Source organism: Hemicordylus capensis, chromosome 1, assembly GCF_027244095.1.
Source record: "Hemicordylus capensis ecotype Gifberg chromosome 1, rHemCap1.1.pri, whole genome shotgun sequence".
Taxonomy (NCBI): domain Eukaryota; kingdom Metazoa; phylum Chordata; class Lepidosauria; order Squamata; family Cordylidae; genus Hemicordylus; species Hemicordylus capensis.
Genome location: NC_069657.1, coordinates 375,034,970 through 375,178,739, shown reverse-complemented (window position 1 = coordinate 375,178,739; position 143,770 = coordinate 375,034,970). Strand labels below are relative to the sequence as shown.

The 143,770-nt window shown below is 44.0% G+C and overlaps 5 protein-coding genes across 8 annotated transcripts in view; all 5 read right to left on the bottom strand.

Moving 5' to 3' along the window:
* LOC128339377 (sulfotransferase 6B1-like) overlaps positions 1-9,031 on the bottom strand; it is a 15,188-nt gene extending 6,157 nt beyond the window's left edge. The window contains exons 1-3 of one of the 2 annotated variants that reach the window (XM_053283174.1): positions 8,735-9,031; positions 6,203-6,348; positions 542-631 (exon numbers count right to left, since the gene is read on the bottom strand). In XM_053283174.1, coding sequence (XP_053139149.1) covers positions 542-631; positions 6,203-6,348; positions 8,735-8,936 — 438 coding nt within the window. In that variant the 5' untranslated portion in view covers positions 8,937-9,031. The remainder of the gene's footprint in view (positions 1-541; positions 632-6,202; positions 6,349-8,734) is intronic. The other variant, XM_053283175.1, reaches the window with a different exon arrangement.
* Positions 9,032-25,379: 16,348 nt separating this feature from the next.
* Positions 25,380-40,923, bottom strand: LOC128339559 (sulfotransferase 6B1-like). Of its 2 annotated transcripts, XM_053283701.1 has the most exons (7): positions 40,606-40,923; positions 37,161-37,306; positions 33,265-33,354; positions 31,123-31,246; positions 28,727-28,821; positions 26,217-26,373; positions 25,380-25,616 (listed from the first exon to the last, which is right to left on the bottom strand). In XM_053283701.1, the coding sequence occupies exons 1-7, from the start codon at positions 40,805-40,807 to the stop codon at positions 25,486-25,488; spliced, it is 945 nt and encodes a 314-aa protein (XP_053139676.1). In that variant the 5' UTR covers positions 40,808-40,923; the 3' UTR covers positions 25,380-25,485. The 2 variants fall into 2 exon arrangements, with proteins under 2 accessions (XP_053139676.1, XP_053139678.1); XM_053283703.1 differs by lacking the exon at positions 26,217-26,373.
* Positions 40,924-56,487: 15,564 nt separating this feature from the next.
* On the bottom strand, positions 56,488-72,573 carry LOC128345311 (sulfotransferase 6B1-like). 2 transcript variants are annotated; one of them, XM_053297122.1, is made up of 7 exons: positions 72,247-72,573; positions 67,581-67,726; positions 64,424-64,513; positions 62,869-62,995; positions 61,218-61,312; positions 60,181-60,337; positions 56,488-57,276 (listed from the first exon to the last, which is right to left on the bottom strand). In XM_053297122.1, exons 1-7 carry the CDS (start codon positions 72,440-72,442, stop codon positions 57,146-57,148), a joined length of 942 nt encoding a protein of 313 aa, XP_053153097.1. In that variant the 5' UTR covers positions 72,443-72,573; the 3' UTR covers positions 56,488-57,145. The 2 variants fall into 2 exon arrangements, with proteins under 2 accessions (XP_053153097.1, XP_053153106.1); XM_053297131.1 differs by having other exon boundaries at positions 62,869-62,968.
* A 6,302-nt stretch (positions 72,574-78,875) lies between these two features.
* Positions 78,876-101,401, bottom strand: LOC128345319 (sulfotransferase 6B1-like). Its single transcript, XM_053297145.1, has 7 exons — positions 101,200-101,401; positions 97,079-97,215; positions 93,969-94,058; positions 89,963-90,089; positions 87,149-87,243; positions 85,480-85,636; positions 78,876-82,905 (listed from the first exon to the last, which is right to left on the bottom strand). The coding sequence occupies exons 1-7, from the start codon at positions 101,399-101,401 to the stop codon at positions 82,775-82,777; spliced, it is 939 nt and encodes a 312-aa protein (XP_053153120.1). The 3' UTR covers positions 78,876-82,774.
* A 13,147-nt stretch (positions 101,402-114,548) lies between these two features.
* Positions 114,549-132,608, bottom strand: LOC128345298 (sulfotransferase 6B1-like). Its single transcript, XM_053297087.1, has 7 exons — positions 132,348-132,608; positions 130,254-130,390; positions 128,158-128,247; positions 126,112-126,238; positions 122,809-122,903; positions 118,363-118,519; positions 114,549-115,248 (listed from the first exon to the last, which is right to left on the bottom strand). The coding sequence occupies exons 1-7, from the start codon at positions 132,547-132,549 to the stop codon at positions 115,118-115,120; spliced, it is 939 nt and encodes a 312-aa protein (XP_053153062.1). The 5' UTR covers positions 132,550-132,608; the 3' UTR covers positions 114,549-115,117.
* Between the last annotated feature and the right edge of the window lie 11,162 nt (positions 132,609-143,770).

Below are 143,770 nucleotides of genomic sequence, written 5' to 3'. Positions count from 1 at the left end.
CTCTGCACATGCCCACACAAATGGCCTCTGTGCATGTGTGGAGGTCACTAAAATGGCCTCCACGCATGCGCAGATGGCTGAACTGGGCTGAGGAAGGCCTGAGCCAAGCCGCTGCTGGCCCTGCTTACTCTGGGGAAGGATGGGGGTGGTTGGGGGGAGTCACTGCCCCCCATGTCTCCCACCGCCACAGCCAACAGTGGCAGCAATTTAAGTACCTATTTACTTCCCTCCTACCCCCTCTACCCTTAGGACAGCCATCTTTACTGGTAAAGCGGAATCCTCAATGGATTCCCCTTTACCAGTATGCTTCCGAACCAGCTGAGTTCAAACTGGGCCCGGTTAGGTTTGTTTCAGACTGGGAATAGCTGAGGACAGTCCAGGTCGACTCCAAAGGTGTCGAGCTGAGCAGATTCAACTTCTAGCCCGGCTCGAACCGAGACAGCTTACACACCCCTATCATAGACAACCTGGCCACTATGCATAACTGAATCATATGTTTACCTAATCCTAAATTGCAGATGTAAGACTTAGGCCCACTGACCTTGGCTTTATTTCTGAAAATAGACTTGGGTAGTGAATGAGGAGAAAGATGAGTGATTATGACCCTTTGGGAAGGTAATTTCTCCATCCTCTGCAACAAAATAGGAAATAGGCAGCAAAGTCGATATCAAGTTGAATAAAATCTTCTCTCTTTAACTACATTGACACTGCATTAACAGCCCTATGCACTTCTGTGGTAAAACATTCTATTACTAGCACTAATGTTGACTCCATTGATTTAATTAATAGCCTGAGATTGAATGAAACTCTTTAAATGAACTCTCCCCACCCTGAGGACGAGCATGGGTGGGGTGTAGAGAAGCGTAGAAGCAGCAGGCATGCCTCTTGCTTTGCTCACTGCAGAGAATCTAGGAATAAAGGAACATAGGAATCCGCCTTATGCCGATTCAGACCATTGACCCATCTGGCTCAGTATTGTCTATGGTGAATGGCAGTGGCTTCTCTGAGGTTCCAAGCAGGAGTCTCTCTCAGCCCTACCTGCAGATGCCAGGAATGAACTTGGGGTTTTCTGCATTCCAGCAGAAGCTCTACCACTGAGATATAGCCCCATCCCTTGATGGAGGATAAGCCAGCAGTATCAAGATCCCTTGACAATTCATTTTCTATACAGATATGACTTCCATGTAGAAAACTCCATGTATGCCATATGAGAAAAGCAAATGCCTGTTCTACTATGTGTACTACAGAGATGTCTGAAGCAGCTCTTCTTTGATGTCTGAAGCATGCCCTCAACTCCTGCTTGTGGCTTCCAGCAGCATCTGCTGGGCCACTGTGTGAAACAGGATGCTGGGATAGATGTTCTTATGGTCTTAAGGCATCAGAATGTCTGCAGGGATCTTCAAAGGGGCATGCAGAATGTGATTGTTCCTTTTTGGAATGGACCGCCCATCCTCAGCAGGGAAAGGGCCCCTCATCAGTGTATATGTGAAGTTGGTGTTTTTTGCCCCAATGTGCTTCACTTTACACTTGCCAGCACTGAACCACATTTGCCACTTTGTTGCCCAATCACCCAGTTTGGAGCGATCTTTTTGGAGCTCCTCACAATCTGCTGTGGATTTCACTACTCTAAATAGTTTAGTGTCATCTGCAAATTTGGCCACTTTGCTGCTCACCCCAACTACTAGAAAGTTTATCAGCAAATTAAAGAGCATGGTCCCAGTACTGATCCCTTGGTGACCCTACTTCCCAGGGGCGTAACGATAGGGGGGGCAGGCAGGGCACATGCCCTGGGCGCCACTTGGCAGGGGGCGCCAAAAAGTGCCCCCGCCGATCCCCTGCCTTTGCCAAAAAAAAATTTTTTTTTTGGCGCAGCAGTCCGCAAGGAGCAGTCCCCCTCCCCCCTCCCCCAGTCCCGGCGCCCCCCCCATTGCTCAGCGCCGGGTGCCGCGGCCGCGGCTTCTTCATAGTCTGGTCTCCGAGTCTCTGACGAGTCCCCGCCCCGCTGCCCCGCCACCAGTCGCGCATGCTTCGAGATGGAGGAGGACATGCCGCACATGCATGTCTGGCCTGGGAGGAGAGCTTGCCACCTGCACGTGCACTTTGTCTCGTGCGGTGAGTCGGGCAAGAAGCGGACTGCGGAGCGGAGGAAGGATTCGGCCAGCGACGGACAAGCAAGAGGACAAACAATTTAACAATAGGTGCGTGTTGTCTTTGTGAAATCAAATCTGCCCAGCCTCTCTAGCCCCGCTACGGGGCGCCGGGCAGCCCCTAGTTACGCCTCTGCCTTTCCCCAACTATTGCTTTTTTAAAAATTTTGCTCTAATGCTTCGCTCCTGCAGCTCCCTCTGCGGTCTCTTTGAGCTCCAGCAACTGATTTGGGGCCGATTGTCCAAAAAGTAGGTCACTAGATTATCAATCTTTGCCTTTCCAACCTGACCCCCATCCCGCAGCCCGTTTCCTCCACCACTCGCTGCGAAGCCTCCAGCGAGCTTGTTTTTATTTAATCTCATTAGAGCAAGAGCCTTCCCCCCCCCACTCCAGTGCAGACTCAACAAACCCCAGCCACACCCCTGTACTGCGCGCTGCCTCCTTCCTTCCCTCTCTTTGCATCTGAGCCGGATCATTGCGACACTCTAAAGGGCTCTCCAGGTTTGTGGGGGGCGGGGGGGGGGAAGCTGTTTCACTGTGCCTTCGGGTTTTCATTTATAAGAAAGGAGGGTATTCCCCCCCCTCGAGTCAGAACATTTATTCCGATTTAGGTTCGTTTATAAAAGTGCAAGACCTACCCCTCAATGACTCTCCCCATCACAGAACCTGCAATAAAAGGTTCTTTATGGTTGAGAAAACCGATATGGCAATGAAGGATGAGGTGAGAAAGAGAATGGACCCCACACCTTGGAGGGAAGTTTTTTTGGTTTTTTGTTTTTAACGAGTGAATCAAGCACATTTCTCCTCCTTTTGAAAAGAAAAACGGGGGGTAGGTTTGAAATGGGAGAAACCGGTGTTCAAAAATCCCCCACCCTTTTACACAGACAGACAGACAGACAGACAGACAGACACACACACACGAGAGTATCAATGGTAGATGGGGGGTGGGACACGCAAAAATCCCTTTTCCTGCTTCCTGCTCCACTCCCCCAAAAACAAAAGCCTCGTCAACTGTCCAGAATTAATATGGATGCCAGCTGATCCCTTCCTACTAAATGCTACTTTCCCTGGGGCTTAGAAATGCTTGAGATCACAGGAAGCCGTACTAATCTGGTGGCTTTGTTATTCCGGAGGGAAGGATCTGAGACAGCTGTTTATGCAAATACAGGCAGACAGGAGCCATGGGAGTCTGGCCAGCCCTGCAGTGCTGGGGTCACCCCCTTGCCTTCCATTTCCTTTCCCTCCCTGTTGTGAGGAAAAACCTAAGTATGTAGTGCACCACTCTGGGCTACTTGGAGGGAGAGCGGGATATAAACTGTAAAAATAAATAAATTGAAATACAAAAAATAAATACTGTTTTCTCTCAAAAAACAATAATAGCACCTCTGCTGACTGGAAGAACTGCAGGCACAACCAACCACAAACCAGTGCTTAGTAACAAGCCTTCTAATGTAAGTAAAGCAAACATTTCTAAGTCAAATGCACTTTGATGTTAAGCAGTGTAATCTATTGTAAATGAATTAATTGAAACACTTCAATCATGTATTTCTCTAGTACTATTAATTGACTTGCATCATCCACAATTTAATAAACCTTTTAAAAATAATTTAGGATGATGTTCTATTTAATATTTCTTTACTTCATGTGCTGAGCTTCAGTGATGAGGGGGAGGAATTTAAAATCTTGTCTCTGGGCCCACTACAACCTTGCTACGCGCAGACTTCAATATAATAATTTTTAAAATAAAAGTTTTCTGAAACATGTGTCAGTCAGATGTATGCTGCGGGGGGGGGGCGCAATTTCAGTGCTTGCCCTAGGCGCCGTTTTCCCTAGTTACACCTCTGCCACTTCCTAACACCTTCCATTGTGAAAACTGTCCATTTATTCCTACTCTCTGTTTCCTGTCCTTCAACCAGTTACCGATCCACGCATGAACCTGTCCCCTTATTCCATGACTGCTAAATTTACTCAAGAGCCTTTGGTGGGGAACTTTATCAAAAGCTTTTTGGAAGTCCAAGTATATTATGTCAGCTGGATCACTTTTATCCACATGCCTGTTGACACTCTCAAAGAACTCCAAAATGTTAGTGAGACAAGGCTTTCCCTTGCAGAAGCCATTCTGGTTCTCCTTCAGCAAGGCCTTTTCCTCTATACGTTTAACAATTTTGTCCTTAAATATGCTTTCCATCAGTTTACCTGGAACCAAAGTTAAGCTGACAAGCCTGTAAAAGTCTCACATAAGCATAATACCTGGCTGTGGGGGGGATGCTGAAGGGCACTTTTTTTTTAATACCTGGGGGAGAGAAGTGATCATGATTACTTCCTAGGAGGGGATCTGTATATGAGGTAGGACAAATGATCCTGGGGTCTGGCCCGCTGTGACCAAGCATGACCTTGCGATGGCTCACACCAGCAAAGCAGTTTAGGGGGACTAAACCACACTCCTTCCCCTCTGTTGGCTTGCTGCTCAGGAATGAGAGGGCCAGTCTACTGGGGAGGACCATAGGTTCAAAAACCTTCAGACTTCTGTTGGACTGTGTCCTCATAAATTGAGCCATCCCAAAAAGAAGGGCCCACTTGTGTGAAGCCCCCATTCTCTCTGGTTAATGATATAAATTTTGCCCAGTAACCCTCTCTTCTCCAGGGAAGCCTTTGACACACCCAAAGGGGAATTGGACGCTCCGTGTGAATGGGAATTGCTAGGTCGTCAGACTGTGGAGACACTGGGACTGGGGACAGTCTCTCGTTTTCTCTCGTTCAATTTTCCCTCCTTCAGACCGGTGTAGTGGTGTATGCAGATCTACCATCATGGGGCATTGTGGGAGAGGCAAAACCCAAATCTGGCCCGCATATGTGTCCGCATGGTCTAACACTCTCGTGAGAGAGCAAACCATGCAAGATGGGCTTTCATTACACATTATTAGTGATTCTGCCCAATCCCCCTCTCTCTCCCAACAGTTCTTCTCATGCATTTTGAAGGGATATCCCCATCACCTTACACTCTGATGAGAGAGCGGTCCACTCAGGAGCAGCATCCAGCCTCATCACATAAGAGGAATCTCTCCTTTCACTGAAGGCCATCTGATCCTGCTGCACAGCATATCTCATGAATAACCTGAAGGGAATGGGTTGAGTCCATCTTTCCTAACTCTGTCTATCTGTCTATCTGTCTATCTATCAAGATATAAATATAAATATATAGATATAGATATATACACACACCACTCTTCCTTCAAGGAGCCCAGAGCAGTGTACTACATACTTATGTTTCTCCTCATAACAACCCTATGAAGTAGGTTAGGCTGAGAGAGAAGTGACTGGCCCAGAGTCACCCAGCAAGTATCATGGATGAATGGGGATTTGAACTCAGGTGTCCCCAGCACTCAAACCACTACACCACGCTGGTCCCCATCATAGTACTAAAAATAGCTCTGAACCATGAATAATTCCTGGGTAGGGCTGCCTTTTAAACCCAACCCCAGGCATTGCTACCCTGCCATAATTTACCATCCCAGCAATCTAATGGGGGTTGCCCTGTTTAGGTTGCCACCGCAACTGCATGTGCTTGTGAACAAACATCTTTATCGCATCATTTTCAGAGAGCAAAGCACATAGTTCCTGTCCTGCCATCCCATTCTCCTTTTCTCCTGATTGCAAGGAGAGGGTAACAAAGGATAGAGTGGGAAGAGGGCATGCCCCCATGTACATTTCACAATGGTGGCATCCACATTTGGATGTAATGCTGCCACCACAAAACCTCAGGTTGGGGTGGAAAACTCACTATAAACTGAAGTTTCAAATTAGAGTTTGGCGAAGGAAACCGCGAGTCTCTTTTGCCACGAAACTGCAGTTCCATGCATTTGGATGTACACAAATTGCAACCTCTGCCCCATTTGAATGTTGTTTCGTGTTATGAGCTAATGTTGCCTCTGTGTGCACTGGGCTACCCTAGGCTGAGTTGGGCTGCTTGTGTGAATAGTCTCAGTGAGTACTGAGTGTTCTCTGCTCACTTTCCCCATTGCTTAGCACTGGTCATCTTTGTTGCCATACTAACCTTAAATTTGTCTGGATCCCCACCCTCAAGACGTGGAGTCATCTCCAGTTCCTTTTCAAGAGCAATTCTCTTTTTCATTTGCTCATCCGTATATTTTGCAGCTGTACTTTCCAAGCTGTTTAGAATGTGATCAAGCCAGTTAGTGCCTGCAAAGGATGAAAAATATTTGGAGTAAACACGTATGGCTGGCACACAAATCTGCCCTTTGATCATGCTGTTCTTTTAAACAATTTCTTCTATGGGTCCCTGTTTCATAAGGATACAATCCATTCCTTTTTTCTGGCATACTCTGCCAGTACAACCCTCCCCTCCAGTGATAGCATAGGCAGCTGTGCTTCAGAAAACTCCAAACCCACATGGAGGCCACGGACTACAATCATAGAACTACTACCAGAGCTTCTTCACTCATAAGAATAGAAGAAGATGCTTATGGGATCAGGCAAGGCCTATCCATGTTACATCCTGTTCTCCACTGGATGCCCCAGGGAAGCCCAGAAGCAGGAGATGAAGGCATGCCCCCTCTCCTTCCATTGTTCCCATGCAGCTGGTATCCTATAGCCATCAAGACTAGAAGCCATTAATAGACTTGTCCACCATGAATCTGACTCCAGAATGATCAGTTAATGAATAGGGCATTGTGAACAGCAGCTGTTGGCCAAATTGCTTCTCCCAGTCATTGCATCATGGGTGGAAGGAGGCCGCATGGGAACAGTCCTCTAGATCTCTGGATCCCCAAATGCCTGTGGTAAGTGGATCTGTGACTGTGCAAGTATCATGGACCCCTACTAGACTGTGCATGAATGTGAAAGTCGGAATTGGATCTGACCTGAGACAATCCAACCCTGAAAATACACTGAACCTGGAAGAAAAGTGCAGGGGAAGTGAAGTAACATCAGAGAATCTAAGGGGAAGTTACCTCAGCGAATTGCAGGAGAAACCCAGAAATCAGCTGCTTGTATTTATCAGTTAAAAATAAGCTTTAAAACTTTTTTAAAAACTTTTTTTAAAAACGAGATATGCACAGGCAGGCAGGCAGTTGGGCAGACAGAGGGCAGAAAGATGCCCCCGCTGCCCCCTACCCAGCTGTGCTCACTAAGAAGAAGAAGAAAGAGCATACTCTTGCCACCATTTGGAGATTTGGGAAACTCCTGAAAGGGGTTGAAGGAGTCTGAGGCAACCTGGCGTGTGCATGTTGAGGTTCACACTCTCTCTCCCTCTCTCTCTGAACCTTTCTGATTCAGGTAAAATTGGACAATATCTGATTTTACCAAGCCAGTTCTGCACAGACCTAGCGAGTGACATCATTTTCTTTTTGCTCCATGCTTGCATCATTCTATTGAAGTGTTTTTATTTGTATTTTTCATGCCACTCTATGAGCCGGGTCTCCCGATCACAAGCAGGGTGGGGGACCTGGGCAGCCGCAACGGCTACCCACACAATTGCTGGCTCTGTGACAATCAGAAGCTCTAGCATGCCCCCGGAAGCATGGGCATGCTGGTGCGCAGGGCATGCTGGCGAGACCCCCGGAGCCGGGAGGTGGCTCTTCGCCTCCCCTCTGGGGGTCTCCTCATGAGTAGCTGCAGCATGGAGCCATGCCATGGCTACTCACAATTTTAAAAAACTGAGTTTGCGGAGCACTCGCTCTGCAAACCCAGTTTTAGGGGAGGGGTACTTAGGCGGGTTAACCGCCTGGGAGCCACTGGGCTCACGTGCGAGCCCGGTGGTTCCCACGATCAGGCAAAATCAGGCTAGGCTCCCCTAGCCCGATTTTGCCTGATCATGGGAATAGCCCCATTAAATAAGCTCTCTCCTCCTTCAGCAAGTCTACTGCCCTTACCCCATACTGAATAGGATATCGGACTACAGGAAAAGATATCCAAGATTTTTTTTTAATAGTTCTCTGGAAAGGCTCTAAAATGGATCAGAATAATCACATCCACTGTTTATAAGCTGATTAGGATTGTAAAACATTTACAGTGGCTGGCATAGTGCCTAATGGTATAGCGGTGCAGCCTGCAATCAACCTCCTCAGAGTTTAAAAATGCTGAATTGTGCAGCGTGTGCAGTGTGGGAGGTAACATTTGGTGATTCTGCTCCCTCTGGAAGTGCTTCCTGTGATCCGGAAGTAGGCCCCTGGGGGTTGTATGATCCTCAGGGAGTCACAGGGAGAGCTTCTGGGGAGAGGGGAACCATTAAAAACCTCCTCTCCCCTGTATGTGCCGTAAGACTTGTACTAAATGTTGCAGAGCTGGTTTGCATCGTGCGCCTGCACACCATTAGGCAGGATGTCAACCAATGAGTACTTTCATCTATTCAAGTCTTGCAAAGTGAGACAGACAGAAGCAACAGAAGGCTCATCATGAGTTCAAACTTTATACAATTCATTCCCTGTGTCAGATGCTGTATAATCAAAATGTTATTTCCTGTGAAGGTTAACAGTTCAATAATGATTAGCATGCTTGATCCAGTGACTCATTAGCATCCACTTTATTCATATTCAAACAGCTTATGTGTAATATTTTTTATACTCACCCGTTTTAGGATATCCTGCCAAGATCACATCATCTTTCCTGGCTTCAAAGGTCTCAAGAGCTTGGAAAGTTTCTTGGCTGTAAACAGAAATAGGATACAAAACCCCCTTATAAGAAAAGTAACTCTCTTCTGGGGTTAACTGGGCACAATCAGTTGACACATTTTCCAGAAATTCAGCAACATGTTTCCTGTTCGTTGACATGTTTGTGTCTCATAGGATGTGAATCTGATGCTCACCGAAGCAGAGATATGAGCAATTATTCTTGAACAGACCAGTTTATACAGATCACTTAACAAGATGGGGTGGGGAATGAGGAGGGAGAAAAGTTAGTGTTTAACCACGGCAGCAGCTAGAAAGTAAGTACAGCCTTTGCTTTCCTCGTTGCAGATTCCCTAAGCATTTGCTCACTTCCAGATTGCTGTTTCTCTCAGAGAGAAACCATATTACGAAAGCTCATTTCCCCAGGAAGTAAAATTGGTTTGGTGTTAGGAAAAAAGCGTAAGGAGAGAGAGAGACAATTAAATGTGGTAGAGGTTAAAGAAAGGGAGTGTTGACGAAATGGTGATAAATGGGAGTGAGAGTAAGAATTATCTGGGGCCTCTAGCAAGAATGGAAGCAGCAAAAAACTGGTCTCTTTTGAGTGGGGGGTGGGTGCTTTTTGTGCTTTTTGACTCTCAACACTGACTTGCACCAGAGATGCCATTCATATTTGCCACTGCCATGCGATTTGTCTTTATGTGCACTGCCATGTAGCCCAGAGAGATGATATTCCAGTGCTGCATGTAGTGGCTACAGTGTTGTCTGTGGTGGCTATAGTGTTATGGCTATAGTATTGTCTATAATATGATATATAGATTTGAAATCAGACTTTTTGGTGGGCTTGTTGTTCGAAAACTAAAGATCTGGACAAAGTACCTCTGAGCATGTGCAGGATTCCTCTCTTCTCTGAGAATACACAGACAATACAGTGGCCCAGTGAACGGGCAGGGTTCTACTGGGCAAGCAAACAGTCAAGCCAAGCAACTACAAAGAAAAGAAAAGAAAAGAAAAAAGAAAAGGCAGTTGGTGGAACACCAACTCAGGAGCTCTGGCACAGCAGGAACTGTCGTGGGGCCTCTCTGCTGGTGTGTGTTGTGAGGAGGCCCAGAGAGTGTGCAGAGACCAGGAAGGCGGGCGAGAAGAACATAAAAAGGCAAAAGCACTTGTCAAGGTGGCCAGGGCCAGCTCAAGCCAGGGGTCAAAAGGGCACTGGCCCAGGGGCAGGGTACACTCGCTCCAGGGGCAACCCACCCGTGCCTGCTGTCATGATCTCAAACATGAGTCAGGCCAGTCCTCCACCGAGCAAGCGGGGCTTACAGCTGGCAGCACTGGGCCCCGCCCCCGTGCCCACCATCATGATCACAAGGGCCCCCACTGCCTTTTGCCACCAGCCAGGCCAGTCTGACATCGCCTAATGCTGCCGCCACCCACTGTAAGCCCCACTCACTTGGTAGTGAGTGAGAGGAGCAGCCAGAGTTAGGGATGTGCACGGAACCAGGTGCGAGTGGCTCGATGGCGGGGAGTGTCTCACTTGCAGCGTACTTCCCTGCTACCCCTTTTGCTCTTCAGCTGGAAGTGGCTGGTGTGTAGGACCTGTAAAATACCAGGCTCCAACAGGGAGAAAGCGGAAGGAGGGGTAATTGCACCCTCCCCTGCCCTTAAAATGAGACACCCCTGCCTTTGAACTTCAACCCCTGCCCCACTGTTCGAACTTGTTCGGAGGCCCATAAAAGGCCCTCTGAACAAGTTTGTGCACATCTCTAGCTTCTCTTCCATCTGGTCCAAACAGGCAACACACCTGTGTCTTGCAAGTGTGTTGCCTGTTTGGGCCAGATGGAAGAGCAACAGACTAGGGATGTGCCATGCACATAAAGGCGGGAAGGAGTGGAGAGACAGAGACACGGATGATTTACCTGGTCTTTAACTTGGCATTTAAAGCAACAATTTTTTGACTGAAGTGTTCCCCTTGACCAAACAGGTGAGAAAGAGAGACCATAGAAAGAGTAACTCTGACCCACCGGTTCAGTCAGTCAGTCTTGCGTCACTGGCTTCCCTCCCCCCTCCACCCAGGTAAAAAGAGGGGAGGGCATTCCTTGCCAGCTTGCTTCTCTCCCCTGGGGGGAAAAAGAGAGATTTTTCAAATGTGTTTGCTCTGATGGGGGGCGGGGAAGGGGAAGGAGTTTGCACTTTAGGTGATGCAAACCTCATAATGCTTGTCCTTTGTTCCTTTCATCACATATCTGCTGTTCACGTTCTGTTCCACTTGCTCTCTGTTTCGATTCCTCAACACATAGTGATGTTTTCATCTGTCCTCTCCTGTTGGTTCCATTTCAATGTTAAATTGTTATCTCACACTCTTTCATTTACTGGGAGGAGGTAGAATAAGCACCATAGAGCAGCTCTCTCTCTCTCTCTCTCTCTCTCTCTCTCTCTCTCTCTCTCTATATATATATATATAGGGTTCATCCTGCTGCTTGTAGGATGAACCCAAGAAAGAAGCAGATTGCTTCCAATGAAAATTGTTGTCATGTTCTTTAAAAACAAATTTGCTTGGAAAAACAAGTCAACCTGATATTATTCTCATCATTTTATTCAATTATGTATTAAAGCTGTGTAAATTCAACCTTTTACTTTTGTTTGCATGTGATTACTTCCAAATTACAATTAAAACAATAAAGAATCATTAAAAAAATTTTTTAAATCATCCTTTATAAAATAGAAAAAGAATAAAACAGAAACAGAAAAACAACACAAAAATCCATTAAAAATAAGACCACATGATGATGACAGTACAACTGAAGAGCTGCACTGCTGTTCATTAAAAGCATGAGCAAATAACACCACTTGACCTAGTGCCTCAAAATGAATAGTGCTGGTGCCAGGCAAACCACTCTTAAACTGGTTTTATTTATTTCTTTCTCTATGTAAACTGCTTTGGACACTTTTGTTTAAAAGCGGCATAGACATATTTGGTTTTTTTGTTTGTGTTTTTGTTTTGTTTTGCAGAAAGCATGGATTTCTGTTTAGTTAAGAAGAAAACAGAACTAATTTGCCTGCCAGGGTGCTTTCCAGACTAGACCCTACAACGGGGTCAGGACGAATCTCGGAAGTGTGCTTCCACACTTCCTGCGTTGTGACACCGCAGTCCCTTCGCAGACAGCAGGGTGCCGTTCACATTGCCAATGCTTTGTTGTGAATTTAATCGCTGCAATATAGAGTAAGGACGTTGTATATCCAGCGTGAAACAGTTGCTGTTCTTTTGGGTTGTTAGTTGCTGCAAGACTGCTCCCCCTGCTGTTTACATCCCGAATGCGACTTGCCCAAACGGAGGCATTTTGCTGCTGATGAGCAGCTGGTCTGGAAAGCGCCCAGGGTAAATAAGAACAAGAACTGAAGCAAGTCTGCTTCCTAGCATAGTGCAAGGTGTTACAACCTAAGAAGGCTACACTTGGCTGTTTATGTCTCTTTCCTCAGTGCTTCAGTAGAAATCCAGAGAGGGCTGTCTACCCCATCCCACCTCGCAGGGCTCTTGTGCCTTTAAGAGCTGTATGACAGATAGCATTTCCTCTTAGCTTTTCCCTGCCTGCCCGATAAATAAAACAAAAAACCCTGGATACCTGAAGGGCTGAGCATGCTGGGCTCCGAGGGGGCGAGTGTGAGACTCCCAGCTGAGAGGTCAATGATGGCAGTGAATCTTCTAAGATCATCTTCATAATTGCCAGCTTTGGAGCACAAAGAGGACAATCTAAACCCTGTGCTACTTTGGTCCCTGTGAGTAAATGAAAAGCATACTTGGGAAGATTTTGCTCACATGAGGATTAAATTAGTTTGTGTATAAAAAGAATCTATGGCCCAGTCACAAAGTGTCCCACCTCTCCTGGTGGACTATTCATGAAGATAAGTAAGTTTGCACAAAAGGTTTTTCCATGCTATTTTTGAAAATGTTTGCAGCAGAATTAATTGCAGTCCTGTGTTTTCTCACAAAAAGATTATCTACAGTGTTTCTAGGCCAGAAAAATATATCTGCACCAGTTTTGCCTTTAATTTTTTTCCGTCTAAGTGCAGAATGAGTTTTGTGCTGGGTGGCAGGATCAAGGCAGTGTGTGCGCATGTGCGTTCAGAGTGGGGCCTTCCTGATTCAACCTGAGCGGGATCTGATATTAAATGAGCAGATATCAAAAAACCTGTGAGCGCGCACACGCCTTAGAGGGAACACTGATCTACACTTTTTCAGCTACAGTTGTTCTAAAGGAATACATCTGGAAAGAGATATGGCATGGCCCAGTTTAATATTCTAGTATTGCAAGCGAATATTGAAGCCCTTGCTGGAGTTGAAGGGTTCCATAGAGGCCATCTAGATTAACCTATGCTCAGTACAGGAAATCCAGAGCAGAACAATCCCAGCAGGGGCAGTCCAGCCTCTGCCTGAAGACCTCCAGCCAGGGAGAACCCACCCTTCCCCCAGTTAATTGATTCCGTTGCTGTACAGCTCTGACCATTAAGAAGCTTCTCCTTAACAGTTTGGGCCCGGAATACCTGAGGGACCGCCTGCTCCCAAGGGTTGCTGCCTGCTTGAAGAGGTCATCTGAGGGGGCTCTGCTCTGGGTGCCGACAATGAGGGTGGCTCGGTTGTTGTGCACGTGGGACAAGGCCTTCTCTGTTGGTGCCCCCAGTCTCGGGAATGCTCTCCCAGTGGCTATTTGCTCCTCCCTCTCCATCACAGCTTTTAGAAAGCATGTTAAATTGTGGCTTTTTACCCAGGCTTTTATATGATTGTCTCTGCTGCTGCTCTTTGTACTCTGTATTGCTTTTATACTTGTGTTTTAAATTTTTAATTAGATTTGTTTTATATTTTTAGCTTAACATTTTAATTGTGTCTTTTTTACAATCTTGTTTTTAAATTTTGCTGTAAACCACCTTGGGATTGTTTTAATGAAAGGTTGTATATAAATTTTAAATAAATAAATAAATAAATAAATAAATAAATAAATAATGTTCATCCAAAATCTGCCCTCCTGTAACTCAAGCCCATTAGGTCTTGTCCGACCCCCTGGGGCAGCAGAGAGCAACCACACTCTGCTTTCTTCTATGTGACAGCCCTTTGGGGATGTGAAGAGTGCAGCTGTATTCCTCCTGGGCCTTCTCCAGGCTAAATATACCCGGTTCCTTCAACCTTTCTTCATAGGGCTTGTTTGTCCTTCCGTGAACATGTTCCAGTTTTTAAAGTGCAGCATCTAGAACTAGACACAGTACTCTGGATGAGGTTTGACTAGTAAGGAATAGAGTGGAATACAAACTCCTTATGACTTGGTCAGCACAGTTCTGTTAATGAGGCCTAAGATGGCCTTAGCCTTGTTTGCCAGTGCAGCTATCTGCAGCCATAATTTAAAGCCTTATGGCTGTCACCAGAACTAGTGGCAATGAATTCCATAAGATACATGTGGTATAAAGAAGGCCTCTGGCTTGTCAGTAAAGGTGATTACTTCCAAGATACTGTGTCATGAAGATACTGTGTCATGAAAATTCCAGAAGATCTCTGAACTCAGAGGGAGGTTCCAAACTTGAATTGGTATGTCAAGGGATGCCAAAGTACAGCTAGTAACTGATTCAGAGAAGATCAAACAGAGATGGAAGCAGTATACTGAAAATCTGTACAGCAGGGATGTCAACATCCAAGATACTCTAGAAGATATTCCCTACTTTCAAGAATCTCTAGTATGGGAAGATGAAGTTAGATCAGCACTCCGGTCATTACCAAGTCAGAAGGCTACAGGAATTGATGGAATAGCTACAGAAATATGGCAGACAACAGAAGAAGAATCAGTCAAGGCTTTATCCAAAATATGCCAGCATATTTGGAGAACGACACAGTGGCCAACAGATTGGAAGTGGTCAGCCTACATACCCATATGAAAGAAAGGAGACTTAACAGATTGTGCAAACCATCGCACAATATGCTTAACTTCACATGCTAGCAAAAAAATGCTCAGGATCATCCAATGCAGATTAGAGCCCTACATGGAATGGGAAATTCCGGATGTTCAAGCTGGTTTCAGAAAAGGCCAAGGAACAAAGGGCGTCATTGCTGAGGCATGCTGGATAATTGAGAGAGCCAAAGAATACCAGAAAGAAGTCAGTGAGGCTATTCTCACGACCAGCAAAAACAGGGCTTGATGTCTGAAGGCGGGGTTAGCACTTCCGTGTGAAACCTCGGCAAGCTCTCAAACAGGGCTCTGTCAAAAGAGGGTCACTCAGTTCCCAGCCCCTCCTCTAAAAGCAGGTTTAGCAAGCAGGGGAGGTTGCCTACCCCCTCCCAGTCCTCATGTGGAGCCACAGAACACTGTGGGACGCTGCTTGAGGCTCCCTCCCCTCCTCTTCACCGGGATACCATAAAGCCTAGATACCAGAGTGCCCTCCAAAGCAAGCAGAACATTTGGGGAAAGCCTGCCTAGCCACAGCACTCAGCAGCATTCGCTCTAACTTTCTTAAAGTGACAGGCACCTTGCAAATGAGCCCAAGTTAAAACAGGAACATGCCATCCACCCCATGCCAGCATCATGAGAGAGCAGCAGCCCCATCAGTTGTGCAGACCCTGCAGCTACCCTCTAGTGCCTTCCTCCCACTGCTCCCCCAGAGGTGATACCCCCCCAACCACCAAGGCAAGGTGACAACCCCCCAACCCCCAAGGCCTAACCTACTTCACAGGGTTGTTGTGAGGAGAAACTTAAGTATGTAGTACATGGCTCTGGGCTCCTTGGAGGAAGAGCGGGATATACAATGTAAATAATAATAATAATAGTCCCCCAGTAAGGCACTACCTTGGCATGGTTGTGGGGCTTGCGTGCTCTGAGGAAGGTGAGAGCTATGCCAGAGGTCCAACCGTACTGGACAGGTCTCACCAGAGGAGCCAGACAAAGAGTGCCTCTCTCATCAACAATATGGTGAGACGTAACTTTAATAAATCTATACCGGATCAGTCATCGCCCGGGCCAACAAGGACCACGCCAGTTGCTGGAGTCCCTGGACATCTGGTGGCAAGTGGGCAACAGGACTCAGGATCTTCAGTTGAGCAACCAGGGCTGGAGACTACAAGGTTACTGGAAGAAACGTCGCTTAACCGGAAAAAATATACGAAAAATGCCAACAAGGAAATAATGATCTGCTATTACAAGTCTAGTCCAACTAGAAGAGGCTATTTACAAAGAATGTACCAAATTTGGAAAGAGAGGCATCCAGATACAGAAATAACAGAACAAAGGCTAACAGACTAGAGAAGATTCATAATAAGAAATATTATGTATTCACAGGAGTTGAGCTGGAAGAACTGCAAAGAGCAACAGAGGCTCAAGATATGGAAGAAGAATTACCACCAACTGAAGAAGTTGCTCAGGCGCAGGTGGAGGAGGTGTTGGAAATAGAGGATGTCACTGTCGCTTAACTGTTTCAAAATCAAAACCAGGCAACTTCTCCTTTGCCTTCACCTCAAAAACCTGAATGTCGTTTAACAGAAAAGCAACAAGAACTAAAGCAGAAAATAACTGAGCACATGAACCAAACAACCACCAAGGAGGTTCAACTTCCAGCTCTAAAAACAGTTGCCAAAAAACAACTTGCTCGGGCATTAAAAGATGTCAATGCTGCACTTGCAGAAATAACAACCAATAATTTGCAAGAAATGAACCAACTAATGTACAGTGCAGCAACAATAACAACACAAGAGCTCAGATATAAGATCAGTGGACATGTAAAAAAAGAAAGCAGTACATCACCTAAATGGAAGATTAAATTAGAAAATAAAATCGCCAGGCTTAGATCTTGCTAGTAAATTGAAAGATATGAAAGACAAGAAGCTGAAGAATGAAAACACCAAACAGTATCTGATCCAAAAATACCACCTAGATTCAAGGAAAATTAGAGAAGTCCTAGAAATAATAAAGCAGCAAATAACAGCAGTGTCAAAGAAGATTAGCAGATACAAAGCCAGAATTACACAACACAGGCAGAATCTCCAATTCCAGTCGAATCAGAAACGTTTCTACCAAAGCATAAAAGGAGAAACTGCAAGAAACGTAGAAACACCAAATAAAGAAGAAACAGTGCAATTCTGGGGGAAATTATGGGACGATCCAATAGATTATAATAAAAAAGCAGGCTGGATGAAAGAGGTCAAAAAATGTAACCAACAAATGCAAGATCTAATAACACCAGAATTAATAAGTGAAAGAGCAAAGAAAATTAAAAATTGGACTGTGCCAGGCGACGATGAACTGCATGGCTTTTGGCTTAAACACCTAACAAGCCTTCATAAACAACTATCAAAACAGTTCAATCACATTTTGCAAGGAGGTGATATTGAACAATGGCTAACAACTGGGAAAACCCATCTCATAATGAAAGACCCAGCAAAAGGTTGGTGCAGTTCCAAGTAAATATAGACCAATAACCTGCCTGCCAACCATGTTCAAATTATTAACTGGAATAATAGCAGATGAAGTGATGCAACACTTATTAACTAACAAACAACTTCCATTTGAACAGAAAGGAAATTGCCCGAACACCAGAGGCACAAAAGACCAGCTGCTGATTGACAAAATGATTTTAGAAATTGCAAGAGAAGAAAAACCAATCTAAGTGTTGCATGGATTGACTACAAGAAAGCCTTTGATTCATTGCCTCACACATGGATACTAAAATGTTTAGAAACAACTGGTGTCAGCAAAAATTCAGATATTTATTTTAAAAAGCAATGAGCATGTGGAGTACACAGTTAACAATCAATGGCGAGACACTTGGACAGGTTAGCATTAGAAGAGGCATTTTCCAAGGGGACTCACTATCCCCTCTGTTGTTTGTAATCGCCATGACCCCACTTTCACAAATACAAAACAAAACAGGCCTCGGATACCCAAACAACTAAAACACCAAGTAAAATCAACCATCTGCTGTACATGGACGATTTGAAGTTGTATGGAAAATCCCAGTCAGAAATCGAATCACTGCTAAACACTGTCCGTATATTCAGTAGCGATATACAGTAGCAATGGAGTTTGGACTAGACAAGTGTGCTGCATTAATAATGAACAGAGGGAAAATAAGAAAAACAGAAGGAATAGAAGTGCCCAATGGAAGCAAGATCAAGAACCTGGAAGAGAAAGAACCTTACAAATACTTGGGCATTCTCCAGGCTGATAACATCGCACACACTGAAGTTAAAAGAAAAATTGGAAGTGCTATACGCCGCACATCCCACCTCCAGAAGCTCCCAGCAGTTCAGCCCGCTGTCAGGCTGGCTTCCAGGCTGGGCTGGTAGACTGCAGCGGTGGTGACAGAACCCGCTGCTGCTGACCAGGGCCACTCTGCAGCACCCCCAGCCACGGGAGAAGGCTCTCTTCTGCCTTCCCGAACCATGCTGCTGTATGGTGGGGTGGGGTAATGGGGGCTGTCACAGCAAGAGTGAAGGGGGTGGTGGCACATGCAGCACACTACTCACTGCCTGCTTGTCTTCCTGTCCACTGTGATCAGGGGGGAAACTCGACAGAGGTGGTAGGAGACACATGTCATCACCCTTGCCACCAGCTTAGTGCCATGGGTGGCCATTTGCCCAGCGTTAATGGGTGGCCCAGCCCTGCATGCCTACTGAGCGAGCAGTTGTGGGGGCATCTGGCAACTGCTCCAGGGGGAATCTGCTGTGTCCCTCCTGGATCTGGGGTGTGCATTGGGGTTTGTGTGTGTTCATGTTGGCTCTTCTTGGCAGCTGCAGCTGCTTTTGTCTCTCTCCTTCCATCCCTGACTTGTTGTGAGCAGGGAGTTTTGGGCATCGGGACAGAGTTCAGTGCCTTTGACAGTGCTGCAGTTGCGAGGAAAGGGTTGACTGAGGCTACCAATCAGGGAGCAGCAAAACAGGGCTGCAGCTTGGAGCCCTCTGAGTGGTCTCCATGGGTCACATGATTGCCCTGTCCACTCAGGAGCTGCTGCTGCCAGGGGTAGGGCTGGAGGACCAACAATGCTAGCTGTGGCTGGGAAAACCTGAAATGCTAATCGTATGTCACTCAGGCTCCCTGCCAAGTCTGCACCATATGCTTGTTGTTTGCTATGAGGTAAAAATAGGTTTCCAGCTGCATTCAGGAGGTCACCCTGTTTTCTGCTCGTGTGAATAGCTATCCTAGGTGTTGTAGCTCTGTGTGAATAGCTCCAATATGTGCTTTCTTGACTAAAGAAAAGCCTTCAGTTGCATTGACCATGTCAAGTTGTGGAATATCCTTAGGAAAATGGGTGTCCCAGAATATCTCATTGTTCTCATGAGAAACCTATACACAGGACAGGAAGCCGCAGTCCAGACAGAACATGGTGAAACAGACTGGTTCCAGATCGGCAAAGGAGTAAGGCAAGGCTGTATACTTTCCCCTTATTTATTCAACTTATATGCTGAACATATACTGAGATAAGCAGGATTGGAAGAAGATGAGCGTGGTTTTAAATATGGAGGAGGAAACATCAATAACTTGTGCTATGCTGATGACACCACTCTGATAGCTGAGAATGTGGATGATCTGCAAGCTCTAGTAATGAAAGTCAAGGAGCATAGTGAAAAGATGAGACTATGACTAAATGTAATGAAGATTAAACTGATGACAACAGGTACAGCAACCAGCCTAAGAATTGATAATGAAGACATTGGTGGATAGCTTCTGCCTTTTAGGTTCAACCATCAACAGTAAAGGATCCAGCAGTCAAAAATATGCCGCAGACTAGCACTTGGTAGGGTTGCAATGAAGACCTTGGAAAGGATATTTACATGCCGTGATGTGTCTAAACCTACAAAGATTAGAATCGTTCGGACAATGGTTTTTCCTGTGACACTCTATGGATGTGAAAACTGAACTCTGAAGAAGCAAGATAGAAGAAGCATTGACGCTTTTGAACTTTGATGCTGGAGAAGACTTTTGTCTTTTGACAGCCAGGAAAACAAACAAATGGATCATAGAACAAATCAATCCAGAATTTTCTTGGCACAAATGACCAGGCTCAAACTATCATAATTCGGACACATTATGCAATATCCCAGCTCCCTCGAGAAGTCCATAATACTGGGGAAAATTGAAGGAAAGAGAAGAAGAGGACAACCAGCAGCAAGGTGGATGGACTCGATTACGACAGCAGTGAATGCACCACTGAGAGACCTTAAAGGCCAAGCTGAAGACAGATCATCCTGGAGAGAATCTATCTGTGTGGTTGCTAAGAGTCGACACCAACTTGACAGCACTTAATCAATCAAAACCACTGTGTCATGAATGCATGCCATGGGGAAGCAATTCTGCACTTGATTAAGAGGGTGGGGCAAGATCTCAAGGCAGGGCTGCCATCCTGGGGTGGTGCATTTCCACGCAGTGTTTCATTCCACCCCTCCCTGCTGATCCAGTCTGTAAAACCAAAGGCCTGCGCTTTAAGCAGCAATTTAGAATGCAAAGAGAGAATCTGAGCTCAGCCTTCTTTTTATCGAGGAATCAGGCAGGATCAGACAGTCTGGGGGCAAAGCCAGTGACAGTGGGAGGAGCAGGGAGGAGCAAGCAAACTGTACAAAAGGAGCCCAGCAACAGGTTAGGGGGAGCACATCTATGACTTTGTTTTCTGCTGACATGCTGAGCAGGTATGTGTGACCGCCAACCCCCCACCCTAACACAGTTGGAATGCCCCCATTTTCTTTCCTGAACCAGTTATCAAGAACTAATTAGCTCTGCATGGAATTCAATTTCCTGACCAGCACAGATGTATCTTCAAAAGGAGAACCCACCTCTTGTGTTCCAAAGCAAGATTATTTGCCAAGGCCAGATTTGGAAAGCATCTAGAGCTGAGGGTGAGCATGTGGAGAGAAGAAATGCAAAAGGTGAGGCCACACAAATCCTCGATTTCCAAGACCAGCCAGCACATTGTTGGCTGCTAGACTGGTCCCTGGTTGCACCCAGACCTCCTCTTCAGTGTTCTCTAATTTTTCTCATCTGTGTGCAGAATGCATTTTTTTCTGGCTGGCTGGATCAAGGCATTGTACACACTCGTGCATTCAGAGAGGGACCTTCTTGATTAAACCTGAGTGTGATCTAAAATTAACTGAGCAGACATCAAAAAACATGTAAGTTTGCACCCACATGCACACCTTAGAGGGAACACTGCTCCACCTGTGTTATCATTTGTGTCTTTAGGAAATGCACTGCCTTGGCATCTCTTAGCAGGAAGGTCTCTTAAGGGCAGACTTGCTGGAATATTTGCTTGTATTTATAGGACATGTCACTTTTAAAAATTCTGTCTTGCTCTCAAATTGGTTCATTTTCTGTATATATCAAATGCATATATACTCCACTTTTAAGTTAGGAATCTCAAAGTGGCTTACAAAAAATAAAAACAGAATTTGTAATCATGCAATAAGAAAATAAACCCGCCCAGTGAGTGCATGCTACAGAACAAACAGTCTTCTAGAGCAAAACTCTCTTTCTCATCCATCTCAAGGAGGGGAAAGAAGGAACCCAGCTGATCTCCCTGGGAAGAGATCACTCCACAGCTGTGGCAGCACATGCAGAAGGATCCTGTCTCTGATCCCCACCAGGAGAATTTGTGTTAATGGTGAGCCTGGCCTAGGATTTGGGGGACCTCCAAAGGGGAGTTCTTGGCATCTTCCCAGGGATCTTTGCAGGAAGCAGACAGGCAGGCAAACCAGCATCAGCAGTCTATATTGGCCCTCCATTTCTTTCATCATGGGTTTATCTCACCGTATCTTAAGGAGGACATTGTAGAACTGGAAAAGGTGCAGAAGACGGCAACCAAAATGATCAGGGCCCTGGAGTGTTGGAGCTGTTCCAGTGCATTGACCTTTTCCCACCAGCTATCCTAATGACCACTAGGGCTATTGGGAGTAGATAGTGAGTAAGAGTCTCCCTGTCTGTCCCTCCTCTATGACCCCAGATCATCTGGCTCTTCAGCACTTTCTGTGCTGAGTCACAATCCTTCCTTTCCTCTTAGAGAGCAGATGGAAATCTCTCTCTCTCTCCTTACCTATTCATTGAGGTCATTCACACAATTGAAAACTGTGTTCTACCTGGGTTTGGGAACTGTGTGTACTCCCAATTTTTGATTGTGTAGAAGCAAGGTTAGAGGGAAACCTGGGTAGCTTTTTCTTCTACCTTGCTTCCACATAATCACTTCTACCCAGGTTTTCCTCTAACCTTGCTTCCACACAATCAAAAATTGGGAGTACACACAGATCCCAAACCCGGGTAGAACACAGTTTTCAATTGTGTGAATGACCTCAATATGTAGTCCTTTAGATTAGGTTTAGGCTTTCCTATCCAAGTGTACTTAACCAATAAATACTTAGTATTTAGTTCTACAAGAATCTCCATATGTTTTCTCTAAATAGCTGCAACAACTAAATCATCCTTTGATACCTACTCTGTAACTGGCATGTGTGCTCTCTTCCTTAGTGCTCTGCTGTTTACCTACTGAGGGTAAAATTAACAACCCCCAACAGGGTTATGGGCCCAGCAGGAGCAACAACAGGCTTTTAGGCACAAGCAGAGTTTATTTTTCCTTTTTTAAAGTGCAGCTGAGCTAGATAGAACTACAGCATGGATTCAGGAAAATCTTTTCTTTTTCCCAGATTGGATGGGAACAACTACGAGCTATGGGCTTTGAAGATGGAAGGAGTTTTAATAGAGTTTTAATGGCAAGAGGCAAAATGAACAAATCTCTGCTCCTGCTTTCTCGCTGTACATGCGGCACTCCTCCTCCTCCTTCTTCCCTACCCACCCAGGCCTAAGGATGTATTTGTGTGTCCCTGCTTAGGTGTTGTAGTGGGGATCATGATTTCACTGGTGCTGCTTTTCTCAGGTATGCTTTTGGTTAAGAGATCTGATTGGAAGAATGAGGACCAGAAGGAACGGGAGAACTACATTCTGCAGTCACTTCACCTGCAGAACGCCTTGGCAATGGATGCCAAATGAAAAGCCGCTGCCTGTATATGTTCAGAAATTCAGAGGATTTGCCAAAAACCTAAACCAAAAAAATGGGTGGCTTGTTTTAAAACAAAGATTCCTTGGGAGGTCCATTTTCAGCAAATAATAAAATCAGGTTAGGGTAGTAGAAAGGAGGTGCTAGTGGCCGAGAAATTCCACACAATTACTGATTATACACACACACACACCCCTTTGTCTTCAACTCTCATAATGAATACAAATTGTTATGACATCTTTATACCAGCTAACGTATTCATGCGATCTTTATTACCACGAGCCCACATTCTTCCCTTTCCATCCATTACTCTCTTTCCAGCTTCTTCAGTACCCCAGGCCACCAAGAACCTGGCACATCTATTCACTAAACCATGCCAAGTGATGTTACAATTCCTTTAGGACTCACCAAGAGCAACTTAGCCTGCAAATTATTTTGAGATTACACATAGCACTTTAAAAAGGATAGATTTAAAATAAAAATAGGACTGTAATAAAATAAAAGTCAGTTGATTCCTATGGACACAGGAATTTTGGAGGCTGTGTTAAAGCCTGCAGGAGGGCTTTCAGACAGCAACTTTACTGTGGGTTTACTGCGAGGCTTTACTGTAAGTGAGAAGTTGATGCAAATAGTGAATTTTTGTACCCTGGGTATAAATCGGGCTACACTGTAATGCCCGATGAAAAACCCGAATAGTGTGTGAAGTGCTCCCAGATAGTTCACAGGGACTTCGGGGTAAATCTGGCCAATATGCGAACACACAACCTCTATTCCGGAGGAGAAGCAAGCTAAAAGTCCTGTGTGAAATATGCCCAGATCATGGTTTCCTTGTGAAATCGGAAATCAGTGGAAGGGGTAGCACTAGCCCCATTCCTAGAAATGGATTCTTACAACAACTGTCATGCGATTTCCTCTTCTCTTCCCTTTTAGTGCAACTGCACTAGTCAACAGTTGAGAAATCATATCAGTAGGTAGCAGGAGTTGAATTTTCAAAGAAGGGGAAGTCCAAAGTTCATAAGCATCAGTGTCACAGATCGTTAGCAAGATATGGTGTTATTAGTTAGTCTAAATTAAGTGTAGCCCTCATGATGTTTGGCTAATTGTTCTATTATATACAAATGACTCATATCTTTTACTACTCACTTGCTGACTATTGATACAGGGCTAGGAGGTCATGCAATTAGCTGTTGCTTAACTGCTGCTTTCTTATATTAGAAATCCACATGATATGCCAGCTAACTTTCATTCCTGCTGTCTCAGTTTCTCCTGGTGGAGCAAGTTTGCACAGGTCTCAAGGATGTGCAAAAAGAAAAATCATTTCATTTTCCAAAGCATTGCTTCATTTGGTGACTTGATCCCTTTGGTTTCTTCATTTCAATCATTTGCTGCAGTTCAGGTGGCTGTTTGGCTTCAATTTTGATTTGACTTTGGAAGTTTCTAATGGGCAGATTTCTAGTCACTGTAATCTTTTAAAATTTCTTTTCTTAATCAGATCAAATGTACAAGGATGGAAGCACTTCAGATGGGGACAAGACCTGCTAAACTTCAACCGAATTGGTACTGGAGTGTTTGTTTTAGGAACAAATGAAATGTGACAATTTTCAAAGGTTTCTGCTTGAAAAGCCCTTTTTGTCCTTTTGGAAGCTCTAATAATTATTGGGTTGTTGATGTCCTTTGTGTTGTTATACCACAGAAGATACCTTGTATGGGCAAACTAACTTGGTTCTTCAGCTCTCGTTTTTCCTTTATGAATCATGATGTTACAAAAGTCTGCTTCAGCAACTGCTTTTCTCCACTTCTTATTCTTTTACATGTATTGTTTTGTAAGGTGGTTTTTATTTAAGACTAGTTATCTTTCTGGTTTAGAACTTATCGTGTACTGGTTTAGTACTTATCCAGGTTTGGTCCTCCTGTTTGAGGACTATATTGAAAAAGAAATATATTGCCTAGGGGACCCAGCAGGGTGCTCTGAGAAAACTGACCACTCCCTAGGTACAATGCTTACTCTACAGGTAAGGTACATTCTGAAGAAATCTGTGAAGTTGTCACCTCTGTAAGGCAAATTTTCATTCCAGGGCCAGCCACCAAAATCAGTGGCCCACATGATGCACAGCACTGTGCAGCCACAACGCTATGCCCGAGGCCTGCTACAAATCTCAGAGGCAGCCCCAATGCTTTTTTGAAGCAGTGATTGTGGAAAATGTGTTTCCAGAGATAATCACATTCACAATAGGGAAATCAGCAGGAATACCGCTTCCACAATTACTGATTCAAAACAGCAACAGGACTGCCTTTGACATTTACAGTAAGGTTCATCTACTTTCTGAGATGAAGTGGGTCACTACAGGGTCAGTTGTGGTGCCTCATCTGTGGAGGTATCTCCTGCTGTCCATTCACCTGGCTCCCCCTTTTGTGCGTTTCACACATCAGTGGAAGACACTGCTGTTCTCCCAGGTAAAATATGATCGAGTTTGTTCTTTTAATTTGATCCTCTGCTGTTGTTTTAAATGCAGTTCCTACAGCTATCTTAATTTAATTTTGAGATTGTCCAACATCCACACGAACGAACCACTGGTTATATTGCATTTATAACAGGGAACAACAAGGCTGAATTACCATATTTTAATTGGTGTACACAAAGAGATGGAGCAAATTCTTTTTCAGGATACAGTTCAGGAGATAGGCAACCCTTCAAAAGGAGTTGTCAGTCTCCTCAGACTTTGCAGTAAACCTCATACTTTAGCTTTGCTCCGATTTTTGTTCCAGCAACACTCTCTTCAAATCTTCTATCCATTTCTTGGCTCTGTGATTCTGAGAGGAGACTTTTCCAGTCACCAACAGTTCCTACAAACATTTTGAGAAAGTGGCTAGTTATATTGCATGTTGAGAGGACGTTTGATTAAGCAAGAGTAGTTCTCGTTTGAATTTTTGATAAAGGTGATGACTAAGAGAGACAATTTACCTTTAGAGAGGAAAACCTTGAAAGACTGTTTCCCATTTAAATATCCAACAGGTGTATTACATGCTTTATTACAGAACCATGCAATGTCATCAACCACTCACTCATCATAAAGAAAAATCCCTCACACACATGCCTCTGTTTAATAACAAAGCCATAACCTCTTTTAAAAAGAAGATGGGACATTGGTTCTATTTTGTGATCTTGTCAGCCATTTTTTAAAGGGAGATGTTTTCAAAAGATTTTTGGAACATAAATCTAACATTTATGAACTGATTTTATTCCAAAAATGCTGTGCATATTTGAACTATGTCAACAACTGGAAACAGGACAGGTGCTATGAGAGCACCGATGTGAAGTGTGAATCTTGCTCCCTTTTGGAGGTATCCATGCCAAACATCAAATAAGTAGATCAGTGAAGATATGGCCACCTAGCAGGAAACTGTTGGTGAATTCTCTTCCACCCTCACCCCCAGCCAGTTTACCTTTGCGGAAGAAAACATCTCCATATACCCCATGGGTTTCTGATCCTTTCTCTTTCATAGCCTTAAAGCTGCTCTTTTCTGCAACACTTTGAATCTCTTCTTCAGTCAGGGAAAACCCAAAGAATTTGGCTATTTTTTTCAATCCCAAATTCAGATTCTATATTTTTAGAAAACAATAGACAGTACATTACCATTAAATCTATGATGCATCTGTGGAGCTCTGTTAAACACACAGATGTAGTATAAAGTGGGGGAAAGTCACAGTAGGTTCTTCATTTGCATTGTCAGCCCAGCTTCTTCCTCAGAAAGGGTGTGTACAAAATCAGTTTTCCTGACTCAGCTGAATCCAAACCTGATTCAAACCAGGCCGAAATGGTTCGTTTTTGCCCCCCTCTGGACAAGGCCCAGTTTGGTTCAAATTTGTACTGGTTCAGGCCCAGTTCAGAGCCCTACTGACAAAGGGGAATCTGGCGAGGATTCACCTTTACCAGTAAAGGGGCCAGTGGAGTGGGGTGCTTCTCTACATATTTCAAAAGTACTCAAAAGACTCTCATTTAAATCAAAGTACCTGCCCGTGGTGGCACTAGTGGTGCAAGCCATGGGGGGGGAGGTGGCTCCCTTGGCCCCCGCTGGTCTCTGCCCAAGTGTCCATGGCCAGCCAAGACCTAGTTTGGGCCCAGTTTGGGCCTTCTTCAGCCTGTTTTGGGCCCATGCATATGGAGACCATTTTCTACCTTCATGCATGTGCATGGGCCATCTGCATGACCGTGTCACGTAAATGGCCCATGCTCATGTGTGGAGGTCAAAAATGGACTCCACGCACGTGCACAGGCACAAATCTTGCTGAAGAAGGCCCAAACCAGCCCTGGACACGTGGGGGGAGGCTGGCGGGGGCTGGGGGGTACTACCACCCCCCCATATCTGCTGCTACTGGCAGTGGGTCTTCAATTTATATGAGAACCCTGTAAGTACTTTTAAGATATGTAAAGAAGCGCTCCGCTCCCACTGGCCCCTTTACTAGTAATCTTCCTTTGCTGGTAGGGCTCTGAACCAGGCCTGAACTGGACCGATCAGTTCAATTTGGACCTGAACTGAACTGGATATGGTTTGGTTCAAAGTTGAACCCCTCAAACCGAACCGGTTTGAGTGCGAGCCGGCTCAATTTTGAGCTGGTTCACACATCCCTACTCCTGGTTTTGAACAGCTTGCTATGTGAAATAGAGCCACCTTTGTATTCATTTATATCTATTGGAGCAAATCAAATTTTACAATAATAAAACTATAGTAGATTCCACAGCCCCAAAACAAAATTCCCAGTATTTGCTCTACCCTTTTAGGGAGCAGCTACAATTACTTGATGGAATCTAGAAGCTAAAATACATAATTTTGCTGTTATATGACGTGGAACAGTCTTTGGACCGGGTCTCACGATCCGTGAGACCGGGTTTGGGATCCGTGAGACCCGGTTTGGACCTGGTCTGAGCCGGAGCCGGTGGGGGCTGGGGAGCTCGGGGGCCACGCGGCCCCCGCAAGCCCCAGTATACCCTGCACGAGCACGCAGGACATACGGGGGAGACCCCTGAGCTTTGAGGCTGCTTTTAAGCCTCCCGACCGGGGGTCTACTTGTGAGTAGGCACGGCGCAAAACCGCGCCACAGCTACTCACAATTCTAAAAACCAGGTTTGCGGAGCACTCGCTCCACAAACCTGATTTTTTACCAGGGGTTCCCGAGCGGGTTACCCGCTCCGGAACCACCGGGCTCGCAGCCAAGCCTGGTGGTTCTGACAACTGGCAAAAATCGGGCTAGTGGAGGCTAGCCCGATTTTTGCTGATCATCAGAATAGCCCCAGAGTCTGCTAAAATAATCTGTATATATAATTCATCAGATCTGCCAGGAAGATTCTTTAGTATAGGCCGAATTAATACAACAGAGGAGAATGTGGTTATATCTATTGGACAATATAAGTTTCTCATGGTTTCGCAACACTGGCCACTGTGATCTCTGAAGAAACAATCTGCCTGGCTCAGTACTGGAGTGGTCAGAAAATCTATGCAACAAGATATTAGGGACATTCTACAAGAAACATGCAATCCATTTTCACCTATTAGAACAAGCAGATGTGAAGTTTGTATCTGTATGTTCTTGTCAGAGAAAAGGAATTCACGTATTACAGGTCCTTGTACATTGATAAGTTCTCCAATAGTTCAATAAGATACACAGTGGTCATTCACCCAATAAAAAAACTTGTGTTGTACCCAGGTTTGGGATATGTGTGTGCTCTCAGTTTTCGGTTGTGTGGAAGCAAGGTAAGAGGAAAACCTGGGTAGCTTATCCCCCTGCCTTGCTTCCACACAATCACTTCTGCCCAGGTTTTCCTCTAACCTTGCTTCCACACAACCGAAAATTGGGAACACACACAGCTCCCAAACCTGGGTACAAAACAGTTTTTGATTGTGTGGATGACCTCTCAATCTGACTTTCCTAACCCAGAAGCCAATATAAAACTCACCTCTTTCAGTTCTTCATAACTTATGGCCACAATGTTTTCGTCTTCGATATACTTATCCCATTCAGCTACATGGTCAAAGTAGGATCCCCAACCCACTGAAGAAAGAACAGAGAAAGGAGTTGCATGGTAATATCGTATAAGCTATAGGTTTTAAGCACAACACTTCCAGGTTCTCTACGTATTCTGGACAATATCCCTCAAACACAAGTCAACATTTATTCACATTTCATAAATGAATGAATGTAAAGTAGCTTTATACATCAGGACTGCTGGCAGCAAAACTGGTGGTATACCAATATTTCCTACAGAAAACACATAACCAGCAGATGTTACAAACATTTGTACATTATCTTTAAATACCTGTGTACATGCATCTGATAAACCTAATTCAACAAGAATCCCCAGAAGCATGAACAAAGATACATGTACATGTGTGTAAGCCATAAGACATTAAAACATCAGGACAGCCCTGCTGGATCGGGCCCAAGGCCCATCTAGTCCAGCATCCTGTTTCACACAGTGGCCCACCAGATGCCGCTGGAAGCCTACAGGCAGGACTTGAAGGCATGCCCTCCCTCCTGCTGTTACTCCCCTGCAGCTGGTATTCAGAGGCATCCTGCCTCTGAGGCTGGAGGTGGCCTATAGCCCTCCAACTAGTAGCCGCTGATAGACATCTCCTCCATGAAACTATCCAACCCCCTTTTAAAACCATCCAGGTTGTTGGCTGTCACCACATCTTGTGGCAGAGAATTCCACAAGTTGATTATGCGTAGCGTGAAAAAGTAATTTCGTTTGCTGGTCCTAAATTTCTTGGCAACCAATTTCATGGGATGGCCCCTGGTTCTAGTATTATGTGAGAGGAGAAGAATTTCTCTCTATCCACTTTCTCCACACCATGCATGATTTTAGAGACCTCTATCATGTCTCCACGCAGTCATTCTTTTTCTAAACTAAAAAGCCCCAGGTGTTGCAGCCTTGCCTCATAAGGAAAGTGCTCTAGGCCCCTGATCACCTTGGTTGCCCTCTTCTGCACCTTTTCCAGTTCCACAATAACCTTTTTTAGATGTGGTGAGCAGAATTGTACGCAGTACTCCAAGTGTGGCTGCACTATCGTTTTCTATAAGGGCATTATAATATTAGCAGTCTTATTTTCAATCCCCTTCCTAATGTTCCCTAGCATGGAATTGGCCTTTTTCACAGCTGCCGCACACTGAGTCGACACTTTCAATGAGCTGTCCACCACGACCCCAAGATCCCTCTCCTGGTCAGTCACCAACAGCTCAGATCCCATCAGCGTATATGTGAAGTTGGGAATTTTCATCCCAATATGCATCACTTTGCACTTGCCAACATTGAACCACATTCACCATTTTGTCACCCACATTTGTCACCTGCTCCCCCAGTTTCAAGAGATCCTTTTGGAGCTCCTCACAATTTGTTTTGGATTTCACTACCCTAAATAATTTGGTGTCATCTGCAAATTTGGCCAGCTTGCTGCTTAAAAGGCTTGCCCAAAATTCTTTTGCAAGTCCAGGTAGTATACTATTTCAACCAGATCACTTTTATCCACACACCTGCAGACACTCTTTGTGAGGCAAGATTTACCTTTGCAGAAGCCATGTTGGTTCTCCCCCAGCAGGGACTGTTCTTCTATGTGCTTAACAATTTTATCCTTGAGAATGCTTTCCATCTATTTGCCTGGAACAGACGTTAAGCTAACCAGCCTGTAATTTCCCAGATTGCCCCTGGATCCCTTTTTGAAAATTAGTGTTACATTTGCTACTTTACAGTCCTCCAGCACAGGGCCTGATCACAAGTTTTGGGCGGAATAAAATATGTTAAATAATAAATGAATAAATATATTTTTGCAAGGAGGTTGACAGTTTCACCTTTGAGTTCTTTGAGGACTTTTGGATGGCTGCAGCCCAGGCGATTTGCTACTTTTTAATTTTTGCAGACAGTTCAAGAGTCTTTGATGAGGAACTGGCCCTGCCAGTTTTTAAAAGGCAGAACTAGGATTGTATCAGAGAGACAAATGTGTATCAGAGTACACAAAGGATGGGTATTGCATACTTCCAAAGGTTAGAAGCTGAAAAATTGTTACTGCCACTTTCTGAACAAACTGTTCTGGGCTTTCTTCAAGGGCAGTTCCATAAAAAAACACATTACAGTAGTCAAGCACAGAGGCTGCCATACCATTCATGACTGTGACCATGTCCTGTGTCTCTAGAGAAGGTGTAGCTGGTATATCAAATGCAACTGACCAAACAAGCTATTGGCTATAGCTGACAGAGGCAGATGCAAATAAATTGGAAGGCCATGATGACTGCTCCCAAACGGAGAACCTGCTGCTGCATAATTTTGATTAAATTATTTTAGAAAGACCAAATACATACCTTTCCCATTCATAAAATCAGAAAAATATTCATCCCATTTGTAATTAGGAAAGCAAAAAAAGTTATTGCAGAAATGAAAATAAGACACCAGTGTGTCTTTTGGATTCCGAATCAGCACCAGTACCTGAAACATGAAGAAATAAACCATGCTTTAAAATTTTATTCTCAATGTTTTCAAATAATGTTGCTTTAAAAAAAAAAAAAAGAGGCTTTGGCCACATTCGCACATAAAGTGGAACCGCAGTTGTATAGGCCTATGGTTTTGTGGATGTTACATCCAAATAAGGGGAATAGGGATGTGCACAAAACCGGTTCGCCCGGTTCAGTTTGGATTCGAACCACGTTCGAACCAGGAGGGGGTGGTTCGGTTTTGGTTTTGTTCAAACCACCCCTGGTTGGGTTCGGATTTGGACCGGTTCGGACCAGTTAGGACCAGTTAGGACACCCAAAAATTGGTAGGATGGTAGCTGGCACCCAGGGGTACCTGTCACCCAAACCCCAAAGCAATCAGACACTCGTACGATTTTTTATGAATTTTTGGAATTTATTTTTATTTTTTCTCATAGGATATAATGTGACTCAAACCAGGCCATTATACCTTATTGTGGAGCACCCATAGGTGCCAACAAACACCCAAACCCTGAAGCAATAGGACAGTCCTACAATTTTTAATGAATATTTGAATAATTTTTAATTATTTTTCTCATAGAATATAATGGGACCCGAACCAGTCCATATCCCCTATTGTGGAGCACCTAGGGGCACAAAAGTGGGGTGGGTGGTAGACAGACAGGGGTGCCTACCACCCAAAAAAACCCAAGGTAATTGGACACTCCTCTGATTATTGGTGAATTGTTAAATTATTTTTGAATTCCTCATAGAGAATAATTAGGATTGCAGCAAATGTATAGCTTCACATCGGGGGGGGGAGGGGTGTCGTAGAGTGGAGTGGAGTGGGTGGTAGTTCCTAGGGTGGGCAAGGAAGCTATCAGAATTATTTGAAAGGAATTGGGCAAAGGGCTGATTTTTAAGTGATTTTTGAAGTTTACGCGTCTTTAAGGGTTTTCTCCATAAAGAAACATGGAGGTGTCAGCAAATGTATAGCTTCACGTCGGGGGCAAAGGGGTGGCCTAGAGCAGTGTGGGGTTGGTGGTAGTGCCAGGTAGGGGCAAGGAAGCTACCTGAATTTTTTCAAAGGATTTGGGCAGAGGGCTGATTTTTGGTGAATTGTTGAAGTTTACGCGTCTTTAGGGTTTTTCCTCATAAGCTATAATGGAGCTTTCAGAAGCCCCATAAGTGCACTTGAGGGGTGCTGGGATGGCCCAGAGAGAGTGGTGGTGTAGTGCACATAGGGTGCCAACCACCCCCATGGGTTTCTAACCCATGGGGTACTTGGTTCTGTTGTTTCTGAGGTGTTCTGAGTGTGGATTCTATGATAGTAAATGAGAGTGAGTGGATTCATGGTGTCTCATTGAAAATCTCATTTGCTATCATAGAATCCACACTCAGTCACTAAAACTAGAACCTGCACATGTGTACAGGCATCAGTATACAGTGCAGTACAGTACAGTACAACATAATGAGGTGGTTTGGATGATTAACTTAAAATTTAAACTGGTATTAGGAGTGTCTGAGCTGCCATTCAGACAAACAGTCCCCAACCCATGCAACAATGGAATATACCAGGTTATACGACGTCATGACAAGAATGCTCTTAGCACATCACCTTTCTAATTCCATCAGTCGGAGAAGTATCATCTAAACTGGCCCAGTGTCTAAACAGGGCTCTTTTCTTATAGAAGTATATCATGGGAATCCAGTTCGTTGCTTTTATTAGCAAATTTACAAGGCTTTATTTCACAACCCAGAAATAGGCAGAGCTGGGGACATTATGATGCCAAGACAGAGAATAACTCACTTACCTCATTTGGGCCAATGCAGCAGAGACATCTTTGGTGCTGCAAACATACGTGCTTTATATGCACTAGCATGCGTTTCGTTGTTATTGAAACTGACATGCTGAAGAATGAGCTTGATGCGCAGCTTTTGCTGCTTGGAGTGGACCACAGTGGTCACTATGCATAACAGTATCATGTGTTTACCTAATCCTAAATTGAGGATGTAAGACTTAGGCCCACTGACCTTGGCTTTATTCCTGAAAATAGACTTGGGTAGTGAATGAGGAGAAAGATGAGTGATTATGACCCTTCGGGAAGGTAATTTCTCCATCCTCTGCAACAAAATAGGAAATAGGCAGCAAAGTCGATATCAAGTTGAATAAAATCTTCTCTCTTTAACTACATTGACACTGCATTAACAGCCCTATGCACTTCTGTGGTAAAACATAGTAATAGATTACTAGCACTAATGTTGACTCCATTGATTTAATTAATAGCCTGAGATTGAATGAAACTCTTTAAATGAACTCTCCCCACCCTGAGGACGAGCATGGGTGGGGTGTAGAGAAGCGTAGAAGCAGCAGGCATGCCTCTTGCTTTGCTCGCTGCAGAGAATCTAGGAATAAAGGAACATAGGAATCCGCCTTATGCCGATTCAGACCATTGACCCATCTGGCTCAGTATTGTCTATGGTGAATGGCAGTGGCTTCTCTGAGGTTCCAGGCAGGAGTCTCTCTCAGCCCTACCTGCAGATGCCAGGAATGAACTTGGGGTTTTCTGCATTCAAGCAGAAGCTCTACCACTGAGATATAGCCCCATCCCTTGATGGAGGATAAGCCAGCAGTATCAAAGTCCCTTGACAATCCTTTTTCTGTACAGACATGACTTCCATGTAGAAAATGGCATGTATGCCATATGAGAAAAACAAATGCCTGTTCTACTGTGTGTACTACAAAGATGTCTGAAGCAGCCCTCGGTACTTTTTTCTGATTATGGAACAATTAGTGGTTCCATTTGATAATATGCATGACATCATTATGGTCTGAAGTCAGCTTCAGACCATAAGGTTCCTTTATGGGAGGAGAGCTGGTCTTGCTGCTCATGGTAACAAGCATGAATTGTCCCCTTTGCAAAGCAGGGTCTGCCGTGGTTTGAATTTGAATGGGAGACTACATGTGAGCACTGTAAGATGTTCCCCTTAGGGGATAGGGCTGCTATGGGAAGAGGAGAAGATTCCAAGTTCCCTCACTGGTGTCTCCAAGATAGGGCTGAGAGAGATTCCTGCTTGCAACTTGGAGAAGCCGCTGCCAGTCTATGAAGACAAAACTGAGCTAGTTGGACCAGTGGTCTCACTCAGGAGAAGGCAGCTTCCCATGTTCTTATGTTACTAGCTATATTAGAACCAGCAATCATTTCCATGCATGGGATTGGATACACAGCCAAGGAAACTAAAACAGCTACACCACTTGGAACAGCAGCACCTGGTGACTGCTACTGAGATTGCACTTCTAGACTACCTTGTATTAGGCCATATGTCTTCAAGCTACAGGTACAATAATCTTTGCAATTCTTAAAACTAAAAAGAAAGACAGTGCTCTTGGGAGTGCAGTGAGGCTTTACATCATCTAAGGGCCAACCATCGCACATCCACACAATCTGCACTGCTCGGAGCAGCACAGATCACTGGAGGCCGGGAAAATGAGTCCTGGCCTCCAGCATTGTGTATTGGGGGAGTCCCCCATGAGTTGGGCGCTCTAGGTGCCTGACTGTCCGCACTTAACATGAAACCAGAGGCTGCTGAAACCACAGTCAATTTTTCTGTTGGTAAGTCACATTGCAGACATTCATCCAACCGCACCTGGCAACCTCCATTTTCAAGGCAGGGGAGCCCCTCCCTCTTTCTGGTCCACCGAGTCCACATCCCAGCAAGCTTCATAGCACTTGTGTTGCCAGACTATGGGCAAGGCATCAGAATGTCTGCAGGGCAGGAGCTTGATCGTGTAGAGCATATGCCAGCTGGCCTAACGCTCTCATGAGAGAGTAGTCCATGGGAGAAGGGCTTTTGTCACACATTATTAATGATTCTGCCTGATCCCACTGCCCTCCCGTTCAGGTTTTCTCATGCATTGTGAAGGGGGTAGCTCCATGGCTTTTCCATTCTCATGAGAGAGTGGTCCACTCAGGAGCATCATCCAGCCTCATCACATATGAGAAGTCTCAACATTCACTGGAAGCAATGCTGATCCCGCTGCCTGGACCTTCTCATGAGTGAGTCTAGGGACCGCATGTGTTAACCCATGGGGAAGAGGCTGGACCCCCAATTCCTCCAATCCAATGTAAAAAAAATTAGACCAGAGCCATGCAAGTATTCCTGGGAGGGGCTGCCCTTTAAACCCATCCCCAGGTATTTCTTTAAACCTGCTCTTGAAACCCAACCCCAAGACTTGCATTTTGGGTAGTATATCAATATGTTAAATAGATAAATAAATATTTCCACCCTGCCATATGTTACCGCCCCAGCGATCTAATCGGGTTGCCCTATTTAGGTTGGCACCACTTGTGAACAAACATCTTTATCACTTCATTTTCAGAGAGCAAAGCACAAAGTGCTCATCTTGCCATCCCATCCCCTTTCTCTCCTGATTGGCAGGAGGGAGTCTCAAGGGACAGAGTGGGAAGAGGGCATGCCCCCCATGTAATATTCACATTTTACATGCTGACAAGCTTGGGATTGGATGTCCCTGCTGCCTAGCAACTGCTTTAGTAGATCATTGACAGTTGATGGGGCAAGTGATCTCAGAGGCGACCAGCGAGAAGCACAGCAGGCATGGAGCAGGCGCAATCCAGGGTGGTTTCTGGGATGCTGCCACCATAAAACCTCATGTTGGGGCAGTGAAACTCACTACAAATCAAAGGTTCAAATTGGAATTTGGTGCGGGAACAGCTTCAAATGTTCATTTAACTGAAGTGGAGTGAGCCGTAGCCCAAACAAATCAGCCTACTGTTCAGAATTGTAGAGATTTATCATCACTGCATTTAAGAAAGTGCAAAACCATGGATCATGGTTACAAGAAAGAGAGAAGCAACTAAGATTCCTGGGGATGTCAACAGATTGACAGGGGTATTCCCCACCCCCCTCCTTGTGTTTCCTGTAGTCCCATGTGGATGACCTGTCCCTGCAATGGCAAAAGTTGTGAACCACTGGCTTAGACAGCATGTCCCACCAAATTACATTGTGGCCTAAATTACATTAGACTGCTCAACTTGGGCAACAAAACTTAGACACCACTATAACTCATAAAAATAAGAAGAAAAACAAAATAGCTCTTCAAAAGACCCCTGAACAAGTCAAGAGATTCTTTCTAAACCATTAGAAAGAAAAACCTGTGTAATTTCAGAACTTTCCTAACCAGCTTCTCAAAAAAGCTTCTCCACACAATTTATACCATGGCTTTTAGCAAGAGCTTTGGAATTACATTGACCTCCCAAAGATATTTGGGTATTTCTGTCTCAAAATGCTGCCTTCCAAATCCCTTTGCAAGGTCAGTTTGCATTTCAATCAAACTGAATACAACACATACTTGCTCAACAGCCTTTTGCATATCTTATCTTCTGCTAATCACTCAGTGCCTCAGCTGGAGTGGAGAGAGTCAGAGAAGTCAATTTGAATTGCAATGCTTTTCTGAAGAACAAAGCATTCTGTCCGAAACACAGTCATTTCGATTTGTAAACAAAAATCTCTGTTTTTTAATTCTTGATTTTGTTTTGGTTACAAAACCTCCGATATTGCCATTTTCGGGCACAAAACGTTTTGTACCCGAATCTAATTGCACAAGCCTAGAATACACACACAAGGGTGGGATCACGCCCTCCTAACTCCAGTTAAGGCCCATGTTAAAAAGTCAGGCTAGCAGGGGTGGAAGCAATGGGATTGGGAGGGATCCTGGTGGTCCACACCAGCATAGCTCCCTAATTCCATTTAAATGTGGCTTTGTGTTATGTGTGAATGCTGCCTCAATGTGCACTGGGCTGTCCCAGCCTGTGTTGGTCTGCCTGTGTGAATCGTCTCAGGGAGTGCTGAGTGTTCTCTGCTCACGTTCCTCATTGCTTAGCACTGATCATCTTTGTAGTCATGCTAACCTTAAATTTGTCTGGATCCCCAAACTCAAGACGTGGAGTCATTTCCAGTTCCTTTTCAAGAGCAATTCTCTTTTTCATTTGCTCATCCGTATATTTTGCAGCTGTACTTTCCAAGCTGTTTAGAATGTGATCAAGCCAGTTAGTGCCTGCAAAGGATGAAAAATATTTGGAGTAAACACGTATGGCTGGCACACAAATCTGCCCTTTGATCATGCTGTTCTTTAAAAAAAATTTCTTCTATGGGTCCCTGTTTCTTAAGGATACAATCCATTCCTTTTCTCTGGCATACTCTGCCAGTACAACCCTCCCCTCCAGTGATAGCATAGGCAGCTGTGCTTCAGAAAACTCCAAACCGACCTGGAGGCCACGGATTACAATCATAGAACTACTACCAGAGCTTCTTCACTCATAAGAATAGAAGAAGATGCTTAAGGCCTATCCATGTTACATCCTGTTCTCCACCGGATGCCCCAGGGAAGCCCAGAAGCAGGAGATGAAGGCATGCCCCCTCTCCTTCCATTGCTCCCATGCAGCTGGTATCCTATAGCCATCAAGACTAGAAGCCATTAATAGACTTGTCCACCATGAATCTGACTCCAGAATGATCAGTTAATGAATAGGGCATTGTGAGCAGCAGCTGCTGGCCAGATTGCTTCTCTCAGTCGTAGCATCATGGGTGGAAGGAGGCCGCATGGGAACAATCCTCTAGATCTCTGGATCCCCAAATGCCTGTGGTAAGTGGATCTGTGACTGTGCAAGTATCATGGACCCCTACTGGACTGTGCATGAATGTGAAAGTCAGAATTGGATCCGACCTGAGACAATCTGACCCTGAAAGTGTTGGTTTGGCATCCTTTGGATACTTAATTTCAGGGTCAGGATCAGGATTGGAATTGAGATTGGGGTCAGGGTTGGTGTCAAGCTAGGTCAGTACTCACTGAACTTGGAAGAAAAGTGCAGGGGAAGTGATGTAACATCAGAGAATCTAAGGTGAAGTTACCTCATACCAGTGAATAATAGGAGAAACCCAGAAATCAGCTGCTTGTATTTGTAAGTTTAAAATAAGCTTTAACACCTTTTTTAAAACTTCCAAAAAATAAATAATTTGAGATATGTACAGGCAGGCAGGCAGAGGGCAGAAGATAACCTACCCACCCCAGCTGCAATAACTAAGAATCACGATCCAAAGTATGCTCTTCATACTCTTGCCCCCCTTTGGATCTTCAGAAAGCTTTGGATTTTTCTGAAGGGGGTTGGAGAAGTCCAGGCCCAAACGGGGTGTACACATTAGGGTTCAGACTCTCTCTGAACTTCTCTGATTCGGGTAAAATTGGGCAATATCCTGTTTTATTGAGCCAGTTTTGCACAGGCTTATGATGTCATTTTCATATTCATGTTTGCATCATTCTTTTGAAGTGCTTTTACTTTTACTGTAGTTTTCATACCACTCAAGCATTGAAGTGCAAATCAATGAATAAGCTCTCCCTTAGTTCCAACAGTATTTGTGACTGTGAAAGTGTTACTGCCACCTACTGGACAGTGTTTATTAGGCCTGTGTGTGAAAGTCAGAATTGGGTCCAACTCTATCCAATCCAACCCTGAAAATGTCAATCAATTTCAAGGTGGAGATCAGGATCAGGATCGGAGTTGAGACTGGTATCAGGGTCAGACAAACCTTTAAAAAGTTTTAAAAGTAACTGCGGGATACTCACTAAACTTGTTAGAAAAGTGCAGGGGAAGTGATTTTTTTAAAAAAAATCATTTTTAAAATATTTATATCCCGCACTGATATTCCCCTCAGGGGATGGAGCCACTCTGGAAAGAGCAGAAGGTTTCAAGTTCCCTCCCTGGCTTCTCCAAGATAGGGCTGAGAGAGATTCCTGCCTGCAACCTTGGAGAAGCCACTGCCAGTCTGTGAAGACAATACTGAGCTAGATTGGCCAGTGGCCATTGACCATATACTCAGTATATGGCAGTTTCCTATGTTCTTCCTCCGAGGAGCTCATAGTGGTGTACATGCTTATTTTTATCCTCACAACAACCCTGTGAGGTAGGTTAGGCTGAGAGATGCATGACTGGCCCAGAGTGACCCAGTGAGTTTCATGGTTGAATGGGGAGTCGAACTCGCATCATCCCCATTCTAGTCCAACACTCTAACCACTATGCTATACAGTGATGTAACATCAGAGAATCTTAAGGGGAAATTACCTTACACCAGAGAATCACAGGAGAAACCCAGAAATCGGCTGCTTGTATTTGTCAGTTTAAAATAAGTTTTAAAAAAGGTTTAACCTACCTCACAGAGTTGTTGTGAGGATAAAAAATAAGCATGTACACCACTATGAGCTCCTCGGAGGAAGAAAAACCTTAAAACCGTTTTTAAAACTTAAAAAAAAGAAAGAAAGAAATATGCACAGGCAGTTGGGCAGACAGAGGGCAGAAGATACTCGCCCGCCTCGCCATGATCACTAAGAAGAAGGAGAATGAGAATTAAATTGCCACCATTTGGAGATTTGGAAAACCCCAAGTTTTTTCCTGAAAGGGGTTGGATTAGTCTGAGGCAACCTGGCACGTGCATGTTGGGGTTCACACACACTCTCTCTCTCTGAACCTCTCTGATTCAAGTAAAATGAGACAATATCTGATTTTACCAAGCCAGTTTTACACAGACCTAGTGCTTATTATGTCATTTTCGTACTGCTTCATGCTTGCATCATTCTTTTGAAGTGTTTTTATTTGTATTTTTCATACCACACATTGAATAAGCTCTCCCCTCCTTCAGCAAGTCTACTGCCCCCACCACATACTGAATAGGATATCAGACTACAGGAAAAGAAATCCAAGATTTTTTTATATAGTTCTCTGGAAAGGCTCTAACATGGATCAGAATAATCACATTCTAATGGTGCCTAATGGTGTAAAGATGCAGCCTGCAATCAACCTCCTCAGAGTTTAATAATGCTGAATTGTGCAGCGTGTGCAGCGTGTGAGGTGACATTTGGTGATTCTGCTCCCTCTGGAAGTGGTTCTTGTGATCCGGAAGTAGGCCCCTGGGGGTTGTATAATCCTCAGGGAGTCACAGGGAGTGCTTCTGGGGAGAAGGGAACCATTAAAAACCTCCTCTCCCCTGCATGAGCAGAAAGACTTGTACTAAATGTTGCAGAGCTGGTTTGCATTGTGCGCCTGCACACCATTAGGCAGGATGTCAACCAATGAGTACTTTCATCTATTCAAGACTTGCAAAGTGAGAGAGAAGCAACTGAAAGCTCATGAGTTCAAACTTTATACAATTCATTCCCTGTGTCAGATGCTGTATAATCAAAATGTTATTGATTCGTGGGCAGGTTGACAGTTCAATAATTATTAGCATGCTTGATCTAGTAACTCGTTGGCATCGACTTTATTCATATTGAAACAGCTTATGTGTAATATTTTTTGTACTCACCTGTTTTAGGATAGCCTGCCAAGATCACATCATCTTTCCTGGCTTCAAAGGACTCAAGAGCTTCCAATGTTTCTTGCTTGCATATAGAGGTAGGATACAAAACCCCCTTATAGGAAAAGTAACTCTCTTCTGGGGTTAACTGGGCACAATCAGTTAACGCATTGTCCAGAAATTCAGCAACGTGTTTCCTGTTCTTCGACATGTTTGTGTCTCATAGGATGTGAACCTGATGCTCACCAAAGCAGAGATATGAGCAATTATTCCTGAACAGACCACTGTTTATACAGATAGTTTACCAGAGATACTGTAATAACAGTTATGGCTTGTATAAGATAGGGTGGGGAATGAAGAGGGAGGAAAGTTAGTGTTTAACTAAGACGGCAGCTAGGAAGTAAGTATAGCCTTTGCTTTCCTCATTGTAGATTTGCTGGAAAATAGCATTTGTTCACATCTGGTTTGCTGTTTCACTCAAAGAAAAAGTGTATTATGAAAGTTTATATACACAATTCACACACACTCACCCTGGAAGCAGGCCCGTAGCTAGCCTCAAATTTGGGGGGGAGTTGCAAAAGTTGGGGGGCATGTTATATGGCTCTTTAAAAACAATTTGCAGCCTGGGGCACTTATATTGAAGTAGTGCAAAAGCCAACAGAAATTGCAATTTTCTGAATCAATGTCTAATAAATGCAATAAAATCCCACATTTCACAATAAAATGTCACACACACCCCAAGGGCATAGCGAGACCCCCAGGAGCTAATGATGTGTTTAGAAAACCAAAGAAACTCCATGTTTGCCCAGAATACCTCATTCTAACTTAAAGTAACCTGGCCCAGCTCAGGGACATCACTGCCTCTCATGACTGGAGTCATTATCTCTCTCCAGTAAAATGTATCTATGAAACTTGCTGAGACAGCCAAGGTTCCCATTGTAAGAAAACCGGATATAACCAAATAAGGAGTAATCACCCAATGAACAATGAATCATTCGCATGCGTACTAGATACTTAGACCACCATTTTATTGTCGCGTATATTATGTCTAGGGTGTCAGCATTATTAGATTGTTTGTATAAATGTAAGATGCACCTGTAACCAAACTGTAATCGATTTGAGAGCGTTAGCCTATTGATTACCTATTGCTAAACTGCAGTAGCAATAAAGCCTCTAAATGATTCCCACTGAGTCTGTTTGATTGACTAAGAGGCGGACCCAGGGATGAACCAGGTTCACATCACTAAGGGAAAACCTTTGTAGGGGGCCACCCCATTGCATGCACGAAGTGCGTGCCCCAAGCCACGCCCCTGCATCTGATGTCAGATGCAAGCAGTGGGGCAACAAACATTTTTCCCCTCCACCTCCCCTACCCTGTGCTGCCACCCTTGTCCCACTGCCACTGCCACCTTTGCCCCACCACCCCTGCCCTTGGCCTGCCGCCGCTTCTTATCTTTGCCCCCATGACAGTGGCAGGTGTTGTGGCTGGGGCGGGCCTCTCTGATAGGCCTGCATGCCTCTTTCTCTCTCGCTGGTTGAACTGTGTGCCTGCTCATGTCCGCAGATATGTGACTTCCATAGTTGAACTGCACAGGCACAGAGTTCGGACAGTCAGAGAGAGAGAGAGAGAGAGAGAGAGAGAGAGAGAGAGAGAGAGAGAGAGGCACACAGGCCGGCCAGAGAGGCCTGTCCCAGCCACAGTGCCCGCCACCAACACGGGGGCAGAAATAAGAAGCAGCGGTGGGTGGGTGGGTGAGTGTGTGTGTGTGTGTGTGTGTGTGTGTGTGTGTGTGTGTGTGTGAGAGAGAGAGAGAGAGAGAGAGAGAGAGAGAGATTAAGCAACCAACCTCTTGCTTTAGCTATTGTATTCCTCTTCCCACCCCCACCCACCTACACATGTGAGAGAAGTAATCTCAATTTTTGTGCTTGTGTTTGTGTGAGAGAGTTTTACACTTTAAAAAAAAAATCTTTTCCAGTTCTAATACAAACTTGTAAGAAAAACCCTCTCCATTCCAACAATATATCTTGTGCAAAATATGCTGCTTTTTTAGCAACAAAGATGGCTTAAATAGCAAAATATGAGAAAATGGTTATTTCTCAAAAATGTTTCCCCTTATAATCATTACTATTTTGTTTTGCTTTGTGCTAGTAACAGTCGCTCATATATAACTTACATATTGTCTTTTTAATAAGCTTGTAATGGACTAAAATACCCCAACTTTTTGAAAGTAGCTTCACAGATTGTTAAAATGAACATTAAGCCTCCTTCTCCACCACAAGTCTATTTTTATACACTTGCTTCAAAATAAGGCTTTGCAAATCAGATCACAAAAAAACTCATTTTTAAAACTCTCTTGCCGATAAATTGCTTGGTTGTCTTTAAATCCTAACAAATTGGGGTAACCATATGTGACATTCTGCTTGCTGGGAATTCTCTCTGGTAAGAGATATTCTATTATAGCAGAGTGCACAGAGGCAAAACACAGTGGAGTCTGCCCAAGCATGCGTGTCTGTTAAGAACAAAAGAAACTTGTAGCGAGTTCATAGTTTCAAATCAATATAAGCAGTTTTATTGGAGAACTCCATTCTAGATAGTAAAGTGGAAAGAGAGTATTTCTAATCTAGCTAGCTAGCTGGATGCAGAGAGATGCTGTCTGCATCTCTTTGCACACATGGTTTTCTCTGGTATGGCCAAGTGTTGCCTTAAGAATGAAGTTGTTTCCCAATTCATTATCATAGTGAGAATTCAAAACTTGCCTTCTGCTTGCTTCAGAAGAAATAGTTCCCACTGCTATCTCAAAAGTTAGAGCAGTGTGAGTTTCCAATTGCCCAATTATATTACTTTAACTGGGGGGCATGCTTAGAAACAGAGCTTCCAATTCCTGATTCTCTGTAAATTCCTCTCTTGCAGCTTCAAATTCTGCTAGTCCTGTAGTTCTCCTACATGGCTGGCAAAATAGTTGCTGTCTATATACTGGAGATTCTGCATTTTCTTTCTCAAATTAAAAGTGTATGCCCACCCCTTTTTCAGATGCAAGGGTCTAACTTGCTCAGCATTTCCTTTGAGGTTCCAAGATCACATATAGCAATAGTAATAGCAATAGCACTTACATTTATATATCGCTCTATAGCTGGAAGCTCTCTAAGCGGTTTACAATGATTTAGCATATTGCCCCCAACATTCTGGGTACTCATTTTACCGACCTCGGAAGGATGGAAGGCTGAGTCAACCCTGAGCCCCTGGTCAGGATCGAACTTGTAACCTTCTGGTTACAGGGCAGCAGTTTTACCACTGCGCCACCAGGGGCTCTACATATGGTAGAAAGATAATGTTTACTCACAGAAGAAGCGATGTGGACTTGCGCTTTAGCATCGTTCAGTTCCCATGCTTGCTTAGCAGCTTTCTCTGCAGCTGTGTTTCCATCTTCAGGAGCATTTTCTTCAGTGACCTTTTGTACTTCAGCTCGTAATGCAAGCTGTAGTCGAATTTGCCATTCCAAGTAATTGTCTGGGTTCAGAACAGTCAGTCTAAGCTTTCCTTCTAGGTAAGTAGCCATCCTCACTATGCTCCATAAAAGCAGTTGTAGATCAGCAATTCAAAGTGCCTGCGGCTAGATCTCACTGGATCTCTGGGAACAAACTTAACTCTTTAGTTGCAGTACACGCAGCTCAAGGCTCTGGGCCCATAACCTGTTGGGAATTCTCTCTAGTAAGAATTCTCCTTCTATTACAGCAGAGTGCACAGAGGCAAAACACAGCAGAGTCTGCCCAGGCATGCGTGTATGCTAAGAGCAAAGGAAACTTGGAGCCAGTTCATAGTTTCAAATCAATATAAGGAGTCTTTATTGGAGAACTCCATTCTAGATAGTAAAGTGGAGAGATAGTTTCTCTAATCTAGCTAGCTAGCTGGATGCATACAGATGCTGTCTGCATCTCTATGCACACACAGAGCGCAGAGAGAGGCAAGCATGTGTTAGGGAGAAGAGGAAGGAAGGGAGGCAGGCAAGCAGGAATGAAGTTCCAGAGAGCAGCAATCTACATACCAAAGGGATAGAGCAGTAGAGAGGAAGAATGACCAATGTCTTGACCCCTCTAGCCCTCTGACTCACTAGTCTGTCTCCCTCGATCATTGAGGCATGAGACAGCGCAGAGTCCTTCACTTCCAACACTGCTGTCCTGTTTAAAACTGAATTGGTGGCTCTTCCTTCTGTAGTGTATAGACACACACTATACACACTGTATATACACTGTAGTGTATAGACATACACTATAGTTTATGCTTTTTGCTTAAACAAAATGAAAACTGGACTGCTTGCTGCTGTAATAGGTGTAAAAAAAGCTGTTTGAGTTTGCTTCTGGGATTACATGTTGAGGATTGGAGTGCAAGTGGCTAAAAGTCAGTATAAATATGTATATTTTATAGACACACATATTTTATTATGGCATATATCTCGTTCTTCCTCCAAATTGTTCAGGGTAGTGTATATGATCTTTCTCCCCACTTTTATCCTCACAACAGTCCTGTGAAGCAGGTCTGGAGGACAGAGAGTGTCTCACCTAAAGTCCTGCAGCAGGTTTCATGACTGATTGGGGAATGCCAAGTCCCCCAGTCCTAGTCTTAACACTCTAATCACTACACCACACTGGTTCTAAACAGCGTGTGCATATTGATTGCAGGAGAAACCACTTGCAGGAGGAAAAGGAGATTAATTTTTAGCGGTAAAGTAAACTAGTGGGGAGGAGAATGTTGGATACCTTTAGAAAGCATGAAAGGGTTTAATTATCAAAATGTGGGGAGGCTGTGGGCCCCAGGCAGGCTCTATCTGGATCTCTGAAGCCCTGGATCTTTTAAGTACCTAGCAACATCTCTAAAGGGAGAGAGGAAGAGGGAAGAGTGGCAGGATTTTGCATGCAAAATCTGGTATCGGCACGGCAGGTATGTCCAGAATTTCTTCTTCTTCTTTTTAATTCAATCTTCCTCTGAGTATGTTTTGGTGTAAAAGGTAGTGCATTCAGCTAATTTAAATGGCAGGGCAAGGGCTGGGGGAGAAAGGGAATGAGAGAGATGGGGGAAGAGGAAGACAGAAAGTGGTGCGAGGTGGGCACGAGGTGGTGTAAGACTATGTGCAGCTCCCCAGAGGTTCATCAGAATCCAGTCTGGCCCTCCACCAGATTTGAGTTTGACACCCCTGACATAGTGTATTTGCAAGAGAGAGAAAATCCAAGCCCCAATATTTTTATACTGGGGGGGATACCTGTTTCACCCCCTGTAATTTCATCCTGGATCCGCCCCTGGCGGGACACACAGCAGCCCTCCCTCCCCTCTAGTCTCTTCTAATTCTTTCCTGCCTGCTCCCTGGAGGATCGCAAAATAGTCAATAACAACTCGAGTCTTAACAAGCAGGCAATCAGCATTGTGGCCTGTCTCTTTCCCAAGAGAGAGTTTTACTTATCAGGCAAGCAATTAGCAGACGATGGTCCTTCTACAGCAGCTTTGTTCGGCTAAGAAGCAGCATTGGGGGGGGGAGGCCAAAACGGCCAGCCACCTGGGGAGGAAGGAGAATTTTGTGGGCGGCAGGGGGGTGGGGGTCGTACCCACCATGCCACTAGGTGGCTATGGGCCTGCCTGGAAGTAAAATTGGTTTGGTGTTATGAAAAAAGCAGAAGGAAAGAGAGGCATTGTTAAATTTGGTAGAGGTTAAAGAAAGGGAGTGTTGACAGAATGAGAATAAATGCGAGTGAGATTAAGAATTATCTGGGGCCTCTAACGGAAGCAGCAGAAAGCAGGGCTTTTTCTGGGGGAGAGGGGAGTGCAATATGCCTTTTGTTTGTTTGTTTGTTTGTTTGTTTAACATTTAAACCTCTCAAAACTTACATCTCTGGGCAGTGTTTTGACTCTCAGCACTGACTTGCCTAGGAGATGCCATTCATATTTGCCACTGCCACTGCCACGCTCTGGATTTGTCTTTATGTGCAAAGATTTGTCCATTTATGTACCCATTCTCCCCGCAGAACCCTATTAGGCTTTACACACGGATCATGTGTAGCGCCTCAAACTCTCCCCATGCAACACAGCACAGATAAGCAAAAGTAGAGAACAGATGCATAGCTGGAAGGTGCCTGCAAATCTATCCTTGAAACTGAAAATTCAGATCCTAAAATGAGAACTGAAATGCCACTGTCAAAAGTAGGCTTAATCTGAGAAACTGAAAGAGAATTGTCTCTCCAAATTTATTTTTGCTTTCACTTTTTCAGGGGCTGTTCTGCTGAAGGCTCTTACCATGAATCAAACATTCTTTTAGCCATTCTGTCTCAGAGCATCTTTTGCTCAATATTTCTTTTGCTGTAAATAGTGAAGACTGCCCAGCTTCACTGACAATGTTTAGTACTGTTATCTGGGAGCATGTGAGGCTCATGCAATTCAAGTACTTTTACTGGGTTTGTGCAGTAAACCAGGCACTGGCCATAGTCCTACCTGTTATTCCAGATTATAATAGGGAAAATAATTCTACTGGCTGACATTCAGACTAGTGGTGCACTCATGCTGCAAAAGAAGTTGCACAGAGATTTTTGCAGAACTGCACCAAGTTCTCCACATCGTTGCATAACTGCTAATGAGAAATCTTACAAACAAAGTTGTGCTACCAGTTTTGGAACAAGCATTCCTTTCTTTGTGCACCCTCATTGTGCCACACCCTCACTAGCTTTTGCAACACCACAACAGCTTTATGTGAGCTTTTAGTCTGGATGTGGGCCACTGATAATTAAGAAGTGGTCCGGAGTTCATGAGCCTGCTGCAGGAAAAAGCGTGAGGCCAGAGTGGGTGTGGCATGCACCTTATCTTTTAAAAGTCACTTGAAAAGTGTCCTTAGTTGTTCATTAAAAGGAAAAGTTATGAAACAGGGCATAGGCTGCAATTTTGATTACACAGGTTGTTTACTCCTGGCCTACTAAGAACATGTGGAAATTTCTGCTGAATTAAACCAAAGGTCGATCAAATCCAGCATCCTGGACAGTGGCCAACTAGACACCCTTGAGAAATCCACAAGCAGGATGTAAGGCTGATAGCTCTGTTGCTGTTGTTCCTCAGTAATTGGTATTTGGTGGATTTGTGCCTCTAAAGCTGGAGACTTTGAGGCTATTCACACAAGCATGCAAAACTGGGCTAAGGGAGCCCATCCGGTTTTGCACACTTGTGTGAACCACTGGGATTGCACCTGATCCCGGTGACTACACGGCAGCAAACCCACCTATGTAGCCTCCTTCTAAAATGAGGTTAAGGAAGCGAGTGCTCCCTTAACTTCATTTTGTTGATTGTGTGTCCGCCGTGGCTCGGGGGAGGGGGGATCGGTGAGATCCCGGGTACTCAGGGGGAGGGGGGATCAGCACACTCGGGGGGAGGAGCACACTCAGAGGGAGCACACCGTGCACTTGCATGGTGCATTATTTGGGCTCCAGGGACAGGCTGGCATGTGGTGGCGCATCCCGGCACTCCTACCCCTGGAGCTGCCGGGCGAGCCGCAGGTGAGCTGTTGCTTTTCTGGGCGGGCAATCTGCTTGCCCATGAACAACCAGGAGATTGTCTGTGGGGAGGGTAAATGAAACCCACTCTCCCTGCAGACCTCCACAGCACTCTTCTCACCATTCGTGAGAAGAGCTCCACAATGTAGCTCTCCTGACTGGTGGCCATTGAGATCCTCTTTGGATTTTCTGATCCTATGTGAAGCCAGTTTTAAAATCCTAATTCTGGTTCAAAGCTTTACAGTCATCACCACATCACTGCTGCCGTAACTTACTACTGTAGTAAATTGCCTGTGTAATCGGTGCCCTGCTGGTTACTTCTTTGTCATTGTAATAGTGCCACAAAGCAGGGAACAAAATGGTATGTGGTTCCACTGAGGGAAAGAGTTTTATGGTACACTGTGTAGGAAAGAAGACACTTGAAATAATTGTTTTGTTACTCTGCTGTTGGTGCACAAAGTTAAGCCAACACCCTCTGTTTCATACTCTCAGACCCTGTGTCCATCATTTTATAGAGTTTGCAGCAGCCAGTATTACACTTTCCACCAGGGGCGTAGCAAGATTTTAAAATGCCCCCCTCTCCGAAGCTCAGCTCATGAAGTAAAGAAATCTTAAATGAGGCTGAATAGTGGTAACAAAAAGCATAGCAAAATTTATATATATTTGCTATATGTAAATATATAGTAAATAGAACATCATCCTAAATTATTTTTTTAAAGGTTTTGTAAATTGTGGATGATGCAAGTCATGTAATGGTACTAGAGAAAGACCTGCTGTTCTAGTAGCTCCAGGTCTTAACACTCACATCAGTTTCGGAGGATGAATACAACTGAAGGAAGCCTGGGCGGGTGCGCAGCTGGGGGAGTCATTCATGTGACTTGTCTCTGGGGGGCCCCCAGACAACTGTCTCCCCTTGCCCTATTATAGTTACCCCCTGCTTTCCACTACGCAGCTTGCTATTGACCTGCAGTAGATCTGTGTAAAACTCCTGAACATTACCGTTGTTGCATCTAGGATGCGAAAGGGACTGTAGCCCTGAGCAGACTTTTGGGGATCCATTTTAGCGAGTAGCAAGCTTTGTCTTCTGTGTCCATTTTGCTTCATGATCTGAACAGACACTGAGGCGAGTCTCATGATCAGTGAGACCCGCCTCGAGAGGGTTAGTGGGGAGAGTGGGCTGAGCCCGCATTCCACACACAAAAGCAGGCTGCAGCCTTGGGTGGCCGGTTTGCCTGCCCACACGACTGCCGGCTTTGACATGGAGCCGGCAGCGGCTGTGGGGATCGGGGGCTGCACAGCCCCCGGAAGTTCCAGGACACCCCGTGCGAGTGCGCAGGGCATGCTGGAGAGACCCTGAGCCTGGGAAGCTGTTTTTAGCTTCCCGGCAGGGGTCTCCTCATGGGTTACCATGGCACAGAGCCACGCTGTGGCAACATACGATCATAGAGCCCAGGTTAGCGGAGCGGGTTACCCGCTTGAGAGCAACCAGGCTCACCTGAGAGCCTGATGGTTCTCACAGTCTCCAGAAAGCGGGCTAGGCTCCCTTAGCCCACTTTTTGGTGATCGTGAGAATCGCCTCACTGTCTGACACCACCTAATGCACGTAGGAGGATTCCAAAGATCTGAAGAGGACCTGTCTTGATGTTGATGCTCCTGGAGTGAAATGCAGCCATTATTGCCCTCCAGTGTAGAAATCATTAGAGTGCCTTTTTCACAAATATTCCTTTACTCAGCTCAGGGACTGGTGGGCTAAAAGTAATATCTGAATAGTCACAACCTTTGGGATGATGCTTTACATATGTGGGTACTCTGGTGAAATTGCTACTGGGAATAGAAAGAATTGGAGCATTTTGTTCCAGCAATATCTTGCAAGAAGTTTCAAAAACATCCAGTGAGAACAAGAACAAGGCAGATTGTGAACTGTGCCCCATAAACCTGCTTTTTTGTAATCTGGTTGCCTGGCTGTGTGTGGATAAACTGTTGCAAACAAAATATATTTGAATGGCTACAACCACACCCTTGTGTGAAAATATTGTTTTAAATGCTTTTACTTGGATTCCCAAACTTCCCCCCATCCTTTAGAGACTCAGCCCCATGGACTCCCTCCTTCCAGCTCTTACCAATGGCATCACCTCTGGCTAGCTAGGTTCATGTTTCCTAGCAATGTGAATTATCTTCTTTAGTTTTCAGCTCAGTTTGTTATTTGGCAGGAGGAATCAGGCTGCTGCACTTTGCTCCAGCCTTTGCCTGGTTCATTTGCTTCCCACCTCAATCCTCACTGGAAGACTAGGAGGCTGTTCACACAAGCAGCCAGTCTGGGCTTGGCTGCCCGTGTGAAGCTCTGGTATCAAACCCGATGCTACCTCGGCCCCAAGCCCAGGAATTTGCACCAGGCTTTAACCTGGATTTAAGGGCGCAAGGGTGCCCTTAAGCTCAGGTTCTGGGTTGTGAGTGTGTGTGTGTGCGTGTGTGTGTGCAGGTTGAAGGCAGCCTGTGAACACACACAAAGCTGGGCAGCAAGAGCGCCCGGCTGAGGGAGGATCCCTCAATGCATCACGCTTAGGGTTCCCAGATGTGGACTTTTACCCTGGATTTGTAACTATTTAACCCCCCGCAACTATATCTGTGTTGGAAGTGGTGTGGTATCCAAAGTTCCAGCAATCCTGTGGCAAGTAGGAGTGGCTCAAATCACTCAGTGACCATTACTCATGGATAGGCCCATTGGAAGCAATGGATTTACACATGTGGAATGTTTCCTGTGTGGCAGCAAGAAGAGCTCATTTGTATGCTGCTGCTACTGCACTGGCAATCCCCATCCCATTTTCCCAGTCAAGTGTCTTTTGCAGCAGCCTGCCTCGTTTTCTCTGTGACTGGCCCAGTGGTCCCAAGGAGGGACTTCTTCTTCTGACGGTGTCATGTGTCTCTGCTACTCTACAGCTGCGTGAGCAGCCAGTAAGCTTTCTCCAGGTTAGGAAACCTATGCTTACCCTATAGGTACCATTATGGAGGAGAGGCTAGTGTTGAACGGTGGAGAATGGGTGTGGGTCTCTCCCCCCCCACAAATGAAATTAAAATGCACCATTTGTCCCATGGAATTCTGTGACCCAGAGATTACTGGTGTTTGATCTGTGTGGAAAGGGTTCTGTGGTGGTTTCTCTCCCCCTTGAAAATGAAGAGAAAATGTACCTTTTGTCCCATGGGAATCTAAGGTTGGTGTTTGAACTGTGTGGAAAAAGAGGTGTAAGTTGCATTTATTCTCAAATCATCCTTTTTAAAAGCAAAGCATGCATTTATTATACCAATTAGCATATGCAAATTTTATGCAATTTTAAATGCAAAGTGTAGACTATTTAGAAACCTTTTTTTGGTGACCAGCACCAACTATTCCCACTTTTGGGGTGATAGATTTTGACTATTTTCACCACCTGACCTGGCAACCCTAATGGTGCATTGAGGGATGCCAGAGGACTTCCTCCTCTGGCTCCGTGCTCTGCTGCTCACTGCAGCTCTGATCATATGCTGCTTTGGGTGACAGAGCCTTTACATGGCAATCACTCATGTGCAGGGAAGCAGGCAGGAACCTGCCTCCCTGCCAGCCCTCTGCCCCACCTGCATTATTGGTCATGTGCATGACCTTAACCATGTACTTTATTTTTCATATAAATAAATGCTGCAATTTACAAGGTGGCGGCAATAAAATATTACTGCCTCAGTGTTAAAGGCTGGCACTCACCTTCTACATTGCGTGCAGTGGTGTAATTGCCACCTACTTGTTCCCACCCTGTCCTAATAATATATGTAACTTCTCTGCATGTTGTCAGTACAAATTGCACAGTTAGTTACATAGTTCTATGCCATTCACTTTGGAACTCATGGAAAACTGACCTAAACTTTACTCATGAAGTTCAGTTTTCATGCTTTACAAAACAAAGTGGGATCAAATGAATGACCCAAAGGGTATATGAGCCACTCAGTTCATGCCTTACCCCATGGGTTCTCAAATGTGGGCCCCCAGCTGTTGTTGGACGACACTCCCATCATTTATCCATTGTGGTTGGGGATGATGGGAGTTGTAGTTCCAACAACATTTGGCAACCCAAGTTGGAGAACTCCTGCTCTCCCCCCACCCCACTTTAATATACCAAGGAAACTGGGCACTAACCTTGTAGCACAGCATTTGCATTACATTTTAAAGACAACAGTGTTTTAAAAATAGAAAACCGTCACTCTGCCAGACTGCAAGATAAGCCTTCAACTACTCTTTCTTATGAACATGAATGGCAAAGTACCTCCAGAGACTGTTGCTGGTGTCTATCTTATGTTTGCTTTTAGATTGTGAGCCCTTTGGGGACAGGGATCCATTTTATTTATTTATTATTCCACTACATAAACTGCTTTGGAAACCTTTGTTGAAAAGCGGTATATAAATGTTGTCGTTGTTGGGTGTGAATGAACCATATGGCTCCTATACCCTGCAACTCCTTTGGGCCCTATGTGCAATCATTTCATGATGGATGGAATTGGACCAAATGTGCCATTTTGGTTCAGTTTCCCATTCATTCTAAAATTTAATTAGATTTTTATACTGCCTTTCATTAAAACAATCTCAAGGTGGTTTACAAAACATTTAAAATATATGTTAGGGGCATATATCAATATAAACTGATATATGCCCCTAGGCAGAACTTGTGCGTGTTACCAGGATGCCATCAACCTCTTAGACTCCATCTGTTCCACTTTCACTGGGACAGTCATGACTTTTATGTCCTGAGGAAAACCTTGCCCTCCAGTTGTCCAGATATAAAAGAAGGAGCTACATTTCTTTCCTTTCTTTTTGTATATACACTCCTATGTTAGCTAAAGTACAGACCTGAGGAATAAGATTACCAATATTTTATGCAAACCTTGCTTTTCTTTATGTTACAGTGATGGCAAAATAATCATGGTTTATCACAAAACTATAAATACTGACAGTAGCAAGGATTTGTAATCACCAAGGGTTACATGCAATAAGCGAGGCAGGAGGCCAGGTTCAGATGTAATGCAAAAACTGGTGTTAAACGTGGCAGAGATTGGAACTGCAGTACATCCAAATTTGTGAAACTGCAGTTTGGGTTAGAAAGCAACCTGTGGCTTGCCTCACCAAACTCCAGTTTGAACTCATGGTTAGCCGCCGAGACCTCCAGTTTGGATTCTGAAGCATTATGTCGGGACCCAAACACTACCATAACTGTGGTTTTGCGCCAATTTTGAAACCACAGTCATAGAGGTGGTGGTACAGCTGCACGCAGGGACTTGGCTGCTCTATGAATGCCGTAGCTCCCACTGGCTGCCTCTCCAATGAGCAGCCCCACCCCTCCTGTCACCTTTACAGCTATGGAGTTGCCCAGCAACACAGATGCCGCCACATTGCTTAACAGGCTTGACAGCCTGTCAAGCAGCACAGTCACACAGTGAAATACCCTCTTCTCACTCTGTCTCTTGCTCCCCGCACCTGGCAAGCAGCAGGAAAAGCGGGTGGGATGACTCAGCATCATTGATATATGTTCACAAGCAAAAACACTCCAGGTGGCAACATAAGCAGGGCACCCCATCACAGCACTGGGAGGGCAACATTTTGCAGGGGGTGAGTGCCTGTGGTCAGGTTTAAAAGTTAGCCTCAAGCAGGGATTCTCAAGCAGCCAAGTTCTATTTTTTTTAACAGAAAGGTTGGAGAAGGGGGACCCAGGCCCTTCCCCTTGGGGATGTTTGCAATCCCTAGGCTCACTCATGAGCAGAGCCATTCACCAGGGTCAGCAATGCTTCAGTCAGAGTGCTCAAAAGTGGCAGCAAGACAGAAGGAGAGAGAGGGAGAGAGCCAGGGAGAGAGCCAGGTCATGGGGACACCCCCTTACTATGCATGAGAAGGACCATCAGAGGGGTAAAAGGTAAAGTGTGCCATCAAGTCGATTTTGACTCCTGGTGCCCACAGAGCCCTGTGGTTTTCTTTGGTAGAATACAGGAGGGGTTTACCATTGCCTCCTCCCATGCAGTGTGAGATGATTACTTTCAGCATCTTCGTATATCACTGCTGCCCGATATAGGTATCAGCGGGGATTCGAACCGGCAACCCTCTGCTAGTTAGTCAAGCATTTCCCCGCTGCGCCACTTAAGGTGACACACACTATTACAATATTTTATATAATTATAGCATCTTTCAGTTTTTATCTTTGCATTATAGTGCTACGACATTAGAATGTGCAGAAACCCAGAGCGGTCCACTCTGCACACAGCCAGACTCTGACATAGAGAGTGTCGAGATTCCCTTTGGGTGCATGCAAAGCTTGACAAGGAAGGGGGTTGGGGTGGAGTGCTTAAGTTCTATCTTTTACCAGGGAGAGTTGGGAGCGCCACACAAGCGGGGGCCCCTTTTGAGGGATTAGCTCAACTCATGAGTGTGCTGTCCGAATGGAAACCTAAGGCTAACACCTCATGGTGTTCCCCAGTAGACAGGGATTCCTCTCATGGGAACACTGGCAGCAAGCAACATAAGCAGGGCACCCCCTCACATGGCCAGGAGGGGAACATCCAAAAGGATGGGCACTGAGTGCTTTACTCCCCTAGGATGAAGCGGTAACGTTGTATATTCACAAGCACAGACATTGCAGGTGGCTGCATGAGCGGGACACCCCATCACAGTGCCAGGAGGGGAGCTAATGGCCGGGCGGGGGGTGCCTGGGGAGCTATTGGCTAGGGTCGCTACCCAGGGTCGCGGACAAAGGCAGACCCAAGTAGGGATTCTGGAGCGGCCAAGTTCTATTTTTTGAACAGAAAGATTGGAGAAGTGGGGGGCAGCCTCTTCCCCTATGGGGGTTTGTGGTCACTGGGCTTACTCATGAGCAGGGCCAGTCACCAGGGTCAGTACTGTTTCAGTCAGAGGAGAGTGCCCTCTACTGTGAAGACAGAGTAAGCCAATCCAGAGTGGACCGCTCGCTCAGAAGAGTGCCAGGCCATGGGGACAGCCCGTCACAATTCATGAGAAGAACCATCTGTGGAGAACAAGGCAGAAGTGCAAACTGGCAGTTGTTAATCATGCACAACTATAAAACAACTCCTTCTCATGAGAGTGCCAGGCCATTGGGGCTCTATATTGAGCCAGGTTGCTCTAGGGAGGAAAGCCACGGGGACAGGTACCTCAGCGACTGCTCTCCCTGTCTTGTTGACTATGGCCAAGTAGCTCTCAAAGTGTGCCCCCTGCCAGGCCATCCACCCACGTGGACATGTGCACCCTTGTTTGGGTGCCCTGGAACAGTAACCCTGCTCAGTTGGGTTCGCTGGAACCCAAGAGGCTCCACTCTTCCGCTATTCCCCACACTGGCAGATCTGCATATGGCACAACACCAGACCGGACTTGGGAATTTTGAGTGGGTTTAAAGGTTTGTCCATGCACCTGGTGTCCCGTCCCCCCCATCTGTGGACGCAGATGGACTATGGCACATGGAGCGTCAAAATCTACTTTGGGTGCTTGAAAATCTTCACAGAGAAATGGGTTTTTGTAGAGATTCTGATCTATTTTTTATCATGGAGAGTTGGGGGCCCCACACAAGCAGGGCCCCCTTTTTGGGGTTAGCTCAACTCGTGCAAACACAGTTTGTTGGGAGACCAAGAGGTTCCGGATACATGGTCGTCCCCAGTAGACTGGCCTTCTCATGAGAGGGCAAGCCCACCGGCAGCAAGCTGCAAGTCGAGCTGGAGTTCAGTTTGGTCTGCATGGACTGCTTTGCCAGAGTGATCCCTTGCAAGAGCATCCTAGATCATGGTGGGACGGACCCCACAGCATCCTTTGCCCTCCCTCATCTACATATCCCCTCCTAATAGTCAATATGTTCGCTTCCCTTTCCAGAGAAACAGAGAGATAGTTCTCCCCCAGCCACACACATACACACACACACCCAAAATCATGCTTATGTGGAATTATTTGGATGCTGGGTTCTTTGCAGGGGGCGGTACCATCACTGTCAGTAGAAGCGCTGCCATGGCAAGGCATTTGAAGGGCTTTAAATGCCCTTTCCCTGCTGGGTGAAGCACTCCGAAAATACATGATCGGGCCCAGCATGGCCCCTTCGAGAGCGTGGCCAATTGCGGCCACTCCACTGATGTGATGATGCTATATCTACATCCTGGCCATGGAGCTTGTTGGGATAGGCCTCGGCGGCTGTGCAGCAGGGAGGAGCTCCCCTCTCCTGGAACCGAAGGTTGGCGGGCAGCAGTTTGACGAACGTCTACAACACGATTTACAGTTTAAAAATGGAAAACACAGGTTTGCCAGCCTCCAGTTCCGTGTTACGTTTGAACCCAGCCAGAGAGAGAGAGAAAGATAAAGCACAGACATTTCTGCTTGTCAATTAATCAAATCTTTATTTTGGTCGACGACCAGCACAAAGTTAAAACAAATTAAAAAGAGAAACTAATCAAACTCCTACTTCAACCAATAAAAACCATTTCTGCTTGTGTCATGCTGAAGATTGAGTTTGTGTTATGTCTGCCAATCCATGCAGCTTGGCTGCTGGACCTGTCCTAGCCCTTTCCCACTCATGCACAGGAATGTCCCTATTTTCATCCATGAAATGCTGAAAGGTGTCAATCCATAGTGTTGCAGGTATCCTATAAATCGAAATTCTCCAAAGTGCTTTCTACATTTTGAAAAATGTATATATGTATGCATGTATGTATCTGAATTTATATATTACTTTTCATCCTGGGATCCCAGAATTTTTTTTAAAATGGAAATGGGAAATGGAAAGTATTTCAGATTTATCAATCAGTTTCACCCTCTGCATAAGCAGAGGATTTTACTGAACTCTTGTAAAGGTTTTCCACTTTTAAAAAATGTACATTGCTAGATTATATCAGCAATTGAAGTACTGCAAACCTAGTGGGAGTGATATACCAAGGAGATTGCTATCAAACACAACTGACTCAAAAGAAACATAGTTTTCAGCATGCACAAAATCAAAAGCAGGAGAAATGTGTCAAACTCGTGTCTTCCTTAACCCTTGCAATATTCCTCATATTTTAACATCATCCCAAGCTTAGTTCTCGCTGCATTCTCTTCAAATTTTTGATCCATTTCTTCATTCTGGCTTTCTGAGAAGACATTCTTCCAGTCTCCCACAATGCCTGCAAGCATAAAATTTAGAACATTGATAGGGCAAGAAAGAGAAATGCCTTTTCCTTCCATAGATCTCCCCAATCTTCCATGGCAACAGCAATCTTTCCCCCACACCCATCAAGAGTCATTATGAGCTGATTCCAGGCTAACAGCAGGGAGAGTGTGAGGATTTGTCATCTGTGGACAGCTGCCAGTGTCCATAGTTTTCATGCAGTGGTTTCAATAGAATAGCTCTCTTGGCTGTGAGAGTCACTCCATCATTGCCTCTGCCTCTCATCCCATCTGATAAGAGCCTTTTTGCAATGATGCAGATTCTGTGAGATCAGTTCAGCATTGCCTCCTCTCTCCCATCTCATCCACAAATGGGAGTGTGCATGGAGGAACCCCCTTTCAATACCAAGGCCAGCCCCAACAGAAATCTTGGAGAGGCACCAATGTAGGAAAAGGATTATGGGGGCCTCCCCTCAAACCTGGAGCTGGCCCTGATCAGATGCATTATGGCATAAGCTATCCTGGACTACAGCCCACTTTGTAAGATGCATGGCATGTTATTTAAAGAATGTGTCGATGAGATTTAAGTCTCTATCTGGCGCGCGCGCGCGTGTGTGAAAAGCTGCTTCTAATTTTAAAAAGCTATGCACAAATAAAGTACCATGTTTGGGAGAAAGATTCTAAGTGAACCTTCCACCGGATGTGCCATAGGGAAGGGAGAACTGGTTCACAGCACAGCATTCTCAAACATGCAAATCTGTATTCTCAAACTCCCCACCTGCTGTTTGAAATGGTATAGTACAAGGAAAGCTATGCTGTGACCATAGGTGTAAATATAGGGGGGCAGGGGGGGCACGTGACCCGGGCGCCACTTCTCAGGGGGTGCCAAAAAGTGCCCCCACCGATATGCCAGAAAAAAATTCTTTTTTATTTTTATTTTTATTGTTGTTTTTTTATTGTTTGCAGAGCAGTCCCCCTCCCCCGGTCCCGGCGCCCCCCCCCATTGGCATTGCTCATCCAGCACTGGGCGCCGCGGCATCTTCGTAGTCCAAGTCTCTGACTCTCACTCCCCAGCACGCCCCACCGCCCCACCACCAGTCGTGCATGCGTCGAGAGGAGGACACGCACCAGAGCAAACTTCCTGAACAACTCCCTCTTCTGAACAACTTCCTGAACGCCCAAACCAGTTCCCCTTTTTGCTCATTCAAGTCCTTCCTCCCCTATAATCTAACCACGTTTTGACTGAAAAGGTTCAGGGAGGGGGAGATGGGGGGATGTGGAACCTTGGGTTCCACTTCCCCCATCTCTCCCTTCCTGGAATTTTTCATTACGTAATGCAAGCTAATTTAATTATATGTCATCATCAAAATGGATTAGCTGTTTCAGCCCATCAGGAAAGTCTAAACCTCCACCAATTTAATTAACCAGACTGAAAATCAGATGAACAGAGAATGTTTTAATGAAAGGTGGTATATAAATTTAACAATAAGTAAAACTATCATTAGGAGCAATTAGCGATTACTTAAACATTGGTGCTGCCAAGCAATTTGTAAATAAAACTTGAAGCCCTTTGAAAATAAGCTGGAATTAATTGTAGGTTGGGCAGGGGGTGAAAGTATATACTTCTAAACATTTATTGTTAAATTTATATACCACCTTTCATTAAAAACAACCCCAAAGTGGTTTGGTTTTAGTCATGGATTTTAATTTTAATTGCTCTTTTTGTCAATGTGATGAAGATTAGTTAAATCTGAGTGGTCTTAGGCAACCAATGTTGCATCTGAAATGCCATTTCATTTTTTATTGTCATAAATACTCTCCAACCAATTTAAATAGCAAAGGTGTATATTATCGCTTTATTCAATTGCAGGGAATCTCAAAAAAGCAGGATTTGCAACTAAGGCAGTGCATATCTTCTCTAAAATGGCCCTTTTATAGTTTTTCTAACTTTGAAATCGTAACATAAAACAAAGCATAAATGCATAAATGCCCCCCCACTCCATTTGAAACCTTTTCTGGTGTAAATAGCGCGTGGTTTTGGAAAAGGGGAGTCTTTCTTTAACAGCGGGAGTCTTTAGCACTATCACCCTAGTCCCTCGAATTACTTTGGAGCCCTTGGCTTTCATTTTGTTAAAATACAGTCACTCACAAGGGAAAGTCAGGAACAGAACCAGGGCGTGAGGGAGGGGCATCATAATCATAATCATCATCATTGCATCATAATTCTGATGTTTGAGATACAAGCCAACTTCACAGGGTTGTTGTGAGGAAAAACCTAAGTATGTAGTGCATTTTGAAATTTTTTGTAATTTTTGTAATTTTTTAAATTTTTAAAATAAAAGTTTTCTGAAACATGTGTGTCAGTCAGATGTATGTTGGGGGGGCGGCGGGGGGGATGCGGTGGGGGGGCGCAATTTCAGTGCTTGCCCCGGGCGCCGTTTTCCCTAGTTACGCCTCTGGCTGTGACTCTGCTATGCATGCCCATTAGGGATGTGTGCGAACCGGTTTTTATAGACCTGAACTGGTTTGAAGGTCTGGTGGTCTAGCCAGTTCAACACTGGGGAGGGGGGTGTTTACCGGAAGTGCCCAGTGCACATTGTGCATGTGCACTGGGCACTTCCAGTCTGACGCACACCGGGGCAGCAAGGAGGTATGCTGCCACACCGTGGAATCATTTTTAAGGACAGCGCCAGTGGGGGGAACACAGTTGGGTGTGTGTAAGAGCACCCTTCCTGCGCCTTAAAGGTAACATTCCCCACCCCCCGCCATCGAACCAGCTGTCACCGGTTCCGTGCACATCTCTAATGCCCATCTGCTGTACTGTATTCATAGATCTACTTGACACTACAAGATCTACCTAAAATGGTTTCCTGAAAAGTATATATTGCCAATCAAATTTATCAAATGTTTTAGAACGTTACCTTTACGAAAAAGACTTTTGCCCATTACACCATGAGTTTCTGGAGATTTCTCTTTCATGGCTTGGAAACTAGTTTTCTCCATAATGGATTGGATCTCTTGTTCACTCACAGAAAAATCAAAGAATTCAGCTATTTGTTTCAGTGCCAAAGTTCCATTCTGAGGAAAGGAAAGAAGTGCATCAATTCACAGCTGAACAATGCAGAGCCCTCGTGAAACTTTGGAAGTGTCCAGTTTCAGAGTCTGAGCTGAGTACCACACAGGATGTTTAACACACAACACACAGGGGTACTGTTTAGTTTAGAAGTAAAAAGTGTAGTTTTAGGAAGGATTTCAGCTTATTAGTATAGGGGAAGGATGGCAGTTTGGTCTCCAAATAGCTGAGCAAAACCAGTTTGGTGAGAAAGCAGCAAAGCAAGAGGTCTTGAGACAGTTCTTTAGTATTGAAGAACTACACAGATTTATTTACAGTAAAGAAAAGGTTACAAGCAAATGTGATAAAGCCTGCAGCTTAATTTCAGCTGTGGTTCATGGCTGAAGAGAGAGAGCAAAACAAATAGCCATCTCTGGAGAGATAAAATGGAGGCTAACACTGGAAGAACAAAGAGGGGAGGAGTCCAGTACTTTTATCCATGACCCTAACCCCCTAATGGTTACTATGAGACATTGCAGCTGAGACCTCATGCTTCCAGGGTCCTAACTCCAACATTTAGTTGCAGATATGACAGCATAAAAATGAATTAAACTTCACAAGGAATGACATAAAGAGGGGGCTGATGGACTATAGGCTGGGATTTTGTGAGCTTTTAATCCATTGGTCCTGCTTGCTGGTCCTCATTACACAATTGGAATGAAAGCAGGACAAGATCAACAGATCTAGAGATTGAATTTAATAAGAAAGCATTTCTGAGAGGAGCACAGCTTAGGAGTGTAGAGCAGCAAGGTAGAAATCATTCTTTAAACCCTATTCCCCCAAATATTTTTTTTAATTTCCCAGACACTAGTTAATCAACACACACTGACAGAAACTTAAGTTCACCTCTTTTATCTCCTCATAGGTAATGAACATGATGTTTTTGTCATCGAGATACTTGTTCCATTCAATAATGTGGTCTACATACAAACCATAGGGCACTAGAAAGAAGAAAGCAGGTATTATTGTAACAGATCTTCAACAGATCGACAATGGGGGGAATTTTTATAAAATCTGAATGAGTTTCGCATTGTAAAACTTGTATATATATGGTGTTTGGAAGGAAACTGTGAAACTGTTTCATCAAAGTATATCTTCCTTCCATTTTGTTTTAAAATGGCCCTCTTGCTTTAACAGCCCTCCAAGAGGCATGATGGGGAAAATTTCTCAAAGTAGCTCAATTGAAATTAAAAGAACAAGTTAGGCATTGCCTTACCTGTCCCATTTCAGTGGGACTACTTTGAGTAATTTTCCTCATCATGTTAGCTTCTGCCTTAAACAATATTGAGGAATTTTAGCTCTTTGCTCACGTAATGCACACTTTTGCTCAACAATTGCTGGGAATAGAGTTCCTTCCATGGGAGGACTAAGTATTGAGGTCTAGCAGACAACATTATAAGAAACTCTGGTCAATATCCAGATTAATGAAATTCTGGTGCAGCTAACTTTGAACTTGTGGTTTGCACGAGGTTTTTAATCACTCTCCCCCTCCCTCTGAGGCTGGCTATGTCTCCCAAAAAACAATTCTCTGAGGGCTGTACAGACTAGTAACATGTTTTTGAGAGTCAGAGTGGGCTTCAGAGGACAGGTGAAATGGATGGCAATCACTCTCTCCTAAAGCATCAGCACAGTTAGCTGCACCTGTGCTTCCTTAACAACAACAACAAATGTTGATATACTGCTTTTAAACAAAAGTGTTCAAAGTGGTTTACATAGAGAAATAATAGATCGATATATAGAAAAATAGATCAATAGATTAATAGATCAATTGATCGACAGGATGGATCCCTGTCCCCAAAGGGCTCAAGATAGACACCAGCAACAGTCACTGGAGGTACTGTGCTGGGGGTGGATAGGGCCACTTACTCTCCTCCTTGCTAAATAAAGAGAATCACCACATTAAAAAGGTGCCTCTTTGCCCAGTTAGCAGGGGTCTAATAATAATAGTCAGGATGTTAGCCAGGGAATTATTGCTGATCTGTATTCCACTCTCACCACTTCACCTCATCTCCATGCTTAGTATTACACAAAATGTAATGTGACAGATCATCACAATAGGCATTTTCCCATCCACAGCACTGATAGCCAACGTAGTGAAGTGAGAGGCGGGCAAACCCAGATCACAATGATGTGTGCTTAATGTGCAACTAGAGCTTGGACATCCAAAGGGGTCTTCACATTTAAGATAGCTGTCAATTTGGTTCAGCCCCCTGGGAAAAAATCACTTAGGACTGGAAGGGAAAAAATAAACCCCACAGATATCCATGATGCTTATAAAAAATCTTCTATTTGTAAAATCATTGCAAACCAGGATCTATGGGAAAGCAAGTCATTTAAAACAACAAGAAACCTTTATTCCATCATCATCATCATCATCATCATCATCATCATCATCATCATCTTTATTTGTCAGCTGCCCCATAACAAATTGTTCTTCTATTCCTGTTGAATCTAGCTTAGAATTTACTACAGTAATTGAAAGAAGAGGCAAGCATACCTTTTCCACTGATGTAATCTGGGAAGAACTCATTCCAGGTTTCCTCGCTGGGACGCAGTTTCATGCCTTTGGCAAAATGGAAGTAAGAAACAGCTGTGTCCTTTGGATTCCGAAACAAAACCAGAATCTTTAAAACATAAAAGACACACACACATTTATGGAGGGCACAGTTCAGATACAAATCAGCAAAACATAAATAAGAAATAAAATCAAATGAATGGTATTAGTGCTTTAGTTTATTTGGAAAACAGAACACCTTTAAATAAATGGGGTGTACTCACAGCTGCATGATGGAGTAAAGGCATCTCAGGTTGAAGTATCCCAAACAGTAAGACTAGAGAAGATCATTGCCTGAGACCTTGGAGAGCAATGGTAAGGCAGGGACCATGACTATGCATGAAGTTGTTGTGCCGTCGAGTCAGTGTCGACTTCTGGCGACCACAGAGCCATGTGGTTTTCTTTGGTAGAATACAGGCCGGGTTTACTATTGCCTCCTCCCGTCTAGTATGAGATTATGCCTTTCAGCATCTTTCTATATCGCTGCTGCACAATATAGGTGTTTCCCATAGTAAGCAGCCGCTTATTGAAATGCCTCATCTGCCTGCTTGCTGTCATTTGGTGTTTCTCTTTTCATCACTCCCTTCCCCATCTTCATAAGCCACATGCAGCTACCTCCAGTAGGATGACAACTTCCCTAGCCTGGGGTTAGGATGCGTGTGAGAACAGCCTTATGGAGTTAAAGTTCTAAATAAAGTAGTTTGTTTAGGAAATCCATCAGGGAGATAGATAAGGCCTACATGCCTTGCTGCTAGCTACATACAGAAAGAGGGGAAGGAAGAAGAAAGAAGTATTTCTCTCCAGGTGAGAAAATGAAAACTGAGTCTATCAGTCTAACAGAGGGAAATCAGAGTAGAGAAAGCATGGTCAGAGAGGGAATAACTTTTCTGGCTGTTTCTACCCCTAATGTCAATAGGATGGTCATGGTGCTAGGAGTCGATGACATCAGGAGCTGCATCGCCAACAACTCCCCCCCCCCGCACACACACACACGATTAATATGTTAGATGGGTGTCAGGATGTCTGTGAAAGATGCTGTGATGTCATGAAAAGCATTCTCTGGGCGCTTCTGGTGTGTAATTATGTGTGCTGGTATGGAATCATCTGAACCAACCTGTTGTAAACCGCCTAGAGATTTTGGTAGTGGGAAGTATACAAGTTTGCTAAATGAATGAATGGATGAATGAATGAATGAATGAATAAAACTATAAAAATAAACTGAGATCTCATAGGGCAGGCAGAAAGATAATATATAAAATACTAACTGAGAAGGCCTGGACATGAAAAAGGTGGGATATTTCACTTCTGATATTTCATAGAGTGTTAGAATGATAGAGCTGAAAGGGATCAAAAGGACTGTTTGGCCAGCTGACTGCTCTCAGGCAGAACCGCTAATCTTTCTCAGCCGTAAGTGGAATCAGCAAAACTGACTGATCAGTTCAAGATGAAAACATCCCATTAAAGAGCATCTCAAGGACACCTTAAACAGAAGACTTACCTTTGCCTTTTTCTGAAGAATTGATTTCGGTATCTTTTGAGGAGCAAGATGTGTTTTTATAATTCTTCTGGAAGGTAATTTCTTCATCCTCTTTAATAACATGATAGAAATAGAAATGTGAATATCCCTTTCTGTGAATGATAGACACTTAACTCATACCAATGCTACACACCAACAGTAATATATTGTTGTTTTTGTTGTTATAGTCTGTTATATATATATTGTTTAAATGAATTTAAAAACTCATTATGGGAAATACTGTAGATTCTGAACTGGTTTGGATGATATGTCTGAATTGGTCCTGCCCACCATGTGATTAGGGACACGAGCATGGATCTTCTACTCCCCTCTCAGTTTCATAGTTATGTAGGGAGCAACTCCAAACTACCCCCACTCCTACGATTATAAAAACAGGAATGGGATGCAGAGAATAGGAGCAAGATGTCCGTGATCACATCCCGAATGGCGTATGAGCAAGGTTAATTCAGAGTCATTGTCTGAACTGGCTTTTTATGTTTTTAATACGTTTATTGTAATTTTTATTAGATAGACATCTAATAAATACAATCCTACACAAAAGTAAGATCCTTTAAAAAATAAATTACTAAGGAAAAAATCATTTAAATATATAAAAATTCCAGGCAATTTAAAATTTACCATTACAATCACACTCTCGTGTCCCTGACTGCTAAATACTTGCTCCCCCCTCCCCAAGAAATGTTTCCAGAAGATTTTTGGTCAATACTTTGTTGTACAAACAGGCTGACATCCTGCCTAAAGCAGCATCCATTAAAGCAAAGAAAGCATGTGCACAGTGGTAGTGTCCTGAAGTGGGAATGCTCACACATTGGGGGGCAATTTTTGCCAATTTCCTCTTCCCCGGAAGCACTCTGAATGATGTGCAATTACAGTGCATTGATCAGAGTGCTTTCGGGGGTGGAGGGGAGATTGGCAAAAACCCTTCCCTGCACAAGCAACCACACTTCAGAAGTGTGGATGCTACCCCTACACACACGTTTTCTTTGTTTACATGGATACAGTTTTAGGCAGGATGTTGACCTGAACAAAGTATTAGATGATATGATTAAATGGCAAATATTTACACAGTGGACCCAAAGAATGGATAGGGACTCTTTAGAACATTTTCAATCTGCTTCCCCATTGTGCAGAGCTGATAGAGTGCAGATGAAACCGAAGGTCAGGAAATTTAGGATCGACAGAGGAAGTACTTTTTCACACAGCGCATAATCGATCTATGGAATTCTTTGCCATGGGATGTGGTGATGGCCACCAGCTTGGATGACTTTAAAAGGGGCTTAGACAGATTCATAGTGGGCAGGTCTATCAATGGCTACTAGTCTGGTGGGTATAGGCTAGGGATGTGCACGAACCTGTTCAGAGGCCCTTTTACAGGCGGACGAGGGTGCACTTACCCCCCCTCTGCTTTCCCCCCGCTGGCGCCCGGTATTTTACACATCCTATGGGGCGGCACCGTACTTCCGTGCTGCCCCATTTGCTCTTCGGCTGCAAGTAGCTGGAAGAAGCTGGCATGTGTTGGGTGGGCACAACAAGTAGCAACCAGCTACTTCCGGCCAAAGCGCAAATGGTGTGGCAGGGAAGTACGCTGCCGCCCCGTAGGATGTGTAAAATACCAGGCGCCGGTGGAGGGGAAGCAGAGGAAGGGGTAAGTGCACCCTCCCCTGCCCTTAAAAGTGAGACACACACACCCCACCATTGAGCCACCCCTTCCTGGTTCCGTGCACATCCCTAGTATAGGTCACCTTCAAGCTTCAGAGGCATGATGCCTCTCAATACCAGTTGCAGGGGTGCAACAGCAGGAGGCAGGGCATGCACATACGTCTTGCCTGTGGGCTCCCCAGAGGCATCTGGTGGGCCACTGTGTGAAACAGGATGCTGGACTAGATAGGCCTTGGGCCTGATCCAACAGGGCTGTTCTTATGCCACAGATATGTATCCACACCCAATTTGTTGTGACCATAAGCTGCCTACATGTGTAACCCCAGGATCTCTGTATGTGCATCTGGAGACCAATCCAGAAATTTATCTTATTCTATGCATGGATCTTTCATGCTGTAATGAGGCACAAAGCATACTCTTAAATATACTCTCTGCCTAACAAGATGGAACCTTAACCGTGTGCAGAAAGAACATATTTGTGGCAGTGACTTGCCAGCTTCAAAATCAGTTTCCCCTAAAGTCTGATAAAGCCCAAGACAGTCCCACTGTGTGAGCACCCCACTACCACTGTGCGTGTACTTCCTTTGCTTGTATGGGAACAGCTTTAGTCTGAATGTCGGCTATAGGCTCTGGGTCTGGGTCTCTAAAACTCGTGTTAAAACAATTTTGAGATGATTTCATGTGGATCAAGTGAATATGTATTTTGTCTTAAGTTTCCGAGGTCATGATAAATGGTGGCCAAAAGATCACAATTTGTCAGTGCAAAGTCATCGCAATGCCTTGTGAAGTGGAAAACAGATTGTGGCATGGAAAATGATATGGTAGAAATGTGGTCATGTGATGAAGACTTGGGACATGCTAGCATGGCAAAGAAAGAACCTAGCCACTTCACTATGTGCTCAGCAGAAAGAAAATCCAAACGGCATTCCTTCCTCTTGAATTGACTCAGAGTCTATTACCCATGAATTCCACTGTATTCACTCTCACCAGTATTACCCTGTTTAAATGGCACTCCTACTGCGGCTGTTCTTATCACCCTTAACAGGATTGGAAGAGTGCTTAGCCAGGGTAAGAGAGCTGAGCACACTCCTGATTGGCAGTCATGTGTCTGCAAAGATCAAGGTAGGAGGAGGGGAGAGAGATCAAGTGGGAGCTGAGAGCTGAGTAGGATGGGTGTGGCCAACTCACATTCTGTTCCCAGCATCTTACTGAGGCTGGGCCAAGAGCTGTTCTACCTGGCTCCTGGCTCCCATTCAGTCAATCTCCCCTCCTCCTACCTTGATCTTTGCAAACACATGACTGCTGATTGGGAATGCACATGACTCTCCTTCCCTGAGCAGGCACCCATCTGACCCTGTTTAGTTATGTCGGAACAGTCCTATTGCTTATCTAAATGTGCTCGATAACCCTTATGCTATTCAGATAAATGGAGCTGTTCAGTATTCCTTAAAGTGCTGACCTCAAACTTGTCCGGATCTCCAAATTCAAGGTATGGGAATAATTTTAACTCTTGTTCTTTTTGTTGCTTCTGTTTCCATTCTTCTTCACCATACTTTCCAGATGCCGTTGCCAACTCAGTTAAAATCTGACCAACCCAATTAGTACCTGAACAAATGCAGAAGCTGCTGTTAGAAAAGACAGAAAGAGACTCCTCATCCATGCAGTCCCATTGACAATCCATCAAAATTGAACTGCCAATGCAGACTGAAAAATGAGGGCTGTAGCATGGGATTTGGATATTAATTCTCCTCCATATGGGATGTCTACTGGAGAAGAGGGAACAGATCAGAATAATGCAGTGACAATTGCTTTATCACTAGGAGTCTTCAAAGGGTTTTTGTTTGCTTTTTGCTATGAAGTGCAGCTTTATTTTGTGTATTCTCCTCCTACAGTTGACGTCAAGATGGCTGGACCCAACCAGAGCAGACTATTAATTTAGAAAACATAGGTGCATTATGTTTGTGAGCCACCGATCTTTCTTCTGCCTTGTAAGGCTGAGGCAAGGGTTCAAGTAGAGCAAAGCTGCACAACTTTGCCCTCCCCCCAGAAGATGGTGGACTACAACAACCACACCTGACCATTGGCCACTGGGGCTAGGGATGATGGGAGCTGTAGTCCAAAAACAGCTGGTAGGCCGAAGTTGTGTAGCCCTGAGATAGAGCAAACATAGCATTACATTATTTTGCTTAAATATGTGGTATGCTACCAGGTGCTTTGTTCGCAACCTCAGCATTTCATACTCAAAACTGAAAGAAATTCAAAGCATATTTTAAAGTTCCCCCCAAGGAGAAATAGAAATTCAAATAGAATTTCAGATTTCCCCCCCCAAAGATACATTTTGGAGATTTTTCTCAGATAATTTCTTCACAACATTATGTATTGCCCAGGACTTTGTTCTTTAGTCAGCATAGGAACATAGGAAGTTGCCTTATACTGAGTCAGACCATTGGTCCATCTAGCTCAGTACTGTCTACATAGACTGGCAGTGGCTTCTCCAGGGTTGCAGGCAGGAGTCTCTCTCAGCCCTATCATGAAGATGCCAACTTGAAACCTTCTGCATGCAAGCAAGCAAGCATGCATGCAGATGCTCTTGCCAGAGTGGCCCCATCCCCTGAGGAGAATATCTTACAGTGTTCACACACGTAGTCCCCCATTCAGTTTCAAACCAGGGCAGACCTTGCTTACGTCTACCTAATGGCGCAGCGGGGAGCAAGAGGCTGCTGGTTCAAATACCCACTGTTATGTTTCCCAGACTATGGGAAACACCTATATCAGGCAGCAGCGATGTAGGAAGATGCTGAAAGGCATTATTATTATTATTATTATTATTATTATTATTATTATTATTATTACATTTATATCCCGCTCTTCCTCCAAGGAGCCCAGAGCGGTGTACTACATACTTAAGTTTCTCTTCACAACAACCCTGTGAAGTAGGTTAGGCTGAGAGAGAAGTGACTGGCCCAGAGTCACCCAGCTGATATGGCTGAATGGGGATTTGAACTCTGGTCTCCCCAGTTCTAGTCCAACACTCTAACCACTACACCATGCTGGCTAATCTCATACTGCACAGGAGATGGCAATGGTAAACCCCTCCTACCAAAGAAAACCACATGGTTCTGTGGTCGCCAGGAGTCAACACCGACTTGACAGCGCAACTTTACTTTACCACAAGACCAGCTCTCCTTGAAATCATCCTTAAAGTAGATCTTGAAGTAGATCATCCTTGAAGCAGATCTAAGAGCACATCCTATCAGGTTTCGTCGGATTAATTTTAGCTTTGCTAAATGGACAAAGTCCAACCTTGCAATATATTACAACCCTAAAAAGATCATCTAGTGTTATGCAGTTAATGAAGCTGATTAGTTCATTACCTAGATGGTCCTGATCCAACAGGGCTGTTCTTATGTTCTTTTTACTACTACTGTTTCCCACTCATCATAGTGGCTGCATTCACACATAACATGGAACCGCAGTTGAAGGGGCCAGAGGTTCCATGAGCATTATGTCCAAATGCATGTGACAGAGATCCAGTGTGGCGACATACCCAAGGTATGGATTTTCTGCTTCCAATCTGAACCCTTGGGTTATAGTGAGTTTCAACTGACTCACCTGAGGTTGGATGTTGCCTGTGTTTCATCTGAATGTGGAACCACAGGCTGCAGCTACTGCAACCGCAGTTAAGGGAGGAACCTCCTCCCTCAACTCTGGCCATGACTGGATGAGCATGCTGTCCTTCATGGAAGAAGTTAGCCTGCACAGCCAGTTCCCTCTCCTCTCTGCAGACTTGCTGACTGCAGAGAAGGAGCTCTCCATTATGTCTGAATTTGGATGGGAGAGTGTAGGGAGGGGAGCAGAACCATGGCCTGGACCCCTGGTTCTGCTTTTTGTGTAAATGTGGTTTTGCATTACGTTTGAATGTGGCCACTGTGTCAAGACATCAAACCTGGAGCAGGCATTCTTGTACAAATATGCTTGCATCTGAGGCAGATAAACCCTTACTTCTGATTGTAATACTTATGGAACTTTGCATAACTACTAAGCCTGTGCACATTCAGAACATTCAGGTTTGGGTTTGGATCTGACCTGATCAAAGTTTGACAATTATATGGCTTCTGGCAATGTTGGATATCATATATTGGATTCCCCATAATAGTGGTGGGGAAATGAGGGAGGGGGAAAATCACAAATAATCAGGGTATGGTCCTTTGGATTAAATATTGGGCATATGTGGGGCTGGATAACAGGAGGAAATGAGGCTATTCCCACGATCAGGAGAAATCGGGCTAGGGGAGCCTAGCCCAATTTCTCCTGATCATGGGAACCACAAGGCTCACAGGTGAGCCCGGTGGCCTCCAGGCAGTTAACTTGCCAAACTACCCCTCCTCATAAACCATGTTTGCGGAGCGAGCACTCTGCAAACCCAGTTTTTCAAATCATGAGCGCTTCCGGAGGCCACGACTACTCATGAGGACACCCCTGACCGGGAGGCTCAAAAGCAGTCTCCTGTCCCGGGGGTCTCTCCAGAATGCCTTGCGCAGGGCATGCTGGAGTTTCTGGGGGTCACATGGCCCCCAAACTCCTCAGCCCCGGCCAGTTCCATGATGGAGCTGGCAGTCATGTGGGCGGCTGCTGCGGCCACCCAGAGCAGACTGTCTGGTCATCTGTGGGGAAAGCAGGCTAAGCCTGCTCTCCCCGCAAACTTCCTAGAGGCTCTTCACATTAATCGTGTGAAGAACCTCAATGTATGTAATTTGAAGCAATCTTGTGATTGGGCAAACCTGTAATTTTTCACACTTTTTTTAAAGTCTAAGAATTGGCCAGAGTGGCTTGTTTCAAGGCAGAGAACTACAAAACCTTCTGGAATTGAAGCCCCCTCTTGGACCCTCATCCCATCCCTTTTTTGAGTATTCTGAAATGTGCGTTCATAAAAAAGGTAACAGCACCCCTTATTATGCCAACTCTTGTATTTCTGAAATGGCTCAGCAGAGACCTCTGAAAGTGAGCACAGAAATAGTCCTTGATGGCAGGACTCTGGGGTTATTTCCCCAAGTAAATCAGTCAAATCATTAAAATATTATTTGAAATCATTTGGAAAACTGTCTAAGAAAAAGATGCCCAAAACGGGCAGCACATGGAGCACCACCCTGCTTTTCAGTGCAGCCTTCAACATTTCAGGAAAAGCTGGCCGGCCATGGAGTGCTGGACATGTGCAGAGCAGAGCAACCTGTGTTGGAGAGCACCCAGAGTTGGCAGGTGGAGCCCAGGCAGGCAGAGAGCAGTGGTGGTAGTGTTGACAGTGGTGGACTCCAGGCAAAGAAAATATAGGTTTGGGCATGGCAGGAACAGACTTTGGGCCGCCCCGCTGGTGTGTGAGGCAGCCCATAGAGTGAGCAGAGACCAAGAAGGTGGGCAAGAAGAACTTAAAAGGGCAAAAGCACTTGCCAAGGTGACCCATCGAACAGGCAGGGTTCCACTGGGCAAGCAAACAGTGGAAACAGGCAACTACAAAATAAAGGAAAGTGACAGTGATGTTGGTGGCAGGTCAACTCAGGAGCTCTGGCACAGCAGGAACAGACTTGAGGCCTCCCTGCTGGCATGTGAGGAGGCTCATGGAGTGTTTAGAGACAAAAGCAAAAAGGGCAAAAGGAGTTGTCAGCACAGCACAGTGAACAGGCAGATTCGACCACTCAGGAACCGTGGTATTTAACCCATTCCTTAACCACATATGCCGAAGTCGGGTCTCAACTGCCAGACCATAGATAAGTGAAAACACAATTGCTGGGACCACGTGCAGAGATCCACCTTGTACTGAGAAGGGGGGGGAGGAAAGATCCTATATAATAAAAGCCTTGAGCGTGATCCCGTGCGCCCGTGTCTTTTGGGGCCGTTCTGGCCCAAAACACTGGCCCCGCTGGCGGCGGCGGCCGCCGAGAACACTTTTGGCCCTTAAACGACAAGGGGGGGAAGGGGGATCAAAAAACAGGAGGGCGGCTGGATGGGCGGCAGAGAGAGGGGGAATGGCGGCGAGGGGCCAGGAGCGCCGTAACTAGAGCCCATTATTAAAACGGGCTTAAACATACTAGTATATATATATATATTTGTTAGAAGACTGAGATACTCACCAGTTTTGGGATATCCCACTAAGACCACATCATCACTCCTCGCTTCAAAAGTGTCAAGAATTTTCAGTGTTTCTGGGCGACAGACCATAGCAGGATACAAACCCCCATTGTACAAAAACAGCCGCTCTGCAGGAGCAATCTTTTCGCCTTCTGCCAGAGTCTTATTAAGGAATTCAGTTAGCCCTTTCTGAGCCATTATTGTCCAGAGCAGAGAAGGAAACTGGTATATGCACGGACTGAAATCTAGACTGGAATTAGTAAAACTGACAAGTATAATTACAAAGGAATCATATAATCAGAAAGCAACATTATCTGCCTTGAGAAACAGAACTGATGTTACTTATTAACTCTGAGCCAGGGACTAGAAGTGCCGCAGTGAATTTAACTTTTTTCTTTCCCTCCCCATAAACTGTCAAACTGCATTCAGTCTCCAGTGGAATTGTGGGCAATATTTGCTGAGCCAGAAATTCTTAAGCATTGGGTGGGGAATGGGTTGTGGCATAGAGAGAGGAGGAAAACGTTCTCCAGAGATGGGGTGAAAGTTCACAAATTCTTCAAACATATTTTCAGAGGAAGTGAATCTTGCTTCGTTTTTGCCCTTTGAGAATCCAATTTCTGCTTGTTAACATCTGCAACTCCAAATCACAGTAAAACATAGCGGCAAGTTCAACATTTTAGTAAAATGAGTATATATGGTAAACTGCCAGCTCTACTGCTTTGAGAGACAGACTATGGTTTTTAAGAATCATTACGTTCCAGGAGCTGGTGGTGTTAATGCTGCATGTATGCAACAGAGGCAGGGTGATTTTTTGTCAATCTTCCCTTCCCTATAAAGCTGATGGTGACTCCTGAAAATATGTTCCTGACGGTTGTACAGCCCTCAGGGGTATATTTTCAAGAGTCACAGAAGCTCTTCCCATGATCAAGTGGGAAGGGCTACTCTGTTATGAGGGGAGGAAGCCCAAAAGTGCTCCCCCCCCCGCAGATGAGCACACGTAACTCCCAGATGAGCGGCAGCTTCGTTCAGATGCTCCTGCGCCTGGCTCATCCGGCAGCTCATCTGGCAGCTTTAGGGGTTGGGCACAGGGAAGTGCCAGCATGTGGCACCGCAACCCCCCTGGAGTCCCAGAATTTGCACCATGCAAGTGCTTGGTGCATTCCTGGGGTACCCCTCCCCTCTTCCCCCTCCCCGAGTGTGTCCGCCACAGCTGCAAGCAGCCGTGGCAGACACACGACCAAAAAAACAGGGTTAGTGGAGCAATCGCTCCACTAACCTCATTTAGTGGGGGGCATTAGGTGAGCTTGCCGCCAGGAGCCACATGGCTCTTGTTACTGCTCATAAGCAGCAGAAACCGGGCTGGGCTTCCTTAGCCCAGTTCCTGCTGCTCATGTGGATTGCCTCATGGTCAGCTTCAGAGGGAAGGGGAGATTTGCCAAAAATCATCCCTCCCCTGTAATGTGTGCATGGCATTACCATACCAGTATCAGTGCTTTGTTAGTCTGGATGTCAGTCCCTGACTTTTGGTTGGCATCATCCAAATGCCATAATATGGCCATTTTTTCATCCAATATCTGACAATTCATTCATCTTAAATAAATGTGCTGGGTTTAAAGCAACATTTTAACAAAGCAGGTTAAGTAGGAGAAGCAGAAAAAACTCTGCTAACCCTGGCTGACATCCTGGCATCCGATTTACTGGAGGAGGTTCTATTTAAATTTAGTAGTCCTTTAGACTACTCTCTGAGAAGCACAGTAAGTTATTCAAGATGTCAGCCCCTGTATTTTTACAATAAGGAAACAATTCCTGTTTCCAGCTACTGCAGAGGTGCAGTATTCTTTCAGGGAAGAATACAAATATAGAAGAGGTACACTTCACCACTCAGCAATTCTTCCTTGCAAATGTCTGTTGCAGTCATTCTGAATATTGTGCTTTCAAATTTAGAAGTCATCCTTGCTAAATGAAAAATGGCTCATTATTTGTGTATGTTTTGATGATGTGAGATACAGTAGCTTACTATCCCTCTTGCCCATCAACACTTCCTGCTGACCACCCCACCCTTCGTCCTCACACCCACAGACATCCCCCCCACCACCCACTGGCCTGTGCTCACCCTAGGCCCTCTAAGTCACCTCTGTCAGTCGGCTGGCTTTCCACTGCGGTTGGCTTTCCATTGCCTGCCAATGCAATATAATGGCATTACTGCCTGATGTGGGATGAGCAGAGGCCAGAGGGGTTGCGAAAGTGGTGGCAGCAGTGCCCCTCAGGGGTGGCAGGGTCTGGCAGTGGCATCAATGCCCCACTGATATGACCCATGTTCAAGTTATGCATCTGCACAATTGTAGATCTGTCTCTGGCCCAACCCCATCTTTGTTTGTTTGTGTGTGTGTGTTGTTTATTATATGTGTACACTGCCCCCAAACCTCCATCTCTGGGCAGTTTACAGCAACATAAAACAGAAATTAAAACCTTGAAACAATTAAGGTTAAACCACAAGTCCAGTTAAAAAGCTTGGGTGAATGAATGTGTCTTTAAAGGCTTTTTAAAAGTTGCCATAGATGGGGAGGCTCTTATTTCAGCAGGGAGTGCATTCCAGAGTCTCGTGGCAGCAACGGAGAAGGCCTGTCTCTCTGTAGCCACCAGACAAACTGGTGGCAACTGCAGATGAATTTCTCTGGATGATCTCAGTGGGTGATGGGGCTCATAGAGAAGAAGCCATTCTCTTAAATACCCTGAGCCTAAGCTGTTTAGGGCTTTATACTTTACACAGAAGTAAGTCCCACTGATTTCAGTGTGCATGGAACTGTGCATAGGATTGCAGCCCAAGTAACCTAATCAGTCAAGCTATGTTCCCCTGCACTGGCCCTTCTAGGCTAGTGCCTCTCAGGATTTTGAATGTCGAAGTGAGTGAGTGTGGACTTCTAAAAATGTTTAGATTCTTTTAAGCAAGCAGACACTGCAAGCTTTTCTAGGTGACACAGGGAGATTGCGGGGGGTGAGGCAGTCTTTAACCCCTCACATTCTTCTCATTCTTTAACCTCCTCACATTCTTCTTCCCCTCACATTCATCACAGTCTTCTCCCTCTCGCATAACACTAGAACCAGGGGTCATCCCGTGAAATTGATTGCTAGGAAATCTAGGACCAACAAATGGAAGTACTTTTTCACACAACACGTAATCAACTTGTAGAATTCTCTGCCACGAGATGTGGTGACAGCCAACAACCTGGATGGCTTTAAGAGCGGCTTGGATAACTTCATGGAGGAGAGGTCTATCAATGGCTACTAGTCGGAGGGCTATAGGCCACCTCCAGCCTCAAAAGCAGGATGCCTCTGAGTACAAGTTGTGGGGGATTAACAGCAGGAGAGAGGGCATGCCCTCAACTCCAGCCTGTGGCTTCCAGCGGCATCTGGTGGGCCATTGTGTGAAACAGGATGCTGGACTAGATTGGCCTTGGGCCTGATCCAGCAGGGCTGTTCTTACGTTCTTATGTTCTTTCTTAACCACTCCCACACCTTTGGCTGAAGGCCTGGTTTCTTATTTCTAAGGTTAGAAAATTATAAATAAATGAACCAATGCAGGGCAACAGATATCAACACCCTTGTGAATTAATGGGATAAATGGTAAGAAGGAATTTTCTGTTTCACTTTTAAGATATGCACAGAAATGATGATCGGTACAAATTTATATACCATTTTCCAACAAAAGTTCTCAAAGCAGTCTGCATAGAAAACTAAGCAATAAATAGATAAAATGGTTTCCTGTCCAAAAGGCCTCACAAGCGAAAGATGAAATTGTGCTTTTACTTAGTCAGGTGTCAGTCAGGTGTCATTCTCCAGGACTGACAAGGAGAGAGAGAGAGAGAGAGAGAGAGAGAGAGAGAGAGAGAGAGAGAGAGAGAGAGAGCAAATGAGAACATGGTGTGTAGCCATTCTCTCCACTGATGGGCTCTCTTGTCATGTCCTCTGGATGTTGCCAAGTTCAGAGTATGCCTGCAGAGGGCAGGCATGGTATGCCACCCAGAATTCTTAATCACCCAGGCCCAGAGGCGCTCTTACCCCTGGACTTCGGGGCCAAAATCCATAGCCTACAGATGCCCTGGGGCCTCCCAAATCCTCTTTAGTCTGTCCTGGGCAGTGTGGTTTGTGCCCTCAAGATGTTTAAAAAATGATGCTTAAATTGCAGCAGGGGGTCCTCCAAAGGCTTTTAAGTCCAGGCTCCAAAATTACCTTGGTGCACCTCTGCCGAGGCCACTTTCCCTGCATTTAGTGCCTGCTTTATGCAGATAATAAGCTCTGGACATGGGGCTGTCTGGGTGATGTGGCCCACACATTGGGGTGAGGGTGCAGCTAGCTGGTATGATCCCATTTGCATTCTTCACGTGTTGGTCCTCACAGAGGACTGTTGAATGGAATCTTCCATGCAGCCTTTTCAGCCCATGGCCATAGCTTTCAATCAACCTCTGTTGACTTCCAGTCACTTCCACGCATGCTGAAGCATTTATGCCTCACAATAGGCTGGTGTTCATGATAATTAAAACTGAGGTAGGAGGTGGGTTACACAGTTTTGTATGATCATCAGAACCCATGCAAGTCCCTTCAGCCCAGGTCATTCCAAGCTTCTGGGTAAAGAAGCTACTCACCATCTTTTCTCTCTCTCCATGTTTAAAGTTTTATTGATTTTAACAGTATCTTAACATTTACATCACATTAAACAAATATTGACTTCCTGCTCACACCTCCTCGTGAATCACCAACTATAGAATTAACCCTTGCTATAATAGTAATTCAAAACATATATCTTAAACCTTACAAACTCGATTTTGATCTACCCAACCTGCTATTATTACTAAATTTCAAACCCTATTATAAAATCAATATTGGGGAAATAGTTCTTTAAGTATAATAAAAATGGTTTCCAATCTTCTTTAAAACATTCCAAATTTTGATCTCTTATCAGTGCTGTGAGTTTTGCCATCTCCGCATATTCCAAAATTTTTATCAGCCAATCTTCTTTTGAAGGCAGTTCATTACTCTTCCATTTCTGTGCATATATTATTCTGGCCACCGTAGTAGCGTACATAAAGAATGTTAAATTGGTTGCAGAAAACATTCCTTGCGTTATTCCCAGCAGGAAGGATTCTGGCTTCTTGGGAAATGTCATTTTAAAATTTTTCTTTAACTCATTATATATCATGTCCCAAAAGGCCTTAGCCTTCCTACAAGACCACCACATATAAAAAAGGTTCCTTCAGAGTGTCCACATTTCCAGCATTTGTTTGAAACATTTTAATACATTAATGCCAATTTTTTAGGCGTCAAAAACCACCTATACATCATTTTATAATAATTTTCTTTGAAAACATAACATGCAGTGAACTTTAAATCAGTTTTCCATGATTTTCCCCAGGCTGCCATTTCTATATTATAACCCACATCTTGAGCCAGCTACTCATCATCTTTACCCAGCTTTTTATCAAGGGTGGAGGAGCAGAGAGCCTGCCTACTTTGAGTCTCTGGTCATGAAAATGCACATGCCTCCTCTATCTGGTTGAATAGATGAACAGCACCCTGCCTGCCATCTGCTGCATGACAACCATAGAGTAGGGATGTGCACAGAATCGTTTGGTGCTCCATTCTAGGAGCACCGAACCAGTTCCATGGACTGATGTTCAAGCCAGATGGGGGTGGGTTCTTTAAGGGGCAGGGGACACCCCTTCCATGGAGATGGGAGGGACGCTGCAGTCCTGTGTGCCCACATTTTACAAGAGCACCAGCAGGGGGAAAGTGGCAGGGTGGGGGCTGGCAGGTAGGCTGTGCCTCCCCTTCTTCTTAAAGAACCCCACCCTCCCAGGAGTGCACAGAACCTGTTCCATGACCATCCCTAACATAGAGAGCAATGGCTACAGCAGCTGCTGTCAATGAATGCACTAGTCCAGGGATTCTCAACATTGGGTCCTCAGATGTTATTGGACTTCAACTCCCATAATTCCCAGCCCCAGTGGTCTGGTTGGGGATTGTGGGAGTTGGTCCAATAACATCTAGGGAATCAAGTTGAGAATCCCTGCACTAGCCTGCAAAACATAGAGGCGGGTCTCACAATCAGTGAGACCTGCTTTTGCCGGGTTTGCGGGGAGAGTGGGCTAAGCCCGTTCTCCCCGCAGATGAGCAGGGCGGGAGTCCTGGGCAGCCAGATCAGCCGCACACAGGATTGCTAGCTCCGTGATGGAGCCGGCAGGGGCTGGGGAGTTCAGGGGCCGCATGGCCCCTGGAATCTCCAGTATGCCCTGCGCAAGCACACAGGGCATACTGGGGAGACCCCCAAGCTTTGAGGCTGCTTTTCAGCCTCTTGCCGGGGGTCTACTCATGAGGAGGCGTGGCGTGGAGCCACACCACGGCTATTCACCATCCCCAAAACTGGGTTTGCGGAGTGCTCGCTCTGCAAACCCAGTTTAAGGGGCAGTCTACTTGGGCGTGTTACGGTCCAGGCCTGATTTATATACTAAATATGCTCATTAGCTAGCATACCAAATTAGGCCGGGCTCATAGTGTCACCAAGTGACCAAGTTCTTTTATATGGTGACCATGTAGGATCTGGGCGCATGGAAGAAAGGAGATCAAACCAATCCTCAAAGATTCAATGGGCTTTATTGAGTATAAAAGAATAACACATAGTCTAGCAGAAAGCAGAACACTCTATCAATATATTACTAACAGCATTTAAACAGAACATCCTAGCCAGCACCAATATTCAACGTGTTCCTAACTAACATATGTGTGTGCATTAAATCTTCCTAGAGCTTAATACACTTCAGATATAGATGGGAAAGGGGGGGGGGGTGCAAGGAAAGCTGAGGGCTGGCATGGTTCAGGAATTAGTAGAGGAAAAGGGTGGGGGAAGGAGAAGGAGGGGAAAAGATGGAGGGGCCCAAGACTTGTAAGGAGCAGCATATTACCAGGACCAGAGATTTGAGAACGCTGGATCTTTCCGCTGAAGGAGCGAGGCTTCTTGGCTGGAGACAGGAGCATTTGCAGTTGCTCAGATCACGGCTGAGAGCCAGAGCACCATGGCTGGGGAAGTCTTGACTTCTCACTGCGCAGTAGAAGTCACAGACAGCTCCTGTCCATGGACAGAGTTCCTGCTTGTTCCCCGCGGCTTAGCAGCAAACTCGGGGATCCTTGTGAGCAGCTCTTACTGTAGGCAAAAGATTGCCCGTAGGCACAAGACTGCACACTCTCTGTCCAGTAGCCTCATTCTTTATAGTGCATTTTCCTTTGATCTCTCATAGAGTCTATTCAAATCTCATCTTTTCCTGGGTCCTCAAAAAGGTGACAACTTGCTGCTACCTTCTGGATAATGTCTTTTTAATTATTCAGGATATTGGCCAGTCCAGAGAGATCTCAATCTCATCTTCTCTAAACTGTGCACTTAGAAGGGGGGGGGACATTGCCCAAAGCAAATCTGCATCTCTGAGCTACAATGGCATCTTCCCAAAAGGTGTTAAAAGTCAGGAGTTAGTGAGAGAATTAGTTCTATTTGTGTGAGACAGCAATTACATTATTTCTTGTGTACCTCTATCTAGTGTGTAATTATAACAAGAGAATATTTAAAGTAACATAAAAAGGGGTACATGTGTGAGACGAATTAATCAATACATTTGACTAAGGCAGAAGCATCCTGTAAAGTCTACAGGTGTTTGCTTTGTATGCATTTACCTAAGTTGAATCTCTATAGAGAGCAATTGAGTTAATCGTTGACAAGGATTAACGCTGGCTTCTTGCAACAGGAAAGGGGAGGTCAGCCTCTGGCCTCTTCCACAGACATTATCTGGTAGTGAGTCACATTTTAGCATTTGGATATAGCATTCAGCATTCAGGCCTGGCTTTTGTACTCCCTTGAGTAGCCATTTCACAATACAATGCTGGATTGCCTCCTCCTTCACAGAGCAGCTGAGATCTAGTATGTCAATTCACCTCAAGTTCAGGCATTTAATTGAACTCTTAATATAAAAAGAAATCAGACACAGGCCTGAATTCTATATACGTATTAATATTTTGGGGTGCCCATAACAGGCGGGTTACCTGCTCAAGAACCACCAGGCTCGCAGCCGAGCCTGGTGGTTCACACGATTGTAGGATTTTCTACAATCATGTGAATAGCCTTGTAGTCTATTATTCTGAAGCTGAAGCAGCTTTGGCAGGACTGTGTCTACCTCCTGTTCCTTTATGGTCAATGGGAGGGCAGCCACTATTGTCATGAAGCTTTCCAGTCTGCTGGTACTGCAAAGTATGCTGGAAAGGCAGAGGCAGGGGTGCTCTTACCAGTGGACTTCAGGGCTGAAGTCCAGGGCCTCCACACACCTTCCTAATCCTCATTAGTCTGTCTTGGGTGGTTTGGTCACTGGTCCACACCGCTGGCCCGCACGGCACCAGGCGGCCAAGTGTGATTGTGACTGGCGGCAGGTGCTTCAGAGACAGAGCGGGAAGTGGAGAAAGAAATATGTGGAATGGGAATATGTTACATTGTGTGTTGAAATGTTTCTGCTAATGCATATTTGCATAAATATACCTGCTTTATATTCTTACATTCTTCTGAGTTCATTTGCTGTTCGTGCCCTCAAAAACCCATGTGTTAAACATATTTCATGTGTCAGGGTGTGCATGTGTAGGGTGATGATGCTTAACTTGCAATGGTGGCGTGGTCGGGGTGGCCAAGCTTCAAATGTCTTTAGGTCCAGGCTCCAAAATTACCTAGGTGTACCTCTGGGCAAAGGGGCCTGTGGAGGACTTTCCATGGAGGAGCTGGACTTGCATCTGCTGAGTTCAGCAATGGACCCTGTGGCTACCTAGTTCATCTGTTTGCTGGGTTGGCAGACCCGAACGGAAGTGCAGCTTGTGTGCCAATGATGTGTTAGGAGCTTGCCAGCCCTCCAACCCACCATGAAATGGTTCTATGAAGAAGTGAAATGTCTCCACTAAACAATATTAGGGTGGATTGTGGTGGTGTGGAAAAATACAGGAGCAATCTGTGGAGACACACACTTATGCACAAATTGATCAAAAACTGTTGCTGTCAAGAACTGAAATAGTAGTAGCACATTTTATTTTTGATTGCATGTATTTTATTTTTGCAAAACCAATGTAAAAGGAGAGAGTACTGATCAGCATCTAAGTTTTACCAGGCGGCCAAGTGTTACTGCTATTCTAAACTTCTAAACAAACTGTTTAAAATTAAAATTGCTCTTATTTTGTTTGGATCAATATTTATAATTTGTTTTTTAAAATGTGGAGCCATAAAAATGCAACCATTTCATCTATTTTGGGGTGATATTATAGACACAAATGTTTGTAGAAGAAAACAATATTAAAAACAAACATGATGCGCCTAGTGCAGTACATAAACATGAGGAATCTTTACAATTCAGAAGGTTTGTGCAATATACACTTGTGGTTATTTTTCAGATGCCACTGCATGATTAGGCAAAAGATAATACACACTAAGCAAAAGATAATGTTGTTATGATTACTGTTACTGCTGTTTAAATGATTAAATGATTAAATTGTTTAATTTAATTGTTAAATGATTTTAATTGTTTAATTGATTCAGTTTTGATTTTAATTGTTTAGGGGGGTTTGGGGGGGGATTTAATATAAACTGCCCTTAGTCATTTTTGGAAGGATGGTATATAAATCAAATAAATCAAATAAAATAAATAAAGTATGCAAATTATGTTAATAAATTGTTAGTAAAAGAAAGAGAATTTTATTCAGAAGAGTATAATCTGGACTGGAGATAGATGTCACATTTGCAGAGCAGTGGGAGTGCATGGAAAAGTACCCTCACCACATGAAAGTGTCCTCAGTATTCAGTCCTATGGTACCTTTCCTTTCCAAGGTAGAATGCTTCAAAAAACCAGTTCTGCAAGTTTGTAGCAGCACTGATGAAATGGTGGCCATATTTATTACCTAGAAATATTTCCTGCCCAATACCTGGAGGAGTCTTGGACTTAAATTCCACCCACCCTGCACCCCACTTACATTAATAAGGAAATGAAGGAACTGATGAATGGAGAAATGTATATGTGACAACTTAAAAAATAAAAAGTCAACCTGCTATGGATGGAGGGGCAAGACTGATTGCTGGGTCAGTATTTGGTTCACTGGGATGCCCGGATGGGAGGAATCTGGGCTCACCTCAGTGAGGACCTGCTGTGAGCTCTCTTTTGTATTACATATGTATTACATATTTCACCCATGATTTCTGGAAGATGTTGGTATATCCTATTCTTTGCACTAATTCATGGGGCAACATGTGTACCATGTTCTTAAGATGAGGCATTATTTCAGATATTTTCATCTTTGCTAGTTTGTGACCTGACTGCCTATTCTCATTCTCTCTCTCTCTCTCTCTCTCTCTCTCTCTCTCTCTCTCTCTCTCTCTCTCTCACACACACACACACACACTCACACACACACAGAGCAATGAATAGATTGTAGCATATGGAGATAATGCTTCAGCTGTTGTAGACATTAAACCTTGCAATAGACTCCATACTTTAACTTTCTTCCCAATTTAGTTTCACTTAAATGTTCTTCAAAGGTTGCGTCCATTTCTCGGTTGTGATCTTCAGTGAAAAGGGACTTCCAGTCACTAACACCACCTGAACAGAGTATATATGTTACCATTCATAATATAAGTACATTGTAGATCACATACTCTCATAATATTCTCAGGTAAGACATTTTGATCAGTCAGTTTTACAAGTGCTTCCAGGTTCATTCACTTTCTAACATGTTTTCAGTTTGTTGATGGGCTGCTGCTTTCTAAAACAAAATCAGACAACTGTGGTAGCAACATAAGAACATAGGGAGCTGCCTTACACCAAGTCAGATCATTGGTCCATCTAGCTCAGTTTTGTCTACACAGACCAGCAGTGGCTTCTCCAAGGTTGTAGGCAGGAGTCTCTCTCAGCCCTATCAAGATGCCAGGGAGGGAACTTGGAACCTTCTACATGCACATCTTCTGAAGGTGCGTTCTTCAGAACAAGGGAAGGGAAGAAACTCTGAACTGAACTGGAGTAAAAATCTGAATAGCAAAAATAATTAGGCTCTTTTCTCAAGCAGCCTAACCCAGTCTAGGGCAGCCCAGCTTAAGTTAGACAGCTCGTGTGAAATGCTGGGATCGCTCCTGATCGCAGCACTCCTGCCCAGCAGGGCTATCCTTAGAGAGCCCTGGCAAGGTGCGGGGCCTCAGGCAAATCAGCCAGTGCGTGGCCCCCTACCAGTTAATTCTAATGGGGGTTAAAAGAGTAGGACCCAGAGCAGTCGCCCTGCTTGCCATGTCCTAAGGACAGCCCTGCTGCCCAGCCTAACCCTACTTTTTACCACAGCCTTTAGCCAGGGTTAAGGGCATGAGCGCACCCTTAACTCCAGCACTGTGGCATGTGTATGCGTAGGTTGCATGCAACCCAAGCATACACTGAGCCAGGTGGCAAGAACGCCCGGCTGAAGAAGGATCCCTCATTGTACTGCTGGCATTGAGGGATGCCAGAGAACTTCTTCCTCTGGCTCCCTCCTCTGCTGCTTGCTGCGGCGCTGCTCATGTGCCATGGTGAGTGGCAGAGCAAACCGGGGAGGGAGATTGTGTGCGGGGAAGCAGCCAGGAGCCTGCCTCCTCACCCGCCAGCCATCCCCTGCCTGCCAGCCCATATGGTCGCCAGCCCGTATGGCATGACCTTAATCACTACTAGGTTGGACCAAATATGGCCCATTACTTCTCTAACCTCAGGAACGAAATCTGAGATTTCTTATGAATGGTATTAATGATGTTTGTAATTCCTTCATTTGAATATGAACCTCAACAATGGGTCATGCTCACCTTCCATACGTGGTAAACCTTTCTGGCTCCCCAAACATTTCTCTAGCTTAGGTTTTCATCTGAGGTGGAAAAGTCCTCCTCTCGTACACTCCCTCCACCTACACATTTATCTGGCTGCTGCCGAAGCTTCTGCAACAATACTGGCAGAGAGAAAGGAAGATCTTCCTCCTCCCCTCCCCCCCACACACATCTCTAGCATGGTCAGGCAAGCATCCTGGTTCAGGGCCCCATAGGCATTCTGCTCAGCAGAGGGAAATCCTGCACAAATACCTGCATCTCTTTGTGTGCATCTCTTTCTTTGTCCCTCCTCCTTCCTGGCATCTCATTCACCTGGAACACTGCCAGGGAGGGAGGAGAGAGCAGAATCTCCCTCCTGTTGCCACTGATGGAGCAGCTGCTGCAGCCCTCACCCCCAGGTAAGTGGGCTTGTGGATTCATGGGGGGAAAGGTTGGAGGCTAGCCCTGACAATTTCTTGAGAAGGGGGGGAAAGTCTTTTTCTAGGCGTTCCCCAATGTTGCTTATAATTGCTGACAACAACCCAAACTCAGCCTGGGCGCTTTCCAGATTAACCCTTATCACAGTGGAACTACAGATCTGCAAAGTCTGCTTCCGTACTTCCTGTGTTGTGACACTGCAGTCCCTGCGCTGACAGCAAGGTGCCATTCACATTTCCGATGCCTTACTTCAGATTTTATCTTTGCGATTTAGTGCTACAACATTGCAGGTCCATAGCAGAAAAATAGCTGTATTTTCCCATTGTAGGACTTTGAGATTCTAAGGATCGTTTTCAATACAATCCTGCCAAACTGAAGCATGTTACTGCTGTTCTAGGGTATAATCTGGAAAGTGCCCTGGAGAAGTTCACCTATTATTGTGTGGTGTGGGAATGGCATTCCTGCACCCCTGAAAGGACTTCTCTATTCATCTAAATGGATGTAACATCTCACCTGTGAACACAAAGGAATATGCAGGTATTTGTATAGGATTTCCCTCTGCATAGCAGAATGCCTGTGGGGCCCTGAATCCGGATTCAAGCACATATACCATGTTTCCCCGAAAATAAGACAGTGTCTTATATTAATTTTAGCCCAAAAAAATGCACTAGGGCAATTAGCGGTACATCAGAAATTACTGCTAGGTCTTACTTTCGGGGAAACAGGTCTGTAAGCTACAACATGTAAGCAGGTCTGTAAGCTACAACATTCTGAATGTAAGTTGCCAATCCATAGATCCAGAACAACATTAGGTGGGGCAAAGGATGATTGTGAGTGGTGACCTATATTAACAGCAACTATGATACAATGGCAGCTGATTTTACAGTCTAATTGAAAATAGGTATGTTCTTTGGTAAGTTACCTTTGCGGAAAAGAACATTGCCAAATGCACCATGAGTTTTTTCAGAGTTTTCTTTCATAGCCTGGAAGCTGCTTCTGTCTACAACCCCTTGAATCTCTTCATTGGTTAGGTTCAGCTCAAAGAATTCACTTATCTGTTTCACTCCCAAAGCCCTGTTCTAAAATGAGGAAGGTAAAACATGCAATGTAATTCTTAATTACTTCCTGAGTGATTTTTGAAAATGCAGTAACATATGGATGATTTATGTGTTAAAAAGATAGTTTCTGATTTCTGAATAGTATCTACAATCTGCAAACAGCAGTCATATCAAACCATGCCAAACCTACTCACCCAGCCTCCATATAGATATCTTACAAAATTGGAACAATATTTTCCTACAACAATAACAACAACAAACATTTATATACCACTTTTCAAGCAAAGTTTCCAAAGCAGTTTACATAGAAAATGAATTAATTAATAAGGGATCCCTGTCCCTAATGGGCTCATAATCTAAAAAAGAAACATAAGATAGACACCAGCAACAGTAACTGGAGGGATACTGTGCTGGTGATGGATAGGCCAGCCGATTATATTGAGATCTATATATTACATATAGCCAACAAACTATCAAGGCAGATTATAGAGAAAGGAGGGGAAAGAAATGCTCTTCTCCAAAAGAAAAAGAGAAAAAAACCCACCTCACAAAAGTAACACAAATAAGTCGAGGCTATGCTCTTTTATATGCCATTATAATCTTTAAAACACACACACAGGAACAAAATCAATCCTAAATTTAAAAATAAAGGCTTCATTTACTCATTCATGGTGATCCTGTTTAAAGAGTTAACCAGGATCACTGATCCCTGTGGAGCAGCTCATGGTGAAAACCCAGAATTTCTGGGTAGTCGTAGAGCCCTTCCTCATGAGCAGTGAGAAAGGGCAAGTGGGTTAGCAGGACAGGATAAAGCTTTAAAAAGCTCCCTGCAGATGAGCAGGTTCCTTCCTTTGGGTGGGCGATTGCCCGCTCAGATGATCACCGGCTGCTGCCCGTAGCTCTGAGAGTCAGAGTGCTGAGATGCTTCGCCCAGGGTTCCCCAATCCCCAAAATAATGCACCATGCATGTGTGCAATGCATTATGGAGATTCCCCCCCAACTCTGCTCCCCGGAGCTGGCCAGGATCCCCACCATCTGCCAGCCACAGCAAGCAGCATATTTGGTTCTAACTGGTTAAGCGGTTCACAAGTTAGCCCAATTGCACCTCACAAGTTTACGTGTCCTCCATCTTGAATCAGTGTAGATTACATCATCACACTATGACATTGGGGTGTCCCTGTGTTTCACTCACTGCCACTGTACCCAATTTGGTTCAAATGGGTTAGGCAGTCCACAAATTAGCCTGATTGCACCTCAGATGTTCATGTGGCTGCCATTTTGAATTGGAGTGGTTGACATCATCACACATCATGCCATTAGGGCATCCCTATAAGTACATCTGGGGACCCAGGGTTTGGGTTTGGAACCCCTGCTACATATTAAACATAGTATAAGTCTGTGGGCTGCTGTGGGTGTACCAGTTGGGCTGATTTTCGTACAGCATTGTCCTGGATATTTCTATTATCCATAGCAGAATTCAGGAATACATCTTGCCAACTGTGCAGTGCAGCTTTCACACAGCTTTATGCTTACCTCCTTCAGCTCCTCATAAGTGATCGTCATGATATTTTCATCATCAGCATGCTTATTCCATTCCGAAACATAGTCAATATAAGAGCCCCAGGGCACTGGAACAAAACAGAGAAGTATAGAGCAGTTACAAAGGGAGGAAGAGTAGAGGATCAAAGTATACCAGGGGCGTAACTATAATAGGGCAAGGGGAGACAATTGTCTGGGGGGCCCACTGCCTTGGGCCCCCCCAGAGGCGTCACATGACTGACTCCCCCAGCTGCGCACCCGCCCGGGCTTCCTTCAGTTGTAATCATCCTCCAAAACTGATGTGAGTGTTAAGACCTGGAGCTACCAGAACAGCATGTATTTTTCTAGTACCATTAAATGACTTGCATCGTCCACAATTTACAAAACCTTTTAAACAATAATTTAGGATGATGTTCTCTTGTGGCACATAGGTGATATATTACCACTATTCAGTCTCATTTCTTTACTTCATGAGCTGAGCTTCAGTGAGGGGGGCATTTTAAAATCTTGTCTCTGGGCCCCACTACAACCTTGCTACACCCTTGGTGTATACTTTTGCATTCTGAAAGCACTGCAGAGAGATTTTGCTATTCTGAGGACAATGTGCTTCTTGAAACTCCCTCCTCCCATTATAACAGGTTTCTTCTGTTCAGGTCTTCTGGGAGACAGGCTGGGAATTGCGACCAAGAACAAGAGATTTTCCATCTCCAGACACATGTGTGTGGCATTTGTAAGTTTGACCACTTGGAATCCTAACAGAGGGCCCTGTGAGAAAAAACCATCTCCACTCTGGATGTGCTAAGGAGGAGCATCATCCTGGCAAAAATGATTGCTTTTTGTGAGTCTTGAATTCAGGACAGTCTGGAATGGTAACCTATGGGCATGGCATCCAATGTAGCATTAATTTTAAGTTTGTTTCTTAATACATTAATAAATTTACTGAAAGATAAAGACTAAAGCCTTCAGCATCAAGCAGTTTATAAAACAAACAAACAAATCATATGCTTGCATTGGGGTTAGAATTTCATTTGTTTTGCTACTATTTTCTACACAAACATTTACTAATTTAAAAAACCTTTTAAAAGGTTTTTAGGTGATTTTTAAATTGTTAAAAAATTTTAAGTTTTTGTATATATTTTAACTTGTTGTATGCTTTTGTTAACCACCCAGAGATGAAAGTTTGGGGTGGTGTACAAATTTGATTAATATATATAAATAAATAAATAAATAAATACATACATACATACATACATACATACATACATACATACCTATAACTATGCTAGATCAAACCGCTTGCTGAACTAAGAACTACTTATTCTTGATTGCCTCATTTATTGAGGCAAAGGAATCCTTAACATTTCTATATACCCACAGTATTAGGTTCCAAAATGTCCATAACCACTGTTCTATTCCAAAACAGGGACTGCATTGCTTTGCAAGGGGAAATGGGCCATTGGAGGGGTTAGCAAAAGTGGAATTGCTTGCTGTTTAGAGTCTACAGTAAGCATTTCTAGAGCGCCAAAATGGGGCTAATTTGTTACCGTGTAGAGAATCCTCCCAAGTTGAGGACATAGGAGATGACACATTGAAGTCCTTTGTTAAATGTTCAGAGAGTACAGTATCCCACACTGTGAAGGATGAACTCTAGGAAAAATAGTGCCCTGGGCAAGGAGTGCCTTTGGTTCCTGCCATAGTTAGTGTATTCGTGCTGGCACACTGGACAATGTTGCATCCATGCAGTTGCACAAGAGCGCTCTTATGCAGGCACAAAATCTGCGCAAATGGATTTGCACAATGGTACAGCCTTTGGAAATAAAAATCAGTGTAGCATTGCAGAGCTCTGTTCAATTTCTGTACTTGCCAAACAGTATGTGCTTGCATAGTGAACCACGTTGTGCTCATGCCAGAAGGTTGCAGAGGTTCACAAAATTGTGGTGCTCTGCGATGTTGTGCAACTACTAGTGGGAAACCTTCTTGGGGGACAGCATTGCACTACAAGATTGTGCAGCAGATGATGCAAAGAAGTCATTGTGTAATGAGTGTTGTGGAACAGTCACGGCTCATCTTGTCAGCAGTTTCTGCTAGTGTAAGGAGTAGGCTCAGACAGACTTCCTTTCTTTGTGCAACAGTCCTGTCCCCAAAGAGCTCCCAATCTAAAAATAAACACAAGGGAACACCAGCAAGAGCCTATGGAAAGGATGGTGTGCTGAGATCAATAGGGACAGTTGCTCTCCTCCAACTACACATAAGAGAGCCAAGCAAACACTTAGTCACTACGTGACCATAATATGGCTAAAAGATTGTGCTATTTAATCTATTTTATTCTCCCCCGCCCGCAACCATGTTTTTGAAATGGAGCCTTTTATTTTAGAAGACCCCCAAGGTCCCTTCCAGCTCTAAAATGCTATGATTCTCCCATTCTTGCTTTCTAGCAACAAGAAAAGACAAATGAAGGGATATTAACTTTCAAGAGCCTGCTGGATTAGGCAGTGGAATGAATGAATGGCAGAGCGAATGAAATAGTAAAGAACATTGCAAATTTGTTACTCAAAATTGAGATTATCCTTTCAGAGCAGAATTGGACAGTCGATAGTTACTATGTTCATTACAAAATTTGAGGGATATCTATATACACTATTGACAAAATTGATAAGCTTTGTCCAAGCTATATTGATTGAGCTTTCATATTGTTCCAAAGTGGCTCAATTAACTCACTAACACCAGAGTGCCTTTTTGCGTGCAGGATCAAGCCCAATGAGTGATAACAATTTATTTAGTTAGAATTTTTTTAAAAAAACAACTTACTTTGTCCATTCATAAAAGCTGTGAAGAAGTCATCCCAGCTCTTGAAAGATGGAAGAGGAGCCAATTTATTGGTAAAATGATAAAAAGATGTAGCAACATCTTTTGGATTTCGAAGCAACAATAGTATCTAAAAATAAAATATACTTATTTCTGATATTTTTCTAGACCTGATGATAGCAAAACTGATTTGCAAAACTAGGCATGATAGATTCAAAACCGCTGTATTTAGTGCCATACAATATGTACAGGAGTACAGGTATAAGAGAACCCATGTTAATAGACCTGTGCAAATATTCTTCTCCAATTGGCTGAAGGCCAGTGGCATAGTTACAATTGGTTGAGGGGGGACAAATGTGTCTGAGCCACTGGAGACTGCCAGGATGCCCCCTTGCCCCTCCATAAGGGCACCCAGCCAGTAGGGATGTGCACGGAACTGGTGGGGGCTGGTTCGACAGAGCGGGTGGGATAAAGTTAAGGGCAGAGGAGGGTGCACTTACCCCTCCCTACACTTTCCCCCTGCCAGCACTGGCTGGAAAACCAGTCCAGTGGGGCGGCAGACTACCTCCCTGCCACCCCGTCCGCTCTTTGGACTGGAAGTAGGCAGAAGTAGCTTGTGCGCATGCTCACATCGGCATGTGTGCACCCAACATGCACACACAAGCGTGATGTGCGCATGCACATGCCTGACAGGGAAGCAGAGGGAGTGGTAAGTGCACCCTCCTCTGCCCTTAAAGTTATCCCACTCCCACTGTCAAACTATTCGAACCGGCCAGTGTTCGAACCTGCTTGGAGGCCCATAAAAGGGCTAGGCCCATAAAAGGGGGCTAGGCCCATAAAAGGGCTAGGCACATAAAAGGGCCTCCAAGCAGGGGCTAAGCCCATACAATGGCTAGCCCATACAAGGGCTAGCCCATAAAAGGGCTTTTATGGGCTAGGCCCATAAAAGGGCCTCCAAACAGATCCGTTCACATCCCTACCAGCCAGCCAGTGAAAGGTGCCTAGCCAGCCTGCTGGAAGCAGGAGAGGGGCTGAGAGCAGCTGAGAGCAAGAGAGACGTCCTCCCTTCTTGGTGCTGGCCATGCCCCTTGTGTCAGTGTGTGTCTAAACCCAATGCAGAGCTAGCACAGGCAAGCAGTGGTCTCTCTTGGGTCATTGCCAAGCCAATGACACCCCTGCTGAAGCCGAATAATCCACACAGCCCTCTTAGTACTGTAGAGAGATTACTGTTCCCAGCTTTCACCTCTATGCAGTGCTAGACTATTCACAACACTGGCGGGGCTCCTTTCAGATAAATAAGTAGTAAATAAAATGGAACCTTGCCAAGTTCCAGCCCCATAGAGCTCTATGAGGAAAGTGCTGGAAAGGACACCATTTTACAACACTTCCTACGTGCCTCCCCATATGTTGCTGGGACTTGGCAGGACTCATGCATGCACAGGTCACTTTGTTCATTTCAGCGGTGAAGAAATCCCTTTCTGCTGCTGCTCATCCATGTTCATGTGCACATTTCCCCTCCACTGCAGTGAATGCAGAATCACTTGTGAGCAGACTCTTATCAATTACAGTATGAACCAGGAAGGGGTAACTGTAGTGGTGTGTGAACTGGTAACAGAGTTCTCCCATGATGCCGGAGCAGAGACATCAGTTTTGGAGTTAGAGGTTTCAGAGTTCTGTGAGTCAGATGTGCGTTGCCCATTCATTTATTGTAGGAATTCATACACACAAACATGGAAATAACTCTTGAATCCACTGGTTCTTTGCAGGCAATGAAGCTCTAATGTCTGGGTGCACAATTCAAATGCCCTGGAAGGTTTTCACATGGGTTTTTTGAAGCCCTTTAACTCGCATCTCCTCCTGAATGGAGGGGGGGTGTTCATATATCGGCTAGATTTACCCGGAAGCCCCTACAAGTTATCAGGCAGCAGTTCGCACATAATTCGGGTTTTTCACTGTGCATTAAAGTGTAAGCCGATTTATATCAGGGGTAAAAAAAAATCCACTATTTGTGTCAGCTTTTTGGGACAACTTTGAGTTCTCAGAAAAGTCTCCTTGTAAACTCACGGTAAAATCTGCTGGGGTGGGCCAAAACCCAACCCGACTTGGTGTGTGGGAGCCGAGGTAAAATTCTAGGTCCTAAATCTAGGACACTGATTATTAAAGTAGTATTAAATGAATATTAATTTAATTTAATCAAATTAAAATGAAATTCATTACAATGAATTTAATTTAATTTAATTTAATTTGACTCAGCCCTCAGTCCTCCTCCCTCTCAGCTGTTGCCCCTCCAAATGACTAAGAGCCCTGGAGGTGGCCAGGTGCTGCTTGCCTGCCACTACTCACTCTAGCTCCTGAGCCCCTATGCTTCCCGGGGGGGGGGGGGGTGCTGTGCCACTTCAGTGGTGCCATTCTACTGCTGAGGCAACACTCGCCTTCCCCCCATTCACCTTTCCCTGGCTCCCAAGCTCCTCTGCCCTTCTGTTGGGGCTGGGAGATTCCAGGGAATGAGGATGTGCATGTGCTCTGATGGAGATACAGGGCACATGCACGCCCTCATTCCTAGCAGGCTCAAAGCCCTGATGGAAGGGCAGAGCATCTCGGGAGCCAGAGCTAGTGGCAGAGAGAGGTAAGCAATGTACTGCCTCACCATTGCTCCTGCCTTCAGCCCAGCCTCGCTCCCAGGCCCTCTGCCTCTGTTGGGGCCTGGACATTTTTCACACGGGGCTTTTTAAAGCCCTTTAACTCGCATCTCCTCCAGAATGGAGGGGGGGGTGTTCACATATTGGCCAGATTTACCCTGAAGTCCCTGCGAGTTATCAGGGAGCAGTTCACATACAATTCGGGCTTTTCATTGTGCATTAAGAGTAAAGCCTGATTTATATCCAGGGTTAAAAAAAATCCACTATTTGTGTCATTTGGGGGGGACAACTTTGAGTTTGCAGTAAAGCCTGCAGTGTCAAATTAAATTAATTAATTTGGTTTAATTAAAAATCCCAGTAAACTTGCGGTAAAGCCTGCTGTGTCTAAAAGTCCCAGGAGCTTCCTGGAAATGAGGGTGCATGTGCCCCTTGAGGGTGCACCCTCATTCCCCGTAAACTCCCAACCCCTACAGAAGGGCAGAGGGGCTCGGGAGCCAGGGGAAAGCCAATGTGGGGTGGTGAGCGGTGCTCCCGCAGCAGCGTGCTGCTTTGCCAGCACTCCTGCCACCCGCCAAGGAGGTGGGTAGCGACAGCAGGCCAGCAAAAACATGCCCGTGGGAGAGATATTAGAATAACCATGGAGAATCCCCACCCAAAATGCTTCCCAATTAAGAAAGCTGTTCAGCTATTGAAACTCCATGTGCATTCTGTAAATTGCATAGAGCTCTGAGTCCAGGAAACAGGGTGGAATATCTTAGTGCTTTGTTGCACAGACTTAGAGGAACTTTGATGTGACGGGTGAGGGGGGTTGGTATAGGAAGTACAAGTATGTTCTGCTTCTGTTCCCCCAGTAGAACCTGTTGCATCGCCCCTTGAGCAATGTGCAAGCTCTGGAGTAGGGACAGCTTATGCATTTTTGTGTGTTTGTGTTTGAGGATATGTGAAAGTGTTGTTTCAGATGGGACAGGAAGGCCGGAGAACAGGAAGTGTATGACACAAGTGTATATTTTAATACTGGGTTTTAAATGTTTTTAATGTTCTAAATTATTTTAATTGTTAATTGATTTGATGTTTTAAATGATTTTCATTGTAAACTGCCCAGAGATGCAAGTTTGGAGTGGTACAGAAATATTTTAAATAAACTAAATAAAGAAATATTCCATATGAAGCTGCATCTAGATGCCTACGTGTGCACTTCTCCACCTTTTCCAACCCCTCATCCTGCTCCATGGTTGTTAAAGTCATTAGCCACACTTGATAATGTGCAACAAAGCTGTCAAACTAAAACATAAGTTCAAGATGTATTTAAGCCTTAAAGTGATTAGTAAAACTTGTTAAAGGGACTATCGGACACTAAAATACCTACTCACCTTGGCTTTGTTGCTGAAAATAGATGCAGGAAGATTTTCAGGACGAAGATGTGTAAATATAACTCTTCTAGAAGGCAAATTTGTCATTCTCTTTAATGGTAGAGAGAAAAAGGAGAATTGAGCAGCTTAATGAAACTTCAACACCATGATCCTGTATAATAATGGCCCTTTGTTGCTATATTGGTTGTAATAGCTGGTTAGCAGATATTTTTTCTCTACAGGAAACGTTTTCATTTTCAAAAATTCCCTATTATAATTTTTTAATATTAAGATTTCAAAGCCTTTCAAATAGAATATCAAACTTAACCCAGATTTTTTTTATATTTAAAAAAAAGCTTAAAAGATATCTTAAGAGAATGTGGTATTGACTGTTCCATCATAAGATGAATGTGTAACTTGGTTTAAAATGATACACAGATTTGCTCTAAATGCAGCTTTCTCTAGAGTGCTAAAACATGTGGCATGCCATAAAGTTCAATCCTAGATTTAATACTATGTTTAGCCCTATTCAGACATTATGTAGAATACACATACAAATCTGTGCATAGGTACAGTTATTCCCATCTGCTTTGGGAACTTCTGTAGAAAAGTGGTATATAAATATTCATCGTATTAAGGTGTTACTTTGAACACAGGTACAGCAGTACCTTCCTATCTGTACCATGTGGCCTCCAATTTCTTTTTTTAAATGGGTGCATGTACAGTGCATTCACACAAAACCATGTAGACTCGTGCAACATAATGTCTGAATAGAGCTGCTATCTACTAGGAGAAAGGGAAAATAGACTAGAGAGCATTACTGGCAGGCAGCAGAGAACAAAATGCAGGTCTTGCCCTCAGCTAACTAAGGCTAAAGTTTGGGGTGGCTGAAGGGAAAAACAAGTGACCTGCTATGTTATTCCTTTCCACACTTCCAGGCTTTTAATTAGATTTATAGTTTTACAATTTTAATAAGGTAAAGGTGTAAAGTGTGCTGTCAAGTCGATTTCGACACCTGGCACCCACAGAGCCCTGTGGTTTTCTTTGGTAGAATACAGGAGGCATTTACCACTGCGCAGTATGAGATGATGCCTTTCAGCATCTTCCTATATTGCTGCTGCCTGATATAGTACCAGCGGGGATTCGAACCTGCAACCTTCTGCTTGTTAGTCAAGCTAGGTTTTAAATGTTTTAAATGATTTTAATGATTTTAATCATTAATTGATTTGATGTTTCAAATGATTTTCATTGTAAACCACCCAGAGACACAGGTTTTGGGCAGTATAGAAATATTTTAAATAAAATAAAATAAATAAAATAAAAATAAATAACACAACAAGATCTTCTGCAGTGTGTTCAGAGCTGATAAGAACATAAGAGAACAGCCCTGCTGGATGAGGCCCAAGGCCTATCTAGTCCAGCATCACAGCTGCCCACCAGATGCCTCAGAGAAGCCCACAGGCAGGGGGTGAGGGCTTGCCCTCTCTCCTGCTGTTGCTCCACTACAACTGGTATTTAGTGGCATCGTGCCTCTGAGGCTGGAGGTGACCTATAGCCACCAGACTGGTAGCCATTGGTAGACCTATCCTCCTTGGTTTTGCCTTAGCCCCTTTTAAAGCCATCCAAGCTAGTGGCCATCACCACATCCTGTAGCAGAGAATTCCATATGTTAATTATGCACTGTGGAAAAAAGTACTTATTTTATCGATCCTGAATTTCCCAACCTTCAGTTTCATGGGATGGCCCCTGGTTCTAGTGTTGGGAGAGAGGGTGAAAAATGTATTTCTGTCCACTCTTTCTACTCCATGCAAAATTTTATACACCTCTATCATGTCTCCGCATAGTCGCCTCTTTTCCAAGCGAAAGAGCCCCAGATGCTGTAGCCTTGCCTCATAAAGAAGGTGCTCCAGGCCCCTGATCATCTTGGTTGCTCTTTTTTGCACCTTTTACAGTTCTACAATGTCCTTCTTAAGGCATGGTGACCAGAACTGAAAACAGAACACCACATGTGGCCACACCATAGTTTTGGATAAGGGCATTATTATACTTTTTATAAATTTTCAATCCCCTTCCTAATGATCCCTAGCATGGAATTGGCCTTTTTCACAGTTGCTTGCCATGCACTGAGTCAACACTTTCAATGAGCTGTCCAGCACGACCACAAGATCTCTCTCCTGGTCAGTCACGAACAGCTCAGATCCCATCAGCGTAGGTGGGTTTGGGGTTTTTTTGCCGCAGTATGCTACACTTGCTTACATTGAACTGCATTTGCCATTTTGTCACCCAGCTGCACACCACCACTCACCCCTTAAGTGCTGAACACATGGGAGGGAGGCACCATTCATGATCTATTGTGAGGGCTTGCTGTGTTCATTCCCTGAGCCCAAACAAAACCTATGATGGCCTGCAAATCAAAGCAGAGGAGAGGCAAGCACATCCCTATTGTTCAGCCATTAACCCATTGTAAGAGCTGGATGAGGATATTCTGATGAATCTTGGCTCATTATATAAGAGCACTCTTGTGCAACTGCATGAATGCAGTGTTGTCCAGTGTGCCATTATATAATATTTATTCACTGAGTGCAGGGACTCTGAAGATTATTGTTCTATGTAAATTGATCTGAGCCACCTTGTTTAAAAGTGGTATGCAAATATCCGTAGTTATAGTTGTCATTCAAGATGCCCAGAGCTTCCTTAAGGTCTCCTTACCTGCCAGTCCTCGTGGACCTGTCAGGAGTCAGGAGGTCTGGCACTCAATAAGAAGAATTCTCAAGATATCATGTTGGTCTCCCCAAGATCCCCTTTGCCTTCTGGGTTCCTTGGATCATTCAGATTATGGGACTCTGAGGAGCCTGGCAATATGCTCTGATGTTCTTTGGGTCTCCTCACCCAATAGATGAGAAAATCAAGGTGGGAAGGGGGCAAAAACTCTTCCTCCTTTTGACTTTTTCCTCTGTGTGGGGATGTACTTGTCACATTTAATTTACAAGGATTTGTGATGTTTCAGCTCTTTTCCCCTCCATTTTATACACATTTACAATTGATGACACATGCAGACTTTCACTGAAGCAAAGAAAATTAAGTGAAATAATTCAGATCATCTCTCTGAGATCTGAGCATGGGACATCAACCTGATATTTCTCAGCATCCCCAACTTCAAGATAGGGAAATTCTTCCAGTTCTTCATCATCTAGGCTATCATACTCTTCATTGTGCTTTGCAGATGTTAGTACTAAATCAGTTAAGATTTGGCCAACCCAGTTTGTACCTGGAGGGGGGGGGAGAGAGAGATAACACTTATTTTAATCACATAGCAACAATGATCAGAAACTGATGCTAAGTGATTACACTAAAAAAAAAAAAAAAAGTCCATATGATTGCCTGTAATTGTCCCGTGATATATATTGGAATGAGCACACGCCCTCTTTGAACGAGAATTTCTGAACATATTTCAAGAATTAGGAATTGTAATATGGAGGCTCCCTTAACCCCTCATTTCATTGTCAAGCAACATTCTGAAAATGACTTCAATGTTTGTATTTTATTTAAATACAAACCAAACATTGGCAGGAGAGAGGATGCACAGAAAATCCTTATGCATAAAGAAGCTGAACATATTTATAGGTATAGATCAGTGGGGCCAGCCAGGGGGCCTGAATACGCATTTGGACTTGGCATGTTTCCTCTAATGAGAGCTCAGACCCATTTTAGAGTGGGTGATTCTGCCTCTGGTTGTTTGTTTATCTTCCTTTATTGTTGATGGTTCCTTTGGGATCATATGTTACCAATCCTGGGTGGATACGGGTGCATTATTTACATTTACAATGGATTTTTGCTATGACTTCTTGAATGAACAATGCTGGTTGTTGAATATTTGGTCTCCTTAAGAGCAGGGGCATATCTAGGGTAGGGCAGGCAGGGCACGTGCCCTGGGCGCCACTTGAAGGGGGGCACCATTTTTTAAAATTATAAAAAAAATTAAAATGGCCACTGCGCTTGCTCAAATGGCCTCTGTGAGGCCCTAGGCTACAGGATATTTTTTAAAAATTTAATATAATAAGTCACTGTACACATAGTCAGTTTGGCATTATGTACAGAGAATCAGGCTTGTGAATACTGAGCTGAAGCTTATAAGCTAGGATTGTATTCATTTGCTCTTACTTTGCTTCTTGTGATAAGTTTTTAGATTGTGAGCCCTTTGGGGACAGGGATCCATCTTATTTATCTTATTTATCTTATTTATCTTATTTATTTATTTATTTTCTGTGTAAACCGCCCTGAGCCATTTTTGGAAGGGCGGTATAGAAATTGAATTAATGAATGAATGAAGTGAGTTAAATGTGATGTCTTAATAATATGGCTATTAATGGTGAGTTTGTCTTTGAATCAGTGTGAAATCCTTAGTATTAAGACCCACTGGGAGTTTCATGCTCTCTTTCTCTCATTTTAACTGTCTTTCTGAAATACTAGAATATATTCCAAGCAGTGACAGAGTTTACTCTGCATATCCTTTAATTATTTTCGAGTATCTGGGGAAAGCATCTCTTCTCAACCACCTAGGATGCCATTCCATCACCATTTTATGGACAAATGAGGAGGCAGAACATTCAAGCTGCTCCTAATTTCATGGTTCACATATTTCACTATGCAGAAAAGAGATGTGCAGGGGAGGGATATGTGGAACATTCCGAGCTCAGAACATTCTCACTCGAAAAGGGCCGTTGTGAGTGTTCCGTTCCAATTTGGAACACCTTTCAAATGAAGGGCTTGTGGCTTCGGAACAACCAGTAGAGCCAGTCAGGGCTGCACCTAAGTAATTTTGGAGCCTGGACCTGAAGGGTTTTGGAGCCCCTCCCCCTCTGCTTGAGGTCTGGGGGGTATTGGGGGCAAGTCATTTTTAAAAACATTTTTATTGCACTGCTGCAGGGACAGGAGCTGCCAGCGGGTGTGCAGGTACTCGGGGGAGGGAGGCGGGAACAGGAGCTCCTTTTCTGAGCCTGCCTGCCTCCCAATGACAATTTGGGCCATTTTCAGCCCATTTAGGGGCTCTCTGCACATGCACACGAGAGCACAGAGGCCTGAAATAGGCCAAAAATGGCCCGATCTGTCATTTGGGAGGCAGGTGGACTCAGAAAAGGAGCTCTTGCCACCTCCGACCTCCCCAAGTACCTACTGGCAGCCATGCGGCAATGGCGGGGCTCTGGGGAGGCCCCCCAGAACATTTGGAGCCCCGCCCAGAAGACAGGAGGCCACATGGTCCATGGCTAAGTGCATCTCTGGAGCCTGTTGTTCCAACTGAAAGTTCCTTTCATTTGAATTCTATTCCATGTTCTGCACATCCCTAGTGCAGGGGAGGGGGCTGGAGGGTCAAAGTACCATGGGGAGCCCACTGTAGGACTTAATAACAAACCCCTTAATAACTGCCCAATAAGCCCCTTCACATTACCCAACAATGAGTGAAAATCCCAAGTATGTATGTATGTATGTATGTATTTAGTGCATTTTTATACCGCCCTAACCCAACGTCTCAGGGTGCTTCACAACAAATAAAAAACTTAAAATCAATTAAATATTAAAAACAGCTTAAAACAAACCAATAAATAATCCAAAATTTAAAAAGTTACTAACTTAAAAAGCTAAAAGGCCTGGGTAAAAAGATAAGTCTTTAGACACTTTTTTAAAGCTGCTGGAGATGGGGAGACTCTTATTCCCACAGGAAGCGTGTTCCACAGTCTCGGAGCGACAACAGAGAAGGCCCGTCCCTGGGTGGCCACCAGACAACCTGAAGGTAGCCACAGATGAGCCTCCCCTGATGTACTCAGTGGACAATGGGGATCATGCAGAAGAAGACGCTCTCTTAAGTACTGTGGGCCTAAGCTGTTTAGGGCTTTACAGGTTATAACCAGCACTTTGTATTTTGCCCAGAAACTTATTGGCAGCCAGTGCAACTCCTGTAATATAGGAGTAATATGGCCTCTTTGAGATGACCCAGAGACCAACCTGGCTGCCACATTTTGTACTAATTGCAGTTTCCGGACTACATACAAAGGCAGCCCCACATAGAGTGCATTGAAGTAATCAAGTCTGGAAGTTACCAACAAGTGCACTACTGTTTTGAGATCATGAACCTCAAGAAACAGATGCAGCTGTTGTATCAACCAAAGCTGATAGAAAGCGCTTCTGGCCACTGCCTCAACCTGAGGAACCAGGGAAAGGGGTGGATCCAGAAGCATTCCCAAACTGCATACCTGTTCCTTCTGAGGAAGTGTGACCCCATCTAGAACAGGTAGATCAATATCGCTTCCCGAGTGATGACCCCGCAAAATAAGTACCTCCGTCTTGTCTGGATTCAGTCTCAGTTTGCTATCCCTCATCCACCCCATCACTGCTTCCAAGTAGGCATTCAGGGAGGATATGCCTTCTCCTGATGATGTTGACATGGAGAAATAGATTTGGGTGTCATCAGCATACTGATAACACTCAGCACCAAATCTCCGGATGATCTCTCCCAACAGATTCATGTAGATATTAAAAAGCATTGGAGACAGTATGGAGCCCTGAGGGACCCCATATAAAAGCTCAGATTTTGTAGAGCAACAGTCTCCAAGCGACACCATCTGGGATCTGCCAGAAAGGTAGGAATGGAACCACTGCAAAGCAATGCCTCCCACCCCCAACTCCCTCAGACGTTCCAGAAGGATACTATGGTAGATAGTATCGAAAGCCACAGAGAGATCCAAAAGGACCAACAGAGTCACACTTCCTCTGTCAAGTGCCAATTGGAGATCATCCATCAGGCCGACCAAGGCAGTCTCCACCCCATAGCCCATCCAAAAACCAGTTTGAAATGGGTCTAGATAGTCAGTTTCCTCCAAGACTACCTGGAGCTGAGAGGCCACCACCCTCTCAATCACCTTGCCCAACCATGGAAGGTTGGAGACAGCCTGTAGCTACTAAACTCTGAGGGGTCCAAGGCAGGCTTATTAAGAATAGGTCTAATAATTGCCTCCTTTAAACAAGGAGGCATCCTGCCCTCTCTCAGACAGGAATTGTAGTTTGTTCCACAAAGCATAGCTTTGCTAGCCTATCTTCACGATATGTCCAGGATCTAAGTAGAGGTGCCAGCAACTGAGCCTGGGACCTTATGCATGCAAAGCATATGCTGAGCTCCTCCCACTTTTCTAACACTCTTATTCAATTGTTTAGAATAATTGTGAACACAAAATATTCATAGGAAGCAAAAAGTATTTACCAGATTTGGGATATCCTGCTAGAAACACATCATCCTTCCTTGCTTCAAAGGATTCAAGAGCTTTGAAGGCTTCTGGATTGCAAACAGTGGTTGGGTATAAAATCCCCTTATAAGAAAACATCAGTTCTTCTGGTGCCATTTTTTCAGCATCAGTCATTGCCTTATCTACCACAGCAATAAACTTATTCCTGTGCTTTGACATGTTTCTCGCCTGTTCAGCCTCACTTCACTCTGGATGGGAAGCACAGTGGGGAGACTGAAGGCTGAAGAACAGATCACTTTTTAAATAATGCCTGCAGGTCTGGGGAATCAGTTGAAGAACACCTATCGCACTACATCTATATGTAGGGATGTATATCCATACAAAGAGCTGCCAGCCAAGGTAATTAAAAATAATCTCATTAAACCACGTTATATAAGATCAGAAAATGAGGAAAAGAAAGAATTTATTCACTTCCTTTGCTGAAAGCACCTATCTAATTTCAGAGTATCACACTTCTTAAAATTGCACTTGCATAATATGTAAACCTGAAATAGCACAATTTCCCGATGAAGTGATATACTTATACTGGTGACTTCACAAAAGTTGGATTTCCTATTATGCAAGGGCAACACAAGAGTTGGTATCACAGGGAGCACCTTCAGGCAGCTACTGAGGGCCCAACAATTGGGGACATCTGTCCTGCCCCATGTGGTGATCCTGGACCCCAGGAGTAACCCCGCAGCAGCAGATGAAGTGGAAAGTCCAGTGGAAGAGAGAGTGGGAAACATCCATGTTGAGGCACTCTAACCCCTGGACCTTAGGGACCTGGTGCAGTCCTCCAAGGCCCGGGGGGCCTCCAAATGGCCAGGACTAGGAGCCACCAGAGGCCACCCCATGCCCACCCCACCAAACCTCCGTTCACATATGATGTCATGGGCTTGCAATGATCTCTCAACTGTGCAGGCACACCCTGTAGTTGGAAGAAGATGATGGCCCAAACGGACGGGCCCAGCATTGCTCTGGCCCCCACCAGGAGGGGGGGAGGGGAGGACTTCTCTGCTCCTCCTCCCCCATAGCCACCCCTCAGCCTCAGTAATGATCTAAAAATGGAGGTTTGGTGATGGACCCCCCAAATCAGGTTTCGAGGGGCCTTGTGCAGGGGGGGGGGCTTGTGCTGAGGAGGTCTTGTGGCTGGGCAGTCCAGGTGCCCAAATTACCTAAGTGCACCCATAGATCCATGACTCAAGCACAGGGTGACCCTATAGCACTAGGACACTCCACACTGGGTGAACCAGAGGAACCCAAACCAGTAGCCCCACCAAGACCTGAGGACACAACCCTGCCTTTTTCCTCTGATTCAAAGGAGTCCTCCAAGGACCTGCCAGTCATAATGGAGCCTCCACCCCATCCCACAGCATCACCAGAGCTAAACTTAGGCAAGGCTCCTGTAAGTATGTACATAATGCATACATGCATACATACATGCATACATGCATGACAGTAGGGAGACCCCGACAGTTGGAATCTCAGGCTGACGTCCCTGCTGTTATGTCTGAACTCTGTGGGAGTTCCGACATTCCTATCATTCAGACCCAAGTTAAATGGCCTGCATAGCGCATCTCAGCAGTTCCTCTCAGCTGAACAGCACCTCTCAGGCTGGACATTTAACTGTCAAATAGCCCACATGGTGCCTCTCAGATGAGAGGTGGCACACAGGCTTTTGAAAGTTAAATGGCACTGTCTCAGCAGAAAGACATTGCATTGGCCATTTAATTGTGCCTCTCAGCTTAAATGTGCTATTTAACCTCATTCGACAGGAATGTTGGGAAATAGCAGGTTTCTGATCCAACACAACCCAATCCAACAATATGGGGCTACTATGTTGGCCCTCCCAACAATTTCTCTGCCACCTCTGCCATCATTTTTAATGCTGTACTGGCCTAGTATGTATATTGAATTTGTTGATAACATATTGTAAGATAATTATGCTCTTCTAGTTTATCTTTACAAAATAGCAATTGCCCTCTTGGCATTAAAGTTGGTTGTAGAGAGAGCCAGTATGGTGTAGTGGTTAGAGTGGTGGACTTTAGGGTCAGGGAGACCTGAGTTCAAGTCCCCATTTAGCTATGAAACTTACTGGGTGATCTGGGTCAGTCACTTCTCTCTCAGCCTAACCTACTTCACAGAGTTGTTGTGAGGATCAATGTAACCATGTACATTTATCAATGAGTTGTTGTGACCAATGAGTTGTTATGAGGATAAATGTAACCCTGGGCTCGTTGGCGGAAAAGCAGGATATAAATATAATTATTGTTTACTTTTGGGTGTTTTTTTAAAAAACATATTCACCAGCAGATGGTAAGGGCAACAAGTATATATCACATGTGACATTGCCACAGGGTTGATGGACCAAAGGCTCCTGAGAATTTAGCATCTAAAGATAATGAAAGCTTTAACACTTAGTTTCAATCAAGATATTAAAGGTTCATGTGGTTTTATTATCTTTTGTGCTCTGTTTGTTGTGGAAGGATTGCTCTAATACAATTAAAGCTATAGCAGTGAACCAAAGCAGAACCAAATTCTGGCACAAAAAGACATTTAAAAATCTCAGGAGTATTTTATCCTTGTTACATAATTATAACATTAATCCTTTGCTGAGAACCGTGAGAGGATAATGTTCTGTTTCATGAAAATTATATAAGCTAACATTTATCCCACACCTAAAGCCAAAAGCCTGCCCAATGAGGTAAGATGAAGGTCAGAGGGTGAATTTGGGGTGCAGTTTAGGGATAGCAAATTTAAGAACCCTGCATGCAATGCCTCTCCACCCCCGACTTCCATATACCAACCAGGCATATGAGGGGGCAGAGGTGGAGGAGGAGAAAGGCAACCATTGTAAATGCTAAGAAAAATAAGATTTGCTTTGGTGTACCAAAAGGTCAAATCCTATGAGTGGTGGCAGATGTATAATGACATGCTTGCCATTGGTTGGAACAGCTGAGAAGCAACATCAACAAGCCTTTACCAACAGCCACTACTTCCGGAAGTGTGTTCATAAGTCCCAAATGTTAAAGACTGGAATATAAGCTGTTGATAGGCTATCTGCCGAGAGCAGAACACTATAAAGCACTTGAAACTATGGCATAATTACATTCATTATTCCATGTACTATTATAACAAGATGTGGTGAGAGATGACTGGAACAGTAACAAGAGCACTCCCCATCTTTGCCCTACAGCCACTGCAAAATCTATTGGACTACCTTTGGTAGCAGATATAGGGCAATTCATGTGCTTTCCCTAAGAGGGAATAACTACATAACCAAGAGGCTGCCACTGAGCAGTCTGGTTCTTGGCGTCTTGTTTATTATTATTTTTTTCCTTTAAATTTTATTGATTTTAACAATGTCTTGAACATCTCATTACATCTAATTAAACCAAAATTGACTTCCAGCTCACCAATCAGTGCGAATCACTAACTATACAATTAACCCTTGCTATAATAATTCAAAACATATATCCTACATCTTATCAAACTCAGTTTTAGTCTACTCAACCTGCTAATATTACTAAATTTCAAACCCTGTTGAAAAATCGATATTAGGAAAATAGTTCTTTAGGTACAGTAAGAATGATTTCCAATCTTCTTTCAAACCTTCCAAATTTTGATCTCTTATCAGTACTGAACGTTTTGCCATCTCCGGATATTCCAAAAATTTTATCAGCCAATCTTCTTTTGAGGGCTGTTCATTGTCCTTCAATTTCTGTGCATATACTATTCTGGCCGCCTTGGTTGCATACATGAAGAATGTTAAGTTGCTTGTGGAAAACTCTCCTTGCATTATTCCCAACAGGAAGGATTCTGGGCTCTTAGGAAATGTCATTTTTTTAAAAAAAAAAATTTAATTCATTATATATCATGTCCCAAAAGGCCTTTGCCTTCCTACAAGATCACCACATATGAAAAAAGTTCCTTAACAATGTCCACATTTCCAACATTTGTTTGAAACATTTTTATACATTATCACCAATTTTTAGGCGTCAAATACCACCTGTACATCATCTTATAATAATTTTCTTTTAGAGTGTAACATGCAGTGAACTTTAAATCAGTTTTCCATAATTTTTCCCAAACTGCCATATCTATATTATGACCCACATCTTGAGCCCATTTTATTTTAGTCGTTTTAACCACTTCATTTCTTGTCTCTTCCAAAAGCTACAGCCTATACATCTTAGACACTAATTTTTCATCATTTTCACATAGCTCCTTCTCAAATCTCGACATTTGATCCTCAAATCCAAGTTTGAAATCCTTCTTAAAAACTTCATTTAACTGATGGTACAGAAACCAATTACTAACCAGATTTTGTACTTCAATTAAATTTTTTAACTTACAGCCCTTTTCTTGAAAACACAACAGATCCCTATAGGTACCCCATTGCAGTTGCATATTTATCTCTTTACATACTAAAGCTTCAATCAGGGATAACCATAACGGAGTTTTAGGTTCCAGCCATTTTTTATATTTTAGCCACACCCTCATTAGACTCCTTCTTCCATAGTGATTCAGAAAATCTTTATGTATTTTACTTTTTTCATACCACAAATATGAATGCCATACAAACCTTCTATCAAATCCTTCCAAATCAAGTATTCTAGGATTTCTTAATGTTATCCATTCTTTTAACCACGTCAAACAGACAGCATCAAAATACAACCTTAAGTCTGGCAGGGAAAGACCACCTCTTTCTTTAGCATCTGTTAAATTTTTAAAGTTAATTCTTGGTCTTTTACCCTGCCAAATTTAGCTATGTCCTTTTGCCATTGCTTAAAACAAGTTAAAGTATTAATTATAGGGATAGTCTGAAAAAGAAACAGCATTTTAGGTAAAACATTCATCTTCACAACTGAAATTCTTCCCATTAAAGATAAGTTCATTCTAGACCATCTTTGCAAGTCAATTTTTACTGTATTCCATATTTTAATATAATTATTTGAAAACAACAAAGAGTTATTATTTGTCAACCAGATGCCCAAATATTTGATTTTTTTCTCCACTTTCAGTTCACTTATTTCAAAAAGTCTGTCCTTAGATCTCTGATCCATATTTTTTTGTCAACACCTTTGTTATAATCTTATTTATATAAAACCCAGCTAGCTGGCCAAATTGTATTTTTCCCAAGAGTCTTCCGATCTTCTCTAATGGATTTTCTAAAAAAACCCACTACATCATCCGCAAAGGCTCTTAGTTTGTACTCTTGTTTCCCAATTTTTGGGCCTTGTAATTGAACATCTTCTCTAATATTTCTACAGAGCACTTCCAATACTAATATAAAAAATATTGGGGAAAGTGGACATCCTTGTCTAGTTCCTTTTTGTATTTTGCAGTTGTCTGATAATTCCCCATTTACAATAATTTTAGCATATTGCTCCGAATAAATTGTCTTATTATCCCTAATGAAATTATTACCAACTCCCATTGCATCAAATAATCTCCACATGAACTGCCAGGAGACATTGTCAAAAGCTTTCTCTGCGTCCAGAAAAATCATGGCTATCTGTTTATCATTGTGTTTTTCGTAGTACTCCAATACGTTCAAAACTGTTCTCACATTTTCTCTTAATTGTTGTTTTGGCAAAAAGCCTGCTTGATCTTCATGAATAAAAAGTCTTAGTATAGCCTTCATTCTCCTTGCCAAAATGGCAGCAAAAAGTTTATAGTCATTGTTTAAAAGTGAGATTGGCCTATAATTCTTGACTTGCATTAAATCTTGATCTGGTTTTGGAATTACTGCAATATTGGCATACTTCCAAGACTCCGGCATAATCCCTCTTTGCAAAATATCATTCATCGTCCATTGCAAAGGCTGTAGTATTTGATCCTTAAATGATTTGTAATATGAAGCTGATAGGCCATCAGGTCCTGGCACCTTATTAGCCTTACTTTGATTTATTACTTCCATTATTTCCATTATTGATATCGGTGCATTCATAGTTTCTATGTGTTCCTTAGAAGGTTTTGGAATATTTTGTGTCTTAAGAAATTGGTCGATTTTTATATCTTCTACTTTATTTTCTTTGTATAATTCAGAATAGTATCTAAAGAATTCTCTTTTTATTTCCCTTTCATCATAAGAAAGCCCATTTTTTGTTAGTATCTTGGATATATACTTATTCTTTTTCTCAGTTCTAATTTTCCAAGCCAACAACTTGCCTGGTTTGTTTGCAAATTCAAATGACTTTTGCTTTGCATATTTTAAGTTCCATTCAACTTCATTTAATACTAACATAGAAAGTTGTTGCTGAAGCATTTTAATGGCTTGAATAATCTTCTTCTTATCCTTGGCCCATAGTAGTTCTCTTTCTTTTTTGGAAATCTCCATCAATAATGCCTCTTTTTTCAATCCTCTTTGTTTTTTAAAATATGCATTTTGTTGTATAAAGAAACCTCTCATAACCGCTTTTCCTGCGTCCCAAACTATTTTATTATCCTTTCCTTGGTTTAAATTCAATTCAAAATAGTCCTTTAACTTCCTTTTAGCTTTCTCCACAACCTCTGGTTTTTTCAACAAGTATTCATTCAGTCTCCAACGAAAGGAAACCGTTCCTTTCTTCTTCCATGTAAAACAAATTGCATTATGATCTGAGAAGGTTCTGGGCAAGATGTCCATTCTTTTTATACATGGCGTAATAGATTTAGGTGTCCAGACCATATCTATCTTTGAGTGAGATTTATATCTTTCAGAGAAGTAAGTATATTCCTTTGCATTTGAGTTTTTGATTCTCCACAAGTCATAAAGATCCATATGATCAGCCAAATCAAAAAAAGCTTTAGGAAGCTTGCCTTGTAGGTTCCTTCCAGGTATATCAGATTTTCTATCCAAGGACGTAGAAACAACTCCATTAAAATCTCCCAGTATAATCAAGTTAACATTCGATAACTCAGCCATCTTCTGTTCTAAATAATTATAGAATTCTACTTTCTTTTCATTGGGTGCATAAATTCCAATTATCACCATTTTGATTCCAGAAACTAAAATTTCCAAAGCTAGCAACCTGCCTTCTTCATCTTTAAAAATCAACTTGGGTTCAAATTGTTGTTTGACATAAAACACTACCCCTCTTTTTCTTTTCTTATGAGAAGAAACAAATTCTTGTTCTAGGGCCGGCGTCTTGTTTAAATGACTACTGGAGAGCTAAAGGACAGAAAATTGCTCTCAGCTCTTAAAGTTTGTGATTATACATAATGACATAATCTCAGATATACAGTCCATCTATAAGTGAGTCATTTTTACTCTCAGGGCAAAGTCAGAATATAATGTCCTTTACTGTTGTTTATTCTAACTTTACACCTTGCCATACTTTCTATGGGCCAGATGTCAGCCACACCTAAACTGTTGGATTCAGACTAGCCTCAGTCTATTCCAATAAATCTCATTCTATTTTTTCAAGTTCATTCCAGCATGACAGTCATTTATGGTGCTTATGGAATCTCTTTCCTGCTCTCATTCTTCACTGGCTGCATTTGCACGTAACACAAAACTGTAGTTAAACGGGGCAGAGGTTTGAAATCATGAATGTCCGAATAAGCGACCTGAGGTTTGCCTCACCAAACTCCAAATTGAACTTACAGTTTGTGGTTAGTTTTGCTGCCCCAACCTGAGGTTTGAGGGTGGCAGCATTATGCCAGAATGTGGATGGCACCATAACCGCAGTTTCATTCAGTTTCTGGAACCGTAATCATAAATACAGTGGTGCAGACCTATCCGAGATTGTGCCCGCTCCATACCCACAGTGCTTCTCACTGGGTGACTCTCTGAGCACTTGCCCTACCCCCTGTCCTCAATCCAACAAAGTAGCTGCCCAGCAACAGAGATTCTACCGCATCCCATCCCAAGCTTCAAAGCCTGTCAAATGGCAAAGCCTGTCAAACTGTCACAGGGGCATGCCTATTCCCACTCTATCCCTTGTTCCCTCTCTCCTGACAATAAGGAGACAAAGCAGACAGGATGGCAAGATGGGCACTATGTGCTTTGTTCTCTGAAAATTAAGTGACAAAGATGTATGCGCACATGCTCTTGAAGTGGCAAAACAACCCCATTAGAGCACTAGGATGGCAACATATGACAGGCCAGCAATACCCAGGGTTGAGTTTAAAAGACAGCCCCACCCAGGAATTCTTGAATAGCTCAGGTCTATTTGGGGGGAGGGGGCCTCTGCATGTATGCATCTGGCCCAATCTGTCATTTGCGTACGAAACTGGCCCGAGCTGTCATTTGGGGCTTGGAGGAGCCCCCATCACCACCACCCCGCCGCTGCTGCATCCACCTCTACCTCTACCTCCACCTCCACCTCTAAAGGTATGAAGGCCTATGGAGGCCACACTCTTTAGCTTCCATCCACCCTTGCCACCTTTACCATCAGGATTAGGGATGCCCTTTACTTTTAAATGGGAATCCTCAAGGATTCCCCCTTACAAGTATACCTGAGCCGGCCTGCGAACCAGCTCGGCCTGGTTCGATGGCTGAACTGGACCGGGCCCGGTTTGGCTGAGCCTGAAGCTGAGCTGCACTGGGTCTGTTCAAACCCCTACATATGACCTTCACATTGTTTGTTCATTATTTTTAAGGGAGAATTTTGCAAACAAAAAAAGTATGAAGTGTAACAAGAAAACCCTTTAAACTCTCCACAGCACTTGAGACTTGTTAAGTCATTGTGGCATTAATCCTTTGCAGAGTACTGTGAGAAGATGTTATCGTTATTATACACCTTATACCAACGGTGCTGATCAGAAAGGTGATATCATATGTGTGCTATCAAGAGCAAAAAAACTTTTGAAATGGAATCTTTCTGGCCATTTTCTAACGGGTGATATCCATTACAGTTACCCCATGGAGGCCACTTAATTCTAAACTGTAATTAGTCACTCTCTTTGGTGGCTCTTACTATGTTGTGCTTGGGAGCAATGACTCACCATGTGGTTAATTTAGTTACACCAAAGCAGACCTTTCTTGCGGCTGGGCTTGTGCAGTAGTCCAGCAGACATCTCAAACCAGCAAGGCCTCTAGTGGGTCTTGTCAGAGAGAGTTCTGCAGTCCCAGCGAGGTGCCTCCAACTGTATGGAAGCTCCCTGCTGTGACTATGGAATTCTGTCAGAGATCTGACATCTCTGTTAAATCCCCGCTGCTCCCTTCTTTCTGCCTTGCCCTCTCCTCCTCCCCTCTTTTACCTGTGACTGACTAGATAGAACAGTAGAGGGGCTTCTTGAGGTCCTCTTCAGTCCAGAGGAAGCACTACAGCAGCCACCTCCCCTTCCACCAGTTGTACTCTCCTCATATTCTTTTCTAGGTTCTTGAGTTGTAATTGAATTGTAAGCTTGAATTGAATGGTAATTGTAAGCTTGAATCTTGAATTGTAAAGCACATAGAAGAACAGGCCCTGCTGGGAGAGAACCAGCATGGCTTCTGCAAAGGGAAATCTTGCCTCACACACATTTTGGAGTTCTTTGAGAGGGTCAACAAGTGTATGGATCAAGGTGATCCCGTTGACATAGTATATCTGGACTTCCAAAAAGCTTTCGACAAAGATCCTCATCAAAGACTCCTGAGAAAACATAGCAGTCATGGAATAAGGGGACAAGTACATGTGTGGATTGCTAACTGGTTGAAGGACAGGAAACAGAGGGTAGGGATAAATGGAGAATTTTCACAATGGAGGGAAGTAAGAAGTGGTGTCCCCCAGAGATCTGTACTGGGACTGGTGCTTTTTAATTTATTCATAAGTGATCTAGAAGCAGGAGTAAGCATGGAGGTGGCCAAATTTGCAGATGATACCAAACTCTTTCGGGTAGTGAAATCCAAAATGGATTGTGAGGAGCTCCAAAAGGATCTCTCCAAACTGGGTGAGTGGCGACAAAATGGCAAATGTGGTTCAATATTGGCAAGTGTAAAGTGATGCACATTGGGACAAAAAAACGCAACTTCAAGTATATGTTGATGGGATCTGAGCTGTTGGTGACTGACCAGGAGAGGGATCTTAGGGTCGTGGTGGACAGCTCGTTGAAAGTGTCAACTCAATGTGTGGCATCTCAAAGCATTTACTTGTGTGTGTGTGAGAGAGAAGAAAAATACCTCTTCTATTGGAATATTAGAAGCAGAGGATTGCACACACAGCACCATTTCTGAAGCTATAACCTAGGGTTGCCAACTGTCCCGCATTGCATGGGATGTCCCTACTGCCTGCGGGGGAAATGCTTGCAGGACTCAATTTCTCCCACTTTTTGACTTATTTGACTTCTACTTTTTTAACTTTTAAAGCTACCACTGTGCGGAAGCAGCAGAGTGGGATGATGACGAGAGCTCTGCCCCCCTCCCAAACTATGGCAGGTGAGGTGAGGGGTTGGGCAATGGAGGCAGGCGGGAGAGACAGTTGCACTGGAGGCAGGCGGGAGAGAAGGCAGAGAAAGAGCTCCTCACCCAGACTCACCTTCCTCCTAAATCTCAGGCCAATTTCAGCCCCATCTGCCTCATTTGGGAGGAAGGTGGGTCTGGGTGAGGAGCTCTTTCTCTGCCTTCTCTCCCGCCTGCCTCCAGCATGCCAGCCCTGGTTTCACCTGTCATAGTTTGGGAGGCATGCAGAGCTCTTGCAGAGCTGTCTCTACTCTGCCAATGCACAGCAGCCACCACCCGCCACCACCAAGTAAGTGTGCCCAGCAGCAGCTGGCTCCAGAGGGCCTGGCTGCACCCTTGCCACCAAGTCCCACCCCTAGGTGCCCCCCCCCCAGTGTCCTGATTTTGGCCAACACAATGTTGGCAACCCTACTACAACCCCACCCTGCTCCCACTGCCCAGGATGCTCTACAGAAAACATGTGCTTGGGAGAACAGAACAAGTCCCCTTCCCTCCCACCCAGCCCCGCTGGCTATCATGGAAAAGGCAACACACACCTATGTACAATATCCCCTCTCTAGACCAATCTGCTTGATGCATGCAGCGATCAAAAGGCAAAGCTCCCTGCCTTGTAGCAACAACAACAACAAATATTTATATATGCTTTTCAACTAAAGTTTCCAAAGTGGTTTACATAGAGAAATAAGAAATAAATAAGATGGATCCCTGTCCCCAAAGGGCTCACAATCCCTTTTGTGATTGTGAAAATAAAGGAAACATGATAAACACCAGCAACAGCCACTGGTGTGGTGAACACCCTGGTTGAATTGGGACCAGCACTGAGAGCCCAAAGGGCTAAGCTTAGGCCTGTATCTGGAATTGTCATTTTGCAAGAAACTGGAGTGTGAGCTTTGGCTCTGCTGAGCCAAAGTAACTGAATTGAATTGTTTATTCTATATTCAAGGCTTGACAAGAGGGGAAAAGACTCTCCCCTCCCTGCTCTGAAACTTGTTTATGCATTGTGCTATGCCAAGGGTAATCATGGGACCCAGCTTGAAAATTGCAAATGTTGAGAGTAATCATATTTAGAAGGTCTAAGGAAGGAACACATAGATATCAGTACCTACATATTTTAGGGGTACAGTACATTATATACACACATTTAATTGCTGAAACTCTTAGCATGTTATCTTTTAACACTTTCCTTGGGACCAAAAAGGCGCCAAGTCTGCTTCAGGCTGACCACAAACCTGTCAATCTGGGCAGAGACAGGAATGTTTTGAGAACATCAAAAGGGAAACAGCACTATCTGATTCAGTAAACAAGCGCTGGATATCTCACACACACACACACACACACACACACACACACAGAGAGCAAAAATGGCAGACTTCTTGACCAAATATGGTAAGAGAGTTCCGGGGGAACTGGAGTTGCTGATATTAAACTGGAGACACAGAGCGAAATGATATGACAGTTCTGATATGAGACATGGATAATGGGCCTGGGGAAAGGTATAAAAAGGGCACACACGCACACACACACACACACACACACACACACACTGGACAGGGAGGAAGAGACGAAGTAGGGGGGGTCTCTCCACTCAACCTGCCCACCAGCACTTGGTAAGGGAGAACAAGGGAAGGCATGCTCTCATTCCATGGGAGGAGCAGCATGTAGCTCCTATCCTGTGAAGGCAACTTGTGCTTAACAGGTTGCTGAAGTTGCTCTGATCTCTAAGATCAGAGGGTCTTCCATTTCTGCATATTCAGTTACTCTGCCAAGCCACCTGGACAGGTGGAAGCCTCTCTGCACATTCAAGATCTCCATTTCTGAGTTTCGCAGCCGAATGTTGGCCTGCAGGTTCCAATAAATATATTTGCAGATATTGCCTTCGGCCCAGCATCTTCTAAACTAACATCCCTGCCCAACTCCCCCCCCCATGCCCTATGGATCTCTTTCTCTCTTGCTTCTGCTTCCCAGAAAAGTCTCTGTCTCTTCCTTAGCCTGTGCCTGTCAGCTTTCAGTTAGTCAGCTTACCCACTTCAGCCCGCTCTCCCCTGTCCTTCCTCCCCTTTCTCTGTTCTCATCTCATTCACTCTGGACTGTTGGCTCGAGGCCAGAATGGGCACCTCCTCCCTTCTCTGCTCTTTCCTCTTCACCTATCCCCCCTCCTTTTTCTCACACCTGGGTCTTTGCTCTCTTTTCTCCTTCTCTGCACTTAAAACCGAAACTGTAATGTTATGTCTTAGCAAAAGCACAGCTGCGAGATAACACACACACAGAGTTCATTGCTAGTGAAAGAAATGATTTTAACTGCTCTTCATTGCTAGCGAGAGAAAATGATTTTAACTGCTACTGAAAACACTACACTATGTTGGGGAAGAAAAAATTGATTGATTTGCTTGTGTGCTTAATTGCTTAAATGTAACCATTTGCCTTAATAAAATGTATGAAATTACAGTTGTGTGTGACGTCTCTTCTCCTCCTCACTCCCAATTTGCTCCATGACCTCAGAGCCGAACCAGGAGTATCCTCTGTTGGCTAAGTTGGGAGTAGCTGTGTGCTCCCTCTCTCCCTCAATATTTATAATGGATTAAAAATGTGGAGCCATAAAAATGCAACCATTTCAACTGCAGTGACTATTTTAGATGATATGATAGACACTATGCTTGTAGAAGAAAACAATATAAAGAAACAAAAAAACCATGATGTGTGTTTTGTAGAAAATCAATATGATTAATCTTTACAACTGAACTTTCTTCATGTTTTAGGATCCTCCATGAGCTCTCTTTTGTATTCTCTGTTGAGCTTCACATAATTCAGGAAGGTATTGGTGTATACTATTCTTTGCATTTATTTGTTGGACAAATTTAGCATGTTGTTAAGATCAGGCATAATTTTAAGATTTTAAAATATATAGTGTTTTGAACTTCAGACAATTTCATGAAGTATTACTCAAATGAGATAATATCCAAGAAGATTAAATGATTTTATTGTCTAACATGCAAAAGGATAACTCACATATAATAGGTGCTGTTTCCTTAGGGTCTCCTTAGGGTGAGATCATTCATCATTCAGATTTATGATACTTGGACATTAAACCAATTAGGTTAAAAGACCATTGTTTTCATCCAGATTCAGGTGAGGAGGATTAAAGGTCTCTTTCTCTCTTACCCAGAGAGGGCATTTTCCCCACTGCCAGTAGGATCAGCAAAGAGAAGGCAAAAGAGCAAAGAGAAGGCAAAAGAGGAGCCAGTGTTTTCATTAGCTCTCAGACTGAGACAGCCCTACTAAGCTATTCCCTATACAATTATTCTAAATAGGCTGTACTAGCTGTTCTCTGTTTACATGATCAGCATGGCTTCTAGTTCATCTAATAACACAGACTAAGTCATTCTTCTAGAGTTACATACACCAAAAGCAAATCTAACAATATTAACCTGGCTTGCTGCTTGCATGCATAGTAAACCCGTGATGCTGTTGAAGCACAACATATAGCAATGGAGTATAGGGAGATAGTGCCCCAGCTGTTGTAGACATTAAGCCTTGCAATAGACTCCATATTTTAACTTTCTTCCCAATTTAGTCTCACTTAAACGTTCTTCAAAGGCTGCATCCATTTCCCGGTTGTGTTCTTCACTGAAAAGGTACTTCCAGTCACTAACTCCACCTGAACAGAGCATATATGTTACCATTCATAATATAAGTACATTGTAGCTAATATACTCTCATAATAATATCAGGCAATTGATTTGGATCAATCAATTTTACAAGTCTGGTTGTGGTTCCAGATTCATTCTCTTATGCAAAAAGTTGATTTTTTTTAAGCCCCGGACATAAATCGGGCTGTGCTTTAATGCACAATAAAAAACCTGAATTGTGTGTGAAGTGCTCCTCCCCAGAACATTGATGGAGTAGCCAGTGAGTGACAGCACAGCAGCAGACCTAACCACCAGTGGCTAAGCTGTGGGCAGGGACACAGGTGGAGAGAGGTTCAGGGCTAGCAATTACAATCTGGGGCGGGGGGTCTTTTGAGCTCCTCTGAAAGGGCTACTCCATTCATCTAAATGGATGTCATACCTTATCTATGGACACAGGAATATGCTGATACTTGGACAAGATTTCCCTCTGCGTGGCAGGGTGCATGTGGGGCTCCAATCAGGATTCTTGCCTGACCATTAGCACACACAAGCAGGTCTGTAAGCTACGACATTCTTAATGTAGATTGCCAGTTCATAGATCTACAACATTATTAGGTGGGGCAAAGATTGACTGTACATGTTGTCATATATTTATTTATTTGGGAACATAGGAAGCTGCCTTTTACTGAGTCAGACCATTGGTCCATCTAGCTCAGTATTGTCTACACAGACTGGCAGCGGCTTCTCCAGGGTTGCAGGCAGTCAGGAGTCTCTCTCAGCCCTATCTGGAGATGCCAGAGAGGGAACTTGGAACCTTCTGCATGCAAGCATGCAGGTGCTCCTACCAGAGAGGCCCCATCCCCAAAGGGGAATATCTTACAGTGCTCACACATGTAAAAGCGATTCACATGGGCAGCCAAGCCCAGGCTTGGACAACTCAGCCTGGGCTTAGCTGTGCATGTGCACCACTGGAATAAATTCCAATCCTGGTACTGCCTTGCCCCCAATCCCTGGCATTTACCCCAGGCTTTAACCTGGGTTTAAGGGCACAACCACATCCTTAACCCCAGGCTTGGGGTCATGTGTGTGAGAGGGCTGCAGGCAGCAAGAGTGTCTGGTTGAGGGAGGATCCTTCAAGAGTGTCTGGTTGAGGGAGCACTGGGCTCTGGTGCAGAGCATTGAGGGATACCAGAGGACTTCCTCCTCCGGCATAGGTGTAACTATAGGGGGCAGGGGGGCACGTGCCTCGGGCGCCACTTGGCAGGGGGCGCCAAAAAGTGCCCCCACCGATATGCCGGAAATTTTTTTTTAATTATTTTAATTTAATTTTTATTTTTTTGCAGAGCAGTCCCCCTCCCCCGGTCCCGGCGCAACCCCCACACACACACCATTGGCATTGCTCATCCAGCACTGGGCGCCGCGGCATCTTCGTAGTCCAAGTCTCTGACTCTCACTCCCCGGCGCACCCCGCCAGCAGTTGCGCATGCGTCGAGAGGAGGACATGCACCAGAGCAAACTTCCTGAACAACTCCCTCTTCTGAACAACTTCCTGAACACCCGAACCAGTTCCCCTTTTTGCTCATTCAAGTCCTTCCTCCCCTATAATCTAACCACGTTTTGACTGAAAAGGTTCAGGGAGGGGGAGATGGGGGGATGTGGAACCTTGGGTTCCACATCCCCCCATCTCTCCCTTCCTGGACTTTTTCACTATGTAATGCAAGCTAATTTAATTATATGTCATCATCAAAATGGATTAGCTGTTTCAGCCCATCAGGAAAGTCTAAACCTCCACCAATTTAATTAACCAGACTGAAAATCAGATGAACAGAGAATGTTTTAATGAAAGGTGGTATATAAATTTAACAATAAGTAAAACTATCATTAGGAGCAATTAGCGATTACTTAAACATTGGTGCTGCCAAGCAATTTGTAAATAAAACTTGAAGCCCTTTGAAAATAAGCTGGAATTAATTGTAGGTTGGGCAGGGGGTGAAAGTATATACAGTACTTCTAAACATTTATTGTTAAATTTATATACCACCTTTCATTAAAAACAACCCCAAAGTGGTTTGGTTTTAGTCATGGATTTTAATTTTAATTGCTCTTTTTGTCAATGTGATGAAGATTAGTTAAATCTGAGTGGTCTTAGGCAACCAATGTTGCATCTGAAATGCCATTTCATTTTTTATTGTCATAAATACTCTCCAACCAATTTAAATAGCAAAGGTGTATATTATCGCTTTATTCAATTGCAGGGAATCTCAAAAAAGCAGGATTTGCAACTAAGGCAGTGCATATCTTCTCTAAAATGGCCCTTTTATAGTTTTTCTAACTTTGAAATCGTAACATAAAACAAAGCATAAATGCATAAATGCCCCCCCACTCCATTTGAAACCTTTTCTGGTGTAAATAGCGCGTGGTTTTGGAAAAGGGGAGTCTTTCTTTAACAGCGGGAGAATAAGGAGTCTTTAGCACTATCACCCTAGTCCCTCAAATTACTTTGGAGTCCTTGGTTTTCGTTTTGTTAAAATACAGTCACTCACAAGGGAAAGTCAGGAACAGAACCAGGGCGTGAGGGAGGGGCATCATAATCATAATATCATCATTGCATCATAATTCTGATGTTTGAGATACAAGCCAACTTCACAGGGTTGTTGTGAGGAAAAACCTAAGTATGTAGTGCATTTTGAAATTTTTTGTAATTTTTGTAATTTTTTAAATTTTTAAAATAAAAGTTTTCTGAAACATGTGTGTCAGTCAGATGTATGTTGGGGGGGCGGCGGGGGGGGCGCAATTTCAGTGCTTGCCCCGGGTGCCGTTTTCCCTAGTTACGCCTCTGTTTCCAGCTCCCTGCTCTGCCATTAACCACAGCAGCAATCCTGTGTCGGGAGAGTGGTAGAGCCTGTAGACGAAGAGCAATCATGTGCGGGGAGGCCAGCCCTCCACCATACCCACAGTTTTTGTCATGTTTATGACCTTGTAGTCTCCCATTAAAATGCAAACCAAGGCAGACCCTGCTTAGCAATGGGACAATTCATGCTCACTATCACAAGACCAGCTCTCCTCCCTTTTCATCAGCCATGCTATAATGGCAGCTGATTTTACTGTCTAATGGAAAAAAGGTACGCTCTTTGGTAAGTTACCTTTGCGGAAAAGCACGTTGCCAAATTCACCATGGGTATTGTCTGCATTTGCTTTCATGGCCTGGAAGCTGCTTCTGTCTACAACCCCTTGAATCTCTTCATCGGTTGGGTGCAACTCAAGGAATTCACTTATCTGTTTCACTACTTGGACTTTGTTCTAAAATGAGGAAAGTAAAACATGCAATGTAATTCTTAATTGCTTATTGAGAGATTTTTGAAAATCTGTAAAATATGGATTTTATGTTTTAAAAATATAGTTTCTGATTTCTGAGTGGTATCTACAGTTTGTAGACAAGAGTCATATCAAATCAGGCCAAACCTGCTCACTCAGCCTCCATATAGACATCTTACAAAATAGGAACAATATTTTCCTACATCTGTTCATTATATTCAGATCTATTGCATATAGCCAACAAAGTATCGAGACAGACTATTAAAAAAAGGAAGTATTGCAGTATTAGATTGGATCAGATGCAGTCCCTAGCAGTTTTTAAAAGAGCTCTGAAGGCTCATCTTTTTAACCAGGCCTTTTAACCTTTTAACTTTAACTTTTGTAATTTTAAATACTGTAAATTGTTTTTGTTTTTAGGCTGTTTTTTGGCATTTTAATTGATTTTAATGTTTTGTGTTTTTGTATTGTTTTATTATTGTGAACCACCCCGAGACTTTGGTTTGGGGCGGTATAGAAATGTATAAAATAAAATAAAAATAAAAATCAGTTTCAATCTGTGATGCCTGATGACATGGATAAGCTGCTTGGGGTGGTGTGGCCTACCACTTGTTCTCTGGATCCTTGCCTGACTTGGCTGCTTTTATCTAGCAGGGAAATTGTTGGGGATGGCTTAGTTAATATCATTAACTCATTGCTGATGGAGGGTAGGATGCCTCCTTGTTTGAAGGAGGCAATTATTAGACCACTTCTTAAGAAGCCTTCCCTAGATCCCTCAGCGATGGACAATTATAGGCTGGTCTCCAATCTCCCATGATTGGGTAAGGTGATTGAGAGAGTGGTGGCTAACCAGCTCCAGGCAGTTTTGGAGGAAACCGATTATTTAGACCCATTTCAAACTGGCTTTATTGCGGGCTATGGGGTTGAGTCTGCCTTTGTTGGCCTGATGGATGACCTTTACTGGGGAATCAACAGAGGGAGTGTGACTCTGTGGGTTCTTTTGGATCTCTCGGTGGTATTCAATACCATCGACCATGGTATCCTTTTGGATCGCCTGGGGGAATTGGGGATAGGAAGCACTGCTTTGCACTGGTTCCACTTCTATCTCTCGGGCAGATCCCAGATGGTGGAGCTTGGTGACAGTTCCACTTTAAAATGGGAGCTATTATATGGAGTCCCTCAGGGCTCCATTCTGTCACCAATGCTTTTTAATATTTACATGAAACCGCTGGGTGAGGTCATCGGGAGATTTGGTGCAGGGTGTTATCAGTATGCTGATGACACCCAAATCTATTTCTCCTTATTATCATCTTCATCATCAGGAAATTGCATTCACTCCCTAAATGCCTGCCTACAGGCAGTAATGGGCTGGATAAGGGTTAACAAATTGAAGCTGAATCCAAGCAAGATGGAGGTGCTCATTGTGGGGGATCGGAATTTAAGGGATGAGTTAGATCTTCCTGTGCTGGATGGGGTTACACTCCCCCAGAAGGAACAGGTACGCCGCTTGGGAATGCTCTTGGATCCAGACCTCACCATGGTGTCTTAGGTGGAGGCTATGGCCAGGAGCGCTTTCTATCAGCTTCGGCTGATTCGACGGCTGTGTCCATTCCTTGAAAAGAACGATCTCAAAACAGTGGTGCATCAGCTGGTAACCTCCAGGCTCGACTACTGCAATGCGCTCTACGTGGGGCTCCCTTTGTACGTAGTTAGGAAACTTCAGTTAGTTCAAAATGCATCAGCCAGATTGGTCTCTGGCGTAACCCAGAGAGACCATATTATGCCTTTCTTAAAACAGCTGCACTGGCTGCCGATATGTTTCTGGGTGAAATATAAAGTGCTGGTTATTACCTTTAAAGCTCTGAACGGCTTGGGTCCGGGTTACCTTAGAGAGCACCTTCTTCAGTATGATCCCCATTGCTCATTGAGGTCATCTGGAGAGGTCCATCTCCAGTTATCAACGGTACGTCTGGTGGTGACTCAGAACTGGGCATTTTCTGTAGCTGCTTCTGGTCTATGGAATGCACTCCCGGCATCTATCTGCAGTTTAGGCTCGCTGTCGGCCTTTAAGAGAGCCCTAAAAACCTATTTATTTGGCATGGCCTTCCAAGGTTTGTAAAGTGTTGTTGTTTTTAAATGTATTTGAATTGGTTTTAAATAGTTTTAATCATTTTTGAATTGTTTTTATGTAGTTTTTAGCATTGTTTGAATTGTGGATTTTGTGTCTTTTTAAAAGTTGTTGTACACCGCCTAGAGCCTCTAGATGGGGCGGTTTATAAATGTAATAAATAAACAAATAAATAATAAAAAGAAATGCCTTCCTCCAAAAGAAAAGAAAAAATACACAAATAAGAGGGAAAGATATGTTCTATTATATGCCATCATCTTAAAAATGCACATACTGTATATACATGTGCACACACACAGTGGGGGAAATCAACCCTACATTTTAGATAGATAGATAGATAGATAGATAGATAGATAGATAGATAGATAGATAGATAGATAGATAGATACACACACCCCGGTATATATATATATATATATATATATATATATATATATATATATATATATATATATACATACACTGGTATATGTGTGTGTGTGTGTGTGTGTATATATACACACACACACACACATCAATGGCTACTAGTCGGAGGGCTGTAGGCCACCTCCTGCCTCAAGGGCAGGGTGCCTCGGAGTACCAGTTGTAGGGGAGTAATGGCAGGTGAGAGGGCATGCCCTCAACTCCTGACTGTAGGCTCCCAATTGGCATCTGGTGGGCCACTGTGCGAAACAGGATACTGGACTAGATGGGCCTTAGGCCTGATCCAGCAGGGCTGTTCTTATGTTCTTATATACCAGTTGTGGGCCAAACAAATGGGCATTTTATTAGTAACATTTTTTATTATTAACTGTCATGTTGATTTCCTTCCCCCGTAGCCTGACTCAACAGCTGATAACTCCTTTTTTGAATCTTGCAGGATAAGGATATCTCCATTGACAATGCATCACAGCAAACAGGGTGGATATTGCTCAAATGTCGTGTAGAAATTGCTTTGATTCTGCCAAACAAGAGTACTGTTTTGGGGGGCCCTCTACTGGAGCAGCAGTATAGGAGAGGATTGAGAGGAATGGTGTGACTGACACAAGATCCTCTTCAGCTCTATTCTGCTGCATCTTATGATGGCAGCCCACACAAATATTCATCAGCTATTTTAATGGAGAAGATTTCCTGGATACTCCTGGAACAGAATTCGTGATCTTTGAATGAATGAGTGTTCTCCCTTCAATAGACACAATTAGTTCTACTAATTGTTCTGACATACTAGTTCTGACATACTAGTTCTGGAGCTAAGCATGGCTGATACTTCATTTCTTATCACCAAATTGTGCTGCAGACATTCCCCAAACAACTGCCAGCCAAATTCCAGTTGCAAGGAGAGGAGAGCCCCTCCCTGTTGCCCGGCCGCCAAGACACATCCCTGCTGCCTCTGTGATTGGAGTTTGGAATAGGCACGAAACCGCGGTCATAGTTGAGTCAGCATTCAGGCATAACGCTTCGGTGGTAAAACCTCAGTTGTCGGCAGCAAAACAGAGATAACCTAAGGTTCTGGTTGGAGTTTGGCGAGGCAAACCAGAATGGCCTTGGGGCCTGTAACCACAGTTTCACATGTTCTTGCATACTGCAGTTACAACCTTGGCCAGCTATGACTGTGGTTATCCTGCATGTCTGAACTCAGACTAAGGGCTTTTACTGATCATTTGGTCACAGATTATGTTCAGAAAATGATTTATTTTTCTGTTTTTGTTTTATATTGCTATTGTAAATCACCTTGTACATTCTGAAAAATACAGGATATAAAAACAAATCAATACCCTATCCTACTCTGTTCTCTGTATGAGAAGTATATACATATGTTTGATATGTAGCAAAGGTTCTCAGTCTTGGGTCCCAGATATTAGACTATAATTCCCATTATCCATGAAGGCCATTATGGTTGGAGATTGTGGGAGTTATAGTCCAAAAACAACTGGGGGACCAAGGTTTGGAATCCCTGATACATATTAAACATAATATTAAATAAATAAATAAATAAATAAATAAATAAATAAGCAAGCAAGTAAATAATAAACGTTTGAATTCCTTTGGGTGCACCAGTTGGGCTGATTTTCATGCAGCATTGTCCTGGATATTTGTATGACCCTTACCAGAATTCAGGAATACACCTTGCCAACCATGCAGTGCATCTTCCACACAGCTTTATGCCTACCTCCTTCAGCTCCTCATAAGTGATTGCCATGATATTTTCATCATCAGCATGCTTGTTCCATTCAAAAATATAGTCAATATAAGAGCCCCAGAGCACTGGGGAAAAAAATATATACATAGCAGTTACAAAAGGAAGTAGAGTTGGGGTTTAGAATATTCTTTTGCATTCTGAAAGCATTGAAATAGGATTTTTCTGCTCTGAGGACTATGTACTTCTCAAAAGCATACCAATTCAACCTTCTCCTCCCATGTTAACATGTTTCTTCACTTCAGACCTTCTCAGAGACTGTATGGGAACTGCAACCAAGACCAAAGCCCTGCCCTCTAATCAGGCATGTGTGCCTTGTTAAAATCATACAAGCATCTTTCAGCGAGGGCAGAATACACCCTAGTCTTAAGGAGGCAAGCATAAGTCCACTTCTGAAGAAGCCTGCATTAGATCCCTCAGATTTAAGCAATTGTAATGTGGTCTCTAAGCTTCCATAGTTGGGCAAGGTGATTTTCCTCCAAGGCAATCTTGGAGGAAACAGATTATCTGAATCAATTTCAAACTGCTTTTTGGGTGAGCTATGGGGTTGAGACTGCTTTGGTTGGCCTGATGGATGATCTCCAATTGGGAATGAACAGAAGGAATATGACTCTGCTGGTCTCTGGAGATTTTTTGAGAAAAAGTATTGATCTCTTGATAGCTTTTGATATCATCAACCTTCTGGATTGTCTGCGGGAGCTGGGAGTGGGAGGCACTAATTTATAGAGGTCCCATTCCTATCCCTTAGGGAGATTCCAGATGGTATAGCTTGAAGATTCCTGCTCCTGTTAATTGGAACTTTTGTCCTAAAAAGTACCAGACTGTCTCCTGTGCTTTCCAACATCTACATGAAACAGCTGGAAGAGATCATAAGGAGATTTGGTGCAGAGTGTTACCAGTATGCTGATGACACACAAATCAATTTCTCCATGTCATCTTCATGAGGGAATGGCATAACTTACCTAAATGCCTGCCTGCGTATGGTAATGGGTTGTAGGGTTGTGCTCAGAACCAGTATGGTCAGTTCAGTTCAAATTTGAACTGAATCCAAACCGACCCAGCTGGTTCAGTTCTGGCTGGACTGGGCCCAGTACGGCTCGATTGCTGAACCAGCCAAACTGGTTCACAGACTGGTTGGGGCAATGCTTGTAAAAGGGGATCCCCCTTTAGTAGCAAAGGGGGATTCCCAAAGGGTGGGGATGGGGTGAGAGGGTAACTTTCTTTCTCACCGGTGGTGGGACGGTGGGGGCAGGGTTTCCCTAAATCTTCTGCTGGCTTCCCTAATAGCAGCCCGGCTGGATGCAGCCTGGTTTGGTAAATGCAGAGCATGTATATTCTCTGGTAGCAAATGAGAGTGGATTCAGGGTTTGTCACTGAAAATCTCATTTGCTACCAGAGAATCTACACTCACAACACCTCAGAAACAAGAAGACCCAGTACCCCATGGGTTAGCAACCCATGGGGGTGTTTGGCACCCTCTGTGCACTACACCACCACTCACTCTGGGCAACCCTAGCAACCCCCAAGTGCAGTTATGGGGCTGCTAAAACCTCCATTCTTCCTTGTGGAGAAAAACCTTAAAGACACATAAACAACAAAAATCACTTTAAAATCAGCCCTTTGCCCAATTCCTTTCAAATAATTCTGGTAGCTTTCTTGCCCCCCTTGGGCACTACTACCCACCACACTCCACTCTAGGCCACCCCTTTCCCCTTGACGTGAAACGATACATCTGCTGAAACCTTCATTCTTCCTTATGGAGAAAAAAGATGCGTAAACTTCAAAAATCACTTTAAAATCAGCACTTTGCCCAGTTCCTTTCAAATAATTCTGGTAGCTTCCTTGCCCCTCTTGGGAACTACGACCCTCCACACTCTGCTCTAGGCCACCCCTTTTCCCTCAACGTGAAGCGATACATTTGCTGGAATCCTCATTATTCCCTATGAGGAATTAAAAAATAATTTTAAAATTCACCAATAATTGGCGGAGTGTCTGATTGCCTTGGGGTTTGGTGGGTGGTAGGCACCCCTGGTGCCTACCACCCACCCCATGTTTGTGCCTCTAGGTGATCCACAATAGGGTATTATGGGCTGGTTTGAGTCCCATTATACCCTAAGAGAAAAATAATTAAAAATATTTCAAATATTCATAAAAAATTGTAGGAGTGTACGATTGCTTCAGGATTTCAGTGGTAGTTGGCACCCATGGGTGCTCCACAATAGGAAATAATAAGCTGGTTTGAGTCACATTATACCCTATGAAGAAAAATACATATATTTCAAAAATTCATAAAAAATCGTAAGAGTGTCCGATTGCTTTGGGGGTTGGGTGGTAGGTACCCATGGGTGCCAACCACCACCTTACCCATTTTTGGAGGTTCAAACTAGTTTGAACCAGTTCTAACCAGTTCGAATTGACCATCCCAGTTTGGTTTGAATTCGAACCTGCAGCTCAAACCTGATGGCTGGTTTGGTTCAAATTTGAACCACTGAACCAAACCTGTTTGAATTTGAACCAGTTTGCATTCAAACTGTTTGCACAGCTCTAGCATGCAGTGGGCCTCCCTGCAGGCATGGCCATTAGAATAGATCGCCCAGTGCTCTTTTCACAATCTGATAGAGAGCCTTTTTGCCCCAATCTCACTTTGGTTTTTGACTCAAGGCCTTCAAAGCAGCTCGTTGATGTCTTGTATTGTGGCCTTTGCAAAAACCTGCCTACTCTAAATAAAATCATTTTATTTACTCTGCCCAATTTTATCGCTTATATAAAAGATATCGAGTATATTGTTTTAAGAAACAACCAAAAGATTAATAGGGCAATAGCTTGACAGCAACTGCCTACCTATTACCTTTTTTGTAAATTGGATAAATAATGCTCTGCATCCCATTTGAAGGGATAATACATGTGTTATCAATATCAATATCAGAAAAGTCTCACTAGCATGGGAGACCACAAGTTTAAATACCTCATGGGTATTATTGAATACCTCATATTCTCCCCATGGGCTATCCTATGACTCAAAGAGGTGATTAGCTGCTTACACTCAGTTTCAGAGACTGTGGGCCACGTTGGAAGCAAATCTCATTTGAAAGATGGATATTCTGTGAACATGCATTATAGACAAAATCAATAAGGTGATGGCTTTGACCAAGCTGCATTGATTCGAGCACTCAGTTAACCCTGTGGCAACGCAATGCCATTTTGTGTGCAGGATCAAGCCCAATGATAGATACCTATGGATCAAGCTAAATTTATTTAGTTAGAAAATAAACTTACTTTGTCCATTCATAAAAGCTGTGAAGTAATCATCCCAGGTCTTGAAAGAGGGATACGCATTCCAATTATTACAAAAATGATAAAAAGATGTAGCCACATCTTTTGGATTACGAAGCAGCAGTAGTATCTAACAATAAAGAATATATTTGTAATATATTTCTAGACCTGATGATGGCAAAACTGGTGTTGTAAAAAAGCTTTATTTAGTGTCACCCAATAGAAATAGGAGTTTAGGGGCAGGAGAGCCTGTGTGATGTAGTGGTTAGTAGTAATGGTAAAGTTTGCCATTGAGTCAGTTTCAACTCCTGGTGGCCACAGAGCCCTGTGGTTGTCTTTGGTAGAGTACAGGAGGGGTTTACCATTGCCTCCTTTCATGCAGTATGAGATGATGCCTTTCAGTATCTCCCTAAAGGTTAGTAGTAGGCCTGTGCAAATAGCCTAAGCCAAATAATCCGCACAGTTCCACTGATACTGCACAGAGATGACTATTCCCAGTGAATACTTCCATGCAATGCTAGACTATTCCGCACACTGGTGGACCTCCTTTAAGAGAAACAGTGCCTTGCCAACTTCCAGGCCCATAGAGCTCCATTAGGAAAGGACTCTGCATCCCAAGACACCCTGTGTGCCCTCCCAGATGTTGCTGGGACTTAGAACATAAGAACATAAAACAGCCCTGCTGGATCAGGCTCAAGGCCCATCTAGTCCAGCATCGTGTTTCACACAGTGGTTCACCAGATGCCACTGGAAGCCACAGGCAGGAGTTGAGGGTTTGCCCTCTCTCCTGTCATTACTCCCCTGCAACTGGAACTCAGAGGCATCCTGCCTTTGAGGCTAGAGGTGGCCTTTAGCCCTCCAACTAGTAGCCGATGATAGACTTCTCCTCCATGAAGTTATCCAAAACCTTTCCTAAAGCCATCTAGTTTGTTGGCTGTCACCACATCTTCCCCTGCATTGAGCAGGGCTCAATGCAGGGAAGAGTCCAGCACTGCATGGAGGTGGAGTGGTGGGAATAGCCAACTCTGTGCAGTGCCGGCCACAGTGTGAGGATTGGGGCCCTCATATAAGCAAACCCTGTGAGGGCAGTTTCTGTGGACCCTGAGGAAGCAGGCCTGGGTGAAGTAGGCCTGGGTAGGTGAGAGAGGAAAGGGTTAATCCCTTTGCAGATGACTTGCGCAAGGAACAGGAAGAGAGAGGGGTGTGGGGTATAAATAGGAGTAGAGCCATTTTAGCCTCCTCTTTAGTGTGGGGGCTATATAAGCCCCTGATAATAGAGTTTTTCTGGACCAGAAGATCACCCAGACAGACCCTGGGACAGCTGCCACAGCATAGAAGTCAGACACAGTAGGGGTGGGGCCAACTCTAGCCAGGTGACTGGACTTGGCTCTAACCCCTTCCCAGGTCGGCACCTGCTTGGGCTATGCCTGCCAAGAGAACCAAATGCCCAGGTTGGGGGCAGCTGCAAGCAGCAAGGGGATCTTACACCTCCCCCACACCTTGGCCATCTGCATGAAACCTCAATACAGGACTACAGCATTGGACATGTATATAGTTGTAATTTGCCCTGAGCCAATTTCCAGTTTATTCTGGTGTCTGTTGCGGGGTTGATAGGAAGTGCAAGTATGTTCTACTTTCTGTTCCTCCAGAAGAACTTGTTGAATCTCCTCTTGAGAAATGTGCAAGCTCTAGAGTAGGGACAGCGTGTGTGTGTGCGTGTGTGTGTGTGTGTGTGTGTGTGTGTGTGTGTGTGTATGAAAGTTCTATTTCAGATGAGATAGCAAGACAGGAAAACAGGAAATGTATGACACACATATTTCATATTTAATCTGCATCTGAAGCTGCTGCTAGAAGCCTACATGTGCACATCTCTCCTCCTCCCCCAAACCCCTGGTTGTTATAGCCACACTTTCCACAATACTGTCAAAAAGAAAAAATACTCTCAAAAGTTCAAGGTATTTAACCTTGAAAAATGTTCAAGGTATTTAACCTTGGAGTGATTAGTAGAATTTGTTAGAGGGACTATAAGACACTAGAATACTCACTCACCTTGACTTTCTTGCTGAAAATGGATGCAGGAAGCTTTTCAGGACGAAGGTGTGTAAATATAACTCTTCTAGAAGGCAGCCTTTTCATTCTCTTTTATAAAATAAATGGGAGAGAGAGGAGAGGAGAATCAATCAGCTTAACTGAACTTCAGCATCATTATTCTGTTCAATAACAGGCCTTTGTTGATATATCTGTGGTAGCCACTGGTTTACAGATGTTTTTCTCTCTACAGGAAATGTTCTAGAGCAATGTAGACGACTGGGAATCCCTGTTAGAGGGAACACTGGTGCTGTACCCCATTTAGCCCTGAATCTGTTGTTGGAGCTTGCTGTGTTCATCCCCTAAGTCCAGACAAAACCCACATCAAAGTAAAAGGGAGGCAAGCACATCCCCACTATTCAGCCCTGAACCCATTGTAGGGGCTGGATGAGGAGATTCTGAGGATGGCGGCTTGGCTCCATTATATTTACTGACTGAATGCAAGAACTCTAGTCTGAGCATGCCCAGTACTTCCTTAAAGCCTCCTCATCTGGAAGTCTCCACATACAACGTCAGGAAGTCTGGGACTCTATGGCTACATTCACACATAACACAAAACTGGAGTTGAAGGAGCCTCCAGTTTCCATTTGTGCATGTCCAAATGTGGGCAACTGCAGTTCCAGCAGAAAATGGACCCACGGTTTCCTTCCCCAGACTCTGATTTGTACTTTTGGTTTGTAGTGAGTTTTGCCACCTGGACCTCCACTTTAGTGGTGTCAGCGTTTTGTCCCAACACGACACTGTAGTCTGTTTGTTTTGCAACCGAAGTTGAAGGAGGAAGCTCCTCCTTTGCTCCAGCTGCTATTGGCTGCTGGGACTGTCCTTCAGTCAAGAAGGCAGCCAGTTCCCCCTCCTCTCTGCAGTCTCACTGACTGCAGAGGGAGCTCTCTGTGATGTCTGTATTCAGACAGGTAAGCAGGGGGAGGGGGGAACAGAACCACAAGTCCATTGAACCTGCAGTTCTGCATTATGTGCAAATGCAACCTATATGAAGAACTCTCTGGATATGATGTTGACCTCCCCAAGATACCCTTGCCTTCTGGGTTCCTTTATGGGACTTTGAGGAGTTCTGGCAGTATGTGCTGATGCTATCCCAGTCTCTTAAGGGTATCTTCATCCAATAGGTGAGAAACTAAGTTGGGGAGGGAGGAAACCCCTCCCTCCTCTCTCTGCCCTAATCTTTTCCTCTGTGCGGGGCTGTGCTTGTCACATTTGATTTAAAACAAGGATTTAGACAGTTTCAGCTCTGTCCCCCTCCATTTTACACACATTCACAACTGATGACACAAGCCGCAGACTTTGGCTGAGGCAAAGGGAATTCAGTGAAAACTGTGGTGAACCGGTGAGTGGCTGGGTGCCTCAGAGTGCTGGGAAGCGGGTTAGGGCGCTCTCCTCCTCCAGCTACAGGTCTGTGCCTCTGCTAAGCCTCTTACCTGGAGACCTGAGCTCCCTCTATGTTACAACTCGACCTCCTTATCTATGACACTGCCCTTCAATCATAGCCCCATTCTGCAAAAGCCCACCCTTCCTCCCAGCTCATGACTTCCATTTCCTGGCAAAACCACCAGTTCCTAGTGGGCTGTGGTTCCCTTTTTCCTCTGATCCTCTGGTGGACTGTGGGGGTTCCACTTCCTCATCCTTCCCCTGCTGTTGTTCGGGCTGGGCATCTGGGCAGCAGTGGCATGGGCTTCTTTGCACCTGCTCAGCTCATTCTGCCACCACTCCCTCCATGTTCCTGGGTCATTGGGAGTTTGTTGGGCTTGCCCCGGTTGAGGCCTTCCATGGGCATCTGGAGTGCGGGGGCGGGGGGGTTAAGAGGAAGCAGGCCCCCCCCCCGATTCAGCCAATTCCCATTAAATTCAATGGGACATACTCCCAGGGAGGGAGATATTGGATTGCTGGCTTTGCTCTCCCCCCAGAAAAAAAATCCTGTGGACGACCCTGAGAACTTCGTTCAGTGGTGGGATTTCTCTCTCCTGCTGGAGCAAGGGTTGCTGAAAACAGTAGATAGAAATAATTCAGAGACATTTTCGGGGATCTCAGTATAGAACATCAACCTGATATTTCTCAGCATCACCAACTTCAATATATGGAAATTCTTCCAGTTCTTCATCATCTAGGCTATCAGAATCTTCAGTATTCTTTGCAGATGTGAGTACTAAATCATTTAAGATTTGGCCAACCCAGTTTGTACCTGAGAGAAAGCAGGGGTGGAGGGAGGGAGAGGGAGAGAGATAACACTTTACTTATTTTAATCACATAGCCATGATGATCAGAAAGAAACTGATGCTAATGGAACACTAAAGCAGAAATTAAATCTCTGCTAAGTTTACAAAGAGATGGCTTTGAAAATGGTAGCTTGCTTATATTTAATAGGGGAAGAGCAGCTGACCCTATTCAACCATGCGTATTGTCTTTCCAGGAGCTATTGTAGGTGTCTGCTTTGTGTTTCCTTTCAGAACAGGGATACATGTTTTCTTATCTTTTGTTGTAATTACTGCTTTGATTAAAAAAATTTGTTGTTGAAAATCCATATATAAATATTTACCATTCATGAAGGCGAACACCAATGATACCCCCACATTACTTGGGTATAGATGGCACCAATCAACATACAGAATGCCCAGATGACACCATAGCACCCATCTTACATTCTTATCCATACACAAAGGCACATGACTGCCAGGGAGAATCTACTGCAGTTCAGCTGTCAGAGCCTACCATGGCCTGTTCTCAACTCCCATAGGAAATACCACACCCAGGCGATGGTTTGAGTTAGTACTGAGAAGCTTCTACACAATTTTCACAGCACTGCATGTGGCATGTTTTACTGGTGTCTGTGTGAGAGGAACAAGTTTTTTTGCAAGATAAATCAGGAGCATTCTGATTTGGGCCACCATCACATGAGCCTCTTGCACAAGAAGAATATGCCAGAGATGAAGTGGGCCAGTTCAGGCAATATGGTCTGACTGACCCACTCATTGCATGAGGAGCAGCATGTGGGTGCACCTCTTCTCATCCACCCTGGATGACATTCTGTCACCATTTTATGGTCACATGAGGAGGTGGAATATCCAAGATGCCTCTAATTTCGTGGTTCACATATTTCACGTGAAGGGGAGGGGTCTGGAGGGTCAGAGTACTATGGGGAGCCTACTGAAGGACTTTGCCACTGAATTGCCCAATAAGCCCCATCCATGTTACTAAAACATGTGTGAAAAACCTGAACTTTGTAGTTTGCTCCACAAAGCATAACTTTGCTAGCTTATCATTATTCAACAGGTGGGAATTTAATGTAGATCTAAGTAGAAGTGCTAAGTACCTCTACGTAGTAAGTTCCTAACTTCCATACTTTCCTCATTCACTCAGACATTTGGCCAAAGGCTGCAGTATTTAAACATGTGCTTGTTATTGAGTGATACAAAGCAAACATCTCTTACTCTGACATTTTGCTGCTGTCTGTATAAGGCTAAGCGTATACTTATGTGAAATCTGTCTTGTCATTTAGCAAAAAGCAGGTCTTTAGGTTTTTTGAGGACTAGTGTGAAATTCTACTTAACTTAACCAGCTTCCTACCAGTACCATTGTAACCCCAAAATAATTATCCCCTTCTGCGTCTAACATTCCTCTTTCCAAGTGACAAATCTTTGTCTGAGCTCCCTGTTGACATGGTTCTTCCAAGGTGTTTACCCCAGAACACGTCAGTTCAGCCTTTACCCAGGACTGATAACCTTGGTGATCCAAAATGTTTCCTTCTTTCGTGCAATATTTGCCCCAGGGATTCGGAGCCCAAATACGCCCATGGATAATGAGGGGTAATAAAGTATATTTCTATAAAAGGAAGAACTGTAGTTGACTGAGCCTGGGACTCCATCCATGCATGTAAAGATCGTGCTGAGCAACTCCCCGTGGTGGCACTTTGAGAGGGGCACAGAAGGGGCAAAGTGCATTTCTGGGAGGGTGAACTGTGCCTCACATATTAAATTTTTGAAACAAGAATGGGGCAGCTGTGGGGAGGCAACTCCTTTTCTGAGGACACTTGCCCACCCTTGGGAGCCACCCTTGACTCCCTCCTCCTCTCTGACTCCCTCATTCAATTATTTAGAATTATTTTGAAGACAAAATGTTCATGGGAAACAGAAAGTACTTACCAGATTTGCAATATCCTGCTAGAAACACATCGTCCTCCCTTGCTTCAAAGGATTCAAGAGCTTTGAAGGTTTCTGGACTGCAAAGAGTAGTCGGATATATAATTCCATCATACGAAAATGTCATTTCTTCTGGTGCCAGCTTTTCACCATCAGTCGTTGCCTTATTTATCAAAGTAATAAACTTCTTTCTGTGTTTTGACATTTTTCTCTCCTGTTCACCTGCAATTCACTCTAGAAGCACTGTGGGGAGACTGATAGCTAAAGACCTCACTACCTTTTAATAAGACTTCTGGTGCTTTCCCCAGTTTTAAAAAAATGTGATATGCAAATTAACCCTTAGAAATGTGATACCAGCAGTTTAAAAAATCACGTAGAAACCTGTTCTACACATACTTTGCTTTTACACTTTTGCTTTTCTGAGTTTATTTTTGTCCCTTTTGGAAGTGTGAAATTTGTGTGTTCTGAAAGGGCAATATCCTTAAATGGTCCTACGTTCATTAAAAAAAAGAAAGAAAGAGAAAGAGAATAAAGAAGTTGTCATCAAAAAGAGCTTTAGTAAGACATATTTTTCCACATATGTTACCTGAGTCCTACTGCATAAGGGACTCAGATAACATTCCACTGGGAAATATATCCATACAAAGATCTACCAGCCAAGGTAATTAAAAATAATCTCTTCAGTTCTGAGTTGATGAGTTGTATTAGATCTAAAAATGAAGGAAACAGCCAACTCTACCTCCTTGAGCTGCCAATGCTCTGACAAAAAAGTAGTCCCTGAAAGCCACCAATACAAAGTGATAAATCTCTGAATCTGTGGCATCAGAATTAGGGATGTGCGAACCGGTTCAAATTTGAACCAGAGTGGTTCGAAGGATCAAATTCAAACTGAACCAGCCATCAGGGTGGTTCAAAGGTTCGAATTCGAACCAAACCAGCCATCAGGTTTGAGCTGCAGGTTCGAATTCAAACCAAACCAGGGGGTGATTCGATTTGAACAAGTTCTAACTAGTTCAGACATCCAAAAATTGGTAGGATGGTATCCGGCACCCAGTGGAACCTGCCACCCAAACCCCAAAGCAATTGGACTCTCGTACGATTTTTTATGAATTTTTGAAAATTATTTTTATTTTTTCTCATAGGGTATAATGGGACTCGAACCAGCCCATTATTCCTTATTGTGGAGCACCAGCTCAGATGAAGGATCATCAGACATACCATGGTTACTTGGAGAGAGGAAGGGAGACATGTAGTACCTCCCAATAATTGGTGCCCTAGGTGACCACCTAAGTCTCCCTAGTGGATGGGATAACCCTTTCTCAGCACATGCTGAAACCTTCCTTCCCATGTAACTGCAAAAATTCAGGGCAGTTCTGCGGTGGACTTGAAAAAGATCGTGAACCATGATTCCCCAATCATATTTCCATTAGCTCTAATTGGAGTAGCTGCTGACTGTCCACTTGTTGCTAATATTCCCTTCTGCCCCTCCACAGTCAGTCAGGGATCTGTCAAGTTGTGTAATTCTGATTAGGGATGTGCACAAAACCAGTTTGCCTGTTTCAGTTCGAATTCGAACCAGGTTTGAACCAGGAGGGGGTGGTTCGGTTTTGGTTTTGCTCAAACCTCCCCCTGGTTCGGTTTGAATTTGAACCAGTTCAGACACCCAAAAATTGGTAGGATGATAGCTGGCACCCAGGGGTACCTGCCACCCAAACCCCAAAGCAATCGGACTCTCGTACGATTTTTTATGAATTTTTGAAAAATATTTTTATTTTTTCTCATAGGGTATAATGGGACTCGAACCAGCCCATTATTCCTTATTGTGGAGCACCCATGGGTGCCAAAAACCATGAAAACCCCGAAGCAATCTGACACCCCTATGATTTTTTATGAATATTTGAAATATTTTTAATTATTTTTCTCATAGGCTATAATGGGACCTGAACCAGCCCATATCCCCTATTGTGGAGCACCTAGGGGCACAAAAGCGGGGTGGGTGGTAGAAAACCAGGGGTACCTACTATCCACAAAGTTCCAAGGCAATCGAACACTCCTCTGATTATTGGTGAATTTTAAAATTATTTTGGAATTCCTCATAGAGAATAATGAGGATTGCAGCAAATGTATAGCTTCATGTCAGGGATAAAGGGGTGTCCTAGAGTGGAGTGTGGTGGGTGGTAGTTCCCAAGGTGGGCAAGGAAGCTATCAGAATTATTTAGCAATAGCAATAGCAATAGCACTTACATTTATATACCGCTCTATAGCCGGAGCTCTCTAAGCGGTTTACAATGATTTAGCATATTGCCCCCAACATTCTGGGTACTCATTTTACCGACCTCGGAAGGATGGAAGGCTGAGTCAACCTTGAGCCCCTGGTCAGGATCGAACTTGTAACCTTCTGGTTACAGGGCGGCAGTTTTACCACTGCGCCACCAGGGGCTCATATTTGAAAGTAATTGGGCAAAAGGCTGATTTTTAAGTGATTTTTGAAGTCCATGCATCTTTAAGGTTTTTCTCCATAAAGAAGCATAAGCATGAAGAACCACCCACCCCACTTTTGTGCCCCTAGGTGCTCCACAATAGGGGATATGGGCTGGTTCAGGTCCCATTATAGCCTATGAGAAAAATAATTAAAAATATTTCAAATATTCATAAAAAATCATAGGGGTGTCAGATTGCTTCGGGGTTTTCATGGTTTTTGGCACCCATGGGTGCTCCACAATAAGGGATAATGGGCTGGTTCGAGTCCCATTAGACCCTATGAGAAAAAAATTAAAATAATTTTCAAAATTCATAAAAAATTGTACGAGAGTCCAATTGCTTTGGGGTTTGGGTGGCAGGTACCCCTGGGTGCCAGCTATCATCCTACCAATTTTTGGGTGTCTGAACTGGTTCAAATTCGAACCGAACCAGGGGGAGGTTTGAGCAAAACCAAAACCGAACCACCCCCTCCTGGTTCAAACCTGGTTCGAATTCGAACTGAAACAGGCAAACTGGTTTTGTGCACATCCCTAATCAGAATTACACAACTTGACAGATCCCTGACTGACTGTGGAGGGGCAGAAGGGAATATTAGCAACAAGTGGACAGTCAGCAGCTACTCCAATTAGAGCTAATGGAAATATGATTGGGGAATCATGGTTCACGATCTTTTTCAAGTCCACCGCAGAACTGCCCTGAATTTTTGCAGTTACATGGGAAGGAAGGTTTCAGCATGTGCTGAGAAAGGGTTATCCCATCCACTAGGGAGACATAGGTGGTCACCTAGGGCACCAATTATTGGGAGGTACTACATGTCTCCCTTCCTCTCTCCAAGTAACCATGGTATGTCTGATGATCCTTCATCTGAGCTGGAGCTGACTAGCCTGGAGTAGGAACCATGGTGTCTGGTGTACTCAACTGGTGGAGTAGCTGGAGCAGCACCTTAAGCTTTAAGCCAGGCCAGCCTATCAGAGACATACTGCATAGTTTTGCCCTTTTTGCTCCCCTTGTGTTTTTAGTTGGCTTGGCAGGAACTCAACCCAGATGCACCCCGCCACAAATCCAGACCAGGAAGGAGGGCACATTTGATCTTCTCAAGCACCTCCGGTCGAGCTATACGGACACAAACAGGCCCTAAATCCTCTTCATCATTCAAAGGTGATAGGTGGGGAGGGGACCTGGGCAGCCATATAGCCCTGCCTCCTCACTTCCCCGTTGCCTTCTTCGGGGGCATGGTGAACCAAAATTGCCTTACTGTTGGGGCAAAATACACAGAAGAAAACCCCACTGATATCTGCCCCCCAAACATGAAGTCAATACACCATCCCCTGTCCTGCCATTACTCATGAACCTGAAGGCAGCAGTAGACCATCCATCTCTTTTCTCCCCTGGGCAGTAAGCGATTGTGGAAGAGCAATGTCTCAGCAGTGCTAAAGGAACTTAATGTGTCAAGGTTTTTTATCCAGTAGGAGTCTGTGAATCGTATGCAACCACATTCAATAGCAAGGGTTATCATCTCAAGGCAAAGGTCACATGTCCAGCTGCATTAACAGAAGCAAAGCCTTGAGAGCACATAGGTGGACTCTGTTCTCTTTAAAAGAGGGAGGTTGGAGTTAAATGTCCCTAGCATCCTTGGGGTTGCAGTTGTTAACTGCGGAGGAATCATTTTCTCTGTTGCTATAAGTTGCTGAGTATCTGGAAGAAGAACCTGCCTTTGTCTTTTCTGGAGAGAGGCTCATATTCACAGGAAGACAGAATGACTCCAGAGCTGAAGACTTCTATCAAGGAAATGAATAAAGGCATCACTGATGCCAAAAAGATGCCTGAGGAAGAGAAGGCCTTTTCCTATAAATCTGTAACATTCCCTAAAATGTTTTGCAGCCTTGAAGCTTTCAAAACCCTTGAATCCTTTGAACTTAGGAGTGATGATGTCAACCCAGCAGGATATGTTAAAAGTGGTAAATAATTTACTATCCCAATGTTTATGTAGCAATGGAAGTGCTTTCAAATGGATTGACTTGATCTGAACCTTTGAGACTTGATTGTGCTTTTTTTCTAGTAAAACCTTTAGAATATTTGTGCTGATTGTTATGTTAAAGATGGCTGGGCATGTCTAACACTAGAAACTAAGAGAGTGTTTATTTTATTGCTTATTTTATTGGCAAATAAAGTAAAATAGTATTTATTTTATTGGCAAATAAGAGAGAGGAAGGTATGGCATCCCAAATGATCTCAGTTCCATATATTTGCTAATATGTGTTACAGCAAATTGGTTCCACAACTTTTCCTATTATTTGAGAAAGGTATGAATGTGTGTTGGAACCCCTTTTGAAAGATATAAGTGGACTGGGTTCCCAGGAGTCCCTCCTACATTTTAACTGGAATAACAGGACATACGCTGGCATAACAGACTGAGTCAACCAAAAATGTGTACATCAAACCTCTGGAGGTATCTGCCAGATTTTTTACTATGCATTAGGGGTGTGCACGAATGGTTTGCTGAGGAACCGATTTGCCTCAACCAGGCCAGTTCGTAGGTTCGATCACAGACCGAACCAGGCCTGGTTTACACAAACTACTATGCCTATCTTATCTCCAAGATAGATTCACGGATTCTGGTCTAAACATTTGTTGGATTCAAAGAGGTGTGCAGAAAAGGGAAATCTATGCCAGCATGTTCTGCACATGCTTGGAGAAGGACTTACACAAAAACTTGTGCCAAGCTGTCATAGGCAGGTCCTCTAGTACTTCTCATACTTTGATTTGTGTAAAAGGTTCCTCTGGCTCCAGCAACAGAACTAAGATCTTGGGATTTAATTTCACTTTTATCATGTGATAAAAGACATGTGTGCATTATAATTATGCAATATACTGTAAATTTGGATGATTATTAATTTGCTGGCCTGGCCCACATGTGAAAAGACATGTGTGCACCATGAGCTCGTATGTCCTTCACCTCCTCATGGTGTGTGGCACCTCGTGGTGTGGCAGTAAGATGGGTCCATTTTTTCCAGGTACCATTGGCTTCTCAGAAGTCTATGTCTCCCAACAGCAACTGCACAGAAAACTGAAGGTGATATGAATACAGAATGGAAAAGAAAGAGAGGGGTGATTTTCCACATTTAGAATGTGGATATTCAGGAAAATCTGAGGTTTGTACAAAATCAATATGTCAAGCACCTTATGGTAATTACCTTATGGTAATTCTTAGGGCAGATACATTTATGCTTCAGGCTCTGTTTCAGATTACTCATCCAGACCACATTTTGACTCACTGATTATATCGACCATGTAAACATTATTTAAGATATTATTTTGTACGTCATGTACATTATGTAATTTTTCATCTCATTCCCTGTTTGAAACCTATAACATGGGCATCAGTTTGCTTAAGGAAAATAATTTTCTATCTTAAAATACATTTTGGAGATAATTTTGTAGCACATACAGGTGAAACTCAGAAAATTAGAATATCATGCAAAAGTCCATTAATTTCAGTAATGCAAATTAAAAGGTGAAACTGATATATCAGACAGACGCATTACATGCAAAGCGAGATAAGTCAAGCCTTAATTTGTTATAATTGTGATGATCATGGCGTACAGCTCATGAAAACCCCAAATCCACAATCTCAGAAAATTAGAATATTACATGGAACCAATAAGACAGGGATTGAAGAATAGAACAATATTGGACCTCTGAAAAGTATAAGCATGCATATGTATTCAGTACTTGGTTTGGGCCCCTTTTGCAGCAATTACTGCCTCAATGCGGCGTGGCATGGATGCTATCAGCCTGTGGCACTGATGAGGTATTATGGAAGACCAGGATGCTTCATTAGCGGCCTTCAGCAATTCTGCATTGTTTGGTCTCATGTCTCTCATCCTTCTCTTGGCAATGCCCCATAGATTCTCTATGGGGTCAGGTCAGGTGAGTTTGCTGGCCAATCAAGCACAGTACACTGTATACTCACGGAGTGCATTACTAGGGCTCCAGGGGGTGGGGCGCTGCACAGTAGGGCTTTCCTTCACCCGACCCCCGGAGCTGCCGGGTGAGATGCTGCTCGTGTAAAGCGCCTCAAAGTGTTCCTCCCCATGGAGATCCCAAACACACACTCTACCCCCCACCATTGGCTAGAAGGAAAACACAGAGGCATGCAATGTGAACCTGCACAAAAATAAAACCTGAGAACAGAGGAAGGGGCTGTTTGCTTCTCTCTTGCCGCAAATGTAATTTGAAGTGACGTCACTCAACATTTACCTTGAGAGCTAGAAGCTACGTGTGGGAAAGCTCCTGGGGCTTTTTCTCAAAAGATTATTGAATGGTGACATGATAGAGGTCTACAAAATTAATGTGGTGTGGAGAGAGAGAAAATTTCCTCCCACTCACATAACACTAGAACCAAGGGTCATCCCATGAAATGGATCACCAAGAAATTTAGGACCAACAAAAGGAAGTGCTTTTTCACACAATGCATAGTTAACCTTCAGCCACCAGCCTGGATGGCTTTAAGAAGGGTTTCAATAAATTCATGAAAGACAAGTCTATCAATGGGGCTATTCTCACGATTAACAAAAATCAGGCTAGGAGAGCCTAGCCCGATTTTTGTTAATCGTAAGAACCTGCTCAAGTAGCCCGCCCCTTAGCCTGAGTTTGCGGAGCGAGCGCTCCACAAACCTGGGCTATCTGCTTGTGAGTAGACCCTCAACCGGGAGGTGAAAAGCTGCCTCCCGGTTCCAGGGGTCTCCCCAGTATGCCCTGCGTGCTCGTGCAGGGCATACTGGGGCTTCCAGGGACCACGCAGCCCCTGAGCTCCCCAGCCCCCGCTGGCTCCATCTCGGAGCCGGCAATCATGTGGGCGGCCGATCCAGCCGCCCAGGGATCCCTGCTCGGTCGTCTGTGGGGAGAGCGGGCTTAGCCCGCTCTCCCCGCAGTTATGGAGAAAGCGGGCCTCACGGATCATGAGACCTGCCTCAATGGCTACTAGTCTGAGGGTTATAGGCCAGCCTAAGAGGCAAGATGCCTCTAAATCCCAGTTGCAGAGGAACAACAGCAGGTGAGGGCATGCCCTCAGCTCTTGCCTGTGGGTTTCCCAGAAGCATCTGGTGGGCCACTGTGTGAAACAGGATGCTGGACTAGATAAGCTTGGGCCTGATCCATCAGGGCTGTTATGGAAAACTAACTAAGTATGGACCGACTGAAGCTGCTGGGAAAGTGACGATGAGGGAGCTGGGCCTACTGGTACCTTACCTGTTAGGCCTTTGTTTAGAAGGCTTGCATGCTTGTTTGTTCTATAGTTTTAAATTGTACTCTTGCCTAACTGTATTTCCCCCTGTTTGTTCTTTAACAGTTTTTTATTACAGTATATCCATTTTTGTTTTTCCACTATTTTACCATTGTCTCTGTTGTTTTGTTCCCACCACATGCCTACTTGCCCTATTGATTCACCACACTACTGAGTTTTTGTTATTTTTGAGAGACAGGTATTCCTTCCTTCCTTCCTTCCTTCCTTCCTTCCTTCCTTCCTTCCTTCCTTCATTCATTCGATTTCTATACCGCCCTTCCAAAAATGGCTCAAGTGACTGGGAGTGAAATCAGTTTTAAACTGGTGGCAGTGAGTGTCAGTGTTTAGACTGAGGGCCAGCTGAGACCAAGTCCTCACAATGCATTTATCCAAGGCATCATATTGAAAGAACACACCTGTGTGAGGAACATGACTTATATTGGCCTGATTGCTAAAATGTCACCAGCTAGGCATACCTGGCTTCCCTCTTGTTCCCACTTGTAAATTTATTTTTAGCCTACTTTCCAGTAGGCTTATGAAATCACCCAACATTTCGTGTGTCCATGTGTGTGTGTCCCCATCATCAAGTTCACAATGCCTGTACCAATATGAAACAAAACAGGTAAAGTTGTAGGGACACATAGTGACATCTCAACGGCGTAGTCTGTGATGGTGACATCCACTCCAATTCAAGATGGCAGATGCTTAAACTTTAAAGGCACAAGTGGGCTAACTTGTGAACTGCCTAACTAATTTGAACCAAATTTGCTACAGCTGTAGCATCATATAGGGATGTCCCAACAGTGTAGTTTGTGGTGATATCATCCACCCCAATCCAAGATGGTGGACGCATGAACATTTGCTGTACGAGTGGGCTAACTTGTGGGACGTCTAACTGATTTGAACCAAATTAGGTATAGGTGTAGTGAGTGACACACAGAGGCACTTCCGTGGCGTAGTTTGTGTTGATGTCATCCACCCCAGTTCAAGAGGGCAGATGTATAAACCTTTGAGGCACAAGTGGGCTAACTTGTGAACCGCCTAACCAATTTGAACCAAATTTGCTACAGCTGTAGGGACAAATAGGGATGCCCCAGTGGTGTAGTTTGTGATTGTGTTATCTACCCCAATTCAAGAAGGTAGATGCATGAACATTTGAGGCGCAGGTGTGCTTACTTGTGAACCGCCTAACTGATTTGAACCAAATTTACTAAAGCTATAGGGACACATAGGGATGCCACAATGGTGTAGTTTGTGATGGATCTTGGATCATCCACCTTGATCCAAGATGGAGGACAAGTGAACTATTGGGGCACGTGCACTAATTTGTGGACTGTCTAACCAATTTGAACCAAATTTAATACAATTGTAGTAACTGGCACACAGGGATACCTCAATGGTGTAGTTCATAATGATGTCATCCTCCCCAATCCAAGATGGTGGATGCGTGAACATTTGAGGTGCAAGAGGTCTAACTTGTGGACCTCAGTTTAAACCAAATTTAGTCCAGTTGTAAGGATAGTGTAAGAAAAGTAGGTTGATTAGTTCTTACTATTAGTTCTTACTTGTTTTAGCTTGCAGTTCAAAGCAACAAGTTCCTTCTAACCTGTTTGTTCAGTTCATTTGTTTGAATTGGATCTGAGAGAGCATTTTTGTGGGTTGGCTTTCTGATTGAACTTGTATTTCACCATGCACATGCCAAAAAGGTTGTTGCTAAGCAGAACTGCTTTGCTCAGATCAAGTGCGGACACCATCCTCCACTTTCTTACCCATCTTGGAATGATTCTTCACAAGCCCTCCCTTCCTCTTTAAAGACTAGTACATCACAAGCTGGTGAAAACCCTTTGTTGGCTATGGGTCTCCAGGATCATTTGTTTTTCAGAACTTATTGCTATAGGAATTTGCTGACAAGCACTGCCCCTCATGCCAATGTACACCTTAACCATGACCCTGCTCTGAATAAATACAGTATTTGTCCCCATGGAAAAATGCAGTGTTGGGGAATGACCCTCCACATTATTGAGAATGTTGGATGCCCAGCATTCTTCTTATTCATAGGGAAGAACTCCCCTGCATACAGTGTTTGTGTCCGTAGATAAATGCTGATTCCATAGAGAGTGGTGAGGGAATGGTTTAAGAGCACATAGACACAGTTTTTTATATTGTATACATATTATTCCTGTCTTAAAGTAAATAGAATAATAAACCTCATGATTTATTATGCTGTTTTGGATGGTAGGGCTTTTTCTTCTTGTGTGGTTTGATATGAGTGATTGAAAAGAATATTGGAACTCATTAAAAGTGAAGTTTTGAAAGCTCCGTTTAGACATAGCTATTTTGGCTTTTTTAGTTTGCTGGGGTCCCTAGTTTGATTATCTGGTTGTTTGGACCAAGTATATTGACAATCAAAACATCATGATCATAACCTATGAAGAGCTAAAACTGGTAAGAAATTGTAAGAGATTATTCACATTGATTTTCTACACCTGTTTTCTTTTCCACCTGGAAACTTTTTATAAACAGTAAGATTGTAAAATATGTGGGGCGATCCAACCAAATGTAAATACTTTTAAGGCCTACTGATTTCAAAATGAAAAATTTAATTATGTATTTCCACTCCTAGTAGTATCAATGGAACTTTAACAGGGGAATTGTACCATTGTTGTTGGTTGTTGTTGTTTTAAATATTAAGGCTGTTGTCTCTCAAGGAATATCCTTCCTTTTTTATTAACACCGGCACCATTTGTGAATCAACCTTTAAATCTTTTTTAAAATAGTGGCCACATTCTAACCAGGTTAGCTCTGTTTTGGATTCTGCCCCCAGTACTTTCATTTTCATTTAATTATGTTAAAATTTGTATTATTTTGAGTTGGAAACACCACTGTTTCCTTTAAATGTTTCAGGAATTAAAATTATCCAAAAAGTCTCTGGGTTTCTCATTTCACTTGCTTCAAACTCTTAAACTGAGCCTCAGTTTTGTGGGGTAAGGATTTAGGAGCGGGGAATTTTCCAGCCACTTTTAGTTATTCTCTGCCTCCTTCAGCCATCAGCCTCCAGCTCCATCCTGAACACTCATGCTGAGGGTATAAGGGCTGTGCTCAAACTGCTTTCCCTCAGTTATTTCTCTCCCTTCTCATCATTGGCCCACTCCTTAAATGCTGGCCACAGTCACCACAGATCCTGGAAGAGCTCAAGCCTCTGCCTCATACAAGCTCATTCTCCTGCAAAAGCCACCTGCACACCCCAATATTCCAGCAATCCTGTTTCCTTGTCTCCTTCCTGAATCCATCCCACATCTCCAACCCAGATTTGTGCCATTGTGGCTATTTTGGCTTTCTCTTCCCCAGTCATGCATACTTGCATGCAGCAGGTTCCAAGTCCCTCTCTGGCATCTCCAAGATAGGGCTGAGGGAGATTCCTGCCTGTAACCTTGGAGAAGCCACTGCCAGTCTGTGTAGACAATACTGAGCTAGATGGACTAATGGTCTGACATGGTATATGGCAGCTTCCTATGTTCTCATGCCTCTCTAATCACATGGGTGAATCTGTGCCTAGCTGTTGGCCAGCTGGGAAGCAACAGCTCCACACATCTTATTCCACAAACATTGCTGGGTTTTCCCCCCCTGATTTGTTTTGTAGTCTAATCCTGAAAACATGTTG

Excerpts from the sequence above, each read along its gene's own strand:
- LOC128339559 (XM_053283701.1), bottom strand. The coding sequence starts at position 40,807 with ATGTCGAAGAACAGGAAACACGTTGCTGAATTTCTGGACAATGCGTTA. Across the intron at positions 33,355-37,160 it reads GGGATCCAGACAAATTTAAG|AGGATGGAGAAATTACCTTC; the intron begins GTTAGCATGACT and ends ATTTTGTTGCAG. Across the intron at positions 25,617-26,216 it reads AGATGTTTTCTTCCGCAAAG|GAACTGTTGGTGACTGGAAA; the intron begins GTAAACTGGCTG and ends AAATGTTTGTAG.
- LOC128345311 (XM_053297122.1), bottom strand. The coding sequence starts at position 72,442 with ATGGCTCAGAAAGGGCTAACTGAATTCCTTAATAAGACTCTGGCAGAA. Across the intron at positions 67,727-72,246 it reads AGTGGGATATCCCAAAACTG|GTACTAATTGGGTTGGTCAG; the intron begins GTGAGTATCTCA and ends GCATTTGTTCAG. Across the intron at positions 62,996-64,423 it reads TTCTTCAGAAAAAGGCAAAG|ATTCTGGTTTTGTTTCGGAA; the intron begins GTAAGTCTTCTG and ends TATGTTTTAAAG.
- LOC128345319 (XM_053297145.1), bottom strand. The coding sequence starts at position 101,401 with ATGTCAAAGCACAGGAATAAGTTTATTGCTGTGGTAGATAAGGCAATG. Across the intron at positions 94,059-97,078 it reads GGGATGCTGAGAAATATCAG|AGAATGACAAATTTGCCTTC; the intron begins GTTGATGTCCCA and ends CTACCATTAAAG. Across the intron at positions 85,637-87,148 it reads CTTATGAGGAGCTGAAGGAG|AACAGGGCTTTGGGAGTGAA; the intron begins GTAAGCATAAAG and ends TCCTCATTTTAG.
- LOC128345298 (XM_053297087.1), bottom strand. The coding sequence starts at position 132,549 with ATGTCAAAACACAGAAAGAAGTTTATTACTTTGATAAATAAGGCAACG. Across the intron at positions 130,391-132,347 it reads AGCAGGATATTGCAAATCTG|GTACAAACTGGGTTGGCCAA; the intron begins GTAAGTACTTTC and ends GCTTTCTCTCAG. Across the intron at positions 126,239-128,157 it reads TTTTCAGCAAGAAAGTCAAG|ATACTACTGCTGCTTCGTAA; the intron begins GTGAGTGAGTAT and ends CTTTATTGTTAG.